This window comes from Esox lucius, chromosome 7 (assembly GCF_011004845.1).
Source record: "Esox lucius isolate fEsoLuc1 chromosome 7, fEsoLuc1.pri, whole genome shotgun sequence".
Lineage (NCBI taxonomy): Eukaryota > Metazoa > Chordata > Actinopteri > Esociformes > Esocidae > Esox > Esox lucius.
Window position 1 is genome coordinate 27727710 of NC_047575.1, and position 144179 is coordinate 27871888.

General features: G+C 40.0%; 5 protein-coding genes across 8 annotated transcripts; 3 read left to right on the forward strand and 2 right to left on the reverse strand.

The window, feature by feature from the left end:
- The first annotated feature begins 28909 nt into the window (after positions 1–28909).
- On the forward strand, positions 28910–33700 carry smtlb (somatolactin beta). Its single transcript, XM_010901716.2, has 5 exons — positions 28910–28957; positions 29237–29415; positions 30187–30300; positions 30456–30635; positions 33500–33700. The coding sequence occupies exons 1-5, from the start codon at positions 28942–28944 to the stop codon at positions 33698–33700; spliced, it is 690 nt and encodes a 229-aa protein (XP_010900018.2). The 5' UTR covers positions 28910–28941.
- A 12240-nt stretch (positions 33701–45940) lies between these two features.
- Positions 45941–53442, reverse strand: kcnj1b (potassium inwardly rectifying channel subfamily J member 1b). The gene is made up of 2 exons (XM_010901705.3): positions 53278–53442; positions 45941–48060 (listed from the first exon to the last, which is right to left on the reverse strand). The coding sequence occupies exons 1-2, from the start codon at positions 53292–53294 to the stop codon at positions 46911–46913; spliced, it is 1167 nt and encodes a 388-aa protein (XP_010900007.2). The 5' UTR covers positions 53295–53442; the 3' UTR covers positions 45941–46910.
- A 16799-nt stretch (positions 53443–70241) lies between these two features.
- On the reverse strand, positions 70242–77497 carry dcps (decapping enzyme, scavenger). 2 transcript variants are annotated; one of them, XM_010901706.4, is made up of 6 exons: positions 77109–77497; positions 76068–76218; positions 75430–75575; positions 74716–74829; positions 72008–72118; positions 70242–71248 (listed from the first exon to the last, which is right to left on the reverse strand). In XM_010901706.4, the coding sequence occupies exons 1-6, from the start codon at positions 77310–77312 to the stop codon at positions 70982–70984; spliced, it is 993 nt and encodes a 330-aa protein (XP_010900008.1). In that variant the 5' UTR covers positions 77313–77497; the 3' UTR covers positions 70242–70981. The 2 variants fall into 2 exon arrangements, with proteins under 2 accessions (XP_010900008.1, XP_010900009.1); XM_010901707.4 differs by lacking the exon at positions 77109–77497 and adding an exon at positions 76645–77045.
- Positions 77498–77864: 367 nt separating this feature from the next.
- On the forward strand, positions 77865–86880 carry LOC105028751 (NHL repeat-containing protein 3). Of its 2 annotated transcripts, none has more exons than XM_020047829.2 (7): positions 77865–78073; positions 78841–78996; positions 79208–79358; positions 79505–79705; positions 82801–82892; positions 83669–83781; positions 84996–86880. In XM_020047829.2, the coding sequence occupies exons 1-7, from the start codon at positions 77981–77983 to the stop codon at positions 85240–85242; spliced, it is 1053 nt and encodes a 350-aa protein (XP_019903388.1). In that variant the 5' UTR covers positions 77865–77980; the 3' UTR covers positions 85243–86880. The 2 variants fall into 2 exon arrangements, with proteins under 2 accessions (XP_019903388.1, XP_010900011.1); XM_010901709.3 differs by having other exon boundaries at positions 78844–78996.
- A 1824-nt stretch (positions 86881–88704) lies between these two features.
- On the forward strand, positions 88705–114799 carry emsy (EMSY transcriptional repressor, BRCA2 interacting). Of its 2 annotated transcripts, none has more exons than XM_010901712.5 (20): positions 88705–88889; positions 92139–92247; positions 92392–92491; positions 96700–96774; positions 98690–98865; positions 99050–99205; positions 99419–99678; positions 100030–100273; positions 100529–100753; positions 101407–101556; positions 102416–102589; positions 104911–105047; positions 105907–106071; positions 106334–106538; positions 107899–108072; positions 109179–109325; positions 109606–109745; positions 109947–110507; positions 113089–113481; positions 113624–114799. In XM_010901712.5, the coding sequence occupies exons 1-20, from the start codon at positions 88887–88889 to the stop codon at positions 113822–113824; spliced, it is 3795 nt and encodes a 1264-aa protein (XP_010900014.4). In that variant the 5' UTR covers positions 88705–88886; the 3' UTR covers positions 113825–114799. The 2 variants fall into 2 exon arrangements, with proteins under 2 accessions (XP_010900014.4, XP_010900013.4); XM_010901711.5 differs by having other exon boundaries at positions 88706–88889; positions 105898–106071.
- Positions 114800–144179: the final 29380 nt, after the last annotated feature.

Here is a 144179-nt window from a genome sequence, read left to right on the forward strand (position 1 = left end):
AGAAGGTATTCGACTGTGTCCCTCACGGCATCCTGTGGAGAGTGCTTCGGGAATATGGGGTCCTGGGTCCTTTGCTAAGGGCTGTCAGGTCCCTGTACAACTGAAGCAGGAGCTTGGTCCGCATTGCCGGCAGTAAGTCAGACTTGTTCCCAGTGCATGTTGGACTCCGGCAGGGCTGCCCTTTGTCGCCGGTTCTGTTCGTAATTTTTATGGACAGAATTTCTAGGCGCAGCCAGGGGCCGGAGGGTGTCAGGTTTGGGGATCACACGATTTCGTCTTTGCTCTTTGCGGATGATGTTGTCGTGTTGGCCCCTTCAAACCAGGACCTTCAGCATGCACTGGGACGGTTTGCAGCCGAGTGTGAAGCGGTGGGGATGAAAATCAGTACCTCCAAATCCGAGGCCATGGTCCTCAGTCGGAAAACGGTGGCTTGCCCACTTCAGGTTTGTGGAGAGTGCCTGCCTCAAGTGGAGGAGTTTAAGTATCTAGGGGTCTTGTTCACGAGTGAGGGAATGATGGAACGGGACATTGACAGACGGTGCAGCTTCTGCAGTAATGTGGTCGATGTATCGGTCTGTCGTGGTGAAGAAAGAGCTGAGCCGCAAGGCGAATCTACGTTCCAATCTACGTTCCTACTCTCACCTATGGTCATGAGCTTTGGGTCATGACCGAAAGGACAAGATCCCGGATACAGGCGGCCGAAATGAGCTTTCTCCGCAGGGTGGCAGGGCAATCCCTTAGAGATAAGGTGAGAAGCTCGGTCACCCGGGAGGAGCTCAGAGTAGAGCCGCTGCTTCCTCCACATCGAGAGGGGTCAGCTGAGGTGGCTTGGGCATCTGTTTCGGATGGAAGGTGTTCCGGTCCCGTCCCACCGGGAGGAGACCCCGGGGAACACCTAGGACACGCTGGAGGGACTATGTCTCCCGGCCTGGCCTGGGAACGCCTCGGTGTCCCCCCTGAAGAGCTGGAGGAAGTGTCTGGGGAGAGGGAAGTCTGGGCATCCCTGCTTAGACTGCTGCCCCCGCGACCCGGCCCCGGATAAAGCATAAGATGATGGATGGATGGATATTCAGTTTCTTGGCACTTTCTCACATGGAATAACCTTCATTTCTCAGAACAAGAACAAACTGAACAGACTTTGTTGTTTCTGGCCATTTTGAGCCTGTGATCGAACCCACAATTGATTGTTCAGATACTCAACTAGTCTAAACTAGTCTTATTGCTTCTCTATTCAACAGTTTTCACCTGTGCTAACATAATTGTAAAAGGGGCTTTCTAGTGATCAATTAGCCTTTTAAAATTTATAAACTTGGATTAGCAAATCGGTGTCCCTTGTGGGTATTTGTTCCCATTCAGCTAAAAGAGCATTTGTGAAGTCAGGCACTGATGTTGGACATTTCAATTCATCCCAATGGTGTTCAGTGGGTTGAGGTCAGGGCTCCGTGAGACTTGCATACATCTTAATGTATTCTGTAGCATTAAGGTGACCCTTTACTAGAACTAAGGGGCTTTGACCAAACCCTGAAACACAGCCCAGACCATTAACCCTCCTCGACCTAGGTTTACAGTGCACTATGCATTCCAGTAGGTAGCATTCTCCTGGCATCCATCAAACCCAGATTGTTTCCAGAGGCAGTTTGGAACTTTTTGGCGAGTGATGCAGCAGATGACAGAGGATTTTTACACACTTCAGTACTTTGGCCACACTCTGTGAGTTTGCGTGGTCAACCACTTCGTGGCGGGGCTGTTGTTGCTCCTAGGCACTTTCAATTCACAATCTATAGCACTTTCATTTGACCTAGTAGGGCAGAAATTTCACAAACTGACTTGTGGCAAAGGGGCATCCTATGACATTGCCACTTTTAAAGTCACTAAGCGCTTTTTACTGCCTGTTTTTGTCTATAGAGATTGCATGGCTATTTTCTGGATTTCATGCGCCTGTGACCAATGGGTGTGGCTGAAACACCTGAACTCAATAATTGCTAGGGGTGTCCACATACTTCTGGCCATACAGTGTATATATTTATAAATGCGCTAAATGTGCAATGCCCTTCTCAGGTGATGTATATACAGTCAACTCAAAAAGTATTGTTACCTTTCATGAAAAAGTAAATTTAGGCAAAGCAAAAAGGTAAAAAACCACAAAAACTGAGTCATATTCTGGCCTCAAACATACGGGGGAGGTGTGCACTTTTATTTCAACACAATCATTTCTCAAACACAAAACATTTTATAGAGTAGTAAAAACAAAATTCTGAATAAACGAGGTTTGAAAAGTATTGGCACCCTTTGAAAATAATATTTTGTGAAGCTTCTGCCTGAGTGGATAAAAACTCTTCCTGTTAAGTATGACAAGGTTGGCACACACGATCCTGGACCAATCTTCCATACAGCACATTTGAGATCCTTGACAGTCTTAATTTTATGCTTGTGTACTACCCTCTTTAACTCAGACTACTGTTTTTTTATTGGATTCTAGTCCGTATACTGAGATTACCGCTGTCATGGTCATCTCAGTATCATACATTTTGTGGTCCCGCAACCATATCTTTGTTGATTTTGACGTATGTCGGGGGTCATTGGCCTCTCCAAGAACTGCCACCTTAACGTGGTGGAGGGGTTTGAGTACCCGAGTGACCCTAAGAGCTATGTTGTCTGGGGCTATATGCCCCTGGTAGGGTCTCCCAAGGCAAACAGGTCTTAGGCGACGGGTCAGACTAAGAGCGGTTCAAACCCCCCTTAATGAAGAACAACATAATGAGTACCGTGACGTCGCCCGGTATGGCGCAGCCTGGAGCCAGGCCCGGGGTTGGGGCTCGTATGCGAGCGCCTGGTGGCCGGGCCTTCCCCCATGGGCCCGGCCGGGCTCAGCCCGAACGGGTGACGTGGGGCCGCCCTCCCGTGGGCTCACCACCCACAGGAGGGACCATAAGGGGCCGGTGCGAAGAGGATCGGGCGGCAGTCGAAGGCAGGGGCCTAGACAACCCGATCTCTGGACACAGAAACTAGCTCTAGGGACGTGGAATGTCACCTCGCTGGCGGGGAAAGGAGCCTAGCTAGTGCGTGAGGTTGATGAGGTTTCCGATTAGAGGTAGTCGGGATCACCTCTACGCACGGCTTGGGCTCTGGAACCACACTCCTTGAGAGAGGATGGACTCTTCACCACTCTGGAGTTGCCCATGGGTGAGAGGCGGCGGGCTGGTGTGGGTTTGCTTATAGCTCCCCAGCTCTGCCGCCATGTGTTGGAGTTTACCCCGGTGAACGAGAGGGTCGTTTCCCTGCGCCTACGGGTCGGGGATAGGTCTCTCACTGTTGTTTGTGCCTACGGGCCGAACGGCAGTGCAGAGTACCCGACCTTCTTGGAGTCTCTGGGAGGGGTGCTGGAAAGTGCTCCGACTGGGGACTCTATTGTTCTACTGGGGGACTTCAACGCCCACGTGGGCAACGACAGTGACACCTGGAGGGGCGTGATTGGGAGGAACGGCCCCCCTGATCTGAACCCGAGTGGTGTTCAGTTATTGGACTTCTGTGCTAGTCACAGTTTGTCCATAACGAACACCATGTTCAAACATAAGGGGTGTCCATCAGTGCACGTGGCACCAGGACACCCTAGGCCGCAGGTCGATGATCGACTTTGTTGTCGTCTCATCTGACCTGCGGCCGTATGTCTTGGACACTCGGGTGAAGAGAGGGGCGGAGCTGTCAACTGATCACCACCTGGTGGTGAGTTGGATCCGATGGCGGGGGAGAAAGCTGGACAGACTCGGCAGGCCCAAGCGAACTGTAAGGGTCTGCTGGGAACGTCTGGCCGAGTCTCCTGTCAGAGAGATCTTTAACTCCCACCTCCGGCAGAGCTTCGACTGGATCCCGAGGGAGGTTGGAGATATTGAGTCCGAGTGGACCATGTTCTCCACCGCCATTGTCGAAGCGGCCGCTCGGAGCTGTGGCCGTAAGGTCTCCGGTGCCTGTCGAGGCGGCAATCCCCGAACCCGGTGGTGGACACCGGAAGTAAGGGATGCCGTCAAGCTGAAGAAGGAGTCCTATCAGGCCTGGTTGGCTTGTGGGACTCCTGACGCAGCTGACGGGTACCGACAGGCCAAGCGGGCTGCAGCCCGGGTGGTTGTGGAGGCAAAAACTCGGGCCTGGGAGGAGTTCGGTGAGGCCATGGAGAAGGACTATCGGCTGGCCTCGAGAAGAGATTCTTGGCAAACCATCCGGCGCCTCAGGAGAGGGAAACAGTGCCCTACCAACGATGTTTACAGTAGAGGTGGGCAGCTGTTGACCTCAACTGAGGATGTCGTCGGGCGGTGGAAGGAATACTTCGAGGATCTCCTCAATCCCGCTGTCACTTCTTCCATTGAGGAAGCAGAGGATGAGGGCTCAGAGGTGGACTCGTCCATCACCCGGGTCTGAAGTCACTGAGGTGGTCAAGAAACTCCTCGGTGGCAAAGGCACCGGGGGGTGGATGAGATCCGCCCTGAGTACCTCAGTCTCTGGATGTTGTGGGCTGTCTTGGTTGACACGCCTGTGCAACATCGCGTGGCGGTCGGGGACAGTGCCTCTGGGATGGCAGACCGGGGTGGTGGTCCCTCTTTTTAAGAAGGGGGACCGGAGGGTGTGTTCCAATTACAGGGGTATCACACTTCTCAGCCTCCCCGGGAAAGTCTATGCCAGGGTACTGGAGAGGAGAATACGGCCGATAGTAGAACCTCGGATTCAGGAGGAACAGTGTGGTTTTCGTCCGGGCCGTGGAACACTGGACCGGCTCTATACCCTCTACGGGGTGGTGGAGGGTTCATGGGAGTTTGCCCAACCAATCCACATGTGTTTTGTGGATTTGGAAAAGGCATTCGACTGTGTACCTCGCGGCATCTTGTGGAGGGTGCTTGGGGAATATGGGGTCCTGGGTCCTTTGCTAAGGGCTGTCAGGTCCCTGTACAACCGAAGCAGGAGCTTGTCCGCATTGCCGGCAGTAAGTCAGACTTGTTCCAGTGCATTTTGGACTCCCGGCAGGGCTGCCCTTTGTCACGGTTCTGTTCGTAATTTTTATGGACAGAATTTCTAGGCGCAGCCAGGGGCCGGAGGGGGTGTCAGGTTTGGGGACCACACAATTTCGTCTCTGCTTTTGCAGATGATGTTGTCGTGTTGGCCCCTTCTAACCAGGACCTTCAGCATGCGCTGGGACGGTTTGCAGGCCGAGTGTGAAGCGGTGGGGATGAGAATCAGTACCTCCAAAATCAGAGGCCATGGTCCTCAGTCGGAAAAGGGTGGCTTGCGCCCGCTTCAGGTTGGTGGAGAGTGCCTGCCTCAAGTGGAGGAGTTTAAGTATCTAGGGGTCTTGTTCACGAGTGAGGGAAGGATGGAACGGGAGATTGACAGACGGATCGGTGGCAGCTTCTGCAGTAATGCAGTCGATGTATCGGTCTGTCGTGGTGAGAAAGAGCTGAGCCGCAAGGCGAAGCTCTCGATTTACCAGTCAATCTACGTTCCTACTCTCACCTATGGTCATGAGCTTGGGTCATTACCGAAAGGACAAGATCCCGATACAGGGCGGCCGAAATGAGCTTTCTCCGCAGGGTGGCCGGGCGATCCCTTAGAGATAGGGTGAGAAGCTCGGTCACCCGGGAGGAGCTCAGAGTAGAGCCGATGCTCCTCCACAATCGAGAGGGGTCAGCTGAGGGTGGCTTGGGCATCTTTTTCGGATGCCTCCGGAACGCCTTCCTGGGAAGGTGTTCCGGTCCCCGTCCCACCGGGAGGAGACCCCGGGGAAGACCTAGGACTCGCTGGAGGGACTAATGTCTCCCGGCTGGCCTGGGAAGCGCCTACGTGTCCCCACCGGAAGAGCTAGGAGGAAGTGTCTGGGGAGAGGGAAGTCTGGGCATCCCTGCTTAGACATGCTGCCCCCCCAGCGACCCGTCCCGGATAAGCGGAAAGATGATGATGACATGACATTGGTTAGTTGAAAGGTACATTCAAAGCCAAGTCTCAGTCACCTAGGAGAGGCAAAAAATTACCTGGTACATATTGGAATTCATTGTTCACTGATACAAGATCCCCTGGACCTACTCATAGCAAAAACAGCAATAATCCACCATCATTTAATGTGGATGTCAGGTGATTTTCCGTATGCAGTCCAGTTTTGTCGCCAAACAATGTTGATGGTGTGCATGGCCAAAAAGTGTAATTTTCAATTTGTGTTGGGATCAGGTAAGGGTTTCTTATATGCAACCCTTCGAAGAGCTTGCTGACAGGGAGGTGGCTAAACTTGTTTTTGCTTGCTTGTTATGTGGCATGTGTGGTTTACGATGGGAAAAACACATTTATCCATTTAGAATAAGGCAATAAATATAATGTGGAAAAAAAAGTGAAGGGGTCTGAATACTTTCCGAAAGACAAAGTAAGTTGTCTGTTCTGAGAGTTCATGGCTAGCTGCCCCAATTTGGCCCCTAAGAATAGCTTATTCCATTGCCATCTTTGACAGTAGTTTAACTAAAAAGTATTTAGAATGTAAGCCTATTGCATGAGAGCACATTCATTAATTTCTACACCATGACACCACACATCTGTTTTGGTGAATAGGCTATATATAATGTAGATAAAATAGGCTGTAATGTTCTACCTTGTAACGTTTTCAAAAGGCCTCTGAAAGCAAAAGTACTGGTATTCTACATTAATTATTAGGTTGACACGGCTATAAGCCTAATATATACATGGAGTTCAGTTCCTTGTTGCACTTGACAACAGAAAGCAATAAGCCTATTGAATTGACGTGAATGTGTTTGCTTCTTATGTTGCAGACTGGTGTCAACCTGATCTTACATGAGTGATGTTAATTTGTTTTCTGTCTGACTATTCTGAGGACTAAGGTGTATGGTTGTTTGTTCATTGTTCTGACTTCCTCACAAACTGCCTTGTATATAACTATGTGGGCTTTATAATATGCGTAGGCTACTGAATACCATACTGACAATTGACATTGAAACAGTAATAATCTAAAATGGCAGTTAATTTTGAATACTTATTAACTGTACAATTCTAGATAATATGGGAGATCCTTCAATATTTTTCAACACCTCAACCTGGCAAAATCCTTGCTCCTTGCCTGTTGTTTGAGAAAAGTTGTTATCTCAAAATGCCAGAGGGCAACACAAAATTTAAAGCAGTCACAGAAATGGATGCACCTGCAGACAATTTGGAAGGCAGCTTGAATTCAGGATGAATATGATCACTTGGGAAATTAGCCTTGCTTAAGTAAATGGGATTAGGGCTGTTGGAGCATCTTGTAATATTTTTTATCCTGTCAGTGTCAGACTTGTTAGGTGTTTGACAAGAAAAACGGGTCTTGTCATCCAGTGCACCTCCCTTTGTTTTGCTGACATACCACTGAATTGGCTAAATGTATATTTTTTGTGAGTTGCAGGTTTTTTCATGTTTATTGGATGAGAATACTATTAAAATCAATGTATTTTTATTAACACTCTTAGTAGAAGGATTAATGCTCTTAGTAGAAAGATGCTTGGATTTGATCAATTTCAAAGGGTCCAATGCTGCACTGGCAACAATTGAGTTTATAATAGAGTAAATCTATAGGATATCTAAATACATAGCAAATGTGTAGTTTGTCTTTATTCTCTTCTATATAGTTTTTACTACATGAGATCACTTTATATGTGTTTATATTTATTTAGTATTATCCAACCCTTTATAAAATCCCCATTAAGTTTCCTTCACTAATAGCTGAAAACCATCCCATATAACCATCCCAGGGTCAGCTTCAGCATTTGAGTGCCATCTAGTGTTAAACCTCTGTTTTTAAACCTCTGAAAGGTTTTCTTAGTTCTGGAAAGCTTCTTTTGCCAGGGATTTTTTTCAAAATTGTAATCTGACTGGATTACTTGAAACAGATTGGATAAAATGTCATTTTTGACTTTTTGTTAAATGTAATGAGTAGGACGGCTTTGATCCCCACAATTTCCCTGGTATTGTAATAGCATAGTACTCAATACTGTGGATATGAACGGCTTACACACCTTTTGGTGAAATGCAAGCTGTTGTATGTGAAGGCTAAAATCAAGATAAAATCATGTCAGACCTAATCCACCATTAATAAACACTTGTACCAAGAATATTTACAGTGGATATAAAAAGTCTACACACCACTGTTAAAATGCCAGGTTTTTGTGATGTAAAAGAATGAGACAAAGATAAATCATGTCAGAACTTTTTCCACTTTTAATGTGACCTATAATGTGAACAATTCAATTGAAAAACAAACTGACATTCTCAAGAGGGAAAAATGAAAAAGAAAAACCTTACACCATGTTATATGTCACATTAAAGGTGGAAACATTTCTGACATGATTTATCTTTGACTCGTTCTTTTACATCAAAAGAACCTGGCATTTTAATAGGGGTGTGTAGACCTTTTAAATCCACTGTAAGTGAAAAACAAATGGATAATTTATTGGAAAAAAGGTTGAATAAGTGTGCACACCTCTCAATGCTTGGATTACATCGGTCAATTTTTGGATAGTTACATATCAAGCAATCTTACCTGTATTTCTGGCAGAAACTAAGTCAAATTGAGAGAAGGATCTGTCTTGTACATTCCACAACATTGTGCTTCCTTTTTCAAGCCATTAATTTTTTGATTTGGCTCTGTGCCTGGGATCTTAAAAGTAAAATTCATCTTTAACTTCAGCTTTCACACAGACGGCAGGAGGGTTTGTGCAAAAATATCTTGACATTGTCCCTCCATCCTGACCAGAGCACATGTCCTGACAGAAGAGAAGCAGCCTCATGCCTCATGCTGATGCTGCTGTCCAACCATGCTTCTGTATTTTGGGTGATGAGCTTGTTTTGCGCCAATAGTTCCTTTGGAATTAAGGCTAATAAGTTATTATCAGAAAATAACTTGTTTTCCCACATGGTTTAGGAAAATGTTATTTGACATTTTGCTAAATGTATTCAGGATTTAAAAAAATTGGTCAGCTTCTGTATCATCCCACCCTAACTCACAGCTCAAATTTGTGAACAAATTGAAGAATGCAGGAAGTGCCCAGCTCCTTCCAGAAATTCCTGCAGCTCCTTTAAGGCTGCTATTGGCCTCTTGGTCATCTGAAGAGGGCTGTACACAGGAGATGTCCTCGCTTTCTCCTTGACCTGTCATACATTTTAAGAGGTGCCTCCTGATTTTTACAATGTCCTAATGGTGCCATCTTGTCTTCAGTCTTAATGATGGTCTTCACAGTATTCCATGATAAATGTAATACTGTCAAAATCTGTACATTTGTACAAAGTCCTTGTCAACCATCTCTGTAGTATGCAATCAAGAGACCTACTTAGGATATTCTAGGAACAGCTGGTTTTAACTTACTTCTAAATAGGATCTCTTCAGTTCGATGTCAGGTGACATCAAATGAAACGTTTACATAAACAAAAGATGCATTTCAATAAGGGTGTGTAGACCTTTATAGGCACTGTAATATACAAAAATCATTCAAATCTGTTACGACAGCCAGCTTGCAGCTCTTTTGTTTAAATTTGTACTTTTGTGTAAAGGTAAGCTATATTCAATCTTGTTTTTTTGTTAAATATTATGGATGCTCCAGTCTCTGTATCTTTGGTGTTTTTGTAGATAAAGTTGCTAAAGTGTTAATTAGTGACTTTTGAGAACTGGTCACAGGTAAGACTATACATTTTATTTGATCATTAGAAGGTTCTTATGTATTCTAAAATTTAAATCTTTCTATCCAGTGTTCTGCAGCAGAAAAATCTACTGCCAAAGAAAGAAATGTAAACAGTATATTGAATAAGTATTGGCTAATACAGTATTGGCTAATTTTATAGAGAAGCACACTCCATCATTAGTTCCTTAAAATAACTACTTTGTGTAAATGAAGCAAACACATTTTGCACTGAAATTGGATTAGAGAGTTAACTTATGGAAGTTAACTTGTGGAAGGAAATTTTTTTTATTGTATCATAATTTTCATGCATAATGCTGTTTATTATTTTTATTAATTAATTAATATATCCCCAAAGGGGAATTATGGTCAACACCATGTTGATGTACACTACAGGCCATAACACAATAAACAGTTAAGACCAAAAATTGCTTACATTGCTATGATACATTTCCTTAATCAGTACACTACCAAACAAAGGCATCTTAGTACACTGGGTCAAAGAGCAATGTAAGCTGTGGGGAATGGTCTTCTAATTCAGTGGTGCACCTTGGTTAAATAAATTTACCACTGATATGCTGTTGCATTAACACACAATGGAAATTCAAGGGAGTGAATGTCCAATTATGGCCTGCACCCTCATCTTCTCCACCATGTTCTCAAGAGGGGTAAACTCAGACCCAATGTGGAGTCAGCTTTTCTCACCAGCTTGTTAGAGTTTTTCCTGATTGTTGTAACACATTTGTCCAATCAGAATTCATTTGAGAAGACAATTAACTCACAGGGTAAACTAAAACATGAGTTGCCAAAATGGCAAATTTTATTTAAATTATTTCAACCAATAATGACACATTGGCCCCAAAAATATAAAATGTAACTTTCAATACACCCAAACGTGGTTAGCCTCTTTGTTATGTATGTGCCATTTGTTGATACTGTAATTACAGTATGTACCATAGAAGGCAAATAAACATACTATCACAGCATAGGCTCATTCTATTTCCCAAAAATTCTACTGTACCAAATATGACCAATGCAGAAATGAATACCCTCAAGCATGAATATCCAGAAACTAAATGCTCTATTCAAAAATGTTCCCTTTTGTCCATAACAAAATCGATCATGCTGTATAAAAATAAAATACACCAACCTAATAAATCGCTGTCAAAAATGTATTATAAAAATTCAGTATTATCTACAGTACTATATACAGTAGAGTAATGTTGAAATACAAGTGAGGCATAGCATTGTGCCTTATCTATAGTAATTTTTTAAATGTATACTATTGATGCCACAGTTCTTCTACCTACATTGGTCTGGACCCACTGACCTGCCTCACTCATGGAAGGCCATGCTGGACAACATGGTCAGGAATTATGGCATGAATGTAACCTGAAACTATGTTTAACACTTACATTTTAATACATTAGCAGATGCTCTTATCCAGAGCGACCTTGAGTTTGTGCATACATTTTAAGAAGCAAAGAGGGACAACCACATAACCCAGTAGTAGTAAGTACACTTTAACCAATGATTTAAGTATGGGCAAGAATCTGTGCCGGAAAGACAAGAAAAATTATAAACATAGCAAGTGTTAGTTAATCAAGACAATGTAGGCGCAGCTGTATTGTAGTGTATATATATTTTATGTAGGTTTTCAGATTTTAACACAGAAACACTGTTCTCCTAGCATCAATGTGAAGTTAGTTTCACCACTGGGGCACAAGGACAGAGAATAGTTTCGACTGAGCAGACTGGGACCCAAGAGTGTCAGAACAAAGAGCCCAGGTCGGGACTTAGAGAATGAGCATTTGCCTGAAGGTTAAGATTCATCCCATTTGACCAACCCTATGTGTCCCCAATCCAACTGGAAGAGGAAACTTAGCCTGACCACACAAAAAACCTGCAGTAAGACCTTACTTCACACAGGAAGCAGCAATGGTATTAAATACAGATATTGGTCATGTCTGGATCTCACAACATTCAACTGGAAGTTGTGGTGTAGCATGCATATTTCTAAGGCCCCAGAACTAGCCACCGTGCCCATGTCGATGTAAGTGAAAAATCTCTGGGATCATGTCAGATACAGATGACTGAAGGAATTATTGTTATTTGATGCACTAGTGTATTTTTATTGCAAATCTGTGTGCTGCTTGCGGCCCCTGGTGGGCTATAGTGCGACCTATAATGTCCCCCCATTATTTTGTCTTTTGGTGGGCCAAACTGATTTCAGATGGAATAACAGGATCCCAGTCTGAATTATTTGATGAAAATACTTTTTTACATGATTTACGGCACTGAGTTATGGGTCTTCTGTTGAGAGTTGTCTTTACCGTTTTGTAAAAATTTGCTTAGAATTTGCATTGTATATAAAAGCAATGAAACATTTCCTACTGTTTTGAAAAAAACAATAGTGTTGTGCTCAATGGATTAATATGGAGATCAGTAGGACCACATTGTCATTAAAAGTCAGAAATCAAGAAAAACAGTAACACAAATAGAACATGCGGCACCCAGTGGCAGGTTTTCCAGAGGGCTCCACCAAGGTTTAAGAATCCAAACCTTTGCCTAAATCTACCTTAACCTTAACCATAGCCACTCACTAGCGTAGATTTTACGACTAGGACCACTTTGTGCGAAAAGATATCAATGTATCTTATATATATAAATAATGGGGGTACGTTACGGGCCTTGCAATGGCAACACTGCGCTAGTGCATTAAAATATTGTTAATTTGGCAATCCATCTGATAATTACTCATTTCTCAGGCTTGGAGTGAATTAAGATCAAGTGGGCACCGTTCCCACCACCATAAAAGTAGAATATGCATTCTCCACAGGAAAGAAGCACTCTCCACTTTGGAGCCAGGCTTTCAAATGTTTACACTCATCTCACCTTTTCCACCTTCATGAAAACCAAGGGAATAATTGGCCCAAGGATCCGCAGGTGGAAGCGGCGGCGTGGCCTCTGTAAAGCATTTCCCATCACTCAAGTGCACGCCAGGCCGACGCAGCAGAGATAGCACGACCACTTTCCAATTTCCCGCACAGAGGCTCGACCTTTCCGCTGTCTCTGTTTTCTCCGTTTTATTAATGCTGTGAGTTTGTTTGCCTGTGGTGTTGGGAGTGCCAGGTCCCTGTGGTGGCCCAGCCTCTGGTCTGTCTGTCTGACTGCAATGCTAATTGAAACTGGCTTTCGTCATGCACTACCTGAGTAATGAAAGCCAGACCAGTGAATTGAAACCTGGTAGTCCTGACAGTAGAGCTCTTCCTCCCTGACATTCCAGCAAGGCTTCTTAACTTCTCATCTCAGCCTTCTTTCTTTCTTCAGCACTCTTTCTGTTGCTTTTTATTTCTCACTTTGCAGAAAGGTAATCATTACAGGTATATTCTTTCCTGTAATCAACTAAGGTGATAGTTTATATGTTTGCCTTTGTGGTATCGGGGTTAGGATTCGGCCTATTCTAGGCACTGTACTAAGGTTTGTTAGAAACACAGACTTGGACAACTCACAATACTCTCTATATAAGAGTGGGATGGCCTTCTTTAGCACAAAATCTTTGGTGCCATCTTTATTAACAAGGCCATACTGAGAGAGCTCCTGCTTGACCTGTGTACCTACATTCTCAAAGAGACAAATGGGAACTATTGCCTACACACCCATTACTATTTGTTTGACTGTGTCTAAGGAATATACAGAGTGGGTAAAAAAAACAACTCTTTGACTCTTTGACCTTAAATACATTTTAAATGAACAAGAATTATAGAAGCTTCCCTCTCTGAATGGTTAAAGTCACGGGTAAACACATATTCCTAATTTAAAGAATAAGATACACTAAAAAAAAATTTTTCCAGCTGTAAATGTCAGGGGAAGGAGAGGAATTATTGCCATCCTCTATTATGTTGCCTCTGTGAAGCAGAAATGTAATCTTGTTGGTCTAATATGGTTATAAGTTAACCAGATTGGTCAACAATTCAGTGTTTGAATTCATCTCCTCTCAGGTGTTTATAAAAGTGTCTCAGAGTAGCTGCCTCGTGCTTTTTCTTCTGTGCCTGGTGTCTGTTCTTTTTCTCTCTTTCTCTCTCTTTCCATATCTCTGTCCCTATATATCTCTCAAACGGTTTGTTAATGTTAAGCACTATCTTGAAATGTAAACAGTATTGCCTTATTTATTTTTATCATCAACTATGTAAAGGAAATCAATTCCAGTTATAAGGACCATGTCTCTCAGTCTTTTTCCTTTATTAATTTGGAATGTACATTCCGTCTAACCATTACTAATGCTATGCAGCTTTCAAGTTACTTACAGGCAAATTAATATTCTACTACAGAACCGGATGTTTTAGACTAAATAATAGTGCAAACACATTTTTTGTTTTTCATTTTGGCAGTTTGATGCAGAAGTCATATTTTGTCTATTTGTAATAAACCTTTTTTATGTACCCTAAAGATTAAACTTTGTTTCTTACTGAGATAAACCAACTACAAATTGAGACGTCTTTGTAACACTCAAAATATTTATCTACCTCCAAAATGTATGTGTAATTTTTTTTTGAAGATGTGTGAAGCAAGGCTGACAATAGAATATACAGTGAATTAGCCTTTATACTGAAGTGCCTTGTGTTTGACATACATTTGCATTGAAATATATTTTGGTCAGGTCTCTTGAGGGAGATTTCTAATCTTAATAAGACTAACCTTTTATTTTCTGTTATCTCTGTTATTCAGAGATAGAAGCTTGGATGGCATGTCTCCATTGCTTAGGACTACCAAAGGGTTATGTTGCCCACTTGGTAATCTGTTTTCATTGTTCCTCCAAATTGGACCACAAAGTGTGGAAACACTAGGCGTTTTGGTTGGTAGACCGAGAAAGAGTGGTAGGAAGTGTCAGCTGTAGAGCCGGTAAACCGTCAGTCATTGAAGATCTAACAATAGGTGTTTCATTCAGTTGAATACATTTTTATATATGCATTATAAGGTTGCCTTTTGAGTTTGTCGATTGTGTCTGGGATACAAAAGACCAGACAGGCTACTGTTAATGTATTTAATATTTGAATTTGTTTTCTGCTAAGCTCTCTGAGGTGGATCTTTTCACAGAGAAAAGGAAATTGGGTTGAGTGGTAAAGCCGTTGATCCATAGCATTGTGTTGGTCTTCAAAGTGCTCTATCATAACAAAAGCATTAGGGCAAAGATGGCATGCAGTGAATGGCATAAGAAACCTTTCCTAAATGTTACCTGGCATGCACTGTTCCAATATAAAAAGGCTTCCAAAAATACCCTTTACCTTCTCTCTGTACAATTGCAGTAGACATTAGTAATTTTGGGTAATTTACTCCACATTGTTGAAAAATGACTGGGACTTTCCATCTGCCACATTCAAATCAGAAAAGTCTAAACTGCATATGGGAATTATTTGGTAAGTATAAATCCAGTTTGTTACAAATGTGAACAGTAGGAAAGCATCTATCTTCGGCTGTCCAAATATTGAAACTATACATAACATCACACATTTTATATAGACACCTCATGACTTGGGTGTTAATCAATCAGCACCTATGCTTGGTATAATGAAGATTAGTTAGTTGCAGTGGTTTGGCCTTTGGAAGAAACCAATTAGTTCCAATTACAGTACACTACCTGTAATATCTCCCTGGTGGATATCTGTCTCCTGTGCCACCTGACAGAGCTGTAAGCTTTGATATGCTCTCATTTAGCTGACTGGCTCCCCCTGGGAATGACAGACAGTTACTGTAGGCAGTGGAGGAGGATAGGAATGATGAAAAGGATGGGGGGAGGGTGTAAAAAATTGGAGAAAGAAAGACAAAGTGAGTAAGTAGAGTAAAGGAGAGGAAAGAGAGGGAGGGAGGGCCCAGAAGGAAAAAACTGAGTGATGCAGCATTGTAGTCCAACACTGGAGGGCTAGTACTCGATTCTGAGTGAACTAATCTCATCAATATTCATGTGTTTGGGGTTATCTCTGTGCCGAGGACAACATGCAGCTAGCCACAAAGATTGCTTATCGGCCATCTCACACTCTCAGGGAAAAGCAGCAGGGATCTGTGTCAACTTACACAGGGTGTGCGTGTGTTTGTGTACATACCAACATGAATGAATACAGTAAATTCATAGTTTTGAAAATATTCTGCATTGCGTCAATAAGCGTAACTTTATGGACAAATTTAGACAAATATTGAATAGCTATTTAGAATATATATTACTTTTTGCCACATTTGTGAGAGATATGCAATTAGGTTTATATGAAGTTTATAGGAAGCTTTGTTGGTTAACAGAAAAAGTCCACATCAAAATAGACTTGCATTTGTCACACACTTAGTTAATTCTATATATCTTATTATATATTTTCACACAGGTTAGTAAAGTTCAGGTTTAAAATTTCAAATGGAGAATCATAGAACAGGACATTGGTAACTTCCCCTGCTTTGGAACAATGGGTGACAACATTATTTCCTTTACACTAAAGACATTATTTACAGTCTATAATATCAGTCAAAGTGCAACATTACTAGAAAATATTAGAGTTTTTGATTCATTAATAACTTTCTGTGGTTTGAATTGCTATCACCAGGAGAAACAAACTAGGTAAAGACATGGTGAGTGTTGGCTTTAGGAGTGACCAGTGGTGGAACTGGAATTTGACCCATTTTAGATATATTCCAAATTGTCAATGAATAAAAGTAACAAATTAATTGAATATATAAAGAGAGTATTACAGTTACAGTATACATATCCAAGATAACATTTCTCTGGAGATTCAAGATGCAGACAGGAGTGAGGAAAATGCATGAGAGCTTTCCCAAACTCTATTCTGGTTTATATCCCCTAACCAAAGGTGGGGGTTTGGTTTATTGACCTAAGGGTAACAAAACTAGTCATGAAGAATAGACCCAATTAGGGACACATTCCAATCTGTTCTGGGGCCATCTCATATGAGAGGGTGGTGTTGTCTCGAGAAGCAAGCCAGCTAGGCAATAACAAGCAAACCTTTCGTCCCTGTATTCACACCTTACCGAAACATTTGTTAATCGTTAACATTCCAACGATTGCCTACTAGGATAGATATTAAGTACATAGGTATATTTGTCTATAATAAATAATGAACAATCACTGAAAATGTAAATAAACATTGAATTAACATTTTTCAGTTCCTTCACCAGAGAGAATATCTACCAGAGCACAGCATACTCTCAGAGAGGCAGATGTTAAGGACTAAGTTAAGGTATTTACCATTTACCTAAAACAGACATGTAAATAACTTGGCTTTGTGTATGCAGCCTGGACCAGTTAACCGATGTAAGAGAATACTTTACAATACCAGTCAAAAAATACTAAATCCAGACATATTGCACTGTGGTACTGTTGTGGGAGACACTGTAAAGCTGAACAACCTTAAATCTGGCAAGCTACACTTGGCCCTGCAAAGAAAATGTCAGAATGAAATGATACACACTCACTACAGTAAGTCATAAAAGAGCACCTGCTAAATGATTTAAATAGAAATGTAAAGCCCAGCTGCTTTGTAAGACCTATTAACTCTTTCCGTACCTCTTTCTCCAGTATTGGATTGAACACTAGAACCAACAGGCCTTTCAGACCAACAGTATCAGCCAGAGCCGGACGCTGTTTCTCATCATTAGCATACGAATCGGCTCTATTAGCATACAAATTCTCCTTCGCAGCATCTCCATCCAGCCAGAGCATCAGTTTATCTACTGGGTCATCATCAAGCTATAAAAAATTGTCCACAAAATAATGATTTACAGAATTTGTTTATTTTAAATGGTTAATGAAAAATACAAGAATGTGTTTGTATTGAAGATCTTATCATACGAAAAAACAACTAAAAACAGAATACATAGGCTATAGTATTTTCATTCATTTATAAGGCCTTACAAATGTACAAAATTAAAATTAAACAACACAATGAATCAATTCATTAGAATTTAGTTTTCATTTTGACCTAATTTTGATGTTTTTTGCAATGATCAAAGGATATCCACATTCACAGAACAACCGGGACTCCACTATTACGCTCACCTGTTCCTCATCACATCAGCCCGGACATCCCATCATTACACACACCGGATCCACACCGTGACAAACATGAATAACAAAATGTAAAAAAGTTAATTTGATTAGCAGAGTAATAGGATGGTCAAAGGCTAACTTACAGTAGTGTCTGGCAGCGGTATTTATGATCAATGTTGGTTCATACATTTTTTTTGCGAGGAGGCTCAGGCATTGGAGGTGGCGGCTCATTATCGGAATCAGATGAAGACCCAACATAAGACACATCGATTTTGGGATCTATTTCTGATCCCTCATCTGACACCATCTCATCTAAATTTTTAAGCATCTGCAATGCTGTCAGGGCATCTGCAATTTCTACAAAAATATGTAATACAATTGCTGAATTGATAATTGGTGATCATTGGTATTTTGTTGCGTGAATAATTGTTTAGCATAATACATTTGTAGAATCTTAATCTTCAGTAAAATAAGCAGATAAATATCAAATAGAGATGATAGGATGTGTATGCAATTTTGTTTCTCTTTCTCTCCTAAGATAAACAGTAACATCTAATACCTTTGTTGAATTGGTAGTTGGCCACTGGCAAAGAATGTCTGGTATTTCATTTCTTAAAAAAATACAAACCCGATTCCAAAAAAGTTGCGACACTGTACAAAGTGTGAGTAAAAAAATAATTTACAAATCTCATAAACTTATATTTAATTCACAATAGAATATAGATAACATATCGAATGTTGATAGTGAGACATTTTGTAATGTCATGCCAAATATTGGCTCATTTTGGATTTCATGAGAGCTACACATTCCAAAAAAGTTGGGACAGGTAGCAATAAGAGGCCGGAAAAGTTAAATGTACAGATAAGGAACAGCTGGAGGACCAATTTGCAACTTATTACGTCAATTGGCAACATGACTGGGTATAAGAAGAGCCTCTCAGAGTGGCAGTGTCTCTCAGAAGTCAAGATGGGCAGAGGATCTCAGAGAAAAATTGCAAACAGTTGGAAGTTATCATCATCTACAGTGCATAATATCATCCAAAGATTCAGAGAATCTGGAACAATCTCTGTGCGTAAGGGTCAAGGCCGGAAAACCATACTGGATGCCTGTGAAATTTAAAAACCATGAAATTTAAAATCAACTTATTTTTCCCTTTAAGTGATACATTTTCTTAGTTTAAACATTTGATATGTCATTTATGTTGTATTCTGAATAAAATATTGAAATTTGAAACTTCCACATCATTGCATTCTGTTTTTATTCACAATTGTACAGTGTCCCAACTTTTTTGGAATCGGGTTATTTTGTATTCAGTGAATGACAATAGGAATTATATTTTTGGAATCGGGTTTGTATTTAGATTTACATTTTAGATTTACATTTGATGAATTAGCATACACAAGATGCTGAATCTCCTACTGAAGAATGGTAATGTGTGATACATAGAGTTAAGACCAAAATAATTCTACCCATGCCACATTTTGAGCTATAGTGAATTTTTATTTGATCAATAGGTTTCTTCTGTCAGGAAATGACTTAAATAAGTTACAAAACATTGTGTAGGAGATACAAATGAATAACGTAACTATTGTCTGGTGCCACAGTCAGGGCCTGACCGCAGAGGTGCCTTTAGGCATCTCTGTGCTGCTGTTTGTCCCCAATTGGAGGCAGCTACACCACATTGCCTCAAATTGGGGACCCTATTTAAGTTGCCCTTTTGGGCCTTTAAGTTGTGGATCATTGTTTGTGTTGTTTTTGCACTCAAATGGTGTTTTGCCTCTCCTTTTGTCATTTTTGTGCAGTGTAATAAAAGGATGTTTCCCTTTACTCACTCTGCGCCTTGTGTCCTGCCTATTTGGGGTTCTGGTTGTTAGTGTACTTTGACCCTTGCATCACCCTTGCAGCAAAAATGCCCATACATTAAACAATAATGTCTCTGTTTCATCTTATATCTTGTTGGTCAGTTTTATGTGTAAACATATAAGATATGTCGACACCAGTGTAGGAATTTCATGACGGCAACGACGGCCATTGCGTGTTTCTATTTTAGTGCCAGATATATGCACATTGAGTGAAAGACATTTCCGACCACATGCATTTTGTTTACAAAATGTGGTTCGTAATATTTTGTGCAGTTTGAAACCATATCGGACTAAACAAGCGTCCCCAGTCGTTGCTAAGATGTGAATAGGAGATCAGTGATGAGGTGGACCTCTTCTTTTCTGACTTCTCAGTCAACTTGATGAGTCCTTCAGGCTGTTGTTTGGTTGCACCTGAACTACTCACTAGCTGTTATGTTATGTTATGCTGCAAAATAAAGTAAATACACAAATTGCAGCTGTTGCAGGATAGACCAGCACTTTTAGCATTTCGTCCACACACAAGACACATGTTAATGATAGGCATAAGGAGCAATTTCCTGCATTACTGTTGGTCTTTGGGGTGTAGATGTGGTGATGGTTCCAAACCATCTGTTCAGGCATTTGGTACCAACAGTATCTCACCAAAGTGAGTACACCCCTCACATTTTTGTAAATATTTGATTATACCTTTTCATGTGATAACACTGAAGAAATGACACTTTGCTACAATGTGAAGTAGTGAGTGTACAGCTTGTAGAACAGTGTACATTTTCTGTCTCCTCAAAATAACACAACACACAGCCATTAATGTCTAAACCGCTGGCAACAAAAGTGAGTACACCCCTAAATGGAAATGGTCCAATTGGGCTCAAAGTGTCAATATTTTGTGTGGCCACCATTATTTTCCAGCACTGCCTTAACCCTCTTGGGCATAGAGTTCACCAGAGCTTCACAGGTTGCCACTGGAGTCCTCTTCCACTCCTCCATGATGACATCACAGAGCTGGTGGATGTTAGAGACCTTGCGCTCCTCCACTTTCCGTTTGAGGATGTCCCACAGATGCTCAATAGGGTTTAGGTCTGGAAAGATGCTTGGCCAGTCCATCACCTTTACCCTCAGCTTTTTTAGCAAGGCAGCGGTCTTCTTGGAGATGTGTTTGGGGTTGTTATCATGTTGGAATACTAGCCCTGCTGCCCCAGGTCTCAGAAGGGAGGGGATAGTGCTCTGTACATGTTGGCATTCATGGTATCCTCAATGAACTGTAGCTCCCCAGTGCCGAGCAGCACTCTTGCGGCCCAAGACCATGACGCTCAGTTTCAGTGTCTTGGCAATTCACTTTTGTGAGATACTGTAGTTTGGACATACATCCACCCCATGGAGAACATGCAACTAGTGTTCTCTTACATGATCCCCAAGTCCAGAACTAAAGCTAGGAGGCATACAGCACTAAATAGACCCATGACCACATGGCATTTCCATGCCACCCCTGGTAACTAAAGCTAAGAACTAAAAACATATTTTAAAAAGAAAATAGAAAACCTTGCTACACATCAGGGACTGTGAAGAGACAAAGATCATTAGTTATCAACTTCATTGTGTATTTTTACTGTAAAAAATATTTTCTGCCTTTCACAACTATATATTGCAGTATATTTTTATGTATAGTACTGTGTGTATATTTTTGTTTGGACCCCACAATAGTAGCTTCTACCTAGGTAAGAACTAGTAGGCATCCTAATAAAATACTAAAATATTACAGTACACATGTAAAATAATATGTACAGTATGCAAGTAAAGATGCATATAAAAAGAGAAAATGTTGTCTCTACTAAGTAATATACCACAGTACGTCTTGCTCATAGTGTAATCAGGGAAAATATTTTTGGACCGGTAAAATCTGAGTGGATGCCATGTAGATTTTTGGTTTTGTTTGTATATACCTGCCATAGTGGCTGGGGGAGCAATCGTTTTGAAGGCACTGTTATGTATTTGAAGGTTCTTTCCATTAGTAGGGAGTTGCCAAAAACCCTGTGTGGGACCGATTTGTCACTTTTTACACATGTACATAGACCTGGATCTCACTTACACTGTCATCGTGTTGCGGGACTAAGGAACCAGGCGCAGGTGGAATGCGGTCGGTTTTGGCTTTAATTAAACAAATACCACGCACAACCAAACAACAAAAGTAAATGGCTGACTTAAGCAGCAAAACCAACCGTATATAAAGGTTCTAAGACTTTCATGTAACAACAACACACTCGACGACATCAAACACAAACAACAATGATCCACAAATGCGGGGAGCAGAGGGGAAACATTTAAACACTTACAAACGATATGATAGGGACCACTGGTGTGCATGATTAAAGACGTGACACAAAACAAGTCCGGGATGTGTTCATATGTGATGGGAACTGAGGGTGCACGAAACGGTGGCGCTGCTGCTCACCGTACCGTGACACACACATACACTGAGAATGGTATGTGTGCAACCTAGTCACTGGGCGTACACACTAGTTGCTTGTTTTTATCAACAGAGATGTTCTTCGGGATTCAAAGCAATATAATTGGCTATTTTGATAAAAGGCCTTAGTGCCCTGGCCGACGGCCCCCCCTTGAGTCCAGAAGGCCTTGTTCCTAATATCATGAAATTCCTTCCCTGATTGCCACATTTCTAACTAATTTTCATTTCGAAGGCAGATACAGTATAGCGTTTTCATCAAAAGCAATCAATTTTAGATTGTAGTCATGTTGCAGATTATGTTATCCAGACTCGCTACAGAGGCAATTAGTGTCAACTTTCTTGCTAAGAGACAGAAAAGTAGATTTTGTTCTTTCCCAGTTCAGGGATTTAATGTAGCAACCTTGTAGTTAATGGTCAGATGCCCAAACTTCCAAGTGAATGCTGTTCTGAATCTGTGGCATGTCCCTATGTTGCACATGTGTTAGATTTTGACCAGGAGAGATATGATGATAAACATTTTCCATCCACAACAATAGTTTCCAAAAAAGTTGAGACGCTGCGTAAAATTTAAATAAAAACAGAATGCAATGATATGCAAATCATTTAAACCCTATATTCAATAGAAAATAGTACAAAGACAACAAATCAAATGTTATAACTGAAATATTTTATTATTTCTTTGAAAATATATGCCCACTTTAAATTTAATGCTAGCAACACATTTCAAAAAAAAGCAGGGACAGGGGCAATAAAAGACTGGAAAAGTTGTATAAACTTAACTTGGTGGAATATCACACAACTAATTTGGTCAATTGGCAACAGGTCAGTTACATGATTGGGTATTAAAAGATCATTCCAGAGAAGATGGGTCTGTCAGAAGTGAGGATTGAGAGGGGATCAACATCCAAAGAATGTATGGTCAAATAGTGCAACAATTTAAGAACATTTCTCAACTTAAAATTGCAAAGAGTTTTAGGGATCTAAATCATCTAAGGTACATAATATCAATAAAAGATTCAGAGAATCTGGAGTAATATCTGTACTTGAGGGACAAGACCGATAACCAATTTTGGATGCCCGTGATCTTCAGGCCCTCAGGCGGCACTGCATCAAAAACATTTACAAGTGGAAATCACAGCATGAGCTCAGAAACACTTCGGAAAACCATTGTCTGCGAACAAAGTACATCACTGCATCCACAAATGCAAGTTAAAACTCCACCATGCAAAGAAGAAACCTTATACAGTATCTCACAAAAGTGAGGAGACCCCTCACATTTTTGTAAATATTTTATTATATCTTTTCAAGTGACAACACTGAAAAAATGACACTTTGCTGCAATGTAAAATAGTGAGTGTACAGCCTGTATAACAGTGTAAATTTGCTGTCCCCTCAAAATAACACAACACACAGCCATTAATGTCCAAGTGAAAATGTCCAAATTGAAAAGATGTGAGGGGTGTACTCACTTTTGTGAAGTACTGTATAAATAAGATCCAGAACCGCCACCACCTTCTCCGGGCCTGAGCTTATTTAAGATGAACTGAGGTTAAGTGGAAAACCGTCCTGTGGTCTGATGAATCAACATTTTAAATTATTTTTGGGAATTATGGATGCTGCGTTGTCCGGGCTGGAAAGGAAATGGTTTGTTATCCATCTACAGTTCAAAAGCCAACATCTGTGATGGTATGGCTGTGCATTAGTGTACATGGCATGGGTGACTTGCGCATCTGTGAAGGCACCATTAATGATGAACAATACATAGAGGTTTTGGAGCATATGCTGCCATCCAGACAATGTCTTTTTCAGGGAAGGCTTGTCTTAATTCATCAAGACAATGTCAAACCACATTCTACACGTATTACAACAGCATGGCTCCGTAGTATAAGAGTCTGGGTGCTAAACTGGCCTGCCTGCAGTCCAGATCTGTCACCCATTGAAAACATTTGCGCATTATGAAATGAAAAATACAACAAAGGAGACCCTGAAATGCTGAGTGGCTGAAATCCTATATTAAGCAAAAATGGGAATGGATTTCACTTTCAAAACTACAGCATTTGGTCTCAGTTACCAAACATGTACAGAGTATTGTCAAAAGAAGAGGTGATGCAACACAGTGGTAAACATGCCCCTGTCACAACTTTGAAACGTGTTGCTTGCATGTTTTTCATTATCAACATTTGATATGTTGTCTTTCTACTTTTTTCAAATAAATACAAGAATAAATTATTTGCACATCATTGCATTCTGTTTTTATTAGTATTTTACACAGTGTCCCAACTTATTTGGCAACAGTGTTGTAGAATAAGTAAAACAAATAAGATTATTCACTTTTTGTTACTACAACTTTACTGTTTCCTTAAAAAAAGGTACTTCATTCAAAAGGTCATAGCCTTTGAATGTATGAGCATATTTTTGTCTCTGGGGGTATTCCTAAATATACTGTTAAAAATAATTTGCTTAGGGCATTTTGTTTTTTGTATAATATTTTATGTAGCAAACCACAACATTTAATAATCAACCTCAAGCCCTCATTTGTATACCAAGCTTGTTCGTGGCATTGGCTGCAGTCTACTGCATGTCTCATGATTATTTATTCATTTTGTTATGCAGTGCTGGCAAATGTCCCTTCTTTAATTTCTTGCTGACGTTCTGATGACTTGCGCTCAGCGGTTTGGATTATTCACACAGACAAGATTCTACATTCTACTATGCGATTTGAGGAGAGGGAAACAACTATGCTGAGCATGGGAATCATGCCATTTTCCAACAGATGGATGCTATCTAAAATATCACTCACAGTCTCAGATTGTATGGTGTGTGGGAAGATTTATATTTTTGGAATTAAATTGTTTTGTAAATTCTACAATTGTGGTGGTTATTTTGCACCCTCCACACAGTGTACTCTACATGTACTAGTATGATATTGCCATGGTTTTGAACACTCAACAAAATTGAATAAATTAGGTATTAAGTGCTTGGAATACATCCATAAACTCCACAATCATCTTGAATGTGTACTGCACTTCCACAAAATTATTGCTATTAGGATTGGCCAGAATACTAACAGAAATAAATATTTAGTTAAACCATCAATATGTAGTAACATTTCCAATTACTTAATTGTAACCAGCACTGTCCATTAATTTACTGCTCTCAAAAACAAGTTATTGGCATGACCTTTTTTTTTAAAACAAAATGTAGATAAAGCTTTCTATTAACTTTTGCAATGTGAACATATCGGAGCATCTGTATTTGGTGATGGGGGGAAAACATTTGTCTAACAATATTAGTAAGCTAATGTCCAAGATTGTAGCTGAGCCAGCACACATACCATTGAATGTTTCAGAACTCTCTTGCACCAAATTCTGTTGAATTAGGAACTAGCTAGCTAATATTTTTCACAAAACACACGCATCCATGCTTATTTTAGATAACAGTTGCTAATTTTGGGGCAGTCTGTTTACAACTTTATGCAACAAACTTGTTTCATAAAGAGGTGGTGGAGTTGTCTAGCTAATCTTTTTAGGTAGGTAACTTATGTCAATAACATCCTTATCTTCTCTGTTAAATATCTGTCATTGGTTATAGCATGGCAGCCAATCCACATTCAAAGCAACCAGTTCATAACAAATAAACATTATAAAATAATTTCTAAATATTTTAACAGATTTTTAAGCTGTTCGACCAAAAAGGGGAGATTTGGGTTTGAATGTGATCTGTTTTTGACTTTACCAGGTATGAGGAAGTTTGGGATATCTCCTTATCAGTGTAAAGTGGTTGCTCGTTACAAACCTGTGTGGAAGCTTTTATCAAGGATATCTGGCCATTTCATATCCTAGCACTGCAGCAGCTGATGTTGTTTTGAAAGTGTGTAGCAGATCTTTTTATAATTTGAGTTATTTCAAGAGTAATGGTGTTTTCCTGCAAATCATATACTGTACACCACAATGATAAAAATAACAATAACACAATGATAAAGGAATAAATATAAAATTATAAATGAAAAGACACTAGTTCTGAGTTGCTGTCCCTTGCAAACTGTCATGATTCGTTACATTTTGTGAGATCCTCAGTGGTCTGCTGCTTTCACTAATTTGAAATGCCTCCACCATAGAATTTAAATTGTTTAACAAATGAAATGTCCTGATGATTTTGGAATTCAGGGGACACCATTCATCCATGCAGAATTGTAATGAAATAAAAGATGGGTTTTGTAAAGTCTATAAAGGTGCGATGTTGTCTGGCATCTCAACTAACTGGGACACCAGTTTTCCCATTCGCTTCCTCAGAGCAGCGGACTTACAAGGTGGGGTGTCAAAGTAGCCCCACCCATTCAGACGAACCAGGTGCAACGACAGACAAACCAACACAGTAGTAAAATTGTAGTCACTGGATACTGTTGTCTTTTAATGTCCCCCACTAGGAGTCAAACTATTCAATATGATTCAGTGCTGTATATGTTATGTACCATTTGTTTACAGGTAAATGTTTACTGGATGAAGAATCCAGTGAGACCAAATGTATAACTTTGGATGGTTCTAATATATGAATAAATGTAAATGTGTGAATGCCAGTTTCTTTGTTTTCAGTGTTGTAGCCAAGTTGAGGTTATCCTATTGTTTACCCAACGGGGGAGTTTGAAATTGATTTGTCTGCTTGGGATGAATAGTGAAGTGGTACATAGATCTTGGAGTCTGTTGTAACCTATGGTCCGAGAACACTTTCCCTGCTATAGTGTGTTTTAGATACTTTCAGACGATCGTGAATGAAACTGTATATTTCTGGTATGTAACTATCTAATGTATTGTAACATTACTACGTGATTGAAATAAACTCTGTTTATCCTCTGTACAGATCCTTGCTTTTTCATATTCCAGCTAACCCCACAGGTTTTCAAAGGGGTGGACAGGGAACTGGGGTGGACATTGTGTAGTGTAATTTAACACAAATGTTGATGAGATGTTTGAACCCTTAGTAATACAGTAATTGGAGGAAGCAGTGGTTACAGTCTCATATTCAACAAACTGCTTGCTGACTGAAGTCCTGAGCCTGGTTATATAGGAAAGTCATCCCAGGGGGTGCCCCCTTTCCCAGAGCCATGGGTTTTTATCTTTGCAGAACAAACAACAAACCAATTAACAGAGCTCTTTGGCCCTCTGAACTGGCCCTCTGAACTGGCCCTCTGACCTGGCCCTCTGACCTGGCCCTGTGACCTGTTAATGAATCACTTAGTTGCCGCAAGACACAGCAAGACCTCCTTTTATAGATTGTGAGCCATAAACAAAGGGCTGTTCATTATTTTTCATATATCAAATTAAAGTTTCCACAATTGCAAAAGCATAATTTTGTGGTCAGGGGTATATTTTTGTGTGGATCTGGAGGAATATATTTGATCATTGACCTGCAGGAAGATTCTTATTTTAAAAATGTTACTAATGTAATTAAAAGTTAGATTTGTCATATTTTTTGTGTCAATACAATATTTTTTGGGAATCTTACAGGGACATTTCACTGTTATGTTATTTATTGTACAAAGTTGGCCCCCAAGGTAAACCCACTTACTCACAAAAGGAGTATTGCGATACTCAGGATTAGTTTCTGACCATGTTGGCTTAAAGTATCACACCCAGGTTTCCTCCTTTGCTACGTCATAGTCTCAGGGTCAATCCAGTCATATGGAAGAGAGGGACACCCAATCCGCCCCTTAAGCTGTGACACTTTTTTTCTGCCACCCTGGCAGGTGTCTTAAAGGCAGTCTGCGAATAGTCAATGAATAGGTAGTGACAGTTTGGCATCACCTGACACGTTAACCAAAAATGTCCATTTTAGCTTTTATAGATTTTATTCTGTCCACCAAGGAGTCTGACGCTACCCTTTTAGGTTGGAAAATGTGTTATCTACTGCTGTAGTACCTGAGGACCCTTTTACAGTGGTTATAAAAAGTCTACACATCACTGTGAAAATGCCAGGTTTTTGTGATGTAAAATAATTAAACTAAGATAAATCATGTCAAAACTTTTTCCACTTTTAATGTCACCTATTAGGTAAACAATTTAATTGAAAAACAAACTGAAATCTTCGAGGGGGAAAAATGAAAAATAAAAACCTTAAAATAACCTGGTTGCATAAGTGTGCACACCCTCTTATAACTGGGGGATGTGTTCAGAATTAACCAATCAAATACATGTAATTACACACCTGCCATCATTTAAAAGTTTTGCTTTACGACCACACATGAAAGGGAAATTAAAGGGGCACTGGGTAGAATCCTGCTTCTAAGGTTTACAACACTTACAAAATAATACGACTTCTCCCCTTCCCCTTCTGAACAAACCAGAATAGTACTAGCCAGTCCAAGGTGATTTAGATTGGGGGGATAGTTCTGCAAGTGTCTAAAACATGTATGAGGAGACTACACATCAATGCAAAGGGACGGATCAGTGAAAGTGTAAGATATAGGGAATATCTAAGGCAATCTGAATATTCTTTTTGTTAATAATTGTTCACATCCTAATAAAAACACCACTGTTCACTTACAGTGGATATAAAAAGTCTACATACCCCTGTGAAAATGCCAGGTTTTTGTGATGTAAAAACATGAGACAAAGATAAATCATGTCAGAACTGTTTCCACTTTTAATTTGTTCCTTCTCAGGAATGTTGATATTAATGTTTCTCTCTATCCTTCCAGAAGATTATGCATAAAATCAAGAAAGGGAAATGATCTTTAAACATCAACTCAGCCCCTCTTACGTTGGAGACCCACAAGCCCTCATGTCAATTCATAACAGCTGGAAAGTATAAGAAGACCATTGCAATCGTCAGTTGAAACCAAGGTAGGTTATCTGGAGTGTAGTTGTCATCTCAAAAACTGCAGAATGAACAAGAACAGAGGTAGTCTAACACATTAAATTCATCAGAATGTACTGCAAACCAATAGTGAACTATGAATCACAGACATTTTAAATGGAACCAACAGCAACTTCTCGTGAATTACTTCGCTAAATTAATCAAACAAAACGGACACCAGTGCACCGTTAGACCTTGAGGGGTGTCAATTAAACTTGGACGCCGCAACATACTTTGTAAATTTGTGTGTGTCACAGAAGTACATACATATGCTTAACACGTGACCTGTACTTGTGTATCTTTTGTACTCCATGTGTTCTGCAGCTTTGCATGGCTGTGTGTTCCTGCTGCTCTGGCCCTTCCATGGCACCACAGAGTCTACGGTGGAGTGTGAGAACCCCGACAGCACTCGCTGCAGCATCTCCCTGGAGAAACTCCTGGACCGAGCCATCCAACACGCCGAGCTCATTTATCTTGTCTCAGAGGACTCCCTCTCCTTGTTTGTGAGTAGCCCGTTTATCAGAAATGTACATGTTGAAAACGTGTTGCAAGTACAATAATTGGACAGTAAATTAGATTAGAGCATACATTTAATTGCAACACAGAATAATTGTGTTCGCTTGTACAAATTCATAGCAAGCTAATTGGTAGTGCATTTTCTGTTTGTGGATACATTTTAAACATATTTAAGCCAGCAGTGACAAACTGTGACTATTGGATTTTGGTCTTTCGGGGGGAAAAGCTAAATATGTTCAAATGTTATAATAATTTAAACAAGGTAATTGCATAATTTTATGCACCTAAAATTATATCAGGTTCTAATGTAGTAAAAGCAATGCTTTTTAATTATTATTAACACACAAAGACCCAATTGGCATTCCAAAATGTAGTTTGGTCGCAATGATCGGCCATAGGGTACCACTGCATTTGGGGCTGTTGCGCTGATCCCAATACTTAATGTAAGTTTACCAAGCAGTCCTGCTCTTGCACTGATAATGAACAAAATGAAAAACTAAAATCTGTTTCTCACTGTCTCTGTCACTAGCTCCAATCACAGTTCACAATACTAGTTAAATCAGGAACTATCAGTTACCCTGCTAGCTTGGTGACATTTCTGTCTGCCTGATGCGCGTGCATAACCATCTTGATGTAATGTTCGTAAACACAGAACATTTTTGATTTTCAACAGATTATGGCTTATCCTGGAAGGGTCTCGTTCCGTATCAGTCTTCATTTGAGTTTTGTTTTTACTTAGTTTTTTTTTCTCTGTGCAGGAGGAGATGTTTATTCCCTTCCATGTTCAGACTCCTTTGACTCAAACAGGAAACGTGTGCACCACGAGCACCTTATCCATCCCTACCTCTAGAAGTGAGGTCCAAGAAAACTCTGTAAGTGTGCACACACATGGTTCAGCAATGGCTGTATACATTGTCAGCTGTGATTTTCACTTCAAAATAATGTCCTTCAATTACTTAATGTGTGTTTGTGTTAGAATATATAGTTAATAATTCTTTTTCTTTATGGGGCCTCTCTGTCATTGCAGGACAAGTGGCTTTTGCACTCCATTTTATTCCTAATCAAGTTCTGGATTGATCCTGTAATCAACCTGCAGACTTCGCTGAGTCGCTATGACAATGCTCCAATGGCACTGATCAACAAGACAAAGTGGATATCAAGCAAGCTGATAAACCTGGAGCAAGGAGTTACCATCCTTATCCAAAAGGTGAGTCATCGATCTCATCTCTCTTGCAAAGAGATTGCAACACATTGCTTTCATGCAATCCTAATGTATATTAGCCTTACTTCAAAACTAGACCAGAGACCTGGCGAGAGTGTACCATCATAGCACCATCAATATGTTTTTGGGGTGCTACACTGGAAAAATTTGGAGGAACAGCTGCACACGTTAATGAAGCAATAGCAGAGATTTTCACGTTTTGTGGAGGACAGACAGAATCGTAATAGGAAAACATTTAGTAAGGTCTACCTACACTTTAATGCTAGTGTAGTTATGGTTATGCAAATAACGCCTATTATAAGTTAAAGTTATGTTAATCTGATGTCCTTTAAATGCACAGAAAATGTCCTTTATTGCAGTTGTTCCTTAACTGCTTTGTTTCATGAGAGGCAGAGATTAAACAAAACAAATTTAATTTCATTTAGAAGGATTCATTCAGTTGACATATGACAATATTCAGGTGAGAAAGGAGATATTACGTTTTCCACCATCTCTGCAGCCGTGGGTATTTGCGTTATGACAACAACTGCATAAACTTACATTTTCCTTTTTTTATTAGATGTGTTAATGTAGTTTTAGGATTATTAAGAATGTTACTGAATATATATTGGACAACAAGTTATTTTGTTGCATCCCGCGTCTCAGCAATGTTTCGTGGGTGAGAAAATAGACTGGAACCCTACAATTACACTGTTTCAAATGAGCCTCGCTTTGCAGTCACATCCACAGTTGCTTGTTGTGTATGTCTCAGTTCATCACTGTGAGTTCTTAGAATGTGACTCAAGTTTCAGAGTTTCATAGTGGTTTCTTTGGGCTTGTTTGGCCCTCACACTTTTGGATATAAAAAAAGGAATGAAATACCGTATTCTCTCTGTCTCTCCAAACAACGGTTTTGGTTTGTTTAAAAGCATTTTAACAACATACAGTCTTTAAATCTGTCCGTAAACACGCCGAGGAATATATATATATATTTACACAGTACATACTTTTTTAACAGGCAAGCACATGGTTATTTTCAGGTTTTCATACTTCCAAAGAATGTTGGCGAATAAGGTGGAGTAAGGCATTTCTGAAAAATCTGAAGAGTTAAAATTAAGAGACCACTGCAAATTGAACCCTTCTGTTCCTACCCTCAAAACCTTCCTTTTCAAATTTTTTTGGAAAGGAAAGAAAAAGGTGCAGTGGTCTCTTCATTTCTTCTGGAGCTGTATACTCGTTCACTACAGGGTTGCTATTGTCATTTAAAAGATGTTTTGCCAAAGTGTCACTGCATGACACATCGACAACATTGAGTATATCCGCTGTTTATTGTGTTTACTCTCATCCACATTAACATTTCAAAGTGTAAGAACATTTCCCACTCTGTATCGCCACATGAAATAGAAACAGTCTCTTCTAACATGCAATGCTGTGGCCGCTTTGATGCCGTAATTCCCAGTAATTACATATATATATGTATGTATGTATGTATGTAATAACAATGTATATATAAATACATTTACAAAATGCATTTCATCTTGCAGTCACCAATATACTCTAACGTACTGTAGCAACCTTGGTAAGTCCACCACTCACTCTTTTTTAACAGATATCCCTGTTTGGAGTAATGGTTAGCACACTTGCCTTAAAAGCCAAACATCACAGGTTTGAGACACAACCTGCTAAGTGTTATGTTTCTAAAATGTATTCATAAATATATTTCTCAAATGTATTGTAAAATGTATTAAAAAAATGTCATTCATTATATTTTTTTATACATTTTAAATGCATTTGTAATATATTTGTAAATGTATTCTAAATGTAATTACATTTCCTAAAATACATTAATTGGCCAATTTATGATATTTTTAAATGTTTCCCAAATATGTTTTAAAAATATATTTAAAATGTATTTATTTTCCGTATGGGTTACATTTCAAACTGATGTTTCCATCCATGTCAAATAAACTGCTCGTTCAATAACTGGCATGCAATATGCATTTTCCGCTGGCTAATCCATGGAAAATAAATACATATATACGTTTAGGCTACTATAGTCTAATTAGCAGCACTTGACTTGGGATAAAATAAGTGCAGGAACTGACAAATCGCACATTAGATAATGTTCATGAAAATTTTGTTAATGTGTTAATAAGGCTTGCCTAAAAAGGAACAGGAACTATTTTTGCCTAAAATTTGAAGTACCGGAACACCATTCCGGACCGTTCCGGCCCAAGTCAATCACTGTTAATGAGGCAGTAATTGTGATTGGACTAAAATGTGACTAAAACTTAAAGATATTTTGTTGACCATAAATGGCTTACTGTTTTCATCATTTTGACAATAACTAGACGAAATCAATATTCAAATGCTATAAATTTGTCTAAAACTGAAAGATATTTTCATCAAAATGACTAAAACTAGACAAAATCCAAAAACGGGTTCCAAAATTGTGCTGAAGCAATTGTGCTTTTGTATTTTAAACTTTATTTCTCTCTTTGCCATTAATAATTATGTATAGTTAAAGGTAAACAGCCACCAGTCTATTGATGTAGGAGGCAGTGGTATAAGCTAATAGATGGAGATACATTTTGAGGGGTTTGGGGGAGGGGTCTCAAACTCCAGGGAGGCCTCTGCAAAGTCTAGGCCACCACTGATTAGAGCCCTCTATCTACCTTGAGATATGTGTATGCTGTCATTAATGCCAATGCATCTGTGTCATTATATCTTCTCACAAATTGAACCTATGTTGCAGCATAAACTTTGAACACAAGGCTTATGAAATGAATTTCAGTTGGTTTACATCTGAATGAGTTGATGTCAGTTCAACTTCAAAACATATTAAGATATTTTTTTATTTCTTCGTGAAGATGCTAGGTGAGGGTGCCATCAGGCTGGACCAGAGCAACGAGAGTCTGGCAGACTACCCTGTGCATTCTGACATGTTCGAGTCTGTGCTTAGAGACTACACATTATTGGCCTGCTTTAAAAAAGACACCCACAAAATGGAGACCTTCCTCAAGCTGCTCAAGTGCCGGCGGACAGGTGGCTTGGGCTGCTCTTTTTTATAGCATAGTCCCTCCGGTACGTGAAGTTGCCTCAATATGTTGACCGTAGGTCTGTTGTGAATTCTCAAAAGATACATGTAGCTGATCCTAGATCTATACCTAGTGGAAGCTTAACCCTGGGCACTGTCCCCACAGGCATTGTACTCCTCCGGCAGCGTCTTCAGCTGATTTCTGTAGTACCTGTTGACATGCTGAAGTTAAATGTGCATTGTAGGTTTTTTCCACCCATTTATGCTTGCTTGAATCCTTAAATGCTAGCAATGAAAAAATGTTTCGTAATTTGAATACATAGGTGTTAGCACCTATCAGGAAATTGAGCAAAAGTGAATTTAAATAATAAACAGTCATATTTTCACCCAAACATAAGGAGCCATATTTATATCAATACAATTTCTAAGGCAAAATACATTTCAATGAGTAGTATGTTTTTCAGGAAGAAAAAGGATTCAGAATGTGTTAAATTCTGAAACTGCGATTCTTTGGTCCATCTTTGCCACCTTCATCATCTTCCTCACCATTCTTGACAAATTCTTCTTCTGAAACTTTTTGATTATTGCCCTGAATGTGTTAGTGGTATTTTCAACTGTTTATGTATTATTTATATATTTTACTTGATCTGTGTTGGTCAAAAACCATCTGTCTTCTTTTTCCGCTGAAAGCTCTCTGGTTTTACCCATCGTGATGGATGTCAAAGGGGTTTTACATGCATGCAACCTCATATTTATACCTCAGAGGAACAGAAGAAAGGGATCAATACAGTTCCTGGAGACTGAAACCAATTTAAAAAATATAGCGTTTCATAACAGATGTTTTATTTTACTTATTATTTAGAGGTGACAATATGTTTGATTATTTGTGGGGTTTATTTTTTGCATTCAATTTGCTCAAATTCATTGAGGGTGTCAACTCTTCTTGAGTTGACTACATGTTTTAAAGCATATACATAATGCTAGCATAATATTTAGCAAATATGCTGCTTGAGATTCTGTTAGCAATATGTCTCTATATTTAAGTATGTTAAGTGCACCTAATTAGTAAATTAGTTTTCTGCAGGGCTCCTACTTATTATGGAATAAAGTAAAAAATCCTTTATAAAGCATGTGATAATGGTATCACGCCCTCTACTGGGTCATTCAGCTCACCGCCTCACCAATCTGTCCGACCCACTCCTCATCACCTGAATACTAGTCACCTGTGTTTGTTACCACCTGTATTCACTCAGTCGCCCTATTTATTCTGTTTTGTTTCCACCTTGCAGTTGTGAGGTATTGTTTGTTTCATGCAACATACTAAACCTGTTTTAAGATTCCACGTTTATAGTTATTTCCCTGTATCAGACCATTAGCTTGTTCCTTGTTTTGACCACCTCTCTTAGCCTAGCCCTTCTTGTACCTTTGCCTTTGCTATTTTTGCCTTACTGTGTACCAAATTATATGCCTGGCCTTTGACATTGTTTTTGGGTTCTGGACTCTGTTTTAATAAATCTAAGAGCGCTCTACGCTTGGATCTGCAACCTGTTCCTGTGAATTCCTAACAATTAGAGAAAATATCTATAGTTAGTTTTTCTATTTTTCTTTCAACTTAATTTGCACAACATGTTTCAATTACACTTGTGTTTATAAATGAGAAGAGCTTACAACAGAACATAAAAACAAGACTCAAACAAAAACAAAAACAAAGCAGACTCAGTATTTCATAAATGGGGAGGTGTAACTAGTCAAGCTGATGGATTTCTGAGGACCCGGTATGACATGGAAATTAATAAAACAACTTCTTAAAGGTTCCAAATAAGTTGGGACGCTGAGTAAAATGTAAATAAAAACACAATGCAATTATGTGCAAATCATTTAAACCCTATATTCAATAAAAAATATGAAAATATATATATATAATTTTTTTCATGAAATAGAGACATTGTTTCTTGAAAAACATATACCTGCTTTGAATTTGATGCCAGCAACACATTTCAAAAAAAGTTGGGACAGAGGCAACAAAAGACTGGAAAGTTGTGTAATGCTAAAAAACTAAACCTAGTAGAATATCACACTACTAATTAGGTCAATTGGCAGAAGGTCAGTAACATGATTGGGTATTAAAAGATAATTGCAAAGAGGATGGGTCTGTCAGAAGTGAGGATGGGGAGGGGTTCACCACTCTGTGAAAGACTGCGTGGGAAAATAGTGCAACAATTTAAGAAAAATGTTTCTCAATGTAAAATTGCAACGTTTGGGGATCTTATCGTCTATGGTACAGAATATCATTAATAATCCAGACAAATCTCTGTATGCAAAGGACAAAAAAACAATACTGGATAGTCGTGAACCAGTTGTGGATGGCCGTGATCTTTGGGCCCTCAGGCAGCACTGCATTAAAAACTGATACAATTCAAATGGGCTCAGGAACACTTCCAAAAACCATTATCTGTGAACACAGTATGTCGCTGCATCCACAAATGCAAGTTAAAACGCTATGCAGAAGACGAAACCATATATAAACAAGATCCAGAACCGCAACCACCTTGTTGATCACACATGTTGATCGTGCCCATGTAAGTGAGCATGTATTTCTCCAAAAATAATAAAGTATCTCAGTTTCAACATTTGATTTGTTGCCTTTGTACTATTTTCAATTAAATACAGGGATAAATAAATAAATGATAAATGATTTGCACATCATTGCATTCTGTTTCTATCTGCAGTGTCTCAAAATCTTTGGAAACGGTGTAGTATTTGATTTCAGTCATGTTTTCTTGTGTACTTTCATTGCTTGATTGTAGCTCCCGCACAATGATATTTTGAACAGTGAAACATTTTCAAAAGTTTTAGCGACAATAAAAATATGACAAAAAAAGAATGTTAAATGGAATTGTTTTGAGTTATTTTTTATAAACTCCTCATATTGACACATCATCACAAGCATACAATCACCAGCATGCACTTATTCTGTTGTTCCTTCCCTTGGAAGTAGTCTATGAAGAACAAACTGAAATTCATGCGTTAGGTTCATTTATCTAGTCAATTTCTATTTACCAAAGACACTAAGTATTTTCTTTTACCTCTCTCTTCCACTAGTGAGCACTGGTGTTCTATCACAATTCTGAGCTGAAAAGAAGAGACGGAGAACAGAGAAAGGAGTTCTGTTTAGCCAAATGGTTACATGGGGAGTTGAGAAAATGTTGCCGTTTCAAAGCAAGTTAGCTGAAATTCTGGAGAAAATTCACATATTACGGCACCAAAGCGGCCACAGCACTGCATGTTAAAAGAGATACAGCGATACAGAGTGGGAAATGTTCTTACACTTTGAAATGTTAATGTGGATGAGAGTAAACACAATAAACAGCGGATATACTCAATGTTTAGTGTTGTCAATGTTTCATGCGGTGACACTTTGGCAACATCTTTTAAATGACAATAGCAACCCTGTAGTGAACGAGTACACAGCTCCAGAAGAAATGAAAAGACCACTGCACCTTTTTCTTTCCTTTCCAAAAAAGTCGAAAAGGAAGGTTTTGAGTGAGGAACAGAAGGGTTAAAATTAAGAGACCACTGCAAAATGCTTCCTGTGTGAGGTAAAGTTGTACTCTACAAACATTGTAGCGCATGAACCTGAAGGAGGAACTCACTGGTTTGATGGTAGCAGAGAACAACAGTCGTCTAGGGTCACACCAAGGTTCATCTGGGAGGAGGACACTGTGCAGTTGTCAACCAAGATGGAAATGTCCTGAAGTGGACAAGCCTTCCCATGAAAGAAGAGCAGCTCAATCTTGTCAAGTTTAATCCTTATGGTAGTGGGCCGACATCCAAGCGGATATGTCCGTCAGGCATACAGAGATACATTGTGTCATCTGGATTTTGGAAGGAGGGAAGGAGAAAGCTGAGTGCTGTAAGAAATTAGTCGTTTCGTTAAATGGTTGAAATAATGATCGGTTGTCAAGGGAGAGAGTAATTCAATTATTTATTGCAGCATTTGATAGTCTATTGTTCATGACTTGATACTCAGTCTTACAAACTCAAGCTCATCTCAATCAATCTCAAAGACACTTCCGGCCATACCTCAGCTTTATAGACATCCCAAACAGAATACACATCCCAGTACCATCTGCGTAGACGTGATAGAAAAGACTGTGTGAACATATGACAGAATGAAATTGGTCAGTGTCAGTCCTAATTTTTTGGTTTATTGGTCAAAGAATATTTGGTAATACTATTTGAAGGGGTGTGCATAAGAGTGACATGAGACTCATAACCATGACATGACACTTGGTTATGACAACTTGACACAACACTTTGTTATGACAACTTGACTTTAATTGAGACAACATAACATGTCAATGTCACTGTTATGACAACTTGACATTAACTGAGACAAAATATCCAGTCAGTGTCTTTAGCCAGTATTCTGTCTGCCATAAAAGGAACTTTGTTGACCCTGAGACTGGTGCTCATAGTCCGCATATTGAGCGTGCGTGGCAGAAATAAAAATTGGAAATATGGAGTCATAGAGGTAATTGCACTCCTGAGTCACTGAAGATTCACCTCAAAATGATAGTGGCACCACTGGTTAGGCATACGCCATTATAATGGTGTCTTGGGCAGACTTTTCCATAATGTAAAAAAACAAGTCAAGTTAATATCATTCATGTTGTTCATGTTGACACAGGACATAAACTCATGTCGTTTTGATGGAACACACAGTTTGGACTGTAATTGTGTTAATGTTGATGCAGGACATCCATTCAAGTTACTAGTGGTTGGCATCAAATACTTAAATTTTCTTCACTACTGGCCGTTTGATTTGCTACTTGCCACCGATTTACATATCATTTCACCTCTTGTTGAAAGAGGCATTTATTTTGAAGTTTGGCTGCGCTTTTATTCATATCAAGGACGAGGATGCGAGAATTTTGAGGTTGGTTGCGGGAAACAGAATAATAATTGGCTACATGCCCACTATAACATTGTTGGTGATGGCTCCATTCATTTTAAAGAAGTGAGCGTTGCAACTTGCGAGCAAGCCGTGGGAGGCGAGGGAAAGCAAAACTTTTCCCAACTTTAAGCAAATCACCCGCGGCCAACACAGGAAACTGACAATCAAAGGATTTTTGTAGATGGTTACGCAAGGAAAGAGGAGGGTTTGAGAATGTTTTACAAAAACTAGCATAAATTGCGTTAGCAAAGACAGCAAAAACTGAATTTTATAGAAAGATTAAAGAGATTCGGCTAAACGTGACTATAGTATACTTATTTTTGAACAAAGCTAGATAACTACTGTTTATATGTAGTATTTGAGAACGTTTTATAGAAATGTGCATAAAATGGAAATTTTTGCAAAGCCAACAAAAACTGTACCTTATAGAAAAATACGAGATTTGGCTAAATAGAAATGTGCATAAAATGGAAATTTTTGCAAAGCCAACAAAAACTGTACCTTATAGAAAAATACGAGATTTGGCTAAACGTGACCGCATGTAAAGTATACGTTTCAACAAAGCTGGCTGTTGTTTATAAGTTAAACCTGAATCTGCAGATGGATCCCTCTGTGTACATTTGCATAAATATTTTTTTAATATAATCGCTAGAATGCTACGTTTTTTTTTTTAGATAATATCCATATATAATTTGTGTTCCTATGGGGATCACGGCATGCATGAGGCAAATGTTAAATGTTATCAAAACTGACCACGGCTGACTGAACGCATATCGTACTGTTCCATAAATATCCAGAAAAGTAATTACTAGAATCATACAAGAGACTTTAGTTAATATCTAGGTATTCTAACGAAGCGATTGTTACATACAGGTGCTGGTCATAAAATTAGAATATCATCAAAAAGTCATTTTATTTCAGTAATTCCATTCAAAAAGTGAAACTTGTATAATGTATACATTCATTCCACACAGACTGTTTATTTATTTTAATTTTGATGATTATAACTGACAACTAATGAAAACCCCAAATTCAGAGGTTGAATATGGTTCAATATTGAAAGACACCTAAGGTTCAATATTGAAGACACCTAATCAGCTAATTAACTAAAAACACCTGCAAAGGCCTTTAAATGGTTTCTCAATCTAGTTCTGTAGGCTACACAATCATGGGGAAGACTGCTGACTTGACAGCTGTCCAAAAGACGACCATGGACACCTTGCACAAGGAGGGCAAGACACAAAAGATCATAGCTAAAGAGGCTGGCTGTTCACAGAGCTCTGTGTCAAAGCACATTTATAGAGAGGCGAAGGGAAGGAATTGTGGTAGAAAAAAGTGTACAAGCAATAGGGATAACCGCACCCTGGAGAGGATTGTGAAACAAAACCCATTCAAAAATGTGGGGGAGATTCACAAAGAGTGGACTGCAGCTGGAGTCAGTGCTTCAAGAACCACCACGCGCAGACGTATGCAAGACATGGGTTTCAGCTGTCGCATTCCTTGTGTCAAGCCACTCTTGAACAAGACACGTCAGAAGCGTCTTGTCTGGGCTAAAGACAAAAAGGACTGGACTGCTGCTGAGTGGTCCAAAGATATGTTCTCTGATGAAAGTAAATTTTGCATTTCCTTTGGAAATCAAGGTCCCAGAGTCTGGAAGAAGAGAGGAGAGGCACAGAATCCACGTTGCTTGAAGTCCAGTGTAAAGTTTCCACAGTCAGTGATGGTTTGGGGTGCCATGTCATCTGCTGGTGTTGGTCCACTGTGTTTTCTGAGGTTTTAGAGCACTTCATGCTTCCTGCTGATGACCAACTTTATGGAGATGCAGATTTTATTTTCCAACAGGACTTGGCACCTGCACACATTGCCAAAGCTACCAGTACCTGGTTTATGGATCATGGTATCCCTGTTCTTCATTGGCCAGCAAACTTGCCCGACCTTAACCCTATAGAAAATCTATGGGGTATCGTGAAGAGGAAGATGCGATACGCCAGAACAATGCAGAAGAGCTGAAGGTCACTATCAGAGCAACCTGGGCTCTCATAACACCTGAGCAGTGCCACAGACTGATCGACTCCATGCCACGCCGCATTGCTGCAGTAATTCAGGCAAAAGGAGCCCCAACTAAGTATTGAGTGCTGTACATGCTCATACTTTTCATGTTCATACATTTCAATTGGCCAACATTTCTAAAAATCCTTTTTTTTGTATTGGTCTTAAGTAATATTAAAATTTTCTGAGATACTGAATTTGGGATTTTCATTAGTTGTCAGTTATAATCATCACAATTAAAATAAATAAACATTTGAAATATGTCAGTATGTGTGTCATGAATGAATATAATATACAAGTTTCACTTTTTGAATGGAATTACTGAAATAAATCAACTTTTTGATGATATTCAAATTTTATGACCAGCACCTGTATTTTGTGTTCCTTTGGGGATCATAGCCTGGTTGAGCTGCACCAAAACCTGCCCACACTGACTGAGCCATAGAGTACATTTCTAAAAATATCCAGAGTTGAACTGTAATATAGAATCATACTTACCTAATATCCAGACATTCTAACAAAGCGAAAGTAAAAAGTAGACTCCAAATCTTACTTTGTGTTAGTGGTCGATTCCTTGATGCACAAGCACAAACGTAACCCTTAACCCTTACTATGTCATAACCCTTGCAAACATCACCTCTACGACATGGGAATGATTGGAACATAGATAATAGAACAGTAGATAGGCTGATGTCATAGAGCCCCTATGAATCAAAATGGTTCAATTTGACAGCCATCTTACCCGGGACCTGTTCTAAACAATCTACAATACAAACACATGGTAGTGGCTTTTCAGTTCTTATAACAGTTACATTTCCTTAATAATATATAAATAGCCACTGTCATGCATAGCATAATACATAAATAATACATTAATACATTTATAAATTTTAGAGTACAAAATGACTTTGTTCTAATGTAGAAAGATACAGGAGTGCAAATGTATATTTCTTTATTTCCAAAGATAACAATTAACTGTGGTTTTAAATTATAATAAATGTATGTATTTTATATACATATAAATATTATAATTTAATTTCATGGTAGAAATCTCTTTTAGTAACAGTTTGCTAAACGGAGCAAGCTAACTCACTTAATTTAACAGCAATATTGTTATCGGAGTATGGTAATAGAAGTAACAAGGCTACTTTTTTGCGGACAAAGGCTATCATCTGCTTTTTCGATGAAAACCCGTTATTTCACATATGTTATGTGCAACATGCTGTAGCAAGCTAAAACAAAATTCTGATAATTGTAAAATTATGTAGCTCAACGGCTAAGGTCAGGCTAGATTAGCTTTCTTGTTCATTGATTAAAAACATGGCATGTACAGTTAAGTGTGTTATCATACATTTCTACACTATTGCTGATGTGTGAACAGTGTTTCCCAACACCTTTGTATCGTTCATCCCTTTTCTGGACCAAATAACTGCTGCACAAAATACCACCAAGACTAGTGTTAAGTGGCTTGACTTTTCTGAACTGGTCCCAGGTAAGATGGTGGAGCTGTTGAGACATCAGATAGAACTGTATGTCCCATCTATGATTTATATCTATGGATGGGAAGGTAAGGGGTTCAATCCCATAGTGACGGGATACAACATGGGGCACGTGACTGGTCACTGGTCGATAATGGCAATTACCAACATAGTTTTCGTTCTGTTTATGCAAGACATCTCTTTGTCAAACCCAAATCATTTAGAACATATTTGAACGTAACCAAGAGGCCGAGGAAAGTTATTCTGTCCAGGAACACGTTCTACCAGGCAATGACAATGACCATTCAGCTCAGACAGGCGACTGTGGAAAAATCCATCCGGATTTCAAGTACATCGCTATTTATGATCTATAGCACCGTAATACATCATTTGTATTATAAATATAGTATACAAAATTTATTCTGTCAACATACAATGGGAATGTTCTTTGGTTTTTGGAAAAAATGTGTATCTTACTGATTTTCTTTTAGATAAGTAAATACAAACTGCACTACCGGTCCTCTGCTGTCATCTAGTGGACGTTTGGTGTAACACACAGACCTTCAAATTTGCATATCTCATATTCATAAAATTGTGGTCCATTTCAAGGTTGAAGAATCCAAAAGTTTTTGGGGAACCTATATTTTGTACATTGTATTTCTTAAATGTATTAATTCTTCTTTAATCCAATTCCAAGTATTCCAAGTATATAACATTACATGAGCATAAATATGATTCTGTAAATAGATTATATTGATGGGCACCAAACGTTTTTTATTTCTCATGTCCATTCATGTTTGATACATTGCACAGATTTTATAGAAAATGTACTTTTGGTAAATATGGAATAAATATGATACAGTAAGTTTGTACTATTGATGGGAACAAACCAAGTCCATTTCTGCTTCATACATTACATATTGTAAATATTAAGCAATTTCTGTAACACACTAATGCTTTTTATCTCCTTCCTTTGTGCTTGCCCTTAATTATTTTTTATTTTATTATATTGGTTTACCTTGTGGGTCAAACCATTGAGGAACTCCTGGTTAAGTGAATTATCAATTCTACCTTTTATTAATTCTACCTTTAATCATAGGATTAATTCACGCTCCTTGGATATCAGGTTAGGGTTTAAGACACATTCTCTGTAATGGTATATGCCCCCCCCGAAATAGCCTTGGCCACCCCATGTATAAAACTCTAGTTTCGCCACTGATGACACCTAATGACAACATTCATAATATTTCCTTGCATGTGTCATGTCATGGTTATGACAGTGTCGTGGCAGTATCATGTCACTCTTATGTACACCCCTTCAAATAGTGTTACCGAATATTTCACAAAGGGTTTTAGCACTAAAACAAGCTCCTAAATCTGTGGAAAGGTAGGAGTAGTCAAGAGGACTCCTAAGTCACTAAGACCAAATCACAAATGATCCCAAAATGGCTACTGCCTGCAATCTGCCTCATAATCAGCCCTGTTATGCTGTTATACTGAGGCAATAGGTGAGCCTTGGGTGTTGAGCCTCCTCCTAATAAATGTTTTAAATAATAGATCCCATGTTAATATAATCTATGATGACATGTATAGCGAAGATAAATTATTTATGGATGCATTTATGTTTATTTTTTTATAGGCTAAATACATTGACTGATAGAGAATAAAACATTGCTGTCTAGTGTAGTTGGCCTAATGTCCTATTACTTGTGGCAGTTGTATGTATCTCTGCCCTTGCCTGAGACTGCAAAGAATATCGCTTTTCACAATCATCGGTTATTCTACACAGAAATGAGAAAGCAGTATTTATTCGCAAGCATATATTTTCCTATGCTTCTTTTTTTGTTGTTTTTAGAAGTTATCCCAACTTCCTTTCGTGCACAATTTGGCTAAGAAGTAAAAGCTGTTCTTGCAACCAGGTTGTTTTTTTTGTTTTCGTTTGCACAATGTAGCGTCACGCGTCTTACTAACAACCATTGTGGTTCTAGTCTGATAATTAAAAGGCTGCTTAGATCCGCTAATTGTTTTTACGAGCTGGCAGTCATGTAAGAGGCTGACAATTAGCTGAACATATACTTGACTAGTCAGTACATCATTTATGGTTTCATATTTAATCAGTGACAATTCACCTTTTATTGGAATATCTTTATTTCAATATGGCAACATGTGTAACAGTTTTTTTTATGATGAATTCACTGACAGAGACCCACCCCCTATCAGCCAATCACTGTGGGCATCGTATGCTTGTTCATGAAACATGGCATCATCCATAGCAACGTAGTCAACCCTTTACTGCTATTTGGGAGGCCTCTTAGTGGTAAGGTAAAAGGTTTTGTGAATATGGCCCCAGGTGAATAGAAAAGAGGGGCAAGAACTGAGCCTTGGGGAACACCAGTAGTAAGAGGCTCCATGTCACCTAGTAGAAGGGGCCTGCCAGGTGGGTAGTAATCCAAGACCTTGCAGAGCCTGAGATGCTCAAATCAGAAGGTGGAAAGAAGGAAGGTATGGTTCACAGTGCCAAAGGCTTGAGGATATATAAAGGAGGATGAGAACAGAGGAGAGTTAGCTTGGGCACTGTCACATAGAGAGCAGTCTTTGTGAAATTGGCCATTTTGAATCCTGACTGGTTAGGGTTGAGGAGATTATTCTGAGAGAAGCAGAAACAGAGTTGGGTGGAGACAGCATGCAGCAAGTGTCATGAAAAGGAAGAGCAGGAGGGTTGCCGGCCTGTAGTTTTTAACATTGCAGGGGTCAAGTGCATATTCTTTCCTACTCTTCCACTGCTGCCAAGAAGTCGTTTTCTTTTATCTTGCCCCCACTGAGGCCTGGTTAAGAGAATGTGTTCCCCATCAAGGTTTGGCAGCCAAGCTACATTCAAGGGGAGACCATTTTTCAGTCCCAGGCCAGGTGTTTCGTCCTGGGGTTGTTGGCCTGACACTAATACAAGAGAGTGTGCACCCAGAATATAAATCATGAATATATGGAATTTAATGATAAACCTGTAACCTTAAGAATTGATTTAGGACCTGATCAAATGAATAAAAATGACACGTTTTATATTTTAATATACTGTATATGTTTATACTTTTATGCTTAAGTTTGATATTTCATAGGAATTGGCTACTGAGTTGCTATTATACAGAGCAAATGCAACACTATCATGTTTCTTGAAACTACTTTTTTTCCATATCAACACAAAACACATAAAAGACGAAGAACTAGATGTGACATATCTGTAACCTATGTCAACTATTGTATTATACAGTGTTTTGATATTTAAGTCTGGACTGACAGTGTGGAAATACTTGACGCAGAAGTTGATCGACTTTTAGAATTATAAAATCTAATGAATAAATATATTAAATACAGGAGACTGCTGTGACTTTATTGCTGGTCAGAACAATCATCTCCCTTCTCTTAGCAGACAACCCTCAGCAGGACCATTCTTATCTTTCATTCTCCTCCAGCCTTGAATGAAACAGTGTGTGCTCTAATCAGAGTCATTTATTTGGATAGTAAGTGTTTAATTGTAAAAAAATTATATATACAAATATATATTATATTCATGTATTTAATTAAAACACTTACTACCCAAATAATTGTCCTTAGTTCGATTTTCAGGTACCTAAGACTTTTGCACAGTAATGTCTCCACAGTGAGCCCTGACTTTATAGTTTTCCCTATGGGTGGGCAGCTCTCACTCAGCCTAGTCAAACTAGGACAGTAGGTCATATTGCTTGTTTTAAAAAATAGTGGTAAATGTCATTATTAAACACTAATCAGACCAAGGACAGGAGTCAGTATGTAAAATAGTCAAGGCATTGTATTTTTTCCTTCTTTATTCTAACCAAGGATGCTGCTTTCCCTGAGAGTAAGTAATAAAATGATACAAAATAATACATATAAACAAGTAAATTAGTAACAGTGCAATTGGCAGCTATTCACAGTATTGTAAATGAAGGCATGATGTACAGTATCTGGTGTGGTACATAAGATGTACTTTGTCTTTTCAGATTCAAAAAATACTATGTAAGACTCTTCTAGAAGAAAGTTCTACTCTATTGTTATTCCTCAATCCCTGACATATTTGATTAAAACAGGCTCAGGTCATAAGCTTCTCATGAATACCCCCTGTGCTATACTCTCTCAGTCTCCTCTTAATGGCACCAAATCCTGCATTAATAGCTATTGTAGCTAGTACACAAGTTACTGTTTGTATGTCACAAAGGTGCTTTGATTGTAATTAGCTGTTCTTAACCAACAGCTTAACTCATAGTTTAAGTCTGACAAGCAAACCCCTGAACACTTTTTTCAGCTCCACTGTTTATTTTGTAATGATTATAATTTCCAATGATTATTGATTTATTGTCTTTTTCATAAGTTATTCAGTTTTTGTGTTTACCATCTCAAAACAACAAAAAGGCTGATGCGAAGTCTGTCCAAAGTCTACTGAAGCCAAATGCAGCAAAGTCAAATTAATCTAAATAAGGATTTGTACCATTTTCGAGGTGCACTATACGTGTAGGCTCACTGGGTTGGGCTACCAGTTCATCGTCTATGTCTCTTTATGAGCCCCTGATCATTAAGTAAGCCTTCTACCATCTTTATTGCACTGACCATTGACAGAGAAGATCTAACAACTCTCAGGAAGAAGTGCTAAATCCAAATTTCTCTTTGCTAGCCTTGTTCCACCAAATGGGGGCTGCTGTCTATCTGTGGTTTATAGCAGAAACCTTAGGTTTTGCCCTTTTTCTTCCAGCTCACATTTTTGTGACATCCACTGTGTCTTGAATGTCAATCACCTCAAATCCGGGGTTATCAATACCCTGCTTGTGATGTTTGTTTTGGTTATTGTTTTGGTTGTGCTGGCCTGGCTCACTATGAAAACAATGGACACAGTGTGGGGTTGTCACACGCACAGTTCTGGAGAAGTTGGAGAAGTCCACTTGGTACTTGCCCTTCTGGGTGCGTGAGATGATAGGTAGGAAGCTGTATCCCCACTGGACCTCCTGGGGGATGAAGGATGTTCGCACTTGGCAGGTGGAGCTGGTGGACTCAGCCGTCCCATCCAAGAAGACTACCAGCTCAAAGTCCTGCAGTTGGAGGTTGTCCTCTGACATGTCATAGAATGGACTTGCCGTGTCAATGACATGGTACAAGGTCAACGGGCAGACAAAAAACAAGTTGTCCTTACCAACGTCCACAGCAAAATCAATGCCTACCTGGTCCAGAATTATAGTTTCGCCATCCGGCGTCACGGTTGTCCTAAGCAGCTTGCCATATATTTGGCTCCTAATGAGCAAGGTCTTACGGAGGTTAGCCACTCTGATAAGCAGGCACAGAGTGCCCTTCTTCAGACAGATGACAGCTGTTTCACTGAAGGTGACTGTCTTTGCCCTCTTCTTAGGAAGGGAGATCTTGGCCAGGATGAGCCCACACATGAAGCAGTTGATAAAGATCCCTATAAGAGATTGGACGATGATGAGGGCCACAGTTCCACGGCAGTGCCCAGTGAGTGCCCGTCCACCATAGCCAATGGTAGTCTGAGTTTCTAAGGAATAAAGGAAAGCTGTGGTGAGCCCATTGACATTGTCTATACACCAGACGTGGCCATCTGTGCGGTTCTGTTCAATCAAATCCCCATTGCTCTTCGCAATCCAGTACCAGAAAAGACTGAAGAAGAACCAGCTGCCAATATAGGAGGCAACAAAAAGGAGAAGGACAAAACGCCAGCGGATCTCCACAACCGTTGTCCAGAAGTCCACCAGGAAGGAAACGTGGTTGTGGTACTCGATATTACCAAACTCAATGTTGCAGCGGCCATCTTTGGTCACCAGCCGGGTCCGGTGGATTCTACGCTCTGTCAGATGGTCATGGATGTGCCTTCGGACGAACTGGAACATCCTGGGGCTTTGAAAAGAAAGAAAACACTAAGAGTTATAAAACCCCATGTAGAAACTACAGTGGGTTGAAGAGGCCAAGGCAGACTAGTAAATGAACATAAATTAAATTAATTTTGAATTAACAATTAACACTAGAACCCTCTATTTTGGGCAAAGCAAACAGCAGTTTTGAAATATTTTTTTTACAGAGTAATCCTTTGATCAGTTCATCAATGTTTAGTGATTATTAATGACATAAGAATGTTAGCTAGCATGTCATTAATTAGCATTTCTGAAAGGTCAGTGGAAACATTAACATTTTCAGCTAGTTGATTAGCAACAAAAATATGACCCTCTATTATCGACCTCTGTCCCCAATTATCAGTAACCTTACTATTTTGTTCAATTACTTAAGAATTATAGAGAATTAAGAGTTGGATTTCCTTTTTATTTGTGTTACGAACAACACATCTTAGTTTTCGAAGTGGCTACTAGAAAGTTTTAGTTACCTTTCACTTTTGGTAAATGACGTCGCACAAGTCGAATTTCAGAATTTCCATACAAGACTAGCTGAAAGTCTATATTCAATTTCACATTTGTAACTTAGGATTTAGTTCTCCAAATGCTAGAAACGGCTTATAATGTGGGTGGTCGATAATAGGGGGATGTTAGGTACATGTTTCAATTGAATTTTTGTATAATACTTGTTTAAGAACTTTATTTGTATTATATTTTTTACCAAGTTTTAACTTTTACTATTGTTTTTATGTTGTCTGGGGCTATATGCCCCTGGTAGGGTCTCCCAAGGCAAACAGGTCCTGGGCGACGGGTCAGACTAAGAGCAGTTCAAAACCCTTTAATGATGATAAAAAAATTTAGGACCGTGACGTTGCCCGGTATGGCCAGGCCCGGTGTTGGGGCTCTTATGCGAGCGCCTGGTGGCCGGGCCTTTCCCCACGGGATCCGGCCGGGCTCAGCCCGAAGGAGCGATGTGGGGCCGCCTTCCTGTGGGCTCACCACCTGCAGGAGGGACCATAAGGGGTCAGTGCGTAGAGGATCGGGCGGCAGTCAAAGGCGGGGGCCTCGACAACCCGATCCCTGGACACGGAAACTAGTTCTAGGGACGTGGAACGTCACCTCGCTGGCGGGGAAGGAGCCTGAGATTGTGTGTGAGGTTGAGAGGTTCCGACTAGAGATAGTCGGGATCACCTCTACGCACGGCTTGGGCTCTGGAACCACAATCCTTGAAAGAGGATGGACTCTTCACCACTCTGGAGTTGCCCATGGTGAGAGGCGGCGGGCTGGTGTGGGTTTGCTTATAGCCCCCCAGCTCTGCTGCCATGTGTTGGAGTTTACCCCGGTGAACGAGAGGGCCGTTTCCCTGCGCCTACGGGTCGGGATAGGTCTCTCACTGTTGTTTGGGCCTACGGCTGAACGGCAGTGCAGAGTACCCAACCTTCTTGGAGTCTCTGGGAGGGGTGCTGGAAAGTGCTCTGACTGGGGACTCCATCGTTCTACTGGGGGACTTCAACGCCCACGTGGGCAACGACAGTGACACCTGGAGGGCCATAATTGGGAGGAACGACCCCCCTGATCTGAACCCGAGTGGTGTTCAGTTATTGGACTTCTGTGCTAGTCACAGTTTGTCCATAACGAACACCATGTTCAAGCATAAGGGTGTCCATCAGTGCACGTGGCACCAGGACACCCTAGGCCGTAGGTCGATGATCGACTTTGTTGTCGTTTCATCTGACCTGCGGCCATATGTCTTGGACACTCGGGTAAAGAGAGGGGCGGAGCTGTCAACTGATCACCACCTGGTGGTGAGTTGGATCCGATGGCGGTGGAGGAAGCTGGACAGACTCGGCAGGCCCAAGCGTACTGTAAGGGTCTGCTGGGAACGTTTGGCCGAGTCTCCTGTCAGAGAGATCTTTAACTCCCACCTCGGCAGAGCTTCGACTGGATCCCGAGGGAGGCTGGAGATATTGAGTCCGAGTGGACCATGTTGAAGCGGTGCCTGTCGAGGCGGCAATCCCCGAACCCGGTGGTGGACACTGGAAGTAAGGGATGCCGTCAAGCTGAAGAAGGAGTCCTATCAGGCCTGGTTGGCTTGTGGGACTCCTGAGGCAGCTGACAGGTACCGGCAGGCCAAGCGGACTGCAGCCCGGGTGGTTGTGGAGGCAAAAACTCAGGCCTGGGAGGAGTTCGGTGAGGCCATGGAGAAGGACTATCGGCTGGCCTCAAAGAGATTCTGGCAAACCGTCCGGCGCCTCAGCAGAGGGAAACAGTGCCCTACCAATGCTGTTTACAGTAGAGGTGGGCAGCTGTTGACCTCAACTGGGGATGTCGTCGGGCGGTGGAAGGAGTACTTCGAGGATCTCCTCAATCCCGCCGTCACGTCTTCCATTGAGGAAGCAGAGGATGAGGGCTCAGAGGTGGACTCGTCCATCACCTGGGCTGAAGTCACAGAGGTAGTCAAGAAACTCCTCGGTGGCAAGGCACCGGGGGTCGATGAGATCCGCCCTGAGTACCTCAAGTCTCTGGATGTTGTGGGGCTGTCTTGGTTGACACGCCTGTGCAACATCACGTGGCGGTCAGGGACAGTGCCTCTGGGATGGTAGACCGGGGTGGTGGTCCCTCTTTTTAAAAAGGGGGACCGGAGGGTGTGTTCTAACTACAGGGGGATCACACTTCTCAGCCTCCCCGGGAAAGTCTATGCCAGGGTACTGGAGAGGAGAATATGGCCGATAGTAGAACCTCAGATTCAGGAGGAACAGTGTGGTTTTCCTCCGGGCCGTGGAACACTCTACTGGGTGCTGGGGGCTTCATGGGAGTTTGCCAAACCAGTCCACATGTGTTTTGTGGATTTGGAGAAGGCATTCGACTGTGTCCCTCGCGGCATCCTGTGGAGGGTGCTTCGGTAATATGGGGTCCTGGGTCCTTTGCTAAGGGCTGTCAGGTCCCTGTACAACCGAAGCAGGAGCTTGGTCCGCATTGCCGGCAGTAAGTCAGACTTGTTCCCAGTGCATGTTGGACTAATTTTTATGGACAGAATTTCTAGGCGCAGCCAGGGGCCGGAGGGTGTCAGGTTTGGGGACCACACAATTTCGGCTCTGCTCTTTGCAGATGATGTTGTCGTGTTGGCCCCTTCAAACAAGGACCTTCAGCATGCACTGGGACGGTTTGCAGCGGTGGGGATGAGAATCAGTACCTCCAAATCCGAGGCCATGGTCCTCAGTCGGAAAAGGGTGGCTTGCCCATTTCAGGTTGGTGGAGAGTGCCTGCCTCAAGTGGAGGAGTTTAAGTATCTAGGGGTCTTGTTCATGAGTGAGGGAAGGATGGACCGGGAGATTGACAGACGGATCGGTGCAGGTTCTGCAGTAATGCGGTTGATGTATCGGTCTGTCATGGTGAAGAAAGAGCTGAGCCGCAAGGCGAAGCTCTCGATTTACCGGTCAATCTACGTTCCTACTCTCACCTATGGTCATGAGCTTTGAGGAAGAGCTAGAGGAAGTGTCTAGGGAGAGGGACGTCTGGGCATCTCTGCATAGACTGCTGCCCTTGCGTCCCGGCCCCGGATAAGCAGAAGAAGATGAATGAATGAATGAATTGCGTTTTGGTTACAGGCACAAGACACAAACCATATAATTGAATTTCCAATATAATTATTATTTTTTCTATGTTTTTGCTGTTTTTCTTTATTAGCTGATATTATGCTACAGAGTCAAGTATGTCCAGACCTCAACTGTTTCATGCACCGTTAATAATTGTTCTGTTAAAACTCATAATAATACTATTAATAATAAGCTAAAAAATCTGATGAATCAGGAAAAAGTGGAGCGATTGCCATAGATACAATTCATGGGAAAATTTTTCTGTAGTGTGGAAAAACTTTAAATGAATAAATTGATGATTCTGGTTATAGGATGGCAACATTTTGTTTCAGTGAAAAGTTGTTCCAGTTCACTCTACACTACATTATCTCAGAAAATGATATTTGCAAAAGTTGTTTTTATATTACAGAGATAACTCTTTTATCCTTTATCGTGTTATGCATTTATGAAATCCATCATTGGATGGTTTGGTGGTTTTCCAAAGGCTCCATAATTAAAATTATATAAAAAAAATTAGAAAATTCATAGTGTCTTTCAAATTTTGGAATGTTCTCCAACCTTTACTGTGCATCATAGGCCTCTCTCCAGACCGTAAGGTGTTCTTATGAAATTTATGTGCCTCAGTATGATATTTTGATTCCATGCTGAATTGTTTATAATTTAAAAAAATCTGAAATTGTGTGATCAATAAAAGAACCAAAGAGTAGTAAATATCATTAAAAGGATGTAATTTAAAGCCATCTCTTCCGGATGCAAAAGGTGAAACCATATTACTCTCTAAACTAAGCCTGGGGATCTTAAAATCATAAAATAACCAAGTTAAGTTTGATTTGCAAAGTTTGGTACAGTTAACACTCCTTTTATTTTTATCTTTTATTTTTTACTATTTCCTCTATTTCGTCCCATTCCATATAGATTTTTTAAATCACAATCTACATTTTATCCGAAAGGCCAGAAAGTTGAGATGTTGTAATCATTACCTACAAGAATGTAGCTGTGGTGTATTTATTTATTTTGATAATGCAATCTACTAGATAATATTGAATGTATTTGGATGTTGTGTTAAATGTACAGTGTGTGTATATATATATTTTTTTAAATACACACCTTTAGCAATAGATTTTAAAGTGTATCTTTGATACAAACATTATTCCCCACTGGACATATTACAATTGAATTAGTTACATATGGGCTATAAACAGCACTTTGAGTTCTATTTGAACTGTTTTCATTGCCTCAGGATATTAAATTGTTGATTAAACAAACGTTTCATATTTCACATGTACTCACCCTACATATTGGAGTGTGTAAATTTCAGGTTTAAATTTTTCTCCTGTTGTAATGTAATTGATTCAACTTATCCCTGGTACTTCCACCAACTAGAATCTAGACAATAGGAATGCCGAAGCCCTTTACGCATTCTGTCTTAAATAACTACGGCAACGTCCCTCTGAGTAACAGTTTAAAAGCCTCTAGTCAATCAGGCGACACATTTGCTGCCATTATTTGTGCCTCCTCTCCCATTTGACCAACATTAACAACAAACTTCAAATGTCATTAAAAATCCCCAAACAATACTGTCACACTATCGGCCTGTCTATTTAAAACAACGAGAAATCCACTACACGTACCTGCTAAGTGAAACCATGGGCTAAACTGCAGAGACAGGATCAATTTGGGAACCCACACTCGTTCTCCAAGCAAGTGGCCATGAAGGCGTTGCAAAGGTTTTAATCCACAATGCAATGTTCTAATCCCAGCCACATGCCATGGTGTACGCAGCCCTCACACAGACAGACAAGAGAGGCAGGTTTGGAATGTTCCTACAGTGCGTCACTATTTAGCCTTATTAGACCCCCCCGTCAGCACCCCACCACCCAGCACATCCACCCACTCTATCCCCAGCCAGGGTGTCGTGGTTGGCTGTGGCCCACCCTGACATGGATGCCAGTTTTACATCGTCTCCTCCACCACCACCACCACCACCACTCCACGTGAAGGCTGAACTACAGCGCAGCACCCATGCTGTTTGTGTCTCATGTGAGAACATTCGGGCTTTGGGTTGAAGGCCACACAAAGAAATCTCGTTTCCCCTTTTCATTTATGGTCCCCAGACACCCCTCCCCCTCAAAACATCAGACCTCTTAGTATTTGCATTACAATGAATTATACTGGAGTGGCACAGAGCAGTGGGCCATATTCTGGTGGCAGAAAGAATTTTAAAGAGAAACGTCTCTCTACTGCCTCAAATAAGAGCACCTCAAAACAAGGCCTGCCATGACAACTAGTTGAATGTAAATCAGGGAAAAGGGGGAACAGAGAGTGGAGTCACAAGACATCTGAGGCTGAGAGCAATAGAGTCAATGGAGTAGTAAGAAAATGTATATAAAAATATGGCAGTACTACAAACTCCTCCTGTTGTCTTTTGCTATGCAGGAAAATACTGAGTTTTGAAAGCATTGTCAGTCCAAGCCTTGATTCTTAAGATTGTAGCTCTACCGTGAAGTGCATTGTTTTATATTTTAAAGGGGAGAGACACAAGGAATGCAAGTTGGTGGCAGAAGAGAGGGCAAAGTCAGAAGCTAAGAAAACACACTCCTGGATCGGGTGCATCATCTTTGCGGCAGCCTCCGAGTTTGGGAACGGGTGTGGTAAGTCATAGTCTCGGTGGACTCTGCACCCTCCATCTCCTGGCTGTCTTCTGCAGCCTCCATCTGCTGGCTGTTTTCTGCACCCTCCATCTCCTGGCTGTCTTCTGCAGCCTCCATCTCCTGGCTGTCTTCTGCACCCTCCATCTCCTGGCTGTCTTCTGCACCCTCCATCTCCTGGCTGTCTTCTACGACCTCCAAATCCCATATTACTGGGTTAGTAAGGCAACAAGGGCAGGGCTGCTAGGTGTCGTCCTCTTCTTCCCTCCAGCATTTTCTCCAGCTTCTCCCCACAGCCTCTCCATGGTAGCCTTTAAATACCTCCTCATGATGAGGTCCCAATGGGAGGCAGCTGTGCAGGGGAGGGGCTGGACAGGCTGGCTGTCTTCTTTTGGGAAGTTGGTGTGATTCTGATGCAGCAGGTGGGGTGCGTACGCACCACAATATATTATATTTGGCATTTATACTTTTATGGAAATATCATAGGCAATGGGAAGTAAGAGGAGAGAGTGTGGTAAAATTGGCCGTGGGTGGAATGCGGCTTAGACCACGAGATCCGAGGCAACTCAAGTAAACTTCTGCATGGTTACTGTGCGGAGTTGTGCGGAGTTGATTTTTAGATACGTTTTCAAGTGACATTAAAATATTGCAGTATATATTGCACTCCTTTCCTTGCAAGAAGTCTAAGGACAAGGTACGATAGGAAACCAAACGGAAACAACAAATGGAAACACCATTTGAATAGTTTGTAAATCATGTCCATATTATCCAAAAGTAACCAGAATGTCTTGTAAAGCTCATTGAACATGATAGAACATGATGTATGAAAAATGTCGGTCCCATGACTTGAATGGGATTTGTGCCAACAATAGGGAATGAGAACGACCTACGGCATTGCAAAAGTCATTGAAGACGAAAGGACGAACAAGGATTTAAACTCCCTTCCCCATCTGAACAGCTTTGGGTAGTAAATTCTTTCTCCGGTGCAATATGTAGGCTAATGTAAAATGTGGTGTAACTTATTTGCCTCCGGAAAAAAGCTTTTAACAGTTGTGTTGATGGTTAGCCAATGTTTGTCTGCATTTGTTTTATCCTAAAAGAAATGTGATCAAATTGGTTATCTGCAAAGTAAAGCCATTCCTGTGATTTATATGTGTTTTTCTCAAATACTGCCATTGTTGTATTTACCAATAAAAACTGTACTTTGCTTGTCTTTTTGTTTGTCGTGGGATCTTAGAGGAAAAACTCATATTTGGGACACTTAAGGTAAGCAAACTAATGTGTTATTTAGTAATATAGTTTAACATATTTAGGTTACATGCCCCTCTTATTTGGGGCATGTAACCTCATTTGAAAGGTTTTGTCAAAACACGAGCGTGACAAAACACACTTCCTTTGGTTTCCATTTCTGAGAAATAACCTAATTATGAATTATGTAACCCTTTGATGTACAAGCTATGCAAACCCATTCTAATGCACAACATGGGTAATAAATGACCCGTATTCATTCCCTATGTTATTTCATGCATGGCTGAGTGTTTCTTTGCTATATCTTTTGAAATAAATGTATTTAATCATATAATATTCCAAGAACTCGATAAATATCTTGTTTTTGATTACCACAAATCATTATAAAATGTTTTCCTTTTTTACTTTATGAAAATAAATAGTTTTTGTATTACTACATCAACTTTACACAAATGACCCAAGTATGCAAGTGTGATTTAACAGTGATTTGGACCAAACAATAATATGTAAGATAATAATAGTAAATATGTAAAATATATTGTCACACATAACACACACATATCACTAAAAACCGATAACACTGATATTGAACTCTCAGTGCTAACATTCCTCACAAATGACAGTGATATGTTTGTGCTCCTTGTACACATGCCTGGTGCACTGGGAACACCAGCTGCTGACTTTTCTGTCTTTGGCAGCTGGGCAGCTCTTCCTTTTCACTTGTCCCTCCAATCTGATGTCCTCTTATGGCTGGGTGGTGGCTGTATTTAGTTTTTTGATCCCACATCTTCCCATTGTCTCTATAATATTCCTTTGGAGGTGTGGTGTGCTCTCCATGCACCTCTTCATGAGTGGCTCAACAAGCTCTTTGCCTAGCTCCTTAATGAATAGCCAGGGAAGGTGTAGGCATTGGTCGTACCACTCATGTATTCAGGGTGATGTGCAGGAAAGATGTAGGCATTGGTCGCACCACCCATGTAATCAGGGTGATGTGCAGGGAAGGTGTAGGCATTGGTCACACCACCCATGTAATCAGGGTAATGTGCAGGGAAGGTGTAGGCATTGGTCATACCACCCATGTAATCAGGGTGTTGTGCAGGGAAGGTGTAGGCATTGGTCATACCACCCATGTAATCAGGGTGTTGTGTAGGGAAGGTGTAGGCATTGGTCATACCACCCATGTAATCAGGGTGTTGTGTAGGGAAGGTGTAGGCATTGGTCATACCACCCATGTAATCAGGGTGTTGTGCAGGGAAGGTATAGGCATTGGTCACACCACCCATGTAATCAGGGTGTTGTTCAGGGAAGGTGTAGGCATTGAGGGCGTCAAAATCCAGCACATTGTACCGGAGCACCATGGGCCACCTCCATGTGCTCCGCTTACATGTAGAAGTGGGAACCATCTTCTCCAATGTGCATGGTGCTCAGGAGGACAGCAGTCTTTCCCTTCTTCGGCCCAAAGCTCACCAGGTTCAAGTTGCCATTTAATCCAAATTCTGAGCAATTCAACTATTCTACAGCAATTAAATTAAATTTGGATGGCTTCATGACAGTTGGTATGTCCGGCTTGTTCTGTTGAAGAGTCCCCACAATGGTCAGGTTATTCTTAAGGAGCTTCTCAGCAAGAGGGACAGTGGTGGAGAAGTTGTCCATTGTAATGTTGCGACCTATGATATGATTTATGAATAGTTGTCCGTAGTAAATGTTTCTAATTGCAAACATTTACAAATATGAAAAGTTCCTATCAAATTGCATAGTGAATATATATGAACAAATTGCCACTGTTTGTCAGTCATTTCTTACCCATATGGCAAAGAAACAATAAATTGTGCATAAAATAACAGGGAATGAATATGGGTCATTTTTGATCCATGGTGTGCATTAGAAGGGTAGTGATACAAAAATGATTTATTTCAATAAGTAAGAAAGGAAAAATGAAAACAACTATTTGTTCTGATCAAAAACAAGTTAATTGAGGAATACCTGGAATATTGAATGAAGAAATCAATTTATTGCAAAGATATAGAAAATTAAATCTCAGTTGGGTCACTTGGCCCGTGTTGTGCATCAAAGGGTTAATCTTCTTTTTTCTTTAATTAAACAATTATGCAGCCCTTTAATAATCTGTATATTGGGGACATATTTTAGCTTTACAATAATTGGAATGTCTTATAACTAGACCATACTTCTTCTGTATCTCACAAATATATCATATACATATATTAATATTCCTTCTAATGATGGAAACATCATACTTGTGTTTTGTACACCAAGTATTCAGACCCAAGATTAATTCTCTTAATTTACAGAATTGTAAATGGTACAATTGGTTGACATGCTAGTTGGAAATACTGCCACACAAAACCAATTATTGCAAGGTGACATTATTTTTATGTTGAGAAACATACAAATAAATAAATTGAAAGATTTTGCTTGGATAAGTATTCAACCAATTAATGTCCGACAGAGCCACGTTTCACTGCAATAACAGCTTAAAGTCTTTTGGTAAGTATGTACCAGTTTGTACACGGTTACGGAGTGATTTTGGCTCATTCTTCTTGGCAGTTTGATCCAGGTTATTCAGGCTGGTTGATTGATGCTTTGGGATTAAAATATTCAAGTAGTGCCACAGATTTCAAGTGTGATGGAGATCAGGGCTTTGGCTGGCCCATTGTAGGACATTTACCTTTTGTTATTGAACTACCCCAACGTTGCTTTGGCCTGGTGCTGGGGATCATTTTCCTGCTGAACAATAAAATCTTCTCCTGCTACATGTTATTAACGGAGTGAAGCAGGTTCTCTTGTAAGATTTCCCTGTATTTTATTTCATCTAATTCTTCCATTAATTTTGTGTGTTGAGGCATGGGCATTTTTATGTTTGTGCCAGACATAGCATTTCTGTTTTGGCAAAAATAAATCTCTGTTATGTTTCAGTTATGTTGCCGAGATAATCCATCCACCTCACAGGTGTGGCATATCAAGATGCTGATTAGACAGCATGATTATTGCAATAATCAGTTAACCGTTCAGTGTGACGATTATGCAATAACAGAGGAAATCAGGAAGGGGACAAATACATTTTCACAGAACTGTAATATATGCATAGAATTGTTTAAAGCTATTTATCTGGGCAGTAAGTATTTTTTACTGCTTATCATCATTCAATACTCACATCAACCACCTTCAGTCTACTGTTGAGTATTGTAAATTTAAATATTGTTATATATTTTCAACACCATCTAACTTGCCAAACCTACACTTTTGTAACCTACTGTATAAACTGGCCACTAAAAACCTCCTCGGTATAATGTAATTTACCAGCAATTTACCAATTTCACACCATACACATTGCCCCTAGTGCCCCCTTCAACACTCATTGTGACCTTTGCACTCTGGTTACTTGTCCCTCACTACATATCCGACACCAGACTCATTGTTACCAACTAATTCACTTATTAAGCCCATTAGTCAAATGCACCATTTACCTTAGCTCACTCCTTAACATCGGCTATACCAAAAAAAGTCCGAACACTCCTAAAACCTATACCTCTTTTTTTTCAGCCAACTGTTAAAATGTCAAATTAGTTTGAGCCTATGATTTGCACATCGTTGCATTCACGTTTTCCTTTTTTTGGAAACGGGGTTGTAGGTTTACCATTGATCTTATTTAGAATTTGTATTAGTACATTTTCTATCTGTGTGTATAGTTTCAATACAAAATGTGTGTGTGTGCTTCGAATTTATGGCAACTTGGTGTTTATAGATTTAGACATTCACTTGCAAATATTAAACAGTTCCATTTTGCATCACACTGTTCATAAATGTACTGGGAACAGAGAGTGAGTTTACGGTGAAAATCCCTGTAAATCTCAGTAATCCTGTTACTGCCGTTAAACCCAACTTTGGGTAGGTTCTCAACTGACAGCTGCACAAATGATTATCTGGCTGAGCCATCCATTTAAATACATTTGTAAAATATGTCTGTTTTCTCATTTGAGACATGCAACCTCCGTTGACATTTCTATTTAACATCCTGACCACCGATACCTCTAACTGCGGTTTGCAGATAGAACTGCTGAGAAGTGCCCTACATATTTATATGATTAAACAGAAATAAACATATTTAAACATGATACTGCCCTGTGTTTTAGTGCATATTTCAGTGTACAATAGATATGTCTTTCCTTTACACCATGCTTCTTCGATATCACATAGAAAGATGTATTACTATCCCTTGCTATGATGGAATCATGCTACTTTGATTACAAGTTGTAATGTCCCTAAACAAACTATATACAATATGAAATATAATATACTTCAAAGACAATTCGCTACATTAATCAAAGGTAATAAAAAGGTAAATAAATAAAATGTTGATTGACTGTGTCCCTATTAACAATTAAAATGTAGTTATGCAACACAAAATGGTTTAACAGAACCATTGCCTGCTGAAATGTTTACTGAAAGACATGTTTTTGTATATGTTAACTGAATTAGAACATGAAAAAGATGAACTTACTGTTCTTTAATGAAGAACGTGTGAAAACCCCAAAGATCAATGACACTACCACTTCCAGCAATAACAGTTTGCTACTGGAGGGGACTACTGCTCCGCAACAGGGCACTTCAACAGAGAAGAGAAAAGGAGCTGCAAGCACACACAGCAAGTACCAGAATGGCAATGCCATTTACCTGTGGACACTTGAAGCCCAGTGTTCTCAACAGGCTCAGCATTTCAATAACCAATGTGAAAATGCGACAACAGCCAGTGCAGTAAACAAAGCTGCAGAAGGAACAGTATTTCCCAGGACTTCCAGGCAAAGACTGAAGAAGAAAGTTGTATGGTGATTTACCCTTTCTCCAGTGATTCAGTTACGACTGTTATTATTCATTTATTACACCTGAAGTGACCCCTCCAAACCCAAAGTCTTATGTAGTTATATATGGTTGTTTCTATCTAGTTCAATGCACTTAGGGCAGATATTTTAAGTACATTTGTAGTTGTAAATTATTCTCATAAAGAGCCAGTACTGCTGTGTAATTATGAACAATATTAGTTAAACAAGTGGATGTGAAAGATAATTCATATATTTGTTCTGCATTCCAGTGTAGAAAAGCCAGACAGAGACACTTAGAGTTGAATGTGGCAAGAAAGCAGGCTGGGCCAATTCTAGAGTGCCAGACAATCTTCACATGAGCTTGAAAAGGCATTTTTAAAAACAAGTTACAGCTGCCTACAAAATTGTTGTTCAGTCGTTTAGCACCTACTTTGGAGTATGGCTATATAGTGCGATAACGTCAAAAACAGGCTCAATGTTCTTTGTTTCCTATTTCTGATGCTTCATCAAACACTTGCATTCCAACGCCTACCGGACTCCAGAATTGATCATCTTTTGCTATCTTCCCTTATTCAGCAGAGGGTTAGCCAATCCATCTGCTTGATTCCCTCTCACTCTCTCCCACACACACACACACACACACATTGAGGGGAGACTGAGTCAGTCAGCATTTTCTTTTGTGAGAAGTGGGTGGAGAAAGCGAAGCGAGAAATAGAGAGGAGCTATAACGCAAATGTGAAGAATGACTGTAGCTGGTTGGAAGCCCTGAAGCCTGAGCCTAAAGGGATTGAGTGATGCCTTGGTGACGGCTAGGAAAGTTAAGTTACCTTCGCAGGAACTAAACGGTAGGGACCACTCTATACAGAAACAGCCATGTGGGTGATGCTTCCGGAAACCCTCTGGACTTTCCAGAGGTATGCATTTTTGAATGTGTTGGACTAGTATAATGTGTATATCTGTGTAATTAATAAGTTAATCATAATTTTCAAGATATATCCAGGACATCTAACCGACCTGGTTAGCAGGGGCAAAACAAGCTTTTTCCTGGGAACTGAATAGAGATTCTGCATTTTAGTCCTGAAGTAGGTTTAATTTGGGTATTGGAGATGTGTTATGACTTTCAGGCAATCCCTATGCATGTGTGTTTTCTGTATGTATTTTCTGTATGTATTTCCTGTCAGGATAATCCAATGATAAAACAGTACGGCCTATCCAGACGAAGGCTTGTTTTTGCTTTGGTAATAACTGCATTACAGTTAAATCCTATACCAATTACTATCATTCACTCTATATTACAGTTGTGTACTTTCCATATAAACAAAACTGTTTAACACTAGAACAGCCAAATGCCTATGCCAATTGGCGTTTGAGTTTGTAATTAAAATAAAACTGCCATTTTGAAAGCTACACCCTCATCCCATGACTTTTCCTAAATAGGCACATATAAAATGTTTCTGTTGTCAGAATTCTAAACTCACAAACTATTTACAGACTATTTATCTGTTTTTGATCTGCACATCAAATACAGAATGCTTCCAAGGTAGAATTACAGTAAAGGGATTTGACAGTTTATTTCTGATTTATTTTTAAGCAATGTTGCCTTATTGATGGAAAACATGCCCGTGTTGGTCAGTCTCATGTTATACAAGGATTTTCCACCCACATTCCTTCCCATTTCCACTGACCTTGATTACCTCAATAACCTTTTCAAATGGAGTCCAAAGAGGAAGGAAAAGAGAGGATGAAGGAGTTAAAGAAACCAAGTGATGAAAGCCTCTATTTGTATCTCTTCACTTTTCCCTTTCCTATTTCCTCCTCTGATTTTAGACTAGACTAACTTGGATGTAAAACTATTTTCTGCTGCAAAAGAAGCAGGAATTTCTCCGATGGGTCCTCTAATACCGTGTGTGTTGTGTAATGTTATCAGTAAGACTGAGTCATCAAGGCCTCTCTTCAGCTAACTTCAACACAAGGGAAAGGCAAAAGCACTATGTGTCCCCAATCAGTCTTTATTTCACGATATATGCATATGATTTAGAAGGACAGGTATTAGTGAACCTTTGTCAGCAGTCAGTTATTTAAAAGAGCTTTCTACAGGTGTGTTGAAGGTGTATTTTCACTGTCCTATCTACATCGTACAAGACATTCAACATATATTTTGTAAAGCCTTTTTACATCTTCACATCAGCAGAGAACTAATCAAGTACCCAGGCTGAAATCTCATACGGTTAGAATTTGAACAGAGTAGATCTGAGGTACAGTCCAAGGGCTCAGGTCCTTCTAAGATGCAATAGGAGACTAGAGAAAATTGTAATGCGGAATTTTTGCAGTCCTTTGTAACACATTTGGGAGGGGCATGGCATTTGCAATACCAGGGTTATGGTTTTGTTTCTCACCAGGGGCCAGTATGAAATGTATGAAAATGTATGCACTACTGTACGTTTATGCTGTGTCGAAATTACTTAAAGGTACAAACAATAATGTATGCAAAAGGCATTTATATTATATTATTATATCATAATTTAATTTGGGTGATATCATTTTGTCGAGAACAAAATGACAAAACAACGGTCCATGGAAACCAAAATCATCAAACGATTGAGGGCTGGATTCAAACTCAAACCAAAAATCTAAGTAAACAATTAAAATCACAGGCTGTTCCAACTTACTGTACACAAATTACATCACAGCACATGGGGAACCTCCTCCCAGACCTGGATCAGGGCATCAGTGAGCTCCTGGACAGTCTGTGGTGCTACATGGCGGCCTCAGATGCACCAGCACATGACGTCCCAGAGGTTCTCAATTGGATTCAGGTCTAGGGAATGTGAAGGCGCAAATGGTGGACCTGCCAATTCTGGTGTTCTCTGATGCATAGTGCTGAGCACAGGTCCCACTAGAGGACGTCGGGCCCTCATGCCACCCTCATGAAGTGTGTTTCTGATAGTTTGGTCAGAAACATGCACCCCAGTATCCCACTGGTGGTCATTTTGTAGAGCTCTGGCAGTGCTACTCCTGTTTTTCCTTGCACAAAGGAGCAGATACTGGTCCTGCTGCTGGGTTCATGCCCTTCTACAGTGCTGTCCAGCTCTCCTCGTGTAACGGCTCGTTTCCTGGTTTCTCCATGCTAATGAGACTGTCCTGGGAGACACAGTAAACCTTCTTGTGATGGCACTTGTGCCATCCTGGAGGAGCTGGACTAACTGTGCAACCTGAATGGGCTGCAGGTACTGCCTCATGCTACCAATTGTGACAATGAAACTTGCAAAATGCTAAACTAGAGAAGAATCAGTCAGGAAGGATAAGGAGAGAGCGATTGTTTGTGGCCACCACCTGTAAAACCATCCTCTTTGTCAGGGTTGACTTGCTGTTGCCACTCCAGTGCACCTGTTGTCACTTTCATTTGCACCAAAACAGGTGACATTCACTTGTGCTTCCTAACTGGACTGACTGATATCCCTGAATTATAATTGACTTGGTGTTCTACTGTGATGATTACATGTTCCTTGTATTTTTTTTGAGCAGCGTTAATAGAACTAATAACACACCTTATTATTTCTACAAAATGAAAAGAAACAAAATGTATGAAGCTGACATGGAAATCATAGCAAAACCTTTTTCAAATATGTTTGAGTCCCATGGACATCACTGCAGTTGCTGTCATCAGTGGAATCACTAACAGTGGCTTCTATCTACAGTGGGGAGAACAAGTATTTGATACACTGCCGATTTTGCAGGTTTTCCCTCTTACAAAGCATGTAGAAGTCATTCATTTTTATCATAGGTACTCTTCAACTGTGAGTGACGGAATCCAAAACATAAATTCAGAAAATCACATTGTATGATTTTTAAGTAATTAATTGGCATTTTATTGCATAACATAAGTATTTGATACATCAGAAAAGCAGAACTTAATATTTCGTACACTCCTTAGTTGCCCTGGCTGTGTGTTTCGGGTCGTTGTCATGCTGGAAAACCCAGCCACGACCCATCTTCAATGCTCTTACTGAGGGAAGGAGGTTGTTGGCCAAAATCTCGTGATACATGGCCCCATCCATCCTCCCCTCAATACGGTGCAGTCATCCTGTTCCCTTTTGCAGAAAAGCATCCCCAAAGAATGATGTTTCCACCTCCATGCTTCACGGTTGGGATGGTATTCTTGGAGTTGTACTCATCCTTCTTCCTCTACGGCGAGTGGAGTTTAGACTAAAAAGCTCTATTTTTGTCTCATCAGACCACATGCACTTCTCCCATTCCTTCTCTGGATCATCCAGATGGTCATTGGTAAACTTCAGACGGGCCTGGAGATGCGCTGGCTTGAGCAGGGGGACCTTGCGTGTGCTGCAGGATTTTAATCCATGACGGAGTAGTGAGTTACTAATGGTTTTCTTTAAGAACGTGGTCCCAGCTCTCTTCAGGTAATTGACCAGGTCCTGCCATGTAATTCTGGGCTGATCCCTCACCTTCCTCATGATCATTGATGCCCCACGAGGTGAGATCTTGCAATGAGCCCCAGATCGAGGGAGATTGACCGTCATCTTGAGCTTCTTCCATTTTCAAATAATTGCACCAACAGTTGTTGCCTTCTCGCCAAGCTGCTTGCCTATTGTCTTGTAGCCAATCCCAGCCATGTGCAGGTCTACAATTTTATCCCTGATGTCCTTACACAGCTCTCTGGTCTTGGCCATTGTGGAGAGTTTGGAGTCTGTTTGATTGAGTGAGTGGACAGGGGTCTTTTATACAGGTAACAAGTTCAAACAGGTGCAGTTAATACAGGTAATGAGTGGAGAACAGGAGGGCTTCTTAAAGAAAAACTAACAGGTCTGTGAGAGCCGGAATTCTTACTGGTTGGTAGGTGATCAAATTCTTATTTCATGCAATAAAATGCAAATTAATTATTTAAAAATCATACAATGTGATTTTCTGGATTTTTGTTTTAGATTCCCTCTCTCACATTGAAGTATACCTATGATAAAAATGACCGACCTCTACATGCTTTGTAAGTAGGAAAACCTGCAAAATCGGCAGTGTATCAAATAATTGTTCTCCCCACTGTAGGTGGGGTTCTTAAACCACTGACTTTTTAGAACCGTAAAAGGAACCAGGCAAGCCTAGTTCAGCCAGGCTGCAATTTAGAAGGGATGAGTGTTGTTGTCCCTGGCTGGTTTCGATCTGCGCATTTCTATGTCTTTAACCAATACGCTATTTAAATAGTGGGAATGCAACTTTTACCTCAGCCATTACATTTTTGCTGAAATAACATGGACAACAGAGCGTTTATTAAGGGAACAAAAGTGTACTCTTGTACAAAGATTACTGTCGATGGCTAGCTAATAGCTATAAAGTACCTATAACGAAAACAATGTCTCCAATCACTCCATGGCTGGTTTGTTTGTTTAGAAAACAATAATTCAGCTGGATTCAACTGTATACAGTTGTGCTCAAAAGTTTGACCCCCTTGGAGAATTGGTAATATATTTACCATTTGTAAAGAAAACATGAGTGTACAGGCAAAACGCATATCTTTTATTTCTTATGGGATTCACATTCAACTGTAGGTCAAAACAGAATGGCCTGGAGGCATTTTGCCAAGACGAATGGGCAGCTATACCACCTGCAAGAATTCAAGGCCTCATAGATAACTATTAGTGCCCTTTTTGTTGGTTTGTGATGACACCAATTAAGGAATGGCTCTGTACTAAAGCTCTGCACCTCGGGTCCTGCCTCCAAACCGTGACAAAATGTCTGTTTTTTGTAATGAACAGGATACACAAGGCATGGACAATTAAACACAGTGATATCCTTCTGGATCTACAGTATCACAACAATGCTACAACTACATGAATACTTCCAATTGCTGCATCTTTTCATCAGTCTAATGTTGTTTTACAAAAAGTGGGTTTTCCTACACCACAGGTCTTCAACCCTCTCCTGGGGACCCCCCAGCCATCTCACCGTTTAGTTTTTGCCCTGAAATAGCTCAACTGATTCAACGGGGAAGGGCTTGTTAATTAGTTAAAATGTTGATTCAGGTGTGCTAGCTCTGGTATAGATCTAATAGATGGAATGGCTGGGGGGTCCCCAGGAGATGGTTGAAGACTTATGTCCTACACAGATGGTCCCAGTCAATGTCATCTCAGCCTTTGAAACGTACATACCTTTTAAGTGTTATTGTTCTCACTTAGGTTATATTGTGAAAGTGATACGTGAGGATGTGAAAGCAGTGGTGTACATTTTGCTGATAACTAGTCGAACCAGGCAATACTATAAACATTCTTGTTTCTTCAGTGTTGGAAGATTGTTTTGGACATTGTAGTGACAGTTTGCCACTGTGTAAAATGGAGGTACACTAGAAGCATTCATGGGGTGTAGTGAACATGAAATTCAACTTGTAATACATACCATTTTATAGTAGTTGTGTGATAGTTGAACTATATTCAGATAGTGTATTTCAGAAGTATTACATTTCTCTATGTAATATTAAAAGAAATACACACTACTCTTTTTGCAAGAAAATAAATTGTATACTGGCAGTGTTGAAACAGGTAATACTTTCCTTTATTTTTGGCTCAAGCCCTCCCTAATTCTCACATTAAACATTGTTTTTGCAGGGTAATAATCAATTCCTTTCTTTGTGTGAAGAAAAAATATTTTCTCATTGTACAAGATCTTTGAGCCAGCTCACAACATGCTGCTTGAAAGGCACAAGGACCATGAGGGTGTCGGGGTCACTGTGCATTGTGCATGCCCCCGAACTGGGGCATCATTAAACCTAGGTATGACCAATAAGATTTCACCAATTTCACCAATACTGTCATATTGCCGTAATAAACGTGACATAACATTACATACTAGGACATAAGACACTTTACCTGATCACTACGTCATACTTGTTAATGGTACTTCCTAAGGAGTTTTTGATTTTAAACCCATTTCCAACAGCCACACAGGTTCTGCGGGTACAATTTAAAATAATAAATTGTAAATAATCAGAAATGCTTGTATTTTTTTCTTGCTTACTTCATCTTCCCAGGCATGTTATAGCTGGCCATGGATGCCAATACTTTCACAAGGAAATGTTCTGGAATGCAGGATATGCCATTTGTAAGTACACAGGTAGGAGGCTATTTGGAGGTGGATGGTTCATAACATTTTTTGAATAATATAAATGCATCAAACACATTTGATATGTTTAATACATCCCATTCCATCTGTACTAGCTTTTACAAGTAACCTGACCTCCGATTTAAATCCTACCAGCCTAATAAATTCATAGACGTATTCTGTGAAGTAGAGTGTAGTGAGAACAGACCACTGCCCTTAACACCATAAGGTAAGGCTAATGTTGACAAGTAGCATTGCCAGAATAAATCCTCCAAATGTAAGACGTTTTTCATTCCTGCACACACTGAAAAGAGAAAACACACAGAAATACACATACATACTTGGTGATAAGAGAAATGGCATAGGCTGTCACATCAACGGTCTATGAATGATTGTTAAGAATGTGTGAAGAATGCGAAGAACCACACATTTCACATCATATCTTGTAGATTTTAGGGAAGTTGGTCACAGAATGGAAACAACCAGCCATGAATAACTACTCACATTTCCAACCCCCAGCTAGAAGTGACTGTGGTGAGGCAGGGAGGGGGCTTGAACAGATCTTTATGTCCCTAGTCTAGACAACTAGTAGCCAGTAGACATACGTTTTTGGTAATTACCCTGACTTTATAACACAAGAATGGACAAACATTTTAATGATATTGCAATCTACCACATTCTAGTCAAGCACCATGAAATAGATTCAGAGGGGGACAACAAGGACAAAGCAGTCACCATGAGCATGCATTTCATCCTACAACACCGTGATAGTGCAGAATCAGTTTTAATAACTTAACTGCATCGTATATAAAACAAGAAAAGGAACCAGGCAAGCCTAGTTTGGACTGGCCCGCAATTAGAAGGGGTGAATGTAGTTGCCCTGGCTGGATTTGATCCCAGGTTTTCCGATGTGACAGACTGTTCAAATTGTTTAAACAGCGGGTGTTGTTGCTTGTGATACGTGTGTAGAGATGTGATGTCTATTTACTTCTTGCATCGTCAAACCAATTAGTCGAAGCTCCACAGTTCTCAAACTAGATCCCCACATTAGCTAACATCCAAACCAACAACAGGTATAACAAGATCACTACACCTCATGTGATGGTCTTGAGGTGAGGACAGCACAAGGCGCTCAAATGACTTCTTAACCACAGAAATTAGGCAAACGGGTCTGTAGTCGTTAGGTCCTGTGATCCTTGGCTTCTTGAGGACTGGGATGATCATAGAGGACTTGAAACAGACCGGGATGCAGCATGTCTCTATTGGGGTGTTGAAGATGTTCAGAAACACAGCAGAAAGCTGATCGGCACAGTGCTTTAGGATACAGTTAGATCCAGAAATAATTAGACACTGACACACATTTTGTTATTTTGGTTGTTTACCAAATTATATTCAAGTCACAGTTAAATAATTAATATTTAATATGTAGCCCCCTCTTTTTCAAAGGACCAAAAGTAATTGGACAATTGACTCAAAAGGTTTTCATGGACAGGTGTGGGCTATTCCTTCGTAATTTCTTCATCAATTAAGCAGGTAAAAGTTCTGGAGTTGATTCCATGGGTGTCATTCGCATTTGGAAGCTGTTTCTGTGAACCCACAACATGCGGTCAAAGAAGCTCATAATGCAAGTGAAACAGGCCATCCGTAGGCTGCAAATAAAGTCCATTAAGGAGATACCAGGAACATTAAGAGTGGCCAAATCAACAGTTTGGTACATTCTAAGTAAAAAGAACACACTGGTGAGCTCTGCAACACAAAAAGGCCTGGACATCCATGGAAGACAACAGTAGTGGATGATCATAGGGTACTTTTCATGGTAAAGAAAAACCCCTTCTAAACATCCTGTCAAGTGAAGAACACTCCAGGAGGTATGAACATCATTATCTAAGTCTACCATAAAGTGAAGACTTCATGAGAGCAAATACAGAGGGTTCCCCACAAGGTGCAAACCATTCATAAGCCTCAAGAATAGAAAGGCCAGATTAGACTTTGCCAAAAAACATCTAACAGAGACAGCCCATTTCTTAAACAGCATTCTTTGGACAGATGAAACTAAGATCAACCTGTACCAGAATGATGGGAAGAAAAAAGTGTGGAGAAGGCTTGGAACAGCTCATGAACCGAAGCAAACCACATAATCTGTAAAACACTGTGGAAACTGAGGGCTGGGTTTGACTGTGTTTTTATTTTTTGTAACATTGTTTCAATATTGTTTTTGAATGTTGCCTTCCTCCCTGTGTTAGTCTTAATGAGTTTTACCTGTGTTTCTGTTCATCTGCCCCCTCAGTTCGTATATAGTTCGGTCCTGTTTGTAGCGTCCTTTGTGAGGTATTGTTCTCGCCACTCTAGTGAGCCCTCTTATCCAGACTATTCAAGTGATATCCTGTGTACCAGACCACCACTGCCTGCCTGTCTGTTTGTATATTTTACCTCCATTCTGATCTAGTCCCTCTGTAACTCTGCCTGATCTGACCTGCCTGGGTACCAGACCACTGCCTGTATGTTTATGTTTCACCTCCATTCTGCTCAAGTCCTACTGTACCTCTGCCTGATCTGACCTGCCTGGGTACCGACCTATTGCCTGCCCTATTTGTCTACGTTTTTGGATTCTGGATTGTTATTAAACACAGCGCTCTGTGCGTGGATCCTCTCCCCTCCACTCGTCCATGTAGTCCTGACATAAACAACCTTTCATTTCAGAAAAGAATAGAGCAATAGAGAACTATAGAGCATTTGGAGGACAGATGATACTTATAATTGCAGTTCAAGTTTATTAAAAATACATCAGTGAAACTTCCAAATTGCTGTCATATTTAATAGGCCTATCCGACAGCTGTTTTGAAAATACAACACTTTTTTCCAACACATAATTAATTAGTCCTGAAACACTGAATCAGACAGGTTGCATGTGAAAAAGCAAAAACACTAAACATGACTGCTCTAGAAAAATTTTGGTGGACAAGCCAAAAACCAAAAAAACAATACTACCAAGGGTTGAATAACTGAATTGACCATTAAAAACAGCTATGAATTTATCAAACATTCCTTACAATATGCAATCTACAAGATCTACAGAGAAGAATCAAACAATTAGTGCTAAAAATACCCAAAATGTTGTATGTAGATGGCTTTCTTTCATTTATCACTATTCTGAACTGGTTTGTTCCATGTTATGCTAGCAATTATTTTGATAAAACTCATTAAAGGTACTTAAAGAGACAGATTCACATGAATCTATATAAAAACTCCTCATGAAAATGTGTCTGACAGCAATAGTAAGTTTTCAACAGCTGAATTAGATTAAAAGCCACCCCTCCTTGAAAGCCTGTTACACCTAAATCCATGTACTGAGAAATATCCAGAAATGGAATCCAAACGAAAGGCATACATTTACTCCTCTGAATCTGCTCCTAAACTACATTCACCATTTCATTCATCTGAACCACAACGGGTCATCTCTCTGCAAATGCAACATGTTAACAAATTTGGTTGATACACTAGAGCTTCCCGGCTTCTTTGAACTTGCTGAGCAGATTATCGTCAGCCCGCAGGGGAAAGGATAGTGAGCGGCTCTGGTAGTACTGAGAGTCCATTTGGATGTTCTGGATAACGTCCGAAAGCAGGTGGGCCCTCTCCACCCCACAGCCAGGGGCTTCGTAGCTCAGAGCAGTGAAGTGAACATGGAGGTGGTAGTAGGATGGCTGGTAGTGAAGATACACCCTCAGCTTACTTGCTGCCAAACCATACCTCTTCAAAATGTTCTCCTGTGATAGGGAAAGCAACATGAAAAACAAAACCAACTCTAATTGACAGAATTATGTAAAGTTGCCCCTACACACTTATTTGGGAGAATTCTGAGGTACATTTTGTGTTGTTATAAGTTCTGAAGGCTACGTCTCGGTCTCAGCGCTCCGTTTTTCTATTGAGTCAATGGCACCGTTTCACCTTCAGCCAACTCTTTTCCAAGTCTTTGCGACCCTGTACTGTTGCTTCTTTTTCTTTATTTTATCAGGGATCTGTTTGTAAGATCGTATGAATTACGAGAAGCCTAAAGCAAACGATGCACATCGCCATTCGAATAGAACATTATGTCGCTTTTTCGTAACACGTCAGTCCGCAAACCCCACCCTAAGTCCTGAACAGAGGCGTCGCTAGGATCACAATATATTCGGGGCTTAGCCCACCCCCCCACCCCGCCCGGGACTTAAAGTACAGGGTTTTGAATGTAATAATGCGCGATCGGAATAATAGATGTATAGATAAAGGGCAATTTTTTTATTATTATAATTTTTGGTCAATTTGAGATCCGGGTCTACACATAAAAGATAAAGACCCAGGCCTAACGACGTCTCTGGTCCTGAAGTCCGGGGCCTGGCACAAAGTCAGTGGAAACAGAAAATAAATCTGGACTTTAGGGTAAAACATCAGTGTTTGGCACCTGTGGAAACGCGGCATTAGGCTCTAAGTAAGCATCATTCGTCTAACAATCGCAATACAACCAATTATAACAGAAAAATTCTCACCTCTCCCTTCTTACGAATGTTGCTCAGCAGTAGCAAATGCATGTCTGTCAGGTCCCGCAAGCTTTTGATGTCCCTTCGATGAACGATGGCAATCAAATACAAGTTGTCCAACTGGGAGAAGGAGGAGAAAGTAACTGTGAATGTATACTCAACGTGACATCAAAGTAAGGTTCTGAGTGGGGCAAATAAGCGCCGGGCTTGTAATAAAATGTCAATTGTATACAAACAGTATATGCAATCATTTAAATATTCACCAAATTTGAACCAACAAGTCTTTTAATTGTGATTTCCTAAAAATGTGTTGTGCCTAAACTTTTAGGAGCAAGTAGTGTATATTTGTGTGAGACAGAGATACAGAGTGAAAGAGAGGCTGGTGCCTGTCTCAAATTTTATGCAAGTCTAATTTTAAAATGTGCCATAGTGTTTTATTTTATTGTCACATTGAAATGCAGTTCATTATAATTCTATTGCTGCCAAATCACAAGAAGGCCTTTGGATATAAACAAATGATTGACTGTTTACTGTATTACAGATTAGGATACTACAAAGAGTATGAAATTAAATTCCATCTGGTGCAATGAATAGAGGAGTTTTTATTGGGGGGAATCAAGGGAGTCAAAATATAATACAAGGTCTGCACCATTTGGATAAAATATTGAATCGCCAAAATTTCTTTGACAAATATTGCAAATTACGGTTATGATTTGCAATTTTAAATAGCATAGATAATCTCAATAAAAAATAAGAGATAATAGCCTAAATAATATGCTGTTAAACTGAATAAAAATCATGTTAAAGTTCAGTGTTTTCGATTTAACACTTATTACCAATTCAATTTGAAGGTGCAGCCTGTGTCGACCTATTCGTTTAACGGCTTATGTAATGCAATGGCGTTTGCAGCGTTTGCTGTGTTTGTTTAGTTGACATAGCTGGTTAGGAAAACTTTCTCAACCCTTGACGTATATTTGCTCCCATATTAAGTTTGTTTGTAGGCACCGACATTGAAACGGAAACTTTTAATAACCATGCTGTTGTCTATGTGGGACAATACCTTGGTGCCACTCACTAACTTGAAAGAGACGTCTTTCCTAGCAGTTGCAGAGTTTACTCAAACTAACACTGAAAAACCATCAAGTATTTAAACAAAATTAATCCAGGTATATAAATAATCTACAAAAATAACCACAGCTCTCGCAAGAAAAACAATTACGGATGTACTGTACGATGAATGCCCATTGCCGTGCGTGAAGCGCATATCATTCACATTATAAATCTCATAAATTGGCTGATTTGGAAATAGCACATCAAGATCACAATTTCGATTATTATTACATTTATCATGCAGTCCTAATACATATAACACATACACACATACAGTATATCACAGAAGTGAGAACACTCCTCACATTTTTTTTAATATTTGATTATATCTTTTCATGTGACAACATTGAAGAAATGACACTTTGCTACAATGCAAAGTATTGAGTGTACATCCTGTATAACAGTGTCATTTTGCCAATCCCAACACTATTTCACACATGCCAACATCACCACAGAAGCACCTATAACTTTCTAAATGTACTCATACATAGAAACATAATTAAATAATGTTAAAGGACAATATTAGAATTAACACCCAGCAGCAGAGTTCATTTTTAAGTTTATACATTTGGTTGCAGTGTGCAGAGGCCTATATTCCACACAAATAAAATACTAATCTAATGCAGACCCGGGAGTGCACTGCCAGAAACCGAGAGCACACTCCAACAGGTCTTGCCTAGTGATGCGCTGGTTGACTCATATCATAACTCACAGTCCGGCGGTTATATCCACGCTGCAGGTAGGCTTAGCGTCATAAAATATTGTTTGGATGAAAGGTGGGTGGGTTGCAGGTAGGTTCATAGGTCAATGACATTGCTAGGCCTAACATTTCTTGCAGTATGAGCTATGAGAACTAGAGTACAAGGCCATAGTAAGCTACATTTCAACTGCCAGCCCTCGCGACTCTTATGGGTCGGTTGCAGGCTTCAGGATGTATCCATAATGTCAGGTGGCTGCAAATGTCTTACTTGGAATTGCAGGTCTATGTGGGCGAGAACAAAACTCACAAGCGCCTAGGGGTTTTATATGGAGGTGATATTAAAAACAGGATAACAAAAAAATAAAACTGATATCACAGAATTTGCTTGATTAATTCGGCATTGGTATCTTATTTTCAATATTCAGCCCATAAAAGCTATAGGTAGCCATTTAAATGAAATGATGTACTTAAATGTTGATTCAGGATGTTAGATCAGTGGTTCTCAAATCACTCCTGTGAAACCAATTTCATGTTTTAAATGTATTCTAGAGCTAGCAAACCTGAATCAACTTGTCAACTAATTAAAGGCCTTGACTTTATATTCCGGACAGCTAATTCAGTTCTCCATTGGGAGATATCTGGGGGTTCCTAAGAAGGGTTAATGATCCACTGTCTTCGATCACAAGAATCTATTCTTTGCGTGCTTTAGCTACGCACTAAACTAGAGATGGCCAAACGAGGCTTCATTAGAGTTATTTTAGCGGCAGGATATTATGCTGGCAGATTTTCTTTATCACAATAAAAGCCATTGTTGAAATTTATAAGGCAATATAGTTAATCTATGTACAGACTAGATTGCTTTGTATGCGAGTAGCTGTTCAATGACTAATATGTGAATTTCTCTCACCTGCTTTTGGTCCCACTTGAAATCTGGTAGCAGGACAAACCCTACATCCTGGTCTGGGTCCTCATAAACAATCCGCTCTGCTTCCGCTTTCTTCTCCAAGATGTTGTACACCCACTGAAGAGAAAAAACACAGCGCCAATTTTTTTTTAAAAATGCATTCTTACTTTTACAACGTTTATAACTAAATGTATACTAGTTCCTAGTGACAACACTGCTTGAAGATGCCTTACATGCTGCCCAAAAGGTTATCACATTCAAAGTGAAATTACATGTTTTTTCTTTTTTTTAAAGATGTCTTGATTGCATGTCTTCACACATTATGGTATTAGACTCCCAGACCATAAACACAATCAATTTGTATGTTTTGATGCAACAACACAGTATGAAGGTTACATGTTACTGTAGAATCTCAGTCATTCTGCTACTGCCTGTTTTAAAAACATACTTCAAACTACACACAGAGACATAAACATTATAAGTAGGGTAAATACAAAACAATCTTAACTGCCAAAATGTCATACCATCTTTTCAAGGAAGAAGCGAAGCCTTCACTATTGAGCTCAAACAACCATTGTCAAATTGAATTATTCTATATAGGTGGTATTAAAATACCACACTAACCCTAACAAAAATAACCCTAATAAAGAGCCATGACTTTCAGCTGTGTGAAACTGTTTGAATACCCATTTCCCCTCAAAAGCAATGAAATGCTACCTGTACACTGAAGCTCTGACTCTGAATGTAAGGCAGAGTGATAGTGCGGTAGTCCTCCCCAGTTTCCTCAACCAAGTAGGTCTCCTGGAGCAGGTATTTCTTCACATGCTTCTCAGTAGCCGGACAGATTACGGTCGTCTTGATATCTTTGGAGCCAAAAACAACACAAGGATCAAAATTACATCAGACAGGGATTTTAATTCCTGGATTAAATGATATTGGTGCCAACTTCCTTAGCGGAATTATTTTCGATTTGGCATTGTTTCAACTCAAAAACTATACATTCCACTCTTCAAACAATGCAGTACTCGGGTTTGGATGATGATAATACGCTTTTCACACTATGGTAAAATCTGCCAAAATCGTGTAAAAAGAAACTGGCTAACAATCATTTCTTGTCTGGATAATACAAGGAGAGGCACGCTAACAAAAAACATATGGGCACAAACAGGAGGCCGAGACAGGTAACCCGGTCACCCGGATATATATTGTGCCATGTGAAAGTATTCCAACCCCTGACCAATTCTCTAATTTGACTTAATTACAAATTATACATAGGGATGGTAACAGTAGCAGGTACGCAAACTTCTAAGTTTCCACCATACCATCTTATTGTGTTAACCTATCCTGGGGCATACCATTCAAATGAGCAGGGGGTTGGAGTTGATAGGTCCTGTAGATATCATTACTCATGTCCAAATTAAATCTGGAACAATGAAGCAGTTCAAACAGGGTGTCCTCTCGTATGGGTGTCTTCTCCAAAATGATGACAGCCTCCTGGTCATTTAACTGATGAAAAAGGATACATTCTTTACACTGCTGGTTTGCGATTAAATATTTTTCCACTTTCGTGCATTTCGGTCACTTCACACAATCCCCCAATTTAAATTGACATGCTCCCCTAAAAACGCAGATGAATATGTCCTTCCATGCGGGGTGGATGACTGTATATTTGCCAGGCTGAAAGTCCCCACATTGGGTCAATCAATGCCTTTACAATAGGATAAGTTCTGTAAATTGACCGGCTGAGGAAATTATAGCAAGCATATTCCATTTCCTAAAGCAATTACTGTTAACTGCCTTGTTTGGGCACAGAATCACAGATCTTTGAACTTGCGGACTCAACGCTCTTATATAGCAACGTTCCAGCTAATGAAATGTTCTAAACACTACTCAAACTCCCACTTCATTGAATCAGTGTTCTCCAAAACTGACCTATGCAGCAGTTTTTTTTGGAAGGGCGAAGGGGTGGAATCCCTTCTCGTCATCAGTTGTCCCGTTCAACTAAAAAGGTGGGACGTTTTAGCTGAACGGGTATTCCAGCAAATTATCATGTGATCGCACTGGAAGGCATTTATAAGAACAGTTTTGCCAAAAAACACCTCGTGGCCATGGGCGGGTGGGTTGGCTTTGATTACCGGGTCTGACATCAACATGATCTGGCAGGTACCACGGAGTATGCGAGTTAAAAAAATACACTGGCTAGTAACGTTGTTAGGTAGCAGCAGTTTGTTTTGCAACTACGTTTGTGGAACTACTGAGTTTTCGAACCTATAAGGGATAGTTATGACGGTATACCACATCATTTATAATAATGAGTGTGTCTACAAACTCTTAGTTTTTTCTTAAAATGATCATCCCTGGCATCGCTAGTTACGCTAACTAGCTACTGTAGCTACCTTTCCGTGTAAGAACATATTTTTTTCCCGTGCAGAATCCCGGAGAACCGTTGTTGTTTTAAATCCGGACAAGGGACTTTCAAATGCCGAGGCATCGCCATTTCCTTGGTCACTATTCGGATCATTCTTAAGTCTTTTGATTTTTGCATCATCCTGTTCATTTTCGCCTGGTGCATCTCCCTCACGTTTGGCAGTCTCCGCCATTTTTTGTTTTTTTAATATATGTTCGGTTTGTGCGCGCCGAATCCTGACACCGCGAGTTTATCCCTCAATGACCCGCCCACCGTCTTTTACTTCAACCATATTTTCTCTGTTCCCTAGGAGAGTGTTGACATAAAATCCTGTTTACATGCCCACAAACGAGCAACTGTACGTAAAGCAACTGTGGCTGGATTAGCCAATCAGTGGCTAAAGACTTGACATATCCCTTGAGATAATGAAAAACTACGTGATGTCTTGAAATAGACCCTTCAATTCTTATAAACGCCATGAAAGTATGAAAAAAGACTATAATATTCTGATAATCACCATGAAACAAAAACATATATATTATCGGAAAAGTCTTGAAATTATGAAATAAAAAAATGTAAATACAATAATTTATTATGACATTTCATACCATTAAAATAACATTATAAAAAGTTCATATAATGTGTCACTTTATATTTATCTATTTATTAATATTGGACTTCCCCATATACAACACAAAATAGCGTTTAAACATCCACGTGATCTCAATCTGTTCGCGGGAGCCAAGATCATCGTCATGTGATCAAAATAGGAAGTGGAGCTTGTTGTCTGATTCAAAACAACTGTTTTAGTTTGGGTGGAAGCACCCGAGAAATTCGATTATTAACCTTAAAGGTTTCCCCATGAAAAGACGAAATCATTCATGCTTAATAGTGACGATGATGGGGACACTTTTCCTGCTCATAGTTGTATTATATGGTACCATCAATTCACAGGTACGTATCTAGCTACTCTTCTTTCCATGCGACGATACAGTATGCATTATACAGTACTTGCTTTTCTAGTACTTGATACTTGTACTGCTACTTGATAATAACACGTGCTCAATTACCTAGCTAGAAACAAAGCTAGATTAACTTAAATGCTTAGTTATGATTAAGCAGATATTGTCAGACTGATGTGCTCTTTTGTAGCAAAAAGGTGATCACCACAGTCTAGGTTCAAACCTTAGTGTGCTGCTATACTAGATGATTGGAGGGTGATCAGTAAAGCTTTCATTTATTTTTCTCCAATTCCCACAGATGAACATATTTATGTGATCTTCAACTCTCATGAATCCAAATGGAGTTGATGTGACGGTGCCGTAGTTACAATTGATTGGGACAAAATAAAAAATAGCAATCATGCTTTGAAATACTTTTCAAGATCCTACTGGCTAGAAAATATTTTGACATCAGTCTTACGCTCCCTGGTACCTGCACATTGATATTATCAGTGTTAATTTAGGTAAATTATTGAATAGTATCTCTTGACTAGGATCTTGTGTCTTCGGTGTCTTTGATATTTAAATCTTAACAAAGATCTTGCCTAATTAGGAATTTGCCAGTCATTAGAAAATTAGCAGGGTTTAAAAAATTCTGACCTGTGGGATCCTGGGGTGATTGCTTTGCAAAAGAGTATTCAGAAAACTGTTATAATTGTATTTTTTTTATCTGTTTAATCTTGAAATGAATAAGGCCAAATATCTTCTTTTTTTGGGCAGCAGTCAGAAACATCAGGCCTAAAGCCAGATTACAGACTTCTGGGAAGACAAGTATACAAACTGGATATCAACTGGCCCAAATACCCTGAGCTTTTCAGCGGCGAGGTGTTTGGAGTGGCTGTCAACCAATATACTGGTGTTGTATATGTTGCACAGGTGATTGTTATCTTGATGCCCTGCGTTTTATTTATAGACAATGGTGAGAGATAAAGGACACAAAGGGGATAGAAAAACCAAGGCTTATGAAACAGTTCAACATGATGTTATTATTCGGGTGAAATCGCACTTTGCGTATGAAAAAAAACGTGCTGTGCAAAAAAGGTCATGATTTATTCGATATTAAAATACACACGTTTCTGTGTCCCAGAGAGGTGAGACGGTGCCAAAGGTGCTGGTGTTCTCCACAGACGGAGAGTTCCTGCAGGCATGGAACACAAGCACCCTGGAGATGCCCCATGGGATCTTTGTGGCTGACGCGGCCACCAACCCTACTGTGTGGGTCACCGACGTAGGACACGGTGAGCGCTGTCAGACGCTCATGTTCATAAAGGCACGCAACGGAAGTTGTGCAACGTAAATTCGCTGACCTAAGCTAAGCGTATTCTGTCTACTAAGCATTAAGAATCGAAGTGATTGTACTGTGCTTCCTTCGTTTCTCCTGTAGGCCCGTATGGTCACTCCATTAAGCAGTACTCACCCTCAGGAAAGCTGTTACAGGTACTGGGCTCAATGGGGGAAGCCGGCTCAGGGGTGAACCCGCTCCAGTTTGACCAGCCTGCAGAGATCTTTGTCCACAGCTCTGGGGAGATGTACATAGTGGATGGGGATGGAGGGATGAACAACCGCCTCATCAAATTATCCAAAGGTGAAGATCCTAGAAATGGTTTATAACATTTAAACCATACTCTTCTTCATGATCTGAGTGTCTCCCTCACAGATATGGCTTGATTATCTCAAGCCATATCTGTGAGGGCGACACTCAGATCATGGAGAAGAGAGAATATTTGATGTGGTAAATATGGTCATTTGAATGTTGGATTGTGTTGTAGCTGACCGGCAAGCCATGGAGGAAGAGTTCCATCTTTCGAGATATTTAACTGATTGCGATAATTGTGGATAGCTTTAGTCTGACTTTCTATCCTGACAATTTAGTATTTACTCATGATGACCATCTGAAAGGGAATATACTGTATTGGGTATGGGTTTCAATTAATTATTTGGGAGAATGTCAGATTTTCTCCAGTAGATTTGATATATATAAACATCAGAATATCATCCACGTAGAGAAACCTTTCATGAGTTTGTTTGGGGACCGAATCCATATGGTTGAGTTGATTTGTCAAACTGAATTCTGATTAGTTTGAATGGCATTCAAGAGCATGCATTATATCCATACATCACATGGTACATCTGCATGGTAGAGTCCATAGCTACGGAATTAGCAGTGCTAACTACAAAACCTGCTCTCGGGTTATAATTTAGGTTTGCAACCTGTGCAGAGCTTAAACATTGATTTGAGAAAATGCGTTGCGGAAGCAAGTGAGTTCGGCCTACCTCCACTGGGCTGTGCAGAAGAGAAACTGGATGAACAGGATATATGATATTTCCCCGAACCAATGAGAATGAATACCCTTGGTAGGTTAATACATTAACAGAATATTCTCCTAAAGTGTCAGAATAGGATTCCAAATGGTCTAATTATTGGTTTATAATTCTTCTGGGCAACTTATTACCACTGGTAATAAGTTGCCCAGAAGAAGTGAGCAGACAGGCTTGTTCAAGCATTATACCAACCACAGCTTGAGAAGCACCTCTGTCCATACACTTTCAGGCACTGGGTTGGAGGCAAGAAAAATCCTGTCGATGACAGGGCAAAGATGTGAGTCAGCCTCAGTAGGTACTAGGCTCCTTCTGTAGACGAAAGGAAACAATACAGCTGGTTTCTCTTTAGAGCAGGTGACTACACTGCAGGATACACAGCAATCTAACACCCATAGTTCTCCCCTGGCCGACCTTACAACTAATCCTGGTGCAAACACCTCACAAAACCCTACTGGCCTATTCCCTTTTTGATGTTCACTTTCACAATAAGTGAAAATCTTCAATTACATTTTTAGAAAACAGCTTGCCTTACACCTCGGTAAGATAGCTAGCAAGCAGTTCAGTTGGCATGATAACTTTGTGTTGAACTGATGTTGTAATATTCATTACGTTCTAAGTACAGCCATGCTATAAAAAGGATGATCAGTATTCTTGGCAATGCTTCAAGAATGTCATTTCTTACAGACTTTCCCATTTAGATTCTGAAAATATAATTACTATTGTCATTCACTGAATACAAAAGAACCCGATTCCAAAAAAGTTGGGACACTGTACAATTGTGAATAAAAACAGAATGCAATGATGTGGAAGTTTCAAATTTCAATATTTTATTCAGAATACAACATAGATGACATATCAAATGTTTAAACTGAGAAAATGTATCACGTTAAGGGAAAAATATGTTTATTTCAAATTTCATGGCATCAACACATCTCAAAAAAGTTGGGACAAGGCCATGTTTACCACTGTGTGGCATCCCCTCTTCTTTTTATAACAGACTGCAAACGTCTGGGGACTGAGGAGACAAGTTGCTCAAGTTTATGAATAGGAATGTTGTCCCATTCTTGTCTAATACAGGCTTCTAGTTGCTCAACTGTCTTAGGTCTTCTTTGTCGCACCTTCCTCTTTATGATGCGCCAAATGTTTTCTATGGGTGAATGATCTGGACTGCAGGCTGGCCATTTCAGTCCCCGGATACTTCTTCTATGCAGCCATGACATTGTAATTGATGCAGTATGTGGTCTGGCATTGTCATGTTGGAAAATGCACAGAGACGACGTCTGGATGGGAGCATATGTTGTTCTATAACTTGGATTTAACTGTCAGCATTGATGGTGCCTTTCCAGATGTGTAGGCTGCCCATGCCACACGCACTCATGCAACCCCATACCATCAGAGATGCAGGCTTCTGAACTGAGCGCTGATTTAAGCCGGATGACATGGCGTCCCAGTTTTCCAAAATTAACTTCAAATTTTGATTTGTCTGACCACAGAATACTTTTCCACTTTGCCACAGTCCATTTTAAATGATCCTTGGCCCAGAGAAAATGCCTGCTCTTCTGGATCCTATTTAGATACGGCTTCTTTTTTGACCTATAGAGTTTTAGCCGGCAACAGCGAATGGCACAGTGGATTGTGTTCACCGACAATGTTTTAAGGAGGTATTCCTGAGTCCATGTTGTGATTTCCATTACAGTATCATTCCTGTATGTGATGCAGTGCCGTCTGAGGGCCTGAAGATCACAGGCATCCAGTATGGTTTTCCGGCCTTGACCCTTACGCACAGAGATTGTTCCAGATTCTCTGATATTATTCACTGTAGATGATGATAACTTCAAATTCTTTGCAATTTTTCTCTGAGAAACTCCTTTCTGATATTGCTCCACTATTTTTTGCCGCAGCATTGGGGGAATTGGTGATCCTCTGCCCATTTTGACTTCTGAGAGACACTGCCACTCTGAGAGGCTCTTTTTATACCCAGTCATGTTGCCAATTGACGTAATAAGTTGCAAATTGGTCCTCCAGCTGTTCCTTATCTGTACATTTAACTTTTCCAACGTCTTATTGCTACCTGTCCCAACTTTTTGGAATGTGTAGCTCTCATGAAATCCAAAATGAGCCAATATTTGGCATGACATGTCTCACTTTCAACAAAATGTCTCACTTTCAACATTCGATATGTTATCTATATTCTATTGTTAATTAAATATACGTTCATGAGATTTGTAAATTATTCCATTCCTTTTTTACTCACAATTTGTACAGTGTCCCAACTTTTTTGGAATCGGGTTTGTAATAGCATAATGCAAATTCATAATGTGTCCTCCATATTAACACGTCTTTATGGTTTGTCTTTAGACCTGGAGGTGCTGTGGATGCATGGTGAGAAGGGACAGGGCCTTGCCCAGTTCTACATTCCCCATAGTGTGGCAGTGGATAACTATCAAAGGGTAGGTGCCTTGTACATTACAGGTCCTTCTGTTTTACGTTGTCAAAGTTAACTTCAAGACTTTATTGTCCAATATTTTGAGGTGTTGTATAATCATTGACAGCCTGTACATGAAATATTTCACAAACTGAACCAACTTAAGAATTAGAACAATATTTTTTTTGTCAGGGTATCTTTACTATTTATATTGTTTAAACGTTGTCTTTACTGTTGAAAAGTTCTACATTCTTAAAGAAAATATGTACTTTTTACTCCCATATATTTTCCATGAATTATTTACAGATCCCGGAATATGGTCCAGTTTCACAGCTACCAATATAACACGTCATCCCTACTCTCTCTGATCTGAAGGACTCATAAAACACTCTATTTCAGTACTTTGGATTTGGAATTATTCAGTGATTTGGGGAGTGTAGACTATCAGTTTTAATTTTGAGGAAGCTATATATAATCCATATTGGATTAACCATTTACAAATGTTGTACATAGTCACCCTATTTTAGGGTGCTAAATTATGTACATTATGTACAATTGATGTAATAAGAAGTCTGTAGATAATTGTAAATATAAATTAGGCTTTGAGTTATAACAAAATAATTTGTTAAATTGCATTTACTTCTACTTTTCAGTTTTACCCAGGTATGGCAATTGAGTACATTTTAAATTTCTGGCTCTAGGCTACCATATACATTATATTGTGAAGAGTGGATTTTTGTAGAGCAAATGAATTGTGCAACATGCAAAATACATTTTGTGGTGTGTTGTGGTGTTGCACAGGTGTGGGTTGCTGACAGAGGAAACAAGCGAATCCAGGTGTTCAATTCTGTGACTGGAGACTGGCTTGGAACATGGGGAAGCTGTTTCACAGAAGATGCTCCCTACTCTGTCAGGTTGGTGATGAAAATGTAAAGTTTCACCTAAAGTGGCTCTGAAAAGTATTCACCCTCTTTGAACTTTTCCACATTTTATTGTGTTACCACATGAAAGAAGATATATCAATAAATTGATTTAATCCGGAGTTTCTACCACTGATACAGTACACAAAGTCCATAATGTCACAGTAAAAATTAAATATGCAAATTGTTCTAAATTATAAAACAGAGAATAATTGATTGCCCCTTTGCTATGACTCCCCTGAAGGGTTGTGTAATTGGTTGAATATTATCCACCTTTGTGCAGTTAAGTCCACCTTAACTACATCAGTGTTTCTCAACCCTGCTCCTGTGGCCCCCCTGCCACTGCCCCTGTGCCCCCTAAAGGTTTTAGATCTATCCCTGCCATAACATAAATGATGTAGCTCATGAAGTTAGTGATGGCCATTTGAGGCTTCTGACCTACATAATTGAAGGCGAAGAAATAAGTTAGTTCAACAGCACCAATCAGGGATAGCATATAATACAATTTCCAAGGCCTTGAATGTTCCCCAGAGCACACTCCATTATTTAGACATGGAGATAAAATCTTTTAACCTGCCTAGAACTGGCCGTCCTCAAAAACCTGAGTGTCTTGAGAGACTGGCAAAAAGAGGCTAGAGTTTGCCAGAAGGCACGTGGAAGAAGATTCTATGGTCTGATGAGACCAAAAGAGAGCTTAACAATGTACATAATCCTGAGAACACCATCCGTTCTGTACTTTTGAGAGCCACTGTATGTCCGTTTAATTTCTTCCCCTTGGATGGACTAGTCGATTATGCTGACTGTCCGTATTGAAACTTTGCCATTATTTAGATGTTTTGAATAAGTGAGGTATAGGGAACTGCTACGATAAGTGCTTGGGGTATTATTAAATTTAACTGCCTTCTTCAGGGACAGAACTATTGTTTTATCTTGTCAGCTTGAGGATTCGATTAAGCAACCTTTTGACTAATGGTCAGATGATTTAACGGCTAAGCTGACTGACGATATTACAACTATCGATTAAGTCAAAATCCTGTTCAGACAAATCTTTGACCATCCTGTTAAGACTGTGTTCTGCCCAAAACATATTGAAATAAAATCCTAATTATTACACTAGACTGAAGAGAAAAATTGAAAGTGTGTCCTTTTCGGTGCAGTTTTGGCAGCCTCTGACTACCCAATGTACCGTGTATAATTCCTACCCAAAGGTTGACACCAGACCAGAAGTACTTTGTGGTGGTACAGCTGAACACCAATCAGATTACTCTCCTGGATGCTCCACCTGTGGGTGTGATTGGTCAGTGCAGGGTATTCACTGTTATCCAACTGGCTGAAGACATCAAGCCCCACCTAGTGGATCTGGACCTGAAGACGGGGGCACTGTATGTGGCTGAGATTGGAGCTCAGCAGACCCAGAAGTTTACCCCATTCAACCTGGGAACTGGCTTCCTTTAGGTTGGTTAATGCCCTCTTTTATGGACCCTGTTCCAGTATGTTTTCATTGCAGTAACATGCCAGATGTAATAACGTCTGGTGTTTTAAAATATCAATGGCTTCAGATTAGTGCATATGTCGCTCATCCACAGAATGGTAAATACAATCCAGATTATACGCCAGTGAGCGAGCTGGGAACTCAACTTGCAATCAGAGATCCAATTCTACACAAACTAGTGTTCGGAGTGGAAATCACACTTCAGCGCTTGTAATTCTGACATTAAGGAAGTTCAACATCATTGATGTGAACTTGGCAATGGACTTTATAACTGATGCACACTATTCACTGGCAACTACAACAAAACCATCAATTTATCAAGCCTTTGAATGGCCTTGTAGGCGCCAAATGTGTAGCTTATGTTTACTTTGAAAAACATTTCATAATTAAAGGGCATGGTACTGTAGACCAATGCAGTTTTCCCTAACTCTGAGGATGCAGGATCTCAAAGACTAACCATTCTTGGTTAGATAACTGCTGATTTTCAAGCCACACATCATCATGTTTTTCAGTGCTTGATCTATTTCCATTTCTGAAACCTCATGGTATACCAACGCACAAGATGAAAACATCCAATGCGTGCAACACCCTGCAAGTTTTGCAACATAATCTATCAAATGAGTTGCAGTGGTGTGGATTTGATTGACTTATTCTCAACACATATGGTTTGAAGCACTCTGTGTCACCCTGGCCTGAGAGAGTATAGAAACCTCAGTTCTTGCCTTTGGTGAAAAATCTGCTCTCTGACAAATGTACTCTGTGTGATAATTTTCAGTTTGCTCAATTAAACATTTAAAAGCTCTCAAGTGTAACAGATGTGTGTGTTCAATGTTGTTTATGCGCACATGGCAATTCTGTGCATGCTCAAGGGCCATTTTGTTCATGCATGGCATGTAGGATTTATCTGTTGCCATAAATATAATTTTATAGCATTATACATGGCAATCTGATGTCTGACTGCACAGTCAACATTGTGGCAAACAACCATTTGTTGATACAAAGCATTTACTGCGCTGTAGTCAACCTGGAATGCAGTCATCTTCATTTGTTTGAGGTTTATATGTGTATATGTAGCTAAATAGATTTCAATAAACCAGTCAATGTTCTTATTTCTCCACATGCTGCTAATTTCTATTATTATTTTCCATAGGCTCATTAAGACATATTCCTTTTGAAAAGTTCTGTATCAGATGCTTTGTCTTAATTTTGTAATATTATTGCATGTCCAAAAAACCACTCTCTTTGTTAGTCATATCAGCCTGTCTTTCTTATTTTTTTCCTTGGGGAACAAATTGAAATTATTTTATGGTATTTGTTGATTGTAGTTTTATGCACCTGTGGTTGTTTATATTTGGAGGTTCTGGACATTTTTATTTATGTATAGGTCATAATTTATTTAAAGGTTTTTAATGTGGTGAAAATGCATGAAAGTTTGGTATTGTTTTTGTTTGTGTATCGTATTATTTAAATTTTCATTGGATTTGTTGCTTTTGATGTGCCATGTCGTAGTAATGCTCTGCTACAATGATTTGTAATGTTGCTTTTTATTTTTAAACAAATGTTGACAGAAATAAGATGTAAATAAAGATATTGCGAATCAATTGTTCCTGAATGCTTTTTCTAACAATTAAATGTTTAGCATTTTACCCCATGATGGCTCCAACAGTACAGCGGAACTTCTATTCAAAATGATCTCAAGGCACTTCTCATTCACCTGACATTTTTAATACCGGAAGGAAAGCTTTGCAAAGTTACTAGAACATACTAAGCTTGACTTTCAGAACTAATCGCTTTTTCCGCTGTCAATCCGTGCTCAAACATTATGAAAATAAATGATTTGTCCAGGCTTATCCACCTGTTTTAATGAAGTCACAGTTTTTCTAAATCCTTGAACAATCTCAGTCGGTTTTATTTATTGCAAGGCTTGGGGATCACTAACCAACTAACTATTGGCCTTTGGTGTGGCTTATGATGTAATGCTCAGCTACAATGATTTGTAATGTTGCTTTTTATTTTATTTGTAAAAAACAAATGTTGACTGGGTGCACCCCACAAACCTTGTTGTTTCAGAGATGCTCTGACCCAGTCTGGCCATAAGCATTTGGCCCTTGTCAAAGTTGTTCAGGTCTCTGCTCCTGCCCATTTCTCCTGCATCCATTACGTTGACCACGATAACTAATTGTTCGCTTGTCATCTAATCACCCAATCAGGCGATAATCAGTGTTATTCACTTCACCTGTGAGTGATCATAATGTTTTGTCTCATCAGTGTGTAACAACTTATAACACATCCAGCCCAGATTTGTTTTTATTTACAATTTTCCATTGTGCGACGGAGATAGAATTGACCAATTGGACAAAATATGATGAAACCAATAGCGACTGTTGTTCCATTAAATCCAATCCCAATATGATCCCAACCACAACACTGTCACCTGTTGCTGAAGTAGAGGTTTAATGAATGCATCAACTCAGGGATACACGTGATACGAATGATGCAGTTCTTGGGCCGCTTGTAATTAAGCATTAAACATGCTGGTGACAATTAATTAGGCATGCTTATGCGATTCCACTGTGGTCATGGAGGCAGCATGGTGCACACTATCTGGAAGGGCCATTGGAGGGTGTAAATAGTCCCTATACACTTGATCAGTTTTACTGCCTCAGCTTGGGTACACTTGTGCAAACAGCGGAGGCCACTGGCGTAGCTGTCCTTACAGCCCCGCACGGGCCCCCAACTCACCGCAGGTCCTGGTGCAGCCACACCCCCTGCACTCCCTATAGCTACGCCAGTGGCGGAGGCGTTCGTCAACATTCAAATGGAGTGCCACGGGAGGAACGGAGTAAGGCGTTTAGTGAGAAAAAGCATACAATTTTACAGACACAATTTGGCCTTGTTTGACAGGATCATTATTGAATGACTGGTCTGCAAACAAGAATGAATAATGCTTTATTACGCAAGTTGGTTCATATAACATTAAATTTGGTTCTCTCAACACTGCTTATTTTTTATGGGAATTACTTAATGTTCCAACTTTTACAATACAATCATGTAGTTTTAATGAACAATTCCTTCCTGTCAATTTTACAAGATTAACATTGCAGTAACAGTTACATTTTTTATTTTGGTAGTATTTGATATTTTACAAACGTCAAATAATGCATATTTCATACATGCTTTTTCATTCGCTATTGCAAGCTACAACATATGAATACTCCACCATTGTAGGGTCCATTAGCCCGTTAACCCCGATCAGTTTCACTCAGTTTCGGGACACTTGACGGAGCTAAAGGGGTAGGGATTGTTTTAGGATTTAGGATTAGATTTATAAATACTCGAAGGGATCTTTCTCTATATTACCCTCCAGTACAGTAGGTGGCGGTAATGCACAATTTACAAACATCACGGAAGAAGTACTTTTCGTGTCGCTTAAGCAAATCATGGCGGAATTGAAGGTCTAGGCAACTGAGGTGGAGCCTCAGTAAAAAAAAAAAACAACAACAGATTTTTGTCATTATTTGTGTGCCTTTGGATTAATATGTTATAATCTATTGGCTTTTCTACCAAGACTGTCAATAATACGACGTTGTACCTGCCTCATCACTGCATGGTAAGTTAGAGGAAAAGCTCCCATTTAGCCAAATTGCTAACGGTAGCTAGCTATTTATTTCCCTTTTTTGGGGGGTACCTAGCTTTCTCGGTATGCCTACAAAACTTGAAATGCTCAACAGTTATGGAAAAATATATATTATTTAGGAGGTGTAATGTATCTAGGATGCTGGTGCCGTTGAGAAAACAAGCTTATGTGGTGGGCGGGGTAACGAGTTGTGCAAAAAATGGGTCAACTTTTGAGCACCTCTGTATCCTTATTCCTGGTTAAATGTTATGGCACTTGGTTCCAAATTGTCTCTTATCACATGTACGAAGTGCAAATATTCATAGAAAAGTCCATTTAAAGAAGATTTTTAAAACCAAGAAAAATATTCGACCTGACTGGTTTTTGCATCAATATCTAGATCTGTTACTGGCTTATGCCACTTTGAGTTCCCAATCCCAGTCCTAGACCTTTGTATACGCTTTCGTTATATGTGGAAGGTAGAAAGGTGGTTGAATCTATTTAATTAAAAAAACTTAATGAAAACATGACTTTGAATCAAAAATCATTGTACATGTCTGTTTCTATAACTGGTGAGAAAGATAAAAAGTGCTGAGAACATTGCACATTTTGAATCCTGTCATACTGTAGCTTTGTGCCATTCAGCTTAAAGGGGCACTTATAACATTTACCAGACTGCATATGAACAATAACACGACTTGTCTCCTCTTCCCTTATCGAACAAGACTGAAATAGGGTTTGCTAGTCCAGGATGGCTTAAACAATAAAAAAAATTAACAAAGTACCAGAGATATTCCCCATTTAAACTTTCTCAAAGGAATCAGCACATTCCTTTGAGAAAGTTTACATGGGGAATATCTCTGGCACTTTGTTAAAAAATGTATTTGAAACATTAGCTTAAACATTTAGTGGAAATGTTTTCATTATTTATGTATGTACAGTGGATATAAAAAGTATATACACCCCTGTTAAAATGCCAGGTTCTTGTGATGTAAAATAATGAAATAAATCTGATAAATAATGTCAGAACTTTTTCCACTCTTAATGTGACCTATAATGTGAACAATTCAATTGAAAATCAAACTGAAATCTTCATAGGAAAAAAAAAACAAAAAAAAAACTTACAATAACCTGATAGCATAAGTGTGAACACCCTCTTATAACTGGGGATGTGTGTTCAGAATTAACCAATCACATTCAAACTCATGTTAAATAGAAGTCATTACATACCTGCCATAATTATAAGTGACTCTGATTAATCACAAATAAAGTTCAGCTTTTCTAGTAGGATTTTCCTGACATTTTCTTAGTTGCATCTCAGAGCAAAAGTCATGGTCAGCAGAGAGCTTCCAAAGCATCAGAGGGATCTCATTGTTGAAAGATATCAGTCAGTCATAATTTCCATAGCATTAGATATACCGTAGAACACAGTTAAGATAGTCGTCATCATCAAGTGGAGAAAATATGGCACAACAGAGACATTACCAAGACCTGGACGTCCCTCCAAAATATATGAAAAGACGAGAAGAAAACTGGTCAGGGAGGCTTCCAAGAGGCCTACAGCAACATTAAAGGAACTGCAGGAATTTCTGGCAAGTACTGGCTGTGTGCTATATGTGACAACAATCTCCTGTATTCCTATGAATGGGCTATGGGGTAGGGTGGCAGGACTGAAGCCTTTTCTTACAAAGAAAAACATCCAAGCCTGGCTGATGTTTGCAAAAACAAACATCAATTCCCCTAAAAGCACGTGAGAAAATGTGTTATGGTCTGATGAAAACAAGGTTGAACTTTTTGGCCATAGTTCCAAAAGGTATATTTGGCGCAAAAACAACACTGCACATCACCCAAAGAACACCATACCCACAGTGAAGCATGGTGGCGGCAGCATCTTGCTTTGGGGCTGTTTTTCTTCAGCTGGAACCAGGGCCTTAGTCAGGGTGGAGGGAATTATGAACAGTTCCAAATACCAGGCAATTATGGCTCAGAACTTTCAGGTGTCCTTTAGGAAGATGAAGTTCACCTTTCAGCACGACAATGACCCAAAGCACACATCCAAATTCACAAAAGCATGGCTTCACCAGAAGAAGATTAATGTTTTGGAATGGCCCAGCCAGAGCCCAGACCTGAATCCAGTTGAACTTCTGTGGGATGATCTGAAGAGGGCTGTGCACAGGAGATGTCCTCGCAATCTGACAGATTTGGAGCGCTTTTGCGAAGAAGAGTGGGCAAATATTGCCACGTCAAGATGTACCATGCTAATAGACTTTTACCCAAAAAGACTGAGTGCTGTAATAAAGTCAAAAGGTGCTTCAACAAAGTATTAGTTTAAGGGTGTGCACACTTATGCAACCAGGTTATTGTGAGTATTTATTTTTTCCGTTTTTCAGTTTGTTTTTCAATTGAATATTTCACTTTATTGGTCACATTAAAGGAGGAAAAAGTTCTGACATGATTTATCTTAGTGTCATTCTTTTACATCTCAAGAACCGGGCATTTTGTCATGGGTATGTAGACTTTTTATATCCACTATATGTTGCTTGTAGTACAGTAAACATTTTACTTTACTATGTATATGTTGACCTATGAATGGGGGCAATATAGGGTAGGCCGATTGAGTCTGTCACCGGTCGCACTACCATACATCATGCCCAATGCCAATGGCTCATTCAGTATTTGGTTCAATGCATGTGGTAGTTAAAATCAGTGTTTCTATAGAAAATGTGGTGCCAGACAGACTGAAATGCATGCAGAGTGTACAGGGTAATGCCTGTTGGATGGCCAGAGGATTTACACAGCTAAACTGACTGTGATGTCCTTCATATAATAATACCATAAAATAATATTGACAATGTCTCTCACCGAGGGGCATCTGAGCTCGTAGGTGACCATTAATGCATGTTCTGTGTTAAACAGCGCCCAATTTGCCTAAACCAGGAATGCAAAATATTTGTGTGCGCCTTTCCTATGTGCAGTTCAATCTCTTCAGGAACACTGAAGACATCAAACATATCTTTGTAATTATTGGAAAAGTATGAATGTTTTTTCTTTGTTATTCAGCAAAAAATAAATAGGGAATCTGTTAACATGATTATCAAGGTATATAATAGTTATTTTCTTTGCTTTGTATACAAATTCTTAAAATTATGTCAGTCCATCTTTTCTGTCAACATCATCTATTTCCTACCCCATGTCTTTAAATAACATTTGCCATGTCCTCTCTTCTGCTCACTCTCAATGCAGTTGATGATTCAGCAGGAGAAACCGCAGCTGGCTGGCACCATGCCTGTTGTGTGGCCCACCCTCCTTGACCTAGGCAGGGATGAGTGTAAGAGAATACTTCGAAAACTTGGTAAAGCACCCTGGGACTTTTCTGGCCTTTCTGGCTTTTTTCACATGCTTGAAGTTACTAACTGCTTTTAAAGAATCCACATTTAAATACCGTTTAAAAATGAAATTGAAATAGTTTTGGATGAAAACCGTATTGTTTAAACAGAGCTGGAGGCGTATGCAGGTGTTATCAGTGCTTTACGAGCCCAAGGAGACCTCACCAAGGATAAGAAAGATCTTCTCGGAGAACTTACCAAAGTCCTCAGGTAAAACTGCAAAGTTACTATATTTTTCCCAAACTCCCAAACAAAACACCCCCAATCTCATTATAAAACACTACTCGACTTACTCTCAACTAATCTAAATTGCTTCGCACTAGTAGGGTGATGTAACCAATCATTGGTCTGCACATTCCAACACAGAAGTTGCTTTTGAACTTACTGTGCCTTGCAAAGGTATTCAGACCCCTTACCAATACTCAGTAATTACTGAATTACAAATGGTGCATTGGAATGGCTGTTTGGAATGGCTATCAAAACCAGTGTTTGATATTTCATTTTGTTAACAGTAACTGTCAACATTTCTTTGTGAGGCAACACTGGTTTTATGTTTGGAAATATTTAAAAAAAAAAAACATTACAAGTGGAAAGTATTCAACCCCTACACAATAACATTTGTTAGAGACACCCTTTGCTGAAATAACAGCTTTAAATCTTTTTGTAAGTATGATTACTCCGCACACCGAGACAAAGTATTTTTGTCCCATTCTTCTTGGCAGGTTTACTTTAGATTGTTCAGATTGCTTAGACGATGCTAATGGGCCACAATTTTCAAACAGTGCCACATATTCGCAATGGAAATGAGATCAGGACTTTGGCTGGGCCACTCTACAACATTCAAATGTGTGGTTCTTGAGCCATCGCAATGTTGCTTGGCATCATTGTCATGCTGACAGGTGAATTTCCTCTCAAGCTTCTGTTTATATATCAGACTGAAGCAGGTTGTCTTGCTGTATTCAGTTTTTTTTTTAATCTACCATAGAACTTTAAAGACTGTCCCAAATAAGTTTGATAATGAAGGGAAAATCTATAAATTCATTAATGAATCCACATTCCCTTTCTGTAATTGTATTTTATAGAATGCCTGGATATTTAAGGTTAAGTTAAGGTATTTAACTCTCAAACTGCTTTAACTAATTCCATTGTTAGTCTTTGGATAGGAAGAAATTTGCCAAAGAGTAAATAGTTTAAATTCGCTGTGATTCTGAAGATTACATGCTCTGACAGTTGTCAGCCTTAAACACTCTTAATTCTTCTAGGCATTTTATTCCTTAAATATTCCAATATTTTATTCAGTATCTATACCACCTACTGATTTTTTTGGCCAGCTATTTTTTGAATATTATGCATCAGGTTTAAAGTTTCTATGTACATTATTGAAAAAGATATCTCAGATGTACCTAAAAACATTTTAATTGTTTTATTGATTTTTAATTTTAATTAATCAATAGACTTTTTTCACAGAAGCAAACATTGAACAAGTAGGATAGCTGTTTTCTGAATAATGTGCATCTTGAAAAGGATATTGAAGATATATTTAATAAGATGTTATTTTTTCTTTTTTATAATTCAAGAAATACTTTTTATTCACCAAAACAGTTTCTATCACTAATTGAAAAATACTCTGAAGATGTCTATGGAATAAAACACGTTTTAATTGATTATTCGTTTTTTTTCCACCAACACATTGGTTGAACAATGCATTTTAAAGGATTTATTCATATTAAATATACCTTTTTTATCATATCAAATGTAGTAGACTATCTAGCATGTGTCTATGTGCAATGATCTGCACAACTATCTGTTGATAATATAAAAACGTCTGCCAACATTTTGTCAGTTCCCCGGTTTGCACTTTTCCCCTGGTTCATAAATGTCTGGGGGAGTCTGAACGGATGTGTGAATGTCTGTTGAATCTTAAAAGAAATACAAATAATCACCTCTGTGCAGAAACCATAGCATGTTTGTTTTAAAGATGAGACATGTAACTTTTAAGCCTGCCTTTAATGGTAAAATGTGCGCAAATACAATTGTGCTTATAAGTTTGCATACCCTGACAGAAATTCTGAAATGTTGGCATTGATTTGGAAATAATTGACTGATCATGCAAAAAATAAAAATTAAGGATGGTGATCATATGAAGCCATTTATTATCACATAGTTGTTTGGCTCCTTTTTAAATCATAATGATAACAGAAATCACCCAAATGGCCCTGATCAAAAGTTTACATACCCTTGAATGTTTGGCCTTGTTACAGACACACAGGTGAAAATGGCAATTAAAGGAGAATTTCCCACACCTGTGGCTTTTTAAGTTGCTATTAGTGTCTGTGTATAAATAGTCAATGAGTTTGTTAGCTCTCACGTGGATGCACTGAGCCAAGGGGTTGCAGAAAAGAATGGTCAGAAGACCTGCATAAGAAGGTAATGGAACTTTATAAAGACGGAAAAGGATATAAAAAGATATCCAAAGCCTTGCAGATGCCAGTCAATACTGTTCAGTCACTTATTAGGAAGTGGAAAATTCGGGGATCTCTTGATACAAAGCCAAGGTCAGGTAGACCAAGGAAGATTTCAGCCAAAACTGGCAGAAGAATTATTGGGGATACAAAGAAAAACCCACAGGTAACCTCAGGAGAAACACAGGCTGTTCTGGAAAAAGACGTTGTGGTTGTTTCAAGGAGCACAATATGACGATACTTGAACAAAAATGAGCTGCATGGTCGAGTTGCCAGAAAAAAACCTTTATTGCGCCAATGCCACAAAAATGTTTGGAGAGGGGTTAAAACGGTCTATAGTGAACAGAATACCATCCCCACTGTGAAGCATGGTGTTGGCTCACTGATGTTTTGGGGGTGTTTGAACTCTAAATGCACAGGGAATCTTGTGAAAATTGATGGCAAGATGAATGCAGCATGTTATTAGAAAATACTGGCAGGCAGTTTGCCGCCTTCTGCACGAAAGCTGCGCATGGGACGCTTTTGGACTTTCCAGCACGACAGTGGCCCTAAGCACAAGGCCCAATTGACCATCCAGTGGTTCCTGCAGAAAAAGGTGAAGGTTCTGGAGTGGCATCACAGTCTCCTGACCTTAATATCATCAAGCCACACTGGGTAGATCTCAAACGTGCAGTTCATGCAAGATGACCAAAGACTTTGCATGACCTGGAGGCATTTTGCCAAGATGAATGGTCAGCTATATTACCTGCAAGAATTTGGGGCCTCATAGACAAATATTACAAAAGACTGCATGCTGTCATTGATGCTAAAGGGGGCAATACACAATATTAAGAACTGAGGGTATGCAGACTTTTAAACAGGGATCAATTCATTTTTTTTCTTTGTTACCATGTTTTGTTTTATGATTGTGCCATTCTGTTATGACCTACAGTTGAATGTGAATCCCATAAGAAATAAGACATGTTTTGCCTGCTCACTCATGTTTTCTTTACAAATGGTACATACATTACCAATTCTCCAAGGGTATGCAAACTTTTGAGCACAACTATAAATTAGAAGAGGCTATTAGCCAGGCGTTAGCCAAGTTAATCTCGACAGTAATGGCTTGAATAATAGTCTGAGTGGTTGGGTTTTCAAGACAAACCATGCCTGGTTAAACATGGACGGTACAATTCAGACCTGTTTATTTTCTCTCAATGTTTAGCCTTTTGGACTTACTATATGAGTAGGCTACTCTCGAAAGGCATTGACCGCTAAGAAGGTTGTTTTGTTAATATCTCATGATCAATTTTATTCCAAGTTTTCATATTTTACACTTTAGAATGACTTCTGACATTCTATTGGCCTATACTTGAAATCTACTCATCCATTTATTTAGCAACTGATAAATGACTTGACAATGTAAGTGATATCCTAGGCCATGGATAGCTGTAAAATATCCCAAACACTGAGACAAACACATTTTCTGATTTCTTACAACAATGGTTTTATAGGATAGCTACTTTTAAAAGACAGAATGTGTGCATACGGTTTTCTTAGATACATTTTTACTCCCAAACAACAAAATCAAAAGAAGAATACAAGTACTCACAAAAAAAAGATTAAACATTGCACTAATGTAATAGTGGGGTAGAAAATCCTTGGAATACACATTTTGGCCTAAATCTAAAGCCGTAATGGAATGCTCCGTTGTATCTGAGACATCTAGTCCTGTGACTTGAGTCTGAATCACTAGGTTATGGTTTGCTTCCATTGACGTATACTGATCTAGTTAAATCAATGTAATTTTAAAGCTGGCAATTCCTGGGGTAATTGGGAACATTTGATGCATCTGTATTGTGCTGCCATTCAGGAAATGCAGTACTCAGAGCTGCAATGTCAATTTGACTTTGAAATCATTTGCTGTCTCCTGTATAAAATTAATGTTTCTTAATATTGTATTGTTTTCTCCCACAGCATTTCAACTGAGCGTCATCGTGCAGAGGTCCGAAGGGCAGTGAATGATGAGCGCCTTATTACCATTGCCTATCAGTAAGTCAAGTTACCCCTTGGGACAATCAGTGCTAAATTGACATGTGCATCATGTGCATCAGTCACTAAATTTACCCCGACCACTAGTGATGGTAATGCAGCCTCATATGGCCATTCTTCTAGCAGCAGGATATTATGCTAGCAGCGCTAATTCCGATTTTCTTTTTCAAAATAAAAGCCATCATGGAAATATATAAGGCAATGTAGTTAGCAATCTAGTCTGTACGTTTTATGTTTAATGTCCGTTCCAATATTGTTCGTGTCTGTTCTTTTTTACAGACTACAGTGAGGGAAAAAATATTTGATTCCCTGTTGATTTTGTACGTTTGCCCACTGACAAAAAAATTTAGTCTATAATTCTATTTGAACAGTGAGAGACAGAATAACAAAGAAATCCAGAAAAACGCATGTCAAAAATGTTATAAATTGATTTGCATTTTAATGAGTGAAATAAGTATTTGATCCCCTCTCAGAGATTTCTGGCTCCCAGGTGTCTTTTATACAGGTAACGAGCTGAGATAGGAGCACACTCTTAAAGGGAGTGCTCCTAATCTCTGTTTGTTACCTGTATAAAAGACACCTGTCCACAGAAGCAATCAATAAATGAGATTCCAAACTCTCCACCATGGCCAAGACCAAAGATTGTTTACCTACACAAGGCTGAAATGTTGGTGTGATTATTCGCAAATGGAAGAAACACAAAAGGACTGTCAATCTCCCTCGGTCTGGAGCACCATGCAATATCTCTCCTTGTGGAGTTGCAATGATCATGAAAACGGTGAGGAATCAGCCCAGAACTACACGGGCGGATCTTGTCACTGATCTCAAGGCAGCTGGGACCATAGTCACCAAGAAAACAATTGGAAACACATTACGCTGTGAAGGACTGAAATCCTGCAGCGCCTGCAAGGTCCCCCTGCTAAAGAAAAGACATGTTCAGGCCCATCTGAAGTTTGCCAATGAACATCTGAATGATTCAGAGGAGAACTGGGTGAACGTGTTGTGGTCAGATGAGACCCAAATTGAGCTCTTTGGCATCAACTCAACTCGCTGTGTTTGGAGGAGGAGGAATGCTGCATATGACCCCAAGAACACCATCCCCACCGTCAAACATGGAGGTGTAAACATTGTGCTTTGGGTGTTTTTTCTGCTAAGGGGACAGGACAACGTCACCACATCAAAGGGACAGGGCCATGTACCTTCAAATCTTGGGTGAGAACCTCCTACCCTCAGCCAGGGCATTTAAAATAGGTCGTGGATGGGTATTCCAGCATGACAATGACCCAAAACACAGGCAAGGCAACAAAGGAGTGGCTCAAAAAGAAGCACATTAAGGTCCTGGAGTGGCCTAGCCAGTCTCAAGACCTTAATCTCATAGAAAATCTGTGGAGGGAGCTAAAGGTTCGAATTGCCAAATGTCAGCCTCGAATCCTTAATGACTTGGAGAAACCTGCAAAGTGGAGTGGGACAAAATCCCTCCTGAGATTTGTGCAACCTGGTGGCCAGCGACAAGAAACGTCTGATCTCTGCGATTTCCAAAAAGGGTTTTGCCACCAAGTACTAAGTCATGTTTTGCAGAGGGGTCAAATACTTATTTCACTCATTAAAATGCAAATCAATTTATAAAATTTTTGACATGCGTTTTTCTGGATTTTTTAGTTATTCTCTCTCACTGTTCAAATAAACCTACTATTAAAATTATAGACCGATCATTTCTTTGTGGGCAAACGTACAAAATCAGCAGGGGATCAAATAATTTTTTCCCTAACTATATTGCCGTATAAATTTCAATGATGGCTTTTATTGTGATAAAGAAAATCTGAGTGCTGCCAGCATAATATCCTGCTCCTAAAATAAAACTAATGAAGCCTTGTTTGGCCATCATTACCAACAACTGTCTCTGTTCTTGTCACAGCATGTCTGGTCCCAATAGCTCCTCCGAGTGGTCCATTGAGGGGCGGCGGCTAGTCCCGCTAATGCCTAGACTGGTCCCTCAGACTGCATTCACGGTGACCGCCAATGCAGTGGCCAGCGCCACAGCCAATCAGAATGCCACGCTTCTGCTGCCCGCTGAAACAGGAAATAAAGAAGGTAAGACCAGGGGCAGCTTAAATTGGGAGTTACCTCTCCTCAGTGATCTGTGAGAACATGAGGGATCTTAAAATACCTTTTCTGATCCTGTCTCGTTGGTTAGTTGTAATGTGTACTCGAAGTGATCGATCACTTAGGACCCCTAACAGTCTTTATTTCAAGTATGGTTGTTGTTTGCTTTCAGTGGTTGTTTGCTACTCCTACACAAGCACCACATCCACCCCCACCAGTGCCACAGCGTCCAGTGGCAGTGCAGCAGCCGCGGTTAAGTCCCCCCGTCCGGCCAGTCCCGCTTCCAACGTGGTGGTGCTGCCCAGTGGGAGCACGGTCTACGTGAAGAGTGAGTTTCAGGACCCAGAGATTTCACGTTTGTTTAGTTCTTAATTTGAAATCAGTGTTTATTTGAGAGTGCTGCATTGGGTAGGAGGTCTCCAACGTGACACAACTTAAACCTGCAAAAAAGGGCAATAAATCTGAGCGTCACTGTGTTTTGTTGTTGTTGTCACATTTTAAGTTTATGCCTGTCTGTTCCTCGCTGTCATGTCTCTCCCAGGTGTGAGCTGCTCGGATGAAGATGAGAAGCCACGCAAGCGAAGGAGGACCAACTCCTCAAGCTCCTCCCCTGTGGTGCTGAAGGAGGTGGCCAAGGTGGCCCCACCCATGTCCAAGACCATCACTGTACCAGTGAGCGGTAGCCCCAAAATGAGCAACATTATGCAGAGCATCGCCAACTCCCTGCCTCCACACATGTCCCCAGTCAAGATCACCTTCACAAAGCCTAGTACTCAGACCACCAACACCACCACCCAGAAGGTAAGCAGGATTGCTGACAACATCCTTGCTCAGCTAACGTTAGTCTAGCTAGCTATTTAATTAGTTGAACGCTTGGCTATACACAAATGTGGATGACATGGGAAGAAACAATGAAGTTTTCAGACATGTTTTAATTGTTTTTAAAGGCGTCTACAAGAGTAGGGCGGGCGAGCGAAGGTTTGGGGTGTGAGTGTGCTGGGGGGGTGTCTGTGTCTGGATAAATATTAAAACAGTACAAATGACAATGCTAGTTCAAGTAATAAATAGAACATTGGGCAAGATAACTAAAATCCAAAATGAATGTTATTGTGAGCTGGTGTTTAACTTATTGTATGACGCATGTTTTGCCAGGTGATCATTGTGACGACTTCTCCAAGCTCTAACTTCGTGCCCAACATCCTGTCCAAGTCCCACTCCCACAATTATGCGGCTGCCATGTCCAAGCTGGTGTCCACTTCCATGCTGACCTCGGCCAGCCAGAAGCAGACCGTGTTCATCCCGGCCAGCTCCAGTCCCTCCTCGACCCCGAACACAGTCGCCGTGACCACCATGGTCACCTCCAGCCCATCTGTGGTCATGTCGACCATAGCACAGGGTAGGTACGACAGTTGTCAGGTGGATCCTGCTGTTTACAACAGCTGTCCGGTGTATTGCTTTTCAAAGAGCTTGTTTCTCTGTATTTATTACTAGCCTTTGCACAACTAGAAAATACGAGTTTCTTGTTTGTCTTGCTGTAGTTACCAGAACAAATGCATGTATAATGTTTTGTGTAATATGGAATAAAGTGTGTCTGGAAGTGTGCGTATTTCTGTGGGCACTGACATTATTACTTGCCTTCTCCCTGTGCCAGGTGGCTCGTCGGCAGGCGTGAAAGTGGCCTCCACCAGGCTCCCCTCTCCTAAGACCATGGTAGGCTCCCCCACCCAGATTCTGGCCCAGTTCCCCAAGCAGCACCAGCAGTCCCTCAAGCAGCTGCAGCAGGGCTCGCCCATGGGTTCCGTGGCCATAGGCCAGGCCCAAACCTCCACGACACCCCCCGGCTCCAAGCCCACTATCCAAATTAAGCAGGAGTCAGGTGAGCATGTTGCACTACTCATGGTCCGCGCATACGTCACTCAGCCTTGTCTTGGCCATGGTCACTAACGTCCTGTAAACACGCAGATGTTTTAATGACCAAAATTTGACTGGGGGCTGATGGCTTTAAGCAGGGGCTAACTGCAGTTTCTGTTTCTTAAAATCGTTCATGCTTTAGAACAAGTGCCATGTGTGCCTGTTTTGGCCACATCTACAGACGGCTGACAAATGAAAGGAAAAACCTGAATAAATGATTGGAGGAACATGAGTAGATGCTTCCATACAGGTGTACAGCATGATACATTTAAGCAACTAATATTCTTGCTCTGTAGCATGTATAAAAATGCTCAGCAGTCCCAGTTGACCTCACTTTGAATGAAGATGAATGTGCAAGAGAAAGGGCCTTTGAAAGGGCCCCCAAGGGAGATCGTTGGCTGACGTTTTGTAAGACGGTGCTCTCCACCACCATCATCAAAATGCTAAATGAAGGAATATATTTTGGAAGAATGTTTCTTCCCTCCAGTAGAGTTCCAGAAAGTATATGCCAAGGCGCATTGAAGCTGTTGTGGCAGCTTGTGGTGGCACAACGTCTTAAACCGTCTGTATATTTCACCAAAACATAATCATGTATTTAACAAACAATTTGTCCTGTAGGTGTTAAAATCATCACCCAACAGATGCAGCCCAGCAAGATCCTGCCTAAACCCTCTTCAGCAGGCATGCCCAGCAGCAGCTCCTCCCCCATCATGGTTGTCAGTAGCAACGGGGCCATCATGACAACAAAGCTGGTGTCCCAGCCCACAGGTCTGCCTGCCTTCTCACATTGGACTCCCAAAATCAACACAGCTGTTGCGCCTATGTAAATAATACACAAGGACAGCAGGTGGCAGCACTGGTTTGGACAATAGTTTGATCTGATTTTTATTCCATTAGAATTGTTTAGGAACACTCCTGGCTGTTTTTCCTTCATTCTGTCTATAAAAATGAATATGAAGAAAGGTGATTCTGCTGAGTAAGCCTCTGTTGAACTACTGTAACCTTTTAAGGTTCAATCACATATAGGCTCAGACACGAGCCAAGTAGCACATCATCCCGATGTCACGTTCACACTGTCTACTTCTCAGCAGGGACCTCAGTGTAGCCGCGTAAGAAATACTCTCTTGTTGCTCATGTGGACTTTTACTATCTATTTCTGCTGTTTTCTGATTGGCTATAAGCTGATGTCTAGGGACTAGTGATCCAACAAGACAAAACGCTAAAAGTTTTAAATGATAATCAGGGGTGGTTAGGGATTGGAGGAAATGCGCGCCAAGTGGTCGCTAGGTTTACAATCGCTGCAGCGTGCCTCTGCCTTTACATTTACAGAATTTTTCATCCCATATACAGATAGAAAATTGGCATATTTAGGACTCACAAGTGCCATAGCCTGCTAAGGCGTAGGTGTTTATGGTTGGTTAGGTGCATTCCATAACATATTTTTTTATAGGCATAAAAGAACTGACCAAGTCAAGTCTTGATTCTAAACTTTGGTTGTCTTTGGAATCTGCTGTCTGTCAATGTGAGGGCTAATGAGTCGTTGTTAAAGCCCCAGGAAGTCAATGTGAGGCTGAAAAATCAGGCAAGAATGACCTAAAATAAGCTGAAGAACCTTGGTTTCCTGCAGGTACCCAGGCCACCTACTCAAGGCCCACCGTCAGCCCCACTATTGGAGCCAGGATGGCGACGTCAGCCAGTGGAGCCACGTATGTGAAGACCACCAGTGGAAGCATCATCACCGTGGTCCCCAAGTCTCTGGCCACACTGGGTGGCAAGATCATCAGCAGCAACATTGTGTCTGGTAAGTTTGTATACAGTTGTGCTCAAATGATTGCATGCCCTGGCAAACACATTTTATTTCTTATGGAATTCACATTCAACTGTATGTAATAACAGAATAGCACAATCATAAAACAAAAAAACTAAGAAAAAAAATTAACTGACCCCTGTTCAAATGTCTGCATACCCTTAGTTCTTAATACACCATACTTCACAGTGGGGATGGTATGCTGTTCACTATAGGCCTTGTTGACCCCTCTCCAAACATAGCGCTTATGGTTGTGACCATAAAGCTCTATTTTGGTTTTGTCACAAATTAGTGTACCACGAACAATTCTTCTGTCAGTTTTGGCCGAATGCTCTACCTCTTAATAAGTGATTATACAGTACTGACTGTTTGCAACATTTGCATGGCATTGGATATCTTTTTATATCCTTTTCCATTTTCCAGTTCCATTACCTTGTAATGCAGGTCTTTTGACAGTTCTTTTCTGCTCCCCATGGCTCAGTATCTAGCCTGCTCAGTGCATCCACGTGAGAGCTAACAAACTCATTTACTATTTATACACAGACACTAATTGCAGATTAGAACCAGATGTGGGAAAATCACCTTTTAATTGCCCTTTTCACCTTTGTGTGTCTGTAAGAAGGCCAAACATTCAAGGGTATGTTAACTTTTGATCAGGGCCATTTGGGTCATTTCTGTTATCATTATGATATAAAAAGGAGCCAAACAACTATGTGATAATAAATGGCTTCATATGATCACTATACACTATATATTTGTTTTTGGCATATTTTTGTCATATTTGTTCAGTCATATTTTCCAAATCAATGCCAAAAGTTCACAATTTCTGTCAGGGTATGCAAACTCATGAGCACAATTGTACCTCTGTAGTACAAGGATTGCAGGGGGAGGCAATTTAATACATTTAACATTAAACCTCTGGAGTTTTGGAAACATTGAAGTGGACAGTAACGTAAATAACTTACAGACCAGGTGGTTGGAATTCTGAATGCTGACCAGCTGATCGCTGTGATGTATGTAAGGAATAAAGCAGGAAGGGCTGTTGTGTATGGCCAGTATACCATGGCTAAGAGCTGTTAGGCAGGACACATCGCGAGATGCCTTATGCTGCTTCGAAGCCAGTTACAAGACAATTAAAGCAGTAAAAAGTGATGTGATATCATACCCACTACTATTAGCCCATCACCATTGAGGATTCAAACCACCTGTTTTATAAGACGCTGTATTCCCACGGGTATGACATCACTCTGTGAAGGACAACTCTTAGTCATGCTGTATCGGACATATACCAAACCCCCATGTGCCTTATGGCTTACTCATACTGTGGGGTGAGAGTTTGATAAAGGTGTGCAAACAGGACTAATAAACAAATACTTTTAATCTGAAGTTCTGTACTTTTATATTGTAAGCAAAGGAGTTAAAAGGAATCGTAGATGACAAAAACATAATGTGACTATTCTTCCTTTAAAGATTTTGTTTAAAGGTGAATTGTCACATGATCATCCATCATAAGATCTCCTTTAGTCTGAAAGTCCCTCAAATGATTTGTTAACATGACAGTAATGAGAATGAAAACGATCATAACCTAGTACAACAGAGCTGTGCATCCCCCTTCCCAAATGCACCTGCTGCATCCCTCAACCAACGTTTTGTCTGCATCGCAATAATTGGTGATACGTGTCAGATAATCTTTAGACCTTTTGACACATTTTTAGGATGTCTTTTGGAGGAGTTTGGCCATTTTAATAGTTGTCATATGACTGTTGTTCCCCTTTCTAAATAGATTTAAAGAAAAATTCATGTTTGCTTCAGTTCCTTAACAGCAGGTGATGAATTTGGTCCTCAAGATGAACAACTGCGTGGGGTATATTTCAGTTCATGCCTGCTAAGCCACCACTGGTTGTGAATGGGAAAATAGCTTTGTTTTCATGTCTTCTGTCAAAAGAGTTTTCAATGTTTCAATTTGTTGGAGGTTATCAAAATACTTTTAGGAAAAAAGAATACCTACTGTAAAATACGGTGGTGGCTCTTATCATGTTTGGCTTTGTACATCATCCAGCAAGAAATTGGTTAGACCAAAAACTCAGAGTCTCTTCTGCCAATAACAACCGTCTTCAAATGTTCACCTCCCCACCTGCTTCTTACTTAATCAGTAATATAAATATTCTATGTTGCTGGTGCCTTTGTAATGGTCTAATTAATTATATATTTGGCAAATTACAATGGGTTTTGCATCTATTTGCAGAATTGTTCAATTATTGTTATTTAGAAAGTTGCAATTTGGTAAATCTTTATCTTTTTCCTCTCAATTGCAGGTACAACAACAAAGATCACCACCATTCCAATGACATCCAAGCCCAATGTTATTGTAGTACAGAAGACCACTGGCAAAGCCACGACCATCCAGGGCCTGCCTGGCAAGAATGTGGTCACCACGCTGTTGAACGCAGGGGTCAGATCAACATAATTGTTATGATTAAAGATTCTATTTTGTGATAGAGGTTTATTGATAGTTCTAGGTTAGCTTTTCTGTCCAGTCAGTCTGTTGCTTTCAGCTTCATAATAGCGACTGAATTCGTTCATTTAGCAAATGCCCCTATCCAGAATTACTTAGTTTGTGCATTCACCTAGGATAGCTAGGTAAGAAACATCACAGTTATAGTAAGTGAAGCTTTTTCTAAGTTACAAGTCAATCAGCAAGGTTTTCGGTCGGAAGAATAGAATAGTACAAAATGGGGGGGGGGGGGGGGGTACAAAAATTACTGATGGTGTGAAAAATGGAATCCAGTTCCCATTATAGTATGCCCATAGGCCTCTGGTCAAAGTGGTGCTCTGTAAGGTCCTGGCCCTGACACAACCCCCGTCAACTACTATTCCTTTTACACTGGGGTTTATAATATCTATACCGGAGTCGGCTAATATTTCCACTAAAAGGTTAAATTGCTTTCATTTATAGATTTTGTTGACTACTGCAACATTGTCGTTTCTGATCAGAGCCCTGTTTTACATTGTCTTTGAGATAATGAAACGCCTTACAGAACTGTGAATATTTGAACCCGTCTGCCCAGTACATTTTGCTCAGTCATCCATCACCCACGGTAGAAAGAATGTTTTAATTAGTTCTGTTTTTTGGTGTCTGTGATTTGTTTCTTAGTCTGTCTTGTCTTGTTGATTTGTATTTATACAAAAGGACACCAAATTATTCTGATAGTTAGAATTAAATATTTTAATCAAAATTAGTGGTTCATATAAAAATGTGATTTATCTCATTACACATCCTAATTTGAATGCCTGTGCCATAGGGTGAGAAGACCTTGCAGGCTGTGCCAGGGTCCAAGCCAGCCATCATTACATCCACAAGGCCCATCACCAAGATGATTGTGACCCAGCCCAAAGGCATGGGCTCCGGGGTGCAGCCAACCACCACCAAGATCATCCCCACCAAGATAGTGTACGGCCAGCAGGGCAAGACCCAGGTTGGTACCAGTCCGGTGCTGTCTCACTCAGTGTACGGAGGCATTTCCTCAGTTGCAGGAATTGTGAACAAGTGTGCAGAGATCATTTTATATATTAAATGATTTAGCTGGGCACCAGGACATGTGACAGTGTATCAAATATGCTTAACTTTGTAGAGATCTAATTAAACCTATAACATTGTTGGACTGGTGCCATTGACTGAGACCTCTTTACGTGTATGGAATATCCAAACCTTTTCTCTTACCATTTCCACCTTTCCAGGTGCTGATCAAGCCCAAGCCAATCTTCCAGACGGCGGTGGTGAGTGAGCAGACCAGGCAGCTGGTGAGTGAGACCCTGCAGCAGGTGTCCAGGGTGGCTGACGTGGGCCCAGCTTCCACACAGGAGGGGACACTCAGGGACGAATCAGGCGGCATCACTGAGGGCCCCTCCCCGCCAGGCGAAGGCTCCATCGGCAGCAGTCTCGGTATGTTGTGTCAGTGAACGCCGGTAGATATATTCCTTTTGTCACCCAAGTGCAGTGGAGGAAAACAGTGGACATGGAAAACAGCGTGTCTGTAGCTTCTTACCTTCCATTTAGTGTTTACTGAACCTATGTTCGTCTATGTTATAATTGGCTCAAATATTTTTGTTTAACTTTTTATCACTTCCCTTGTTATCTTTGTTGTGAACTTTTTTTTAAATAGGTTGACGGTCAGGATGACATCAAATAAGTCTTAAGTGTATTTAAGTTAGTCTTAAAAAGACTTATCTTCCTCTGAACTACTGATACCATGTCTTGTACCAACCTGAAATTATGAGTAAGGTTAGGACTGGATTAGGACTGGGTTAGGGACAGTTTTTTTAACAGAGCTGTCTCAGTATGGGGAACTGCACAGGGACCTCAAAGAGTTGTGGAGATAGTGAACCAATGGGTCCACTGAGGTTTGTTATAGTGTCTCGTATACCTAAAGATAACATGGGGGGAAAACTACAAGGCAACACTGTAGGTTGATACATTTTTGGAATTACTGTACGTTGTAGTGTAAAACCATGTTAAAGTTGTCTCCAAACTTGACTGGTACTTTATATTAGTACACTGTAGTTTAGATTGAGGAAAAGTTTACAAATTATACAATTAAAAAGTTTGAGGTTTTAGAGTAGTGGTATTTAGATCTGCCCCTCGAAGCCTGTCACACTCCATTTTTTTCTTTGCAACCCCCTAATCAGGGACTTATTTTGACCTGGGACCACATGTGGGTTAAATTAATGATGAGAGAGAACAGAAGGCCAAGTCTCTGATTAGGCGATTGCAGTGGAAATGTACAGGGGAACTGGCTTTAAGGGACAGATTTGAATACCACTGTATTTGTCTCATATTAGTGGCAAAATGTATCTGTTTAACAAATGCCAATGGGTGGTGGTAACATCCATTTCATGGTTGACTTGTTCTTCTGTTGTGACATAAAATGATGTACTCACCTGGTCCTGAATGTGGTGGTTAGTTGTTCCAGGTTGAACATGTGAGAACAGCTACAGAGAACGCCAGCATCTTAACATTTTAGATCCCAGTTTAAGCCCAGGGTGTAATGAAATATTTTGGTATGGCCTCTCTGTGTTCCTCTTACATCCGTTGACACCATTATCCATTGTGTAAACATTCATCCAATCTCACAAGTTTTCAACTATGTTTTGATTCTTCACTTCAAGTTTTCAGTCTTAAAATACCTGACTTGCATTACACAATTGTTTAAATTACCTTCTAGTTAAATGTCACTTCCAATTTAATTATCAAATTGTCTGGAATCAAAAGGGAATCAACCCATTTTCATGTCTCCTCTGGTCAGACTCCCAGCCTGTAGTGCACGTCATCTCCTCCAGGGGACAGGAGTGGACAGAGCAGCATGAGGTGTCGGTGGAGTCTGGACCAACCATAATCTACCAGGACGTCTCTAAAGGGGATGTGTCCCAGTCGGCCACCTCAACCATCAAGGCACTGCTGGAGCTGCAGCAGACCTCAGGTGATTGTCAGGGGGACTGCTGTCTCCATAGCAACTGTCATGCCACTTACCAGGGTTTTAGGTCCGTTTCACTACAGAAACTGAACTGAAATGAAATTCACTTTGCCAATTCTTTCTCTAGTAGATTACATTATATTGATTTTAACAGACTCTAAAACGGAGATATGTAGAATTAGTACATTCAAATTTGATAGTTTAGACATTAGAACATTTATCCCACTCTGAAAGTGACAAACGTAGCAGTACTTGCTCAAAGTGAAAGTGCTGTGCTTTCAATATTCTCTGTCACCTGTTATCAAGTGAGCCCTAGTGCCTATGATAATGGCTGGACGTCATCCCTACAGGCACTCCAGGGATTTTCCAGACATTCCCCTTTTTTTACCCCCCCTGTTTCTAAAAAGGTTGTGAAGCTGTGTACACTGCAAATGAAACCAGAATGCAATAATGTGCAGATCATTTATCCCTATATTTAATTGAAAATAGTAGAAAGACAACAAATCAAATGTTGAAACTGAGATTTTTTAATCTTTTTGGAAAGATTGCTGTAGTTTTAAAAGTGAAATGTTTTCCCATTCTTGCTTGATATTAGATTTCAGCTGCTCAACAGTTCTGGGTCTCCTGTCATATTTTTCATCTTATAATTCACCAAATGTTTTCAGTGGGTAACAGGTCTGGACTGCAGGCAGGCCAGTTTAGCACCAGACTATTTTACTATAGAGCCATGTTGTTGTAATATGTGCAGAATGTGGTTTGGCATTGCTTTGCTGAAATAAGCAAGGCCTTCCTTGAAAAAGACGTAGACTGGATGGCAGCATTTGGTGCTCCAAAACCTGTACAGTTGTGCTCATATGTTTGCATACCCTGCCAGAAATAGTAAAATGTTGGCATTGATTTGGAAAATATGACTGATCATGCAGGATGCCATGGTAAATGAACTCACCGGAATTACTGTGGTGGAGCATGGGTTTGAATTCATCCTACTTGTTCTCTCGCCGCAAAACACTGTCCTATCTACCGCTGCTTTACTGCATAAAGTGCTTGAATATATGAGGTCTTACAGTGGATTATGGCATGATTCCTGGTGACGTAGTCTGTGTCCCAAACAGTGAAAGGCGAAGCCAAGCCGCGGCAGCACACCATAGACCTGAGCCAGATGGCTGTGCCCCTTCAGATGGCGCAGGACAAGAAGGCCCCCAGCCCCCCGGGGGTGTCCACGGTAGACACTGAACCACCCACTGAACACGCCCCTGCTGGTACGAGACCTCTACTCACTAGTCTTTATTTAGTGCACTAGTTTTCACTGAGGTCCGGCCCAATACGTAGTGCACTTAACGCTTAAGTTGTCAATGTGTTGTTCGTTTTCCTTTCATACTGACATTATATGTATTGAAGTAAAAATTTACCAAAATAATGTAGTTATCTAGTTTTCATGGGATTCTGCACAATTCTAGCCCCCACCTTAAATGGGCGAACTATACGCAATTGTGAGCGAGCCTGTGGCGTATTTGATGTATGACTTGTGCCTTTTTGCAGGTAAAGTTAACAGGGCCGGCCTTTCCTCTGGAGGCGCAGGGGATCTGGGGGCGTCCTCACAGGGCCTCAGTCACACGCCCATGCTGGCTAAGTCTGTTCCCACCTCCTCTGCTGTAACCGTCACACACATCGTCCAACTGGTGAGAGCCCCTGCCTAATATACATCACCCCCACGTCCCATGAATGCAACCTTCACCACGGCAGTCTTTGTAGTCGTCTTTCCCTGTGTTTTCAGATGGTTCCGTGTTTATATCGCAGTACCTCCATATGTCTGTGTTGTGTGTATTACTCGCGTGTGTTGGTATTTGACTTGTCTCCGTGACATTACAACGTTATTCTAGTCTTCAGAGGGCCAGCTGCTCCACAGCAGGCAGGCAGAGGAGACTGTGATGGAGGATGGCGAACTGGAAGGGGACACGCTAGACCCTCAGACGGGCCTGTTCTACCGTTCCATCCAGCCCGCGGCAGTGCAGCCGCCCGCCCCCCAGCTCCACGTACCCCCGCAACCCCAAACCCTGTCACAGTCCGAGGCCCAGTTGGAGCAGAGCAGACACACGCCGCACTCCACCCAGCCGCCCCATCTACACAGCAAACTCCAGTCCAGCCAGCCCGCCTCCTCCGCCACCCTGCCGAAGAAGCCGCCCCAACTCCGGGAGCAGCCCCAGGCCAAGCCCCCGACACCGGGGCAGAGCCCGAAGGAGAAGCCGTCCTCTGCATCGGCGTCCCCCCCGCAGGCTGGCCTGGGCCTGCCTACCAAGCCCCCCTTCCTCACCCCCCAGCTACCCAAGCTGCAGCAGGCGCCCACCTCCCACCACAGGCCCATCCACACACAGCTGTCCCAGCCGCCACCCCTGCAGGCCCACCACCCGGTGGGCGTCGACAAGACCCCTCCCACGAGCCAGGTGAGCGACCGCCCCCCTCGGGTGCACTGGCAGTTCCCAGGGCCAGTTGGATTCACTCTGACATTTGTTTCCCCGGGGACAGACATGATTGCAGATGTCACGTAAGCTGTTAAACGTCTGTGTTTTCAAAATGCAGGCCCGCCGAAGTTTCAGTTTGAAAGATTTCACCTGTCTTTTCAAGCTTACGGGAGAGTGGAGTGGGAGGGAAGTAATTCATGTTAACTAATTACATGGACATGTAACCGAGCAATGAAAATGCAGCTCGAAGCTTTTCTTGCCACACACACTCCCCCGCAATGCAGAAAAGCATAGGTGAGAGGCGCATGTAGCTCAGGTTTGAACAATCACTTTTCCCATAACTCTACGGAACAATAATAACTTGGAAATTGCTATTTGAAATTTAATAGTCGATACACCTGCGTTTTCAGAAACACCGATACTTCTGGGTTGACATAGTGAACCCTCAACTGTCAACTTCATTGTACTGTAATGCTATAGAGTATGACATTGAACTTTATTTGCCCTCTACATGGAGCTTTTAAGACCAGTGATTAGAGGAAACTCTGGGCATGGTGCCTAAAGGCTCAGTTACCTTCCTGGCAAGTCAGTGTTATTAAATCAGCAGCATAGACAGCTTGTGAAAACTTTGAAGTCGTCCCTGGACGATTACTTAAAGAGTAATTGCCATTGTTTTTCTAAAGGAGTAAGTCCGTTTGTAGAGCACTAATTACAAACAACTATTTAATGACTGGAAGGGGGAGATCTCCTTTGAACCATAGCAATTAGATTTTACTACTCATGTATACATTTAGAATGGCCATCAGTCAGACAGTTATATTGCGAAGTACCTCAACTCACTCTCGTTTCACAACTTCCAGTTGAGAGACCAGTGTTAAGCAGATTAGCTAGCAACAACCTAGTACACCCCTGTTTTCCAAAAAGTTGGGACGCTGTGTAAAATGTAAATAAGAACAGAATGCAAAGATGTGCAAATCATTTTTCAATGGTGACACACAGGCACCCGGCCACCCACGATGTAAAAGGAAATGTGATTCATCAGACCAGGCCACCTTCTTCCATTGCTCCGTGGTCCAGTTCTGATGCTCACTAGCCCATTGTAGGCGCTGTCGGCAGTTACAGGGGTCAGCATGGTCACTCTGACCGGTCTGCGGCTACACAGCTCCATACGCAACAAACTGCCATGAACTGTGTGTTCTGACACCTATCAGTACCAGCATTAAGCTTTTCAGCAATTTCAGCTACAGTAGCTCATCTGTTGGATCGGACCACGCGGGCCATCCTTCGCTCCCCATGTGCGGCAATTTAAGCTTGCCCATTTTACCTGCTTTTAACACATCAACTTTGAGGACAGAATGTTCACTTGCTATCTTATATATCCCACCCACTGACAGGTGGCATGATAACAAGATTATCAGTGTTATTCACTTCACCTGTCAGTGGCCATAGTGTGTGTGTGCGCGTGCGCGCTCGTGTGCACGTTTGCATGCGCGTGTGTGCATGCATACACACAGTATATATATACTGTTGATACTTTGAAATACCAATTCTGAAAATGCATTGGCTGTTCTTTTCTGCTGGACCGCGTAAGTGGAACCAGCCAAGAAAGCGTATAGCGTAGTGTTTAGAGACGCGGACTGCCAAACAAGAGGTCTCGCATTCAAATCTTGTTACAGTCAAAACAAATTCTTTATTAGGATTTGTTTCCGGATAGACAAAAACCTTACTGGCTACAACCCTCGGTAGCTACGTTATAGTAAGCCTAAATAAAACTGTTTACGGTTATATTGCAACTATTTCAAAGTAAGCATCCATGCATGATTTCTGGGGTAATAGGCTTTTCACTTGATGTCTTTTCGCTTGACGAAAATGTCAGTTATCGTCACCTATATTGATAGTTATTGCATCAATGTCATTCACGAATGAAAAACTAACGTTGTTGTGCCATGAAATAGCTTTGGCAGTGTGACGTTCATCTTCAATCTCACTAGCAATTGCTAAATTCTAATGACTATTCCAAGTTGTAAGTTAGTAGATACTAGTAAACCTATTACTGGCTAATAAGCTCTTAAAACTGCCAGTGGCAAAAGCCATACAGTTCATAGATTCTATTTGTGGTGGAGGTAAGAGATGTTAGTCAGTTTAACACAATGCTTAATGGTTTCTGTCGAAATATTCAAATTGATCTAATGTCGAGATGCCATACACGTAGCAAACGTGTAGTTCTGTGGCGTAGTGGTTGAAGACAGCCTCTCATGTGGGAGACCCGGGTTTGAATCCAGTGGGAGCAACAATCTTCATCACTTCTAATTGCCTGGTTCCTTTTCTGGTTTTACTTTAATAGAATACTTCTGTCCTTGTATCTATGCTCCTCCACCTATGATGGCCTGTTCAACTTGATTGGTTGACCCAAATGTTGTTGCTAGCAAATCCCCCTAATATTGGTCACTCGTTATTGTAAAACTAGAACAAGTTGAGGTACCTTGCTACCTGTTACAGAAGGTTCACTTGAATGGTGGTGTCCATTCTAGTAAGTGCATCTTTCTTTCCTCTCCTGACGCAGCCACCAATAATCACCCAGGGTTCCAGTGTCACCAAGATAACCTTTGGCAGTAGCAGCAGCCACCAGTCCCCGCCTGTGTCCAGCAGCGGCGAGGCCACTGCTAAGCTTGTCCCTGCAGAGCCCAGCAGCTCAGGCCCTTCCAGCAGTGAGAAGCCATCTGTCTCAGACATCCTCAAGATCTCTATGATGGAGGCAGAGATCGACCCCAGCTCGGAGCCCATGGTAGTGGACTCATCCAGTGATTGCAGCCCCTATGGGAAGGGGGTAGGGGCAGCGGGAGGCTCAGGGGTCCCAGGCCCGGTCATCAGCAGCTCTGGGGTTTCGCTGCACCACTCGTCCCACTCCAAGCCCCAGCACGGCCAGTTCATCAAAGAGGACCTTGATGTCATTGAGGTATATTTATATTGTTAAAACAGTAATGCGTTGAGCCATGAAATCCTTAAACAATGCTTTTTATAGAACAACCCATTTATCTCAGCTGCAAACATCTGTCAACAAAACAAAGCTAAACAACACACATCACTCCCCACCCCAGGTGATCCCTCAGTACTCCATTATGCCAGACTCAAGCCAGTCCAATGTGGTGGTGGAGCCCAGCGGTTTCCTGGAAATCACCAATTACACCAGCCAGCGACTGGATGAGGAGAGCGTCATGGAGCAGGAGGTGGACAGCAGCAACGACGAAGCCACCTCCGTCAGCCCCATGGAGGAGGGCTGTGCCGACCAGTCACACTGACCACCACTATTTCCCCCATTGACGTCTTGTCTGTGGTGTCACAGACAGAGATATTGTGATTATAATCATCATCGTGACTCCTGGTTACCCAAATGCCTTCACAGCAGGCGGACACATGACTGACAAATGCCTGTGAAGTTTTATTTTATTTTATTGAACTTCATCAGTATACCTGGATGATAGCAGATACATCAATATGGAAGACTGTTAAGGCCTGGAAAAAAGGAATATGTGGAGTAGAAAGACAAATAGGAAAATAGTCCAAGGGAATTAAAAAAAGACCAAAATGAACCCTAGCCAAGATTTGTGATTGTCTTGTGTCCAGGCTGAAGTTGACAAGAAATTTCATCCGGGAAAAAAGGACAATGTTTCGTTAACTTTAAAATCAACATTTTGTATTAACTGAATTGTCATTTTAGTAAAGGAATGCTGTGTTCTGGAGCTTAAAATGTTGCTGGGCCTGTTCAGGCCATTTCTATATTCTTTAACACTTTTATACCAAGGTAATATTGGAAACTGAACTAGGAGCCAAATGTACTAAACAGAACAAAATAAGTTGTAATTATGTATTTATGCGGCTTTGTCGTGCTAGCATAGCAGTATTTAGCTAAATCGATTGTTGAACATCACATTTACAGTCTCCTTTTTTGGTATAGTTGAATAGATAAAATTGTACAAAAGAGTACATTGACTTTCTGGCTTGATTAAATCTGTCTTACAGCATTTTGTTGAGACAGGTTAGGATACATCTTTGTTTATAGTGGGCATGTGCAGTGATACAAGATTGTCACAGACAATAATGGTTGTCCTTACTCAAAACAATTCTTGTAGTAATAAGCCTTGAGGAATTAGCACTTTGAAGTTGAAACAGTTGGTAAGGACAATGTAAACTTTCCCCCGTGTTCCTTCAGTGGTGTTTTTTGTCTTGTGTAATGTTTAAAATTGTAACTGTATAAACTTTTATATAAAACTTTTTATGGTCTCATTCACCTTGATTACAGTCTAACGAATGTTAGAAATAGACTGCAAATGTTGCCTACATTTTGCATGTTGTTTTGTACAGTATGTCATTCTGTATTCATGAAATGACCTGTCAACATGAGTTACTCATGAAAGGTGCCAAGAAATGTTATATGTCTGTGTTAACCATAGAAAATGTGTCATACCTTAAGGGTAACAACAAAACATGAATCTAGAACTTTCCGCGTTGGCAGAGTTGGAGGCTAGAGGGTTTGTCTACAGTACTAGTCAAAGGTTTGGACACCCACTCATTCAAGGGTATTTCTTTTTACTATTTTCCACATTGTATAATTATAGTGAAGATCTCAAACTATTAAATAACCCAAATGGAGTTATGTAGTAATTAATGAAAGTGTCATAATACAATATATATGTTTTCTGAAGAAGCCACCCTTTGCCTTGATAACAGCTTTGCACACTCTGGGCAATCTCTCGAACCAGTTTAATGTGGTAGTCACCAGGAATTTTGAGCACTTGTTGGCTGCTTGTCCTTCAGTCTGGTCCCACTTATCCCAAACTGTTTAAATATGGTTTGTTTTGGGACATTGTCCACTAAGGGCAAAACAGATGGGATGGCATACTGCTGCAGAATGCGGTGGCTGGTTGAGTGTGCTTAGAATCGTAAATCAATGACCGTGTCATCAGCAAAGCACCATCACACGCAGGGAGCCACAGATGCAGAGATCATTTATGCAAGCTCCTCTGATCAGTAGATGTTGAGATGGTTCCGTGACTTCGACTCTGTTAAGCATTTATTTGAGCTGTTATCTTAGTGCAGTTATTTCTGAGGCTGGTAACTAAATTAACTTATCATCTGCTGTAGAGGTCTGGGGGTTTTCACGCAGTATGAGCTATTACAGTACAGACAATGATGGTCTTCTGTATACCAACCTTGCCTTGTCACAAAACTACAGATTAGCTCAAACACATTAAGAAGGAAAGAGATGTCTTTGTATCTGTTTAACACTTATTTTGGTTGCTATTTGATTCTATGTGTTTTTTCATGGTTTTGATGTCTTCACTATTATTCTACAATGTGGAAAATAGTCAAACTAATGAAATACCCTTGAATGAGTGGGTGTGTTCAAAACTTTGACTGGTATGTTTGGAAGTTTCGGTGGATACCAGCAACATTGTTAGTTTCATAATAGTCGGTTGTTTAATTGCAGACAATATAGGTTTTATGAGTGTGAGTACACAATGTGGGTTGTATTAGGGGCTGTGTGATCAACGAGGTGGAGGCTAGCCTTCCGAGCATCAATGCAACAGACAAAAAGGTATGTTTGTCTTTCACTGTAGGCTGTGTTTGCCCTTTCGTTGGGCTTCTCTGAATCTTTCCATGTAATCCACACAGAGGCTGGGACTTTCCATGTCCAGAGGATGTTGTAGTGTAATCCACAGGGAGTTAATAAGCACCAAGAGAGAATGAGGTAACCTTGGAACTAGCTAGGCCCTTAGTGACGACATTGACAAGTAGTTAGCATTTAAAATATACCCCAGAGGTTTCTCATTTTTATAAACTATAAACATTGCTGGCAGATTAAATTAATATGTGAAACATGTTTACATTACACATTTGAAAAACAATATTTTTTATCTACAATTTAGGCAGTCAACAGTCAACTCACAGGAAGCACAGTATACCATGTACCCAATGTTCATCAGCAATCTGTTAAAATAAAACACTTGTAATCCCACCAATTTCTTAGTTTTTTGTACAAGAACTCAGGACAATGCAAAAATTATCCATTGGAATATCTATAGGAATATCAATAGGTGTTTTAACTACAAAATGTCTGTTCCATTAATTAACTTGGGGTATTCCAAGAAGTATCACTCCATTGGAAAGAGAGGCTTTTAAAAGGTTGTTTCCCCTTGCCTGAGACTTGCTTTCATAGACTGGGTTGTGTTCTGCAGCAGTCATGGTAAAAAATATTGTTTTCATTTTTAGAGGGCCCCCTGATGAATTTGCTATCTAAGGGACTCCGATGCTAACAAACCACATCGATAGCCAAAAGATGACCATTGTGAAAAATGGGTGGAGTCACTGGATGAGTACTAAATAAAAAAATAAAAAATGTGTGCTTTGAGGTTATTCCTCACTGACAAGCACCTGTCTTGTTCATTCAAATTGAAAATCAGTCCAAGCATGCTGGTTGTACTTTATTTCTTTTTTCATGCATCGTCAAACCGTAATTATATTTTAAGCAATTTGTTTGTGGGGGAGACCATGCTATAATCAAGTTTTGTTCAGCAAACCTGAGGGAATACAGGCTTGGTCATTATTGTCCTTTTATTTAAGAAAACAATGAACTTTTTCATCTTTTACATAGAGTATGACCTTTATCAAGGTTTAAATGTCAACTTTAGCAACAACATACCACAACATGGAAAGAAACTAATACAAACCCATGGCCTCCCAGCTTTTTTATATTTGACTTTTAACACCATGTGACATCCACACAAAATATTTTTAAACTGATTTGTACTAATAATATTTCAATCGGAAACTATTTGAAATAATTGTGTGAGTAATCAGGCAAAAATAAGGCGCAGATTGATAAGATGGCAATTGTTGTATGCATGCAACATTTAAAAACCTCAAATTTGAGTAAGAAACTGATGGATCTGGAGAAAAAAGTTAACATAATATTTCAAAGATATAGAAGAAAAATGAAATGTTCCCAAAATACAACATATTCACACATTTTAAAATAAAATGTAATACAATTGCCACCTCTGTAAAGGCAAGATACATTGTGAACATGTCATTGCACTCCTGAATGTCTAATTGGTCTACCTTACACACCAGATTAGTAATAATGCTTTCATTTTAAAGATAACTGTAATTGCAACACTGGGGATATTTCATATCAGGCTTATAGTCCATGGCTTGCTCTATAAAGCATGCAGGCTGGAATGGAGATATTAAGTTACTGTTCAATTAGCCAATGTGGAAATTTAGTGACCAATACTTGAGCGCAGAATTATTGTTGGTGCCTGATTCCTCTGTTCTGGTATCTATTCCAGGACACAAACAACAACCATGTAGAGGCAGTTCTGTGGGCATGAACAGATGAGAGATAAAAGGAGAATGGCAAAAATTATGAAAGCTAACAGGCAACCAACAAACAGTCAGTGTAATAATAACAGTGCAATGCAACATTGGTGTGGAGAACAGCATTTTGTAATGGGCTACTTGTTGGACTTTGTCATGGATATGGAATCCAAATCTTTCAGGTAAAATACACTTGACAATTGAGTGGAACAACATATAATCTTGCAAATCACAATTCCTGTTGCGTGATGCTGATGGCAGAGTCCAAATACCTATACTTCTTGCTGTCAATGGTGCAGGCTGGTGGCAGTAGTGTTATTGTGTGGATAATGTTTTCTTGGGACATGTTAGATTCCTTGGTAAATTCCGAAGTATTTTGAAAACCACAGTGTATGTGAAGATTGTTGCTGACCAGGTGTATATTTTATGGCTACTGTTTCCCCCATCACATGAAAACCTCAAGCAGGATTATGCGGCATGTCACAAAGCACATACTGACTCAGAATGGTTTCAGGAACATCCCCATTCCCCAAACCTCAATTCAATAAAGCATAATTTGGGGACATGCACTCACAAGATGCAGGAGTTATTATTTATCAACCAGGTGTTTCAAATGTTGAATGCTGATTGGCTGATAGCCATGTTATATGAGACCATTTTGAACTGATATGACATCTCATTTTACTGCTCAAAATTACACTTGGATACGTATTATAATAGCAATAAGGCATTTTAGGGGTTTGTGGTATATTGTGAGTATAATATGACAAACTGTATGTCCAGGCAGTTCTCTATGCATCGTGTCTAAGAATAGCTCTTAGCCATTGTATATTGTCCGTTATTGCTTAATTGCCTATATGCTACTGGTACATAGGTGCAAAAAACCCAAATGACCTGTACACCCACCCATATGGAAGCATAAATGACCGCATCACTGTTATTTGACATGTGTTGGTAATGATGCATGTGAAAAATATCCTGATTTCTGGAATATCCCTTTGGCCTTCTAAGCCCCGTCAGGTGTCAGAAACACCTGAGGAACGCACCTATAAACATTACAGATGAGGAAGTGAAGTCAAACGGGAAATCCCCAGAGTCTTTCATGCTAGCTTTTTCCATTATACAATATTTTCTTTTTGAATATAGGCCTGAAAAGGTCACAGCTGCGTAGTGAAAAATATATTTTAGTCATGCTTGAAAGGTCACAGCTGCATGATGAATAAAGTATCCTAGTCATGCTGCATTGTCATAGCAATTTTCAACAATTAATATATAGCTACTTTAAGCCAATTCTGATTGAACTATTAATTTGGTCAAGATAAATTTTAAATAGAAATTGCATCCACTATATCTAAAAACCATTTGCCAGTTGCTCACTGAGTACACAAATGAACCTAGAGGTACTTGAGATTGAATATGACAGCTGAAAATAAATGCATAAAAGAGGAACTGACATCACTTTCATTGCCAAACTTGTCGTTCAGGCTTCCAAAACGTGTTTGCCACATCCAAAAGCTATTAAAAGGCCCCAATTTCCAAATAAAAACTGTGTAGTAATTTCCTTTTAGGAATAAATGTCACCTTTTAGATCACCACAGGACTAAACTACATGAGTACCCGTACTCTTAGATGCTCGACGAATACAGACCCTGAAATGATTCTTCTCCGTATTTCCATACTGTGTCTCTCTCACTCACAGATCTGTGGGTTTCACCTAGTTTCCTAACCTCATTTAGCTGTTTGGGCTGAGTGCAGTGAAACAGGGTCACTCTGACGTGTAATGTTGTATGTATTGTCCTGGCCTACTTTTGGTACCCTTTTCCCTGCTTTGGAATTGATATCCTGGCCTTAGGTTCAAGCATGCCCTCCTGGGGCTGAGATCCATCCAGCAGCCCAGATATGGTTGGACATCGCCCTACAACATGTGGCTCTATTTAGAAGCTCTCTAACTTAAGGTTCCCCTCTTGCCCCCCGTGACCATTCTTCAAGCTGTGATGAATGTGCCAAGTCCCAGTGTGTGACAAGGCTTTCCTTACTTCTCTTGCTCAGCTGTGTAGGGACATGATAAACCCTGAGGTAACCCCATCTTTATCTCTTTATTGCATGGTACTAGAGGGATAGGAATTTGTGTGTGTATTTGTTTACCTGCCATTTCAGGACAAGAATTTACTAAAATGTCGCTATTCGAAATGCATTAGTAGACGTTTGGGAAAATATGTTTCTGAATTAAAAAAATATTAGTCAGGAAAAGTAATGAAATCATTGTGTTTGGGTATTTATATGCGTAGATGTAGAAATATGTATATGCATTGATAATGCTTGAGTAAGTGGTAGTGTGTGTGTGATTATTGTGTGTGTGTGAGAACACAGGCAAACCCAAATAGTTTATCTCTAGATTAAGCTTTTACTGGGGTCAGCAAATTGAGAAGGCTTATCATATTTATGTTTCTACTCTGAAGGAATTTTCTAAATATACCACTCTTCTGATCCTGGCTATTACTCATGGCTCTGAAGTACTTGTGTAAATATTCTCTTTTTCCTGTCCTGTCAGGGCCCCTTTAGTGTCTGAGTGACTACAGAACTACCCAATATTAATATCCTAGGTAAAATCACAATACGCCTGTACAGCAGAAAGTTTTCTTTTTATTAATAAAGCAAATTAATTTAAAGACATTGTACTTATTCTTCAGTGCATAGTGTGTGTCATTTATTAGACTTGGTTAACCAACAGTTGATGGTTTATTTTCTGTTGCATTTACAACCTCCTAAACCTCAATAGAATCCTATAGCTGAGAATCTGGGAAGTTGGATAGTTGTGGTCTAATCCTGTCAGAAGAAACGGTCCACTGAGAGTGTTTGACAAGCTCTTGTGTCACTGACATGCCTTATCCTCAAGGAGAGTGTGTGTGTGTTTTGTGTGCATGCTGCAAGGTGACAACTCCCATCTTCTCCTGTATAACATCACTATGTAGCAGAACACTATAGAGGTTCTTGTCAACAAGTAAAGTGTGTCAACATCTGTAACTGATATGGATTCTGTTGGTGCGGTAAGCAAATCTGTAGGGCATTTTAAGAACACAATAAACGTCAGCACGCTTTTCAGACTTCCCAACACTGGACTGCTCCAACCAAAGTAACTATTGTTATAACACATTCTGTTTCATGTTGATTCCAACTTGAAAGTAAGATACATTGCAGAAAGAAGTCAAAATTCAGTATGGCATCTGAGGAGATAATGTTAAATGATTTAAACCTCATCAGAAGGATAATACATTTATAACACAAATTTTTCTACTTATAGACATGTTGTTATTTAGCATGTTTGATCAAATTTTCGACTTTCTATTTTAAAATATCATCCACACTGTTATTTTGATCAAAGTTCCATTTTGGAGATATTTGACCGTCTAGCTGTGACGGTCGAGCCGTATAACATGGTTTAACATGGTTTCCCCCTTGGCATTCCAACTCTCTCTCCTAATGACCATAGATCGGGAGTGCTGGTTTCCCCCTTGGCGTTCCAACTCTCCCTCCTAATGACCACAGATCGGGAGTGCTGGATTCCCCCTTCCTCCAAACACACCATTTTTGTAACACTCATAGCACTGTCTTGTCTAGCACACCTGTTCTGCATTTCACCATCACCTACACTTTTCAGTTCAGACTGTTGTTATTGGTCAGGTGTTATTGTTTGGGTCCTTGTGTTCCTTGTTGGAAACTTTGTTTTTACAAGCTAGATGCGTAAACTTTACTGAATTAAAAAGATTGAATTCTGCCCCTGGGTCCTAATCTGTTCCGCAACAAAACATTATAGCAGTGGTAAGACTCACCCAAAAACGTATTGCAAACAGTTCGCACATAAAATTTCCCACATTTTTTTTTGCTAGCATCTGTAGTTCTAAATTTGAAGGAAACAGACTAGATGCTTCATTCAAGTGTTGCTTTAAGCCACTCCAGTGTGGCTTCGGCTGTATTTTTCAGATTGGTGTCCTGCTGGTAGATGGACACTTCCAGGAACTCCCTGTACTTTGCTGCATCCATTTCGACCTGTCATCCTCACAGGCTTTACGGGTTCTAACTTTTCTCAGTTTCCTCCAGTTTAAAATTTTAGGAGGAGATGAAGTCCTGGTCCACACCTGCGGATTACCTGGTTTGGGGGGCCGTTGCTGACCCTGTCCTTGTCCACCTGGTCATACATCTGACCTAGTCTAAAATCAAATAGCCTCTGGATTTAGCCCAGAGAAATGTATTTATTAATTATTCCAACTGGACTCTTAATATCTCACCTGGCACAGCCAGAAGAGGACTGGTCACCCCTCTGAGCCTGGGTCCTCTCTAGGTTTCTTCCTAAAATTCGGCCTTCTTAGGGAGTTTTTCCTAGCCACTGAAATTCAACACTACTGTTGTTTGCTCCTTGGTGTTTATGGCCGGGTGTCTATGTAAAGCACTTTGTGACAACTGCTGTTGTGAAAAGGGCTTTATAAATAAATTTGATTGATTGATTGACTGATACAGAGAAACATTCCCAAAGCATGCCTATGCCACAACCATGATTGTTCTAGACAGATAAACAGTTTTGCCACATTCTGTCAATTTCTCAGTGCTGATCAGTGGCAAAAACCCCTGATTAAATCCATTTTTGATTTCATGTTGTAACAATAAAATGTGTGAATGTCCAAGGGGGGGTTAATACTTTTTAGAGCCAATGTACATTGTAAACAAATATCATTATAATAACTAAGATGTGTAGTTTTTGGCCCTGTGAATTATTTGAAATACATAAAACATTTTTATGTGAATTTTGTAAGCTTTCGCCCGAAAGTCGCATTACTTAAGTTAAACAAGAAACCAGGCAACCCTAGTTCAGCCGGCCGACAATAGAAAGAGTTGATTGTGGCTACCCTCTCGAGATATAAACCCAGATCGCCCATGTGAAAGGCTCCGTCTTTAACCACTACGCTACAGAGCTGACCGTTTGCTGTGTGTTATTGACATTATATAATATTGTCATATATTAACATCACATCAACTTTTAATATTTTGTCAGACACCATTAACCATTTTAAAAGCTTATTAGCCAGTAATATGTAGCTAGATGCCATTACGCATTGTGTTAAACTTAAACTAATTTTACCACCACCACAAATAGCATCTACTAACTGTATGGCTTTTGCCACTGACCGTTTCGTGAATTAAACTGATAAAGTAACTACTTTATCAATAAAGGTGACAATAACTGACTTTTATGTCAAGTGAAAAGACGAGAGAATCATGTAGCCAGTGAAGTGTTTGACTAACCTGAAGAAATCCTAAGACATAATTTGAAAAACACCAGAAATAGTTGAAATAGACGATAACTAACATTTGTCAAGTGAAAAGACCAGTTGTAGGCAGTGAAGTATCTATCCTAAACAAATCCTAATATCCACCAGAATTGTTTTATTTTAGGCTTCCTATTACGTAACTAGATAAGGTTATAGTCAGCAAAGTTTTTGTCTGTCCTAAACCTCAGGCATAATGTGCTTAGAGTAGGGTTGCACGATATTGGAAATAACAGACATTGCGATATTTTGTTTTTCTGCGATATATATTGCGATATGAAAAAGTACAGGATGTCTTCAGAAAGAGCTTTGGCTATCAACCTGACAGTATGTTGTCCAGGCCCATCCTCTACAATTAAAATGTCCTCTACAACTCATGAACATTTTTATATTTCAGAACAGGTTGCTAAGTAATAATATGTAACAGTAATAGTATAGCATTAGCAACAGTAGTAAAATAGAATGTACAATTGGACATAACTTAGCAACTGCAAGATGCAGTGTGTGGCCAAAGCACTGGAATCTGGTCCACATGTTAAGGTGCAGCCTTCACCATGTTCGCGGCATTGTCTGTTGTTATACAGACTAGACGACTCTCATCTAGGCCCCAATCAGCTAAAGCTTCTCTCATCCCTGTTGCGATGTTCTCACTTGTATGATCCTCTGGGAAAATGCAGTTTGCAAACAGCGACTGTTCAGGTGGAAGTCTTCATTAATAAAGTGTACGGTCAGACTTATGTAGGGCTCCGTTGTCCGGCTGGACCACAAGTCTGTTGTTGCTGTATAATATTCCACTTGTGACAGCTCTGTTTCAACTTGTGCCTTCTCGTACAGCTCTGGGATGGCAACATGAGAAAAAAAGTTGCGTGATGGCATTAAAACCCTCTTTGGTAACTGTGTTAAAAGATTGTGATTAGTTGAAATGTTATGAATAGTCTGTAGAACATCTACAGATATCAGGACTCGCCAAAATATTAATTATTTGGAATATAAAATGCTGCAAATACCTCTGTATGAAATTATATATTTTTAGCTAATACAATATCCTAATGCAAAACATTTCAGGGGAAACAACCTGGAAAAACGTCCCCAAATCTCTCAAATGACACATCTTTGTCTTTGAGGGGTATGTGGATCTCTGCCAAATAGGTACCAATTGTCAAGAGAAGTTAGTTCACTGAGTTCAGAATACCCAGTCTACATTCCAAATGGCATCTTATTCACTACATTGTGCACTACTTCTGGAACCCATAGTTCTTGACAAAAGTAAAGTACTATGTAGATAATAAGGTGTATTTGGGACAATAGGTACTTACTTATCAATGACAAAGTCCCCTCATTGCGTCTGTATTTCCTTCACTGTCTGAGAAATCTACGGTGCTATCAGATTTCCACTCTCCCACATACTCAATAAAGGCCACTGAAAGAGAGTGTTACCTGATCCTTAGACTGATAATGCGTGTACATTTCACTTCCAGTAAATAGCCTAGGGCAAAATGTAATTGACACAGCATGTCTGTGTGAACCATGATGGATCATAAAGTGTTCTATATCAGCTGGGTACACATCATAATTTGTTAATTCAGTGTAGATATCTTATTTGCATGTTGGCTTCTGTATGCCACAGATATTTAAAACACCTAAAGAGAAACTCTTAATTTATTGTACACCATTACTGTTCAAGCATTCAATATCTTTGGGATATTAGTGTATATATATTAAAGACAGTGTGAAATAAAGACATACTGCTCGGGACAAAATTTCCACACCCAGTGTATATTTTGATGATAAACTGTTGCACTTGTGGTCACAACAGTTCACATAATTATAAGTGTGGATTGTCATGGTAAAGAAAGGTAAATGAAAACATACCTATCAAATTTGTCAGATGCAGGACAGAAAAACATTTCAAAATAAAATGGAATGTCCACAACTCTGGTTTGTTCCCAGTGTGATTATATTTTAATGCACAACAGACAAAATGTAATCTACAGTGGATATAAAAAGTCTACACACCCCTGTTATATGCCAGGTTCTTGTTATGTATATGAATGAGACAAAGATAAATCATGTCAGAACTTTTTTCACCTTTAATGTGACCTATAACATGAGGGGGAAAAATTAAAAATATAAAACTCACAATAAGCTGGTTGCATAAATGTGCACACCCTTAAACTAATACTTTGTTGAAGCACCTTTTGATTTTATTACAGCACTCAGTCTTTTTGGATAGGATTCCATTAGCATGGCACATCGTGACATGGCAATATTCGCCCACTCTTCTTTGTAAAAGCGCTCCAAATCTGTCAGATTGCGAGGATATCTCACGTGCACAGCCCTCTTTAGATCACCCCACAGATGTTCAATTGGATTCAGGTCTGGGCTCTGGCTGGGCCATTCCAAAATGTTCATCTTCTTCTGGTGAAGCCATGCTTTTGTGGATTTAGATGTGTGCTTTGGGTCATTGTTGTGCTGAAAGGTGAACTTCCTCTTCATCTTCAGCTTTCTAACGGACGCCTGAAGGTTTTGTGCCAGAATTGCCTGGTATTTGGAACCGTTCATAAGTCCCTCCAACCTGACTAAGGCCCCGGTTCCAGCTGAAAAAAAACAGCCCCAAATCATGATGCTGCCACCACCATGGTTCAGTGTGGGTATGGTGTTCTTTGGGTGATGTGCAGTGTTGTTTTTGCGCCAAACATACCTTTTGGAATTATGGCCAAAAAGTTCAACCTTGGTTTCATCAGACCATAACACATTTTCCCACGTGCTTTTGGGAGACTTGATATTTGTTTTTGCAAACTTCAGCCGGGCTTGGATGTTTTTCTTTGTAAGAAAAGGCTTCCATCTTGCCACCCTACCCCATAGCCCTTTCATATAAAGAATACAGGAGATTGTTGTCCCATTAGCATACGGCCAGTACTTGCCAGAAATTCCTACAGTTCCTTTACTGTTGCTGTAGGCCTCTTGGAAGCCTGCCTGACCAGTTTTTTTCTCGTCTTTTCATCAATTTTGGAGGGACGTCCAGTTCTTGGTAATGTCTCTGTTGTGCCATATTTTCTAGACTTGAAGATGACTATCTTCACTGTGTTCCATGGTATATCTAATGCTTTGGAAATTGTTTTGTACCCTTCTCCTGACTAATATCTTTCAACAATGAGATCCCTCTGGTGCTTTGAAAGCTCTCTGCGGACCATGGCTTTGGCTCTGAGATGCAACTAAGAAAATGTCAGGAAAATCCTACTAGAAAAGCTGAACTTTATTTGTGATTAATCAGAGTCACTTTAAATGATGGCAGGTGTGTAATGACCTCTATTTAACGTGAGTTTGAATGTGATTATTCTGAACACAGCCACATCCCCAGTTATAAGAGGGTGTGCTCACGTATGCAACCAGGTTATTGTAAGGTTTTTATTTTTCATTTTCCCCCCTTGAATATTTCAGTTTGTTTTTCAATTGAATTGTTCACATTATAGGTCACATTAAAAGTTTAAAAATGTCTGACATGATTTATCTTTGACTTTATTCTTTAACATCACAAAAACCTGGCATTTTCACAGGGGTGTGTAGACTTTTTATATCCACTGTAAATAGGATCTTTGTCAGATGGTCAAATAAATTCACCATGGAACCATGCCAGAGTTGCGGTCTTTCTTTTGTATTTTGACTGCCATGGTAAGCCATAGAAATAACTCAAATGAAATAGCATTTTTTGGCATCAAACAAAAATGAAATGGTTTAATTTAGAATTAGGTTAAAAGCTTTCCACTGACAAAAACATGGAAAAGTCAAGGTGGGAACATTCAAACAGGAACATGCACAAAATCGCAACAAGGCTTTTGGTAGTGTATTCATGGTGACACTCCGATGATACCCTTCAATTGTAGAACACACTAATCAAGATTTCTGACCAATCAATATCATTTATTTTATATTTTTACATCAGCTATTTTCACAGCTAAAACTGATACCCAGCTTAAATCCACAAAAATCAAGCAGCAACAAGAACAGATGCACAGTCACTGTAAAAACTCCCTATAACGGTCATGACCTAGGAAGAAGAAGAGCCAGATTCTGAAGGCTTGCCAGTCCTCTTCTGGCTGTGCCAAGACTACATGACCTTTTTTGGCCACATCAAAATGTTCTCATGTTTAAAATACCAGCAGGTCAATTAATTGTCTTTAGGCAGAATCCAGATTAACCAAATTAATACATTTAACTTTTTTCTGAATTAATAGCTCGTTAGACTGTGTTGAATGCCTTTTGAATAAATCTGATTGAGGTGAAAAAACATATATAGTACCCTCCTTAAGCATTGGGAAAGTCAAAATTGCTATTTTTGCTGTACACAAGGCATATGAAACCAGAAAAAGGAACCAGGCAAGCCTATTTCAGCCAGCCCACAATTAAAAGTGATAAGTGTTTGGCCCTCAATGGATACAAACCCAGGTCTCCCACATGAGTAGCTGTGTCTTTACCTACTACCCGATGGAGATATATGTTCGCAGTGTGTCAGTATAGCATTTCCACATAATTTGCCAAATGTTGACATAGATCATTTTGTCACGCATTAACATTACACCAAGTATAAATATTCCGCTACACACCATTAAGCATTGTAGTAAACTGACTAATGTTTCTTATTAAGTTTACTTCCACCACAAATAGCATCTATGAACTGTATGGCTTTTGCCACTGGCTGTTTTAACAGCTCATTAGCCAGTAATAGGTTTACTAGAATTTATTAACTTTACTAATAATTCTAGCGAGACTGAAAATGAACTTTGCCAAAGCTATTTCATTTCATGGCACAACAACATACATTTTTCTTTCATTCGTGAATGACATTGATATAATAACTATCAATATGGGTAACAATAACTGAATTTTTCATCAAATGAAAAGACAAGAGAATCGTGGAAACCCCTACTCATTTACTGGGATTGTGATCTAGCCTATATTACCCCAAAAGCATGCATAGATGCATACTTCAATCCACCAGAAATAGTCGCAATATAACTGTCAACAGTTTTAGTTTTGGCTTACTATAACGTAGCTACTAAAGGTTGTAACCAGCTAAGTTTTTGTCTATCTGGAACAAATCCTAATGCACAACTTGTTTTGACTTTGACAAGATTCAAATGCGGGATGTCTTGTTTGGCGGTCTGTGTCTCGAACCACTAATCAGTCAGTCAGTGACATTCGCTCTTCTTGGCCGGCTCTGCTTACGCGGTCCAGCAAAGATTGCTGAAATGATGAATATGAGTTAGAAGTTAATACATTTGTTTCAGTCCTTTTTAACAACTAAGACTAACAGCACTGTTAGTTCCATCCCCCAATTTTATTTGAGCAGAATACTTGGGACAACAACTCCAATTCTCACAAAGCGTTCTTTTTCTATGTGATGCAAGAAACATGTTTTTGTGTATTGCAATAACGTCATGCCTTATTTAACACCAGTCTCTCTTGTTTGTCAACTTTCTTAAAGGTCCCCTGACATGAAATTTTCATTTTGTGAGGTTTTTTAACATTAATATGAGTTCACCTAGCCTATATATGGTCCCAAATTTTCTAAAAATTCCATTCGGTGTAAATTGAGCATTTTCTATCTTTCTCTGACTTGGAGAAAACGGAGAATCAAACAGGCTGATCTGGACCCGTCTCTTTGTGATGTCGCAAGGAGAAATTGTTAACTCCCATGGTAACTCCCCTTTTTCTGCTTTGCCAGCCCAGAGAAAGAATTTAAATAGAGCCAGGTGTGAGGCACACGTGTGTGAGCGCGACTTCAATTTGTCTACGCTACGAGGAGGGGCATCATGGCTTTTGAGCAAAGGAAACACAATAATTGCTCAGTAATAGGATGTAGAGATGAGCAACGAAGCCTTTTTTTACTTCCTTCGTACATGCCACAGAAGAACCAGTGGAATGATTTCATTTTCTCCGGAAAAGCGCCGACACAGCTTCCCAAAGTTTTGCATGTCTGTGGCAAACATTTCACCGACGACTATGTACATAATGTTACACAACAAAATTATTTACTCCTGCGCGCACATAAATATATAGGCTTTATATATCTTGTGTAACGTGACTTCATGATATGAAGGGAGAATTTTTACATTTAAAAAAACCCTCTTCTCTAAACTAGAATATTTACTGATATAGATGCTAACACAGCTTTAAAATCATCACAAATCAAAAAAACATGAAAAGGCAAAAGCAGATTAGCTTTAGCTTTAACTTACATGATAATCAGACATCCTAACAAAGTATCATATAGACATAATATTTTTAACTAACCATTCGGAAACATCCTTCTGGAGGCGCTGAGTTGTAACTTCTTCATCCGTTGCTTCTCCATCTGGATCGGATTCTGGGTCAAACTGAAATGCTTCAATGTGTCTTCGTGCCATTGCAATATGATCCAGACATACCGGTAAACATGCACGTTACCTTTGCCGCAAGATAGTAAAGGCCACGCCCACCCACCACCTTGCCCCGCCTTTTTCATCCTCATTAAAATTTAAAGTCACAGACACCAATACGGGCCGTTTGAAGGAAGCTCATTCTGTGACTGTATTGTAGTGGCTATAATTCTGCAGCAAGGCTGAATTTTTGAAAAAAGATTTCAGATACAGTACTAGGGACCACTATGGCCTATATTAAAGCCTACAAAAAGTAGCATGTCATGGGACCTTTAACATTATTTGACAATACTTTCTTAACATCCATCCCTAATAATAACCTAAGTACTCTCCCTCATTTAACCATTCCCTAAAACAATTCATGAATTGCCTCTGAGATTTATAAAAGAATCCCTCTCCGAAGCTAAAGTGCAAAAGAAAATTAACAACAATAACATCAAATGTCTGTTTTTTATATTAGAAAGGTTCTCTACATTAACATACTTAAGCTCTAAACATTACTCAAAGTGAGCCACCTTATAATATATAAATGTATTATTTAAATAGTGATTTGATTCATTTATATTTTATCACACGTTGTTTTCCTTTAAACAATACACACTGCACATCGCAGACTTTTACTTTTAATGCAAAATACGAAAATCGGAAGTCTTATTGTTGCCGAATGTATATAACGTTTTACCGCAGACTTTTATTTTAAAGGCAGAATACGAAAACCGGAAGTCTTGTTGTTGCTGCTGAATCTCTAATATCAACGCCAATCCATTGCGTAGGTTTCAATATACAAGAGTGGGACATGTCCTCCACCCACTTTTTGAAAATGATATTCTGTCCCCCACACTTTTTATCAACACAATTCTTGTTATAAGAAAAGCTCAACCTCTTTAGAACGTTAAAGTGGCAATACGGTAAGCAATTGCGTAATTCGAATAGGACTGGCTTTAGGACCACACGCAGGCACTTTGCTTTGAGGTAGTTGCTGGATAGGTCTGATTACCGTAGTAGAGTAGAGGCTACTGTTGCTACTAGCAACTTTGATCTCTGGCTCATAATCGTTTGGTAACCAAGCTGACATCACCTCTAGCTAATTACCTCCCGTAACGTATGATTGGGGTAGATATTTATCTTATCAGAGTGTTTTTCTAAAAGCAGTAAGGTGTAGTTAGGCTAACGTTATATATGAATGATAGTTGCAAAAGATACAGTTCCGGAACAAACTAAGAGACCACTGCACCTTTTTCTTCCCTTTCCAAAAAAAGTAGAAAAGGAAAGTTTTGAGCAGAAGCGTTCAATTTGCAGTGGTCTCTTAATTTCAACCCTTCTGTTCCTCACTCAAACCCTTTCTTTTAACTTTTTTGGAAAGGAAAGAAAAAGTTGCAGTGGTCATTTTTTTCCGGGGCTGTATATTAGCTTGCTAGCTAACGTTATTTCGCTAGCTAGCAAACAGTCAACATTACACTAGGTTCACCTCACAGCTAGCACCGTATGACACCAGCCAAGAAAAGACTGAAGTTAGACAAACGGGTGTTGTTGTTATACAAAGACAAAGCAATTGGTACAGCTAGCTAACTAACTACTCTAGTTGATCTCTTGGTCTTATAGATCAAACATAGCCATCAGGTTCTGCAGGCGTCAATGTAGATCAAGTTGTTCATGTCATTTGTCCTGCATTTTAGTAGGATCAGATGGTGACCGTGAGAAGGTCTCTGTCATAGCAGGATCAAACAGCCAGGGAGAAAAGGTCAACAGTGGAGCTGAGGTGAAATATTGTCTTTAAACATGGATAACTTAAATAAAATTAGTTATGTTGTGTGTAGCCCATATCTTGAATGTTCATATTTATTAGTAGAACCGGAAGGATGTCGAGTCAACCAGTGTAGTCATGCGAGAGAGTGGTGGACCTTGGGAGGTGAGGTTTTGAAATTCCAGTACAGTACTGGCAAAATGTACATGTAGATGGCATATCAGCCATACACATTGAAATACAGAGATCTGTAGTAGCTCTTCACTAAGAGCACACATCATAGACAAAATGTTAACTAAGTAAAATTAAATGAAATGTCTGAAAGCTGTATTTTACGTGTTTGTTGTAGCAGCATCAATGAGATGTTGTCCATCAGTGCACATACAGCATATGGCCAACAGTATGTGGGCACCTAACCATCACACGTATATGAGCTTGTAGGCCATCCTATTCCAGAACCATGGGCATTTGCAAAAACATATTTGTCCCCACTGGCGTAGCTATCTAGGGTACAGTTGCACCAGGTCCCACAGTGGGTGGGGGCCCGTGCTTGACCTCTATAAAAATGTTTGTGGTAATTTTATTTTTGTGTGTGTTTCTATGTAGTTATCACAGTCAGACCTTAGGATCGGCTTTCCATGAGTATATACTGCTTCACACTTTTTCATCTGGCGATGGGGGGCGTGGGTCCATGTAAGGTCAGCTTGCATCCAGGCCGAGTCACCACACTACGCTAATGTTTGTCCCCCTCATATTTGAAGTCAAACCTATGCCCCTGATTGTAGCTATCTAGTTGTGACAGTTAGCTAGCTAGCTTCTTTCCTTGGGTTGTCGCTCAGACGATGGTTACCTTCTTTATACCAATGTGACATCCACTCGTTGACACACAAATGAGCGCGGGCACAGTTGTGGCCAGTTACTTTTCTCTGTCCTCACTGGCTAGCTTAATACTCCGAATGTCGGATGTATGTTGTTGCTTTGCCGTAAAATGGCCGCGATGCAAAAATGTGCTGAAGTTGGTAAAAAAAAATCATATGTCATAAACATACAGTATTCCCCCAGCTATCCGCGATTCCACATTTGCGAACTCAAGTATCCGCAAAACATTTTCTAGAAGTCCGAAATTCTAAAAACGCACTAATTTCAGCCATCCAAGCGTCAATCCGGTTAATTGCAAGTTTTTCTATAAAAAACAACATAAAAACCCATTGTTTTATGTATATTTATTATATTTATAAGTGTTTTATATCTTCTGTACTATAATGATCTGTCACCGTTTATAGTGACATGTTGAAAGACATAAAGAAACAGCGGTCTCAGTTGCCAATCACAATATTTTTTACAATATTATCGTACAATAAGACCATGGAAAAAGTAATGGGTCATTTTGTGTAGGGTAACTGGGGTTATGGGGCATGTTGTGTAGGGTAACTGGGGTAATGGGGCATGTTGTTTAGGGTAACTGGGGTAATGGGGCATGTTGTGTAGGGTAACTGGGGTAATGGGGCATGTTGTGTAGGGTAACTGGAGTAATGGAGCATGTTGTGTAGGGTAACTGGGGTAATGGGGCATGTTGTGTAGGGTAACTGGGGTAATGGGGCATGTTGCGTAGGGTAACTGGGTGTTAGGGAGGGATTTTTAAGGGTGCGTCACTTATCCGCGAGGGTGAACAATACAGTTGTGCTCATAAGTTTGCATAACCTGGAAGAAATTGTGAAATTCTGGCATTGATTTTGAAAATATGACCGATGAGGCAAACATACTGAGCCATGGGGAGCAGAAAAGATCTGTCAAAAGACCCGCGTAACAAGGTAATGGAACTTTATAAAGACCAAAAAGGATATAGAAAGATATCCAAAGTCTTGCAAATACCAGTCAGTACTGTTCAGTCACTTATTAAGAAGTGGAAAATTCTGGGATCTCTTGATACCATGCCAAGGTCAGGTAGACCAAGAAAGATTTCAGCCAAAACTGCCAGAAGTATTGTTCGGGATGCAAAGAAAAGCCCACAGGTAACCTCTGGAGAAATTCAAGCTGCTCTAGAAAAAGACGGTATGGTTGTTTCAAGGAGCACAATACGACTATACTTGAACAAAAATGAGCTGCATGGTTGAGTTGCCAGAAAGAAGCCTGGTTACAATATGCCCGACAACACCTTGACACGCCTCAGCTTCTGGCACTCTGTAATTTGGAGTAATGAGACCAAAATGTAACTTTATGGTCACAACAATATGAGGCCCCGGTTCATGCAAGACGACCAAAGACTTTGCATGACCTGGAGGCATTTTGCCAAGACAAATGGGCAGCTATACCACCTGCAAGGGTATGCAGACTTTTGAACATGGGTCAATTAATTTTTTTCTTTGCTGCCATGCTTTGTTTTATGTGCCATTCTGTTACGACCTACAGTTGAATGTAAGAATTCGGGGCCTCATAGACAACTATTACAAAAGACTGCTCGCTGTCATTGATGCCAAAGGGAGCACGCTCTACTAAAACTGGGGATGTGTGTTCAGAATTAACCAATCACATTCCAAGTCATGTTAAATAGAAGTCATTACACACCTACCATCATTTAAAGTGACTCGGACTAATCACAAATAAAGTTCAGCTGTTCTGGTATGATTTTCCTGACATTATCTTTGTTGCGTCTCAGAGCAAAAGCCATGGTCCGCAGAGAGCTTCCAAAGCATCAGAGGGATCTCATTGTTGAAAGGTATCAGTCAGGAGAAGGGTACAAAATAATTTCCAAAACATTAGATATACCATGGAAAAAAGTGAAGACAGTCATTATCAAATATGGCACAACTGGACGACCCTCCAAAATTGATGAAAAGACGAAAACTGGTCATGGAGGCTTCCAAGAGGCCTACAGCAAATGTATTAACTTCTAACTCATATTCATCATTTCAGCAATCTTTGCTGGACCGCGTAAGCAGAGCCGGCCAAGAAGAGCGAATGTCACTGACTGACTGATTAGTGGTTCGAGACACAGACCGCCAAACAAGACATCCCGCATTTGAATCTTGTCAAAGTCAAAACAAGTTGTGCAATAGGATTTGTTCCAGATAGACAAAAACTTAGCTGGTTACAACCTTTAGTAGCTACGTTATAGTAAGCCAAAACTAAAACTGTTGACAGTTATATTGCGACTATTTCTGGTGGATTGAAGTATGCATCTATGCATGCTTTTGGGGTAATATAGGCTAGATCACAATCCCAGTAAATGAGTAGGGGTTTCCACGATTCTCTTGTCTTTTCATTTGATGAAAAATTCAGTTATTGTTACCCATATTGATAGTTATTATATCAATGTCATTCACGAATGAAAGAAAAATTTATGTTGTTGTGCCATGAAATGAAATAGCTTTGGCAAAGTTCATTTTCAGTCTCGCTAGAATTATTAGTAAAGTTAATAAATTCTAGTAAACCTATTACTGGCTAATGAGCTGTTAAAACAGCCAGTGGCAAAAGCCATACAGTTCATAGATGCTATTTGTGGTGGAAGTAAACTTAATAAGAAACATTAGTCAGTTTACTACAATGCTTAATGGTGTGTAGCGGAATATTTATACTTGGTGTAATGTTAATGCGTGACAAAATGATCTATGTCAACATTTGGCAAATTATGTGGAAATGCTATACTGACACACTGCAAACATATATCTCCATCGGGTAGTAGGTAAAGACACAGCTACTCATGTGGGAGACCTGGGTTCGTATCCATTGAGGGCCAAACACTTATCACTTTTAATTGTGGGCTGGCTGAAATAGGCTTGCCTGGTTCCTTTTTCTGGTTTCATATGCCTTGTGTACAGCAAAAATAGCAATTTTGACTTTACTTTCCCAATGCTTAAGGAGGGTACTATATATGTTTTTTCACCTCAATCAGATTTATTCAAAAGGCATTCAACACAGTCTAACGAGCTATTAATTCAGAAAAAAGTTAAATGTATTAATTTGGTTAATCTGGATTCTGCCTAAAGACAATTAATTGACCTGCTGGTATTTTAAACATGAGAACATTTTGATGTGGCCAAAAAAGGTCATGTAGTCTTGGCACAGCCAGAAGAGGACTGGCAAGCCTTCAGAATCTGGCTCTTCTTCTTCCTAGGTCATGACCGTTATAGGGAGTTTTTACAGTGACTGTGCATCTGTTCTTGTTGCTGCTTGATTTTTGTGGATTTAAGCTGGGTATCAGTTTTAGCTGTGAAAATAGCTGATGTAAAAATATAAAATAAATGATATTGATTGGTCAGAAATCTTGATTAGTGTGTTCTACAATTGAAGGGTATCATCGGAGTGTCACCATGAATACACTACCAAAAGCCTTGTTGCGATTTTGTGCATGTTCCTGTTTGAATGTTCCCACCTTGACTTTTCCATGTTTTTGTCAGTGGAAAGCTTTTAACCTAATTCTAAATTAAACCATTTCATTTTTGTTTGATGCCAAAAAATGCTATTTCATTTGAGTTATTTCTATGGCTTACCATGGCAGTCAAAATACAAAAGAAAGACCGCAACTCTGGCATGGTTCCATGGTGAATTTATTTGACCATCTGACAAAGATCCTATTTACAGTGGATATAAAAAGTCTACACACCCCTGTGAAAATGCCAGGTTTTTGTGATGTTAAAGAATAAAGTCAAAGATAAATCATGTCAGACATTTTTAAACTTTTAATGTGACCTATAATGTGAACAATTCAATTGAAAAACAAACTGAAATATTCAAGGGGGGAAAATGAAAAATAAAAACCTTACAATAACCTGGTTGCATACGTGAGCACACCCTCTTATAACTGGGGATGTGGCTGTGTTCAGAATAATCACATTCAAACTCACGTTAAATAGAGGTCATTACACACCTGCCATCATTTAAAGTGACTCTGATTAATCACAAATAAAGTTCAGCTTTTCTAGTAGGATTTTCCTGACATTTTCTTAGTTGCATCTCAGAGCCAAAGCCATGGTCCGCAGAGAGCTTTCAAAGCACCAGAGGGATCTCATTGTTGAAAGATATTAGTCAGGAGAAGGGTACAAAACAATTTCCAAAGCATTAGATATACCATGGAACACAGTGAAGATAGTCATCTTCAAGTCTAGAAAATATGGCACAACAGAGACATTACCAAGAACTGGACGTCCCTCCAAAATTGATGAAAAGACGAGAAAAAAACTGGTCAGGCAGGCTTCCAAGAGGCCTACAGCAACAGTAAAGGAACTGTAGGAATTTCTGGCAAGTACTGGCCGTATGCTAATGGGACAACAATCTCCTGTATTCTTTATATGAAAGGGCTATGGGGTAGGGTGGCAAGATGGAAGCCTTTTCTTACAAAGAAAAACATCCAAGCCCGGCTGAAGTTTGCAAAAACAAATATCAAGTCTCCCAAAAGCACGTGGGAAAATGTGTTATGGTCTGATGAAACCAAGGTTGAACTTTTTGGCCATAATTCCAAAAGGTATGTTTGGCGCAAAAACAACACTGCACATCACCCAAAGAACACCATACCCACACTGAACCATGGTGGTGGCAGCATCATGATTTGGGGCTGTTTTTTTCAGCTGGAACCGGGGCCTTAGTCAGGTTGGAGGGACTTATGAACGGTTCCAAATACCAGGCAATTCTGGCACAAAACCTTCAGGCGTCCGTTAGAAAGATGAAGATGAAGAGGAAGTTCACCTTTCAGCACGACAACGACCAAAAGCAAACATCCAAATCCACAAAAGCATGGCTTCACCAGAGGAAGATTAACGTTTTGGAATGGCCCAGCCAGAGCCCCTACCTGAATCCAATTGAACATCTGTTGGGGTGCTCTGAAGAGGGCTGTGCAAAGGAGATGTCCTCGCAGGGTGTGCACACTTATGCAACCAGGTTATTGTGATTTTTCAATTAAAAATGTTTCCCCCTCAAAGATATCAGTTTGTTTTTCATTAGAATTTTTCACGTTACAGGTCACATGAAAGGTGAAAAAAGTTCTCACATGATTTTACATCACAAGAACCTGGCATTTTAACAGGGGTGTGTAGACCTTTTATACCCACTGTATATATATATATTCCGAATGACATCACCCAGAGGCAGCGTATACAGTGGGGAGAACAAGTATTTGATACACTGCCGATTTTGCAGGTTTTCCCACTTATAAAGCATGTAGAAGTACTCTTCAACTGTGAGTGACGGAATATAAAACAAAAATCCAGAAAATACATTGTATTTTATTGCATGACATAAGTATTTGATACATCAGAAAAGCAGAACTTAATATTTGGTATAGAAACCTTTGTTTGCAATTACAGAGATCATACATTTCCTGTAGTTCTTGACCAGTTTTGCACACACTGCAGCAGGGATTTTAGCCCACTCCTCCATACAGACCTTCTCCAGGTCCTTCAGGTTTTGGGGCTGTCGCTGGGCAATACGGACTATCAGCTCCCTCCAAATATTTTCTATTGGGTTCAGGTCTGGACATTGGCTAGGCCACTCCAGGACCTTGAGATGCTTCTTACGGAGCAACTCCTTAGTTGCCCTGGCTGTGTGTTTCGGGTCGTTGTCATGCTGGAAGACCCAGCCACGACCCATCTTCAGTGCTCTTACTGAGGGAAAGAGGTTGTTGGCCCAGATCTCCCAATACTTGGCCCCATCCATCCTCCCCTTAATATGGTGCACTGGTCCTGTCCCCTTTGCAGAAAAGCATCCCCAAAGAATGATGTTTCCACCTCTATGCTTCACGGTTGGGATGGTGTTCATGGGGTTGTACTCATCCTTCTTCTTCCTCCAAACACGGCGAGTGGAGTTTATACCAAAAAGCTCTATTTTTGTCTCATCAGACCACATGACCTTCTCCCATTCCTCCTCTGGATCATCCAGATGGTCATTGGCAAACTTCAGACAGGCCTGGACATGCGCTGGCTTGAGTAGGAGGACCTTGCGTGCGCTGCAGGATTTTAATCTGTGACGGCGTAGTGTGTTACTAATGGTTTTCTTTGAGACTGTGGTTCCAGCTCTCTTCAGGTAATTGACCAGGTCCTGCCGTGTAGTTCTGGCCTGATCCCTCTGCTTCCTCATGATCATTGATGCCCCACGAGGTGAGATTTTGCATGGAGCCCCAGACCGAGGGAGATTGACCGTCATCTTGAACTTCTTCCATTTTCTAATAATTGCACCAACAGTTGTTGCCTTCTCACCAAGCTGCTTGCCTATTGTCCTGTAGCCCATCCCAGCATTGTGCAGGTCTACAATTTAATCCCTGATGTCCTTACACAGCTCTCTGGTCTTGGCCATTGTGGAGAGGTTGGAGTCTGTTTGATTGAGTGTGTGGACAGGTGTCTTTTATAAAGGTAACAAATTCAAACAGGTGCAGTTAATACAGGTAATGAGTGGAGAACAGGAGGGCTTCTTAAAGAAAAACGAACAGGTCTGTGAGAGCTGGGAATTCTTACTGGTTGGTAGGTGATCAAATACTTATGTCATGCAATAAAATGCTAATTATTTATTTAAAAATCATATGATTTTCTGGATTTTTTTTACCTCTACATGCTTTGTAAGTATGAAAACCTGCAAAATCGGCAGTGAATCAAATACTTGTTCTCCCCACTTTATAGTGAAAACAATAATGGGCCCAAAACCGAGCCTTGAGGAACACCAAAACATACCATAGATTTATCAGAGGATATGCCATCCACACATAGGAACTGATATCTTTCAGATAAATACGATTTAAACCAGGCTAGAACATGTCCACGTAGCCCAATATGGGTTTCCAGAGAAGGGAGTGATCAGTAGTGTCAAAGGCTGCGCTATTTTTGGTGAGTTTGGTACACATCCGGAGGATACGGAGCAATTAATTAAGTTCAACATTGGCTGACCGAGCACAGGAAGTAGCTCCTTATGTAGTTTCGTTGGAATTGGGTCTAGTTGACAATTTGTGGGTTTAGAAGTAATTTAATGAATGTGTCTTGCGATACAGGGTAAAAAAATTAGGGTGTCCCCATCCACACCAGGTCAGAGAAGTTCTGGGTATTTTTCTGAGATTTTGAGGACTGTACCTACAGTTCCGGAAAAAATTAAGAGACCACTGCACCTTTTTCTTTCCTTTCAAAAAAATTTGAAAAGGAATGTTTTGAGTGAGGAACACACTACCGGTCAAAGGTTTTAGAACACCTACATTTTTACACATATACTACCGGAAAAAGGCTTTAAAACACCTACATTTTTACACACCCTACCGGTCAAAGGTTTTAAAACACCTACATTTTTACACATACACTGCTGATAAATCTGATGTTTCCATGAAAATCGATGACATGCTTATTCCTTTTAAGCTTTTTTTTGTTTCAGGGCTGGGTTTTATTTGTAATGTTACCACCCACCATCACACAATGTCTATTAATCAGAAACACTTGCAACATTCTTCCGCTAGCAAGTTGTGAGCCAAAAATATTTTGCTGTAACCTAGCTGTTGCAGTGGGAATTGACCTTAGAGGCCTAGGAAATACTGAACGGCCCACAACTGGCAATAACTAGTGGGAAACTCCTCTATTATCCCGAGCTCCCACTTCTCTCACATGGCAATTTGCGACATCACCGACTGAGGAAATTACATCTACAACAGAATTAGCTAAAAAAATGAAAACAGGAAATATTATTTAGAAAAAGCAAAACTGTTTTTAAACAATAAATTTGTTTTAAAATATGATATATTTGACAGATATTTTACGACTTTCCCTCATACTTCTTGTGTGTGTGAGTGTGTGAGTGAGTGAGTGAGTGAGTGAGTGAGAGAGAGAGAACAAGTCAATGTACATTGTGCATAGTAGTGTTCTTACAAGTGCGTGACCGGAAAATATTCTGTGTCGGTGACTGATAGTGACTCGGTCCACTGCCTGTCTGTTTCACATCAGGAAAGTGTCTGTGTGAGTGCATGTGTATGACTACACAGCCTTGGCTGTGCCTGGCTCCATGCTCTCCAGGGCTCCTGACTCTGTCACCCCCCCTCATAAGGTTGGCAGACTAAGAGGAGACATACAGATTCACATAGTTCAAGGGCCAGGGGGTCAAATTCACATTTGTCCACTTTCGGGTGGAAAATACCAATGGTCATTTTCATTAAGGTCCATGTCTGTGGGTATTCATTTTGTTACAACATGGTTCAGAAGAGGAATAGCATGTTTTTTTGGATTATAAGAGAAAAGTTATATTCAAACATAGGCAAGTGATACATTATCAAATTCATCGACTTATTGGACAGTATTGGGATACAAATTAAAACTCCAGAAAAAACCTGTTGTAGACGTTTTTTTCCCAACTATATAATCACATATGATTTTGTAAACAATCAATCCTAGCTGTATATACAGGGCCTTGCAAAAGTTTTCGCACCCCTGACTAAATATTTTCCTTTACTGAATTAATGAATTTTTATATTTTATTTTAAAACTATGAAACTGAAAATCTATTATTATAAGATGGCGTTGGTTTTATGTTTTAAAGTATTTTGAATAGATAAAAAAAATGAAATATATTGATTGCATGTTAAGCCCCACACTAATATATTTTACTGCAATAACAAGTGTTTGTTTAAGTTGTTTGGACTACGCATGTGGACCACACATTTCCAATAGTCCCACAGATGTTCAATGAGATTGAGATCAGGACTTTGACTGGACCACTTGTAAGACATAAATAATTGGTGTAATGAGTAATAATTCTTTATAATTGTGTGTTATTATGAGGAACATTTTACATGAAAGAGGAATTACTAATCATAATACAAATTTTCTTTTCAATCCCTCATGACTAGACAATGCAATTTATTCTCTTCCTCCTTGTCTTTCATTAGTAAAATACACAGCTAACACAATCACTTTGAGGTTTCAACTGAAACAAGAGAGACAGAACCAGTAGCAATTCAAAACCGAATGCGGATCTGTGATTTTAAAAATATATAAACAAATAAGATGTGTCTCACCATGACATGAAAATATGATCCAGTACTATGCTTATTGCTATTCAGAACTGAAATATTTATATTAGACAGAGACATCTCAGCTCCAACAAGAATCCAAAAGGTAGGTTAATGTTATTTTTTATTTTTATTTTTTACTAAAACAACTCTATAGTTTCACTATTGTTGTTTCAGTCTTGAGTCTGGGTAGACTCGATGAGATGGAAAACAATTACCTAATTTCAAAACCAAAATATGAGAAACTCAATGTTTTATTGTTGTTTGATTGTCATTTCCAAATGAGATACATTCCACCTTGTCTCAACATTCCCTTATCAGCCTACAAATATTTGTGAAACTCTTAGAAAACAAATGTCAGTCATATACAGTGCTCAAAAGTTTGCATACCCTTAGAGAATTGGTAATATATGTACCATTTGTAAAGAAAACATAAGTGAGCAGGCAAAAAACGTCTTTTATTTCTTATGGGATTCACATTCAACTGTAGGTCGTAACAGAATGGCACATAAAACAAAGCAGGGCAGCAAAGAAAAAAATGAATTGACCCATGTTCAAAAGTCTGCATACCCTTGCAGGTGGTATAGCTGCCCATTCGTCTTGGCAAAATATCTCCAGGTCATGCAAAGTCTTTGGTTGTCTTGCATGAACCACACATTTTATTGTCATTTTCACCTGTGTGTGTCACCTTGTGGGTCTGTAACAAGGCCAAACATTCCAGGGTATGTAAACTTTTGATCAGGGCCATTTGGGTGATTTCTGTTATCATTATGATTTAAAAAGGAGCCAAACAACTATGTGATAATATATAGCTTTGTATGATCACTATCCTTAAATAAAAGTAATATCTTGAAAAACAATGCCAACATTTCTGCAAGGGTACAATTTGATAAGAGGAACAGTGTGTGTTCCATTGGGCCATTGAATATTATTCACTCAGAGGAATCCTAGCTCTTGTTTGTTGATAGCATTCTTCCACATAGCTCCCATAATTATCCCATACCCCCATCACTTTTCACCCAATCCCTTTTTTATCTCAGAGGAGCATGGGAAAGGTCAAGAGTGACCTCATGTATGGTGTAATTCATGTCTCCACCTCAATGAGAAACACTTTTATTTGTGTAACTACGATGAAGTGTTTCATTCCAATCCTCATCGTAAGAAATTAAGTTTGGCCCAGTGGTGAGCAGTTGTGTCCCTCCCATCTGTATTGAAATATTGTGATGTGGAGGGGGTAGGGAAGATGGAACACAAACAAAATGTCTCAAATAAAATGGAATCAAACCATATGCCTTTCAGCTTTCCATAATAAATCAGTTTAAATGACAAACACAAAACACCATTCCAAACATGTACCATGAAGTGCATTCAAAAGCATATGCTTTCTGAAAACCAGAATGGGTCTGTCTGTTTAAAGTTTTTTGGGGGATTTGTGTACTTAATAGTGTTAAGAAAGCAATTCTTGCTATATAACTTTTATCTCCTGCCAGACTACATGGCCTGTGAGGACTACAAATAGGAGCTATTTGGTTGTAACAGGACTATTAAAGTATTGAATAAAAAAGCAGTACATAACATTTGCCCCTGCAGGTGGGTGCTCTTTAAGCAAATGGGTACCTTGTGAATTAAATTAAGTATCTACAAATGACCTCATTGCAAAGACAGAGCACTACCACATACACTCACCTAAAGGATTATTAGGAACACCATACTAATACTGTGTTTGACCCCCTTTCGCCTTCAGAACTGCCTTAATTCTACGTGGCATTGATTCAACAAGGTGCTGAAAGCCTTCTTTAGAAATGTTGGCCCATATTGATAGGATATCATCTTGCAGTTGATGGAGATTTGTGGAATGCGCATCCAGGGCCAAAGCTCCCGTTCCACCACATCCCAAAGATGCTCTATTGTGTTGAGATCTGGTGACTGTAGGGGCCATTGGCACTAAGGGGCCTAAAGTGTGCCAAGAAAACATCCCCCACACCATTACACCACCACCACCAGCCTGCACAGTGGTAACAAGGCTGGTGGTAACATCAGACCAGGCAACATTCTTCCAGTCTTCAACTGTCCTATTTTGGTGAGCTTGTGCAAATTGTAGCCTCTTTTTCCTATTTGTAGTGGAGATGAGTGGTACCCGGTGGGGTCTTCTGCTGTTGTAGCCCATCCGCCTCAAGGTTGTGCGTGTTGTGGCTTCACAAATGCTTTGCTGCATACCTCGGTTGTAACGAGTGGTTATTTCAGTCAAAGTTGCTCTTCTATCAGCTTGAATCAGTTGGCCCATTCTCCTCTGACCTCTAGCATCAACAAGGCATTTTCGCCCACAGGACTGCCGCGTACCGGATGTTTTTCCCTTTTCACACCATTCTTTGTAAACCCTAGAAATGGTTATGCGTGAAAATCCCAGTAACTGAGCAGATTGTGAAATACTCAGACTGGCCCGTCTGGCACCAACAACCATGCCACGCTCAAAATTGCTTAAATCACCTTTCTTTCCCCTTCTGACATTCAGTTTGGAGTTCAGGAGATTGTCTTGACCAGGACCACACCCCTAAATGCATAGAAGCAACTGCCATGGGATTGGTTGATTAGATAATTGTATTAATGAGAAATTGAACTGGTGTTCCTAATAATCCTTTAGGTGAGTGTACTATGGCATTATTAATATGTTAATGTATCATTAAATTTTCACAACATTTCTTAAAAGGGTTAACTCAGGTTATTTAATAATGTACAGGTTTTAAAGGATGAATGGTTTTAATGGCTGTTCGGGATTATATTGGGGTTTGAGTCAACTTCTGGAATTGGATTAAAGCAGGGGCTTACCAG

Excerpts from the sequence above, each read along its gene's own strand:
- LOC105028751 (XM_020047829.2), top strand. The coding sequence starts at position 77,981 with ATGAAAAGACGAAATCATTCATGCTTAATAGTGACGATGATGGGGACA. Across the intron at positions 78,074-78,840 it reads ATGGTACCATCAATTCACAG|CAGTCAGAAACATCAGGCCT; the intron begins GTACGTATCTAG and ends TTTTTTGGGCAG. Across the intron at positions 79,359-79,504 it reads GGTCACCGACGTAGGACACG|GCCCGTATGGTCACTCCATT; the intron begins GTGAGCGCTGTC and ends TTTCTCCTGTAG.
- dcps (XM_010901706.4), bottom strand. The coding sequence starts at position 77,312 with ATGGCGGAGACTGCCAAACGTGAGGGAGATGCACCAGGCGAAAATGAA. Across the intron at positions 75,576-76,067 it reads ACCCCCTGCTCATTTGAATG|ATATCAAGACGACCGTAATC; the intron begins GTATGCCCCAGG and ends TTGGCTCCAAAG. Across the intron at positions 72,119-74,715 it reads TCAAGTGGGACCAAAAGCAG|TTGGACAACTTGTATTTGAT; the intron begins GTGAGAGAAATT and ends TCCTTCTCCCAG.
- smtlb (XM_010901716.2), top strand. Across the intron at positions 30,301-30,455 it reads GTGAGGTCCAAGAAAACTCT|GACAAGTGGCTTTTGCACTC; the intron begins GTAAGTGTGCAC and ends CTGTCATTGCAG. Across the intron at positions 30,636-33,499 it reads TTACCATCCTTATCCAAAAG|ATGCTAGGTGAGGGTGCCAT; the intron begins GTGAGTCATCGA and ends TTCTTCGTGAAG.
- emsy (XM_010901711.5), top strand. Across the intron at positions 96,775-98,689 it reads CTTATTACCATTGCCTATCA|CATGTCTGGTCCCAATAGCT; the intron begins GTAAGTCAAGTT and ends TTCTTGTCACAG. Across the intron at positions 108,073-109,178 it reads GGAGCTGCAGCAGACCTCAG|TGAAAGGCGAAGCCAAGCCG; the intron begins GTGATTGTCAGG and ends TGTCCCAAACAG.